We start from the raw sequence: 144,179 nt of genomic DNA, 5'->3' as shown, positions 1-144,179 counted from the left end.
AACGTTATAACGTAGTACGTAATATAGTATAACGTTATAACGTATTACGTTATATGGTATAACGTTATAACGTATTACTTTATATGGTATAACGTTATAACGTATTACGTAATACAGTATAACGTTATAACGTATCACGTTATATGGTATAACGATATAACGTATCACGTTATATGGTATAACGTTATAACGTATCACGTTATATGGTATAACGTTATAACGTATCACGTTATATGGTATAATGTTATAACGTATCACGTTATATGGTATAACGTTATAACGTATCACGTTATATGGTATAACGTTATAACGTATCACGTTATATGGTATAACGTTATAACGTATTACGTTATATGGTATAACGTTATAACGTAATACGCTATATGGTATAACGTTATAACGTATTACGTTATATGGTATAACGTTATAACGTATTACTTTTTATGGTATAACGCTATAACGTATTACGTAATATAGTATAAAGTTATAACGTATTACGTTATATGGTATAACGTTATAACGTATTACGTTATATAGTATAACGTTATAACGTATTACGTTATATGGTATAACGTTATAACGTATTACTTTATATGGTATAACGTTATAACGTATTACGTAATACAGTATAACGTTATAACGTATCACGTTATATGGTATAACGATATAACGTATTACGTTATATGGTATAACGTTATGACGTATTACGTTATATGGTATAACGTTATAACGTATTACGTTAAAACGTATTACGTTATATGATATTAGGTTATGACGTATTACGTTATATGGTATAACGTTATAACGTATTACGTAATATAGTATAACGTTATAACGTATTACGTTATATGGTATAACGTTATAACATATTACGTTATATGGTATAACGTTATAACGTATTACGTTATATGGTATAACGTTATATCGTATTACGTTATATGGTATAACGTCATAACGTATTACGTTATATGGTATATCGTTATAAGGTATGCCGTTATAACGTATTACGTTATATGGTATAACGTTATAACGTATCACGTTATATGGTATAACGTTATAACGTATCACGTTATATGGTATAACGTTATAACGTATCACGTTATATGGTATAACGTTATAACGTATTACGTTATATGGTATAACGTTATAACGTATTACGTTATATGGTATAACGTTATAAGGTATGCCGTTATAACGTATTACGTTATATGGTATAACGTTATAACGTATTACGTTATATGGTATAACGTTAGAACGTATTACGTTATATGGTATAACGTTATAACGTATTACGTTATATGGTATAACGTTATAACGTATTACGTTATATGGTATAACGATATAACGTATTACGTTATATGGTATAACGTTATATGGTATGCCGTTATAACGTATTACGTTATATGGTATAACGTTATAACGTATTACGTTATATGGTATAACGTTATATGGTATGCCGTTATAACGTATTACGTTATATGGTATAACGTTATAACGTATTACGTAATATAGTATAACGTTATAACGTATTACGTTATATGGTATAACGTTATAACGTATTACTTTATATGGTATAACGTTATAACGTATTACGTAATACAGTTTAACGTTATAACGTATCACGTTATATGGTATAACGATATAACGTATCACGCTATATGGTATAATGTTATAACGTATCACGTTATATGGTATAACGTTATATGGTATAACGTTATAACGTATCACGTTATATGGTATAACGTTATAACGTATTACGTTATATGGTATAACGTTATAACGTAATACGCTATATGGTATAACGTTATAACGTATTACGTTATATGGTATAACGTTATAACGTATTACTTTTTATGGTATAACGCTATAACGTATTACGTAATATAGTATAAAGTTATAACGTATTACGTTATATGGTATAACGTTATAACGTATTACGTTATATAGTATAACGTTATAACGTATTACGTTATATGGTATGACGTTATAACGTATTACTTTATATGGTATAACGTTATAACGTATTACGTAATACAGTATAACGTTATAACGTATCACGTTATATGGTATAACGATATAACGTATTACGTTATATGGTATAACGTTATGACGTATTACGTTATATGGTATAACGTTATAACGTATTACGTTAAAACGTATTACGTTATATGATATTAGGTTATGACGTATTACGTTATATGGTATAACGTTATAACGTATTACGTAATATAGTATAACGTTATAACGTATTACGTTATATGGTATAACGTTATAACATATTACGTTATATGGTATAACGTTATAACGTATTACGTTATATGGTATAACGTTATATCGTATTACGTTATATGGTATAACGTCATAACGTATTACGTTATATGGTATATCGTTATAAGGTATGCCGTTATAACGTATTACGTTATATGGTATAACGTTATAACGTATTACGTAATATAGTATAACGTTATAACGTATTACGTCATATGGTATAACGTTATAACGTATTACGTTATATGGTATAACGCCATAACGTATCACCTTACATGGTATAACGTTATAACGTATTACGTTATATGGTATAACGTTGTATGGTATACCGTTATAACGTATTACGTCATATGGTATAACGTCATAACGTATCACGTTACATGGTATAACGTTATATGGTATACCGTTATAACGTATTACGTTATATGGTAAGACGTTATAACGTATTACGTTATATGGTATAACGTTATAACGTATTACGTTATATGGTATAACGTTATAACATATTACGTTATATGGTATAACGTTATAACGTATTACGTTATATGGTATAACGTTATAACGTATTACGTTATATGGTATAACGTCATAACGTATCACGTTACATGGTATAACGTTATAACGTATTACGTTATATGGTATAACGTTATATGGTATACCGTTATAACGTATTACGTTATATGGTAAGACGTTATAACGTATTACGTTATATGGTATAACGTTATAACGTATTACGTTATATGGTATAAAGTTATAACGTATTACGTTAAAACGTATTACGTTATATGATATTAGGTTATGACGTATTACGGTATACGGTATAACGTTACAACTTATTACGTAATATAGTATAACGTTATAACGTATTACGTTATATGGTATAACGTTATGACGTATTACGTAATATGGTATAACGTTATGACGTATTACGTTATATGGTATAACGTTATATCGTATTACGTTATATGGTATGCCGTTATAACGTATTACGTCATATGGTATAACGTTATAACGTATAACGTTATATGGTATAACGTTATAACGTATTACGTTATATGGTATAACGTTATAACGTATTACGTTATATGGTATAACGTTATGACGTATTACGTTATATGGTATAAAGTTATAACGTATTACGTTAAAACGTATTACGTTATATGATATTAGGTTATGACGTATTACGGTATATGGTATAACGTTATAACGTATTACGTAATATAGTATAACGTTATAACGTATTACGTTATATGGTATAACGTTATAACATATTACGTTATATGGTATAACGATATAACGTATTACGTTATATGGTATAACGTTATATCGTATTACGTTATATGGTATAACGTTATAAGGTATGCCGTTATAACGTATTACGTTATATGGTATAACGTTATAACGTATTACGTTATATGGTATAACGTTATATCGTATTACGTTATCTGGTATAACGTTATAACGTATTACGTTATATGGTATAACGTTATAACGTATTACGTTATATGGTATAACGTTATAACGTATTACGTTAAAACGTATTACGTTATATGATATTAGGTTATGACGTATTACGTTATATGGTATAACGTTATAACGTATTACGTTAAAACGTATTACGTTATATGATATTAGGTTATGACGTATTACGTTATATGGTATAGCGTTATAACGTATTACGTAATATAGTATAACGTTATAACGTATTACGTTATATGGTATAACGTTATAACATATTACGATATATGGTATAACGATATAACGTATTACGTTATATGGTATAACGTTATAAGGTATGCCGTTATAACGTATTACGTTATATGGTATAACGTTATAACGTATTACGTTATATGGTTTAACGTTATATCGTATTACGTTATATGGTATAACGTTATAAGGTATGCCGCTATAACGTATTACGTTATATGGTATAACGTTATAACGTATTACGTTATATGGTATAACGTTATATCGTATTACGTTATCTGGTATAACGTTATAACGTATTACGTTATATGGTATAACGTTATAACGTATTACGTTATATGGTATAACGTTATAACGTATCACGTTATATGGTATAACGTTATAACGTATTACGTTATATCGTATTACGTTATATGGTATGCCGTTATAACGTATTACGTTATATGGTATAACGTTATAACGTATTACGTTATATGGTATAACGTTATAACATATTACGTTATATGGTATAACGTTATAACGTATTACGTTATATGGTATAACGTTGTAACGTATTACGTTATATGGTATAACGTTATAACGTATTACGTTATATGGTATAACGTTATAACGTATTACGTTATATGGTATAACGTTATAAGGTATGCCCTTTTAAAGTATTACGTTATATGGTATGCCGTTATAACGTATTACGTTATATGGTATAACGTTATAACGTATTACGTTATATGGTATAACGTTATAACATATTACGTTATATGGTATAACGTTATAACGTATTACGTTATATGGTATAACGTTATAACGTATTACGTTATATGGTATAACGTTATAACGTATTACGTTATATGGTATAACGTTATATCGTATTACGTTATCTGGTATAACGTTATAACGTATTACGTTATATGGTATAACGTTATAACGTATTACGTTATATGGTATAACGTTATAACGTATCACGTTATATGGTATAACGTTATAATGTATCACGTTATATGGTATAACGTTATAACGTATTACTTTATATGGTATATCGTTATAACGTATTACGTAATATAGTATAACGTTATAACGTATTACGTAATATAGTATAACGTTATAACGTATCACGTTATATGGTATAACGTTATAACGTATCACGTTATATGGTATAACGTTATAACGTATCACGTTATATGGTATAACGTTATAACGTATTACGTTATATGGTATAACGTTATAAGGTATGCCGTTATAACGTATTACGTTATATGGTATAACGTTATAACGTATTACGTTATATGGTATAACGTTATAACGTATTACGTTATATGGTATAACGTTATAACGTATTACGTTATATGGTATAACGTTATAACGTATTACGTTATATGGTATAACGATATAACGTATTACGTTATATGGTATAACGTTATATGGTATGCCGTTATAACGTATTACGTTATATGGTATAACGTTATAACGTATTACGTTATATGGTATAACGTTATATGGTATGCCGTTATAACGTATTACGTTATATGGTATAACGTTCTAACGTATTACGTAATATAGTATAACGTTATAACGTATTACGTTATATGGTATAACGTTATAACGTATTACTTTATATGGTATAACGTTATAACGTATTACGTAATACAGTATAACGTTATAACGTGTCACGTTATATGGTATAACGATATAACGTATCACGTTATATGGTATAACGTTATAACGTATCACGTTATATGGTATAACGTTATAAGGTATGCCGTTATAACGTATTACGTTATATGGTATAACGTTATAACGTATTACGTTATATGGTATAACGCCATAACGTATCACCTTACATGGTATAACGTTATAACGTATTACGTTATATGGTATAACGTTGTATGGTATACCGTTATAACGTATTACTTTTTATGGTATAACGCTATAACGTATTACGTTATATGGTATAACGTTATAACGTATCACGTTATATGGTATAACGTTATAACGTATCACGTTATATGGTATAACGTTATAACGTATTACTTTATATGGTATATCGTTATAACGTATTACGTAATATAGTATAACGTTATAACGTATTACGTTATATAGTATAACGTTATAACGTATTACGTTATATGGTATAACATTATGACGTATTATGTTATATGGTATAACGATATAACGTATTACGTTATATGGTATAACGTTATATGGTATGCCGTTATAACGTATTACGTTATATGGTATAACGTTATAACGTATTACGTTATATGGTATAACGTTATAACGTATAACGTTATATGGTATAACGTTATAACGTATTACGTTATATGGTATAACGTTATAACGTATTACGTTATATGGTATAACGTTATATCGTATTACGTTATATGGTATAACGTCATAACGTATTACGTTATATGGTATAACGTTATAAGGTATGCCGTTATAACGTATTACGTTATATGGTATAACGTTATAACGTATTACGTTATATGGTATAACGTTATAACGTATTACGTTATATGGTATAACATTATGACGTATTACGTTATATGGTATAACGATATAACGTATTACGTTATATGGTATAACGTTATATGGTATGCCGTTATAACGTATTACGTTATATGGTATAACGTTATAACGTATTACGTTATATGGTATAACGTTATAACGTATTACGTTATATGGTATAACGTTATAACGTATTACTTTATATGGTATAACGTTATATCGTATTACGTTATATGGTATAACGTCATAACGTATTACGTTATATGGTATAACGTTATAAGGTATGCCGTTATAACGTATTACGTTATATGGTATAACGTTATAACGTATTACGTAATATAGTATAACGTTATAACGTATTACGTCATATGGTATAACGTTTTAACGTATTACGTTATATGGTATAATGTTATAAGGTATGCCGTTATAACGTATTACGTTATATGGTATAACGTTATAACGTATTACGTTATATGGTATAACGCCATAACGTATCACCTTACATGGTATAACGTTATAACGTATTACGTTATATGGTATAACGTTGTATGGTATACCGTTATAACGTATTACGTTATATGGTATAACGTCATAACGTATCACGTTACATGGTATAACGTTATAACGTATTACGTTATAAGGTATAACGTTATATGGTATACCGTTATAACGTATTACGTTATATGGTAAGACGTTATAACGTATTACGTTATATGGTATAACGTTATAACGTATTACGTTATATGGTATAACGTTATGACGTATTACGTTATATGGTATAAAGTTATAACGTATTACGTTAAAACGTATTACGTTATATGATATTAGGTTATGACGTATTACGGTATATGGTATAACGTTATAAGGTATAACGTTATATGGTATACCGTTATAACGTATTACGTTATATGGTAAGACGTTATAACGTATTACGTTATATGGTATAACGTTATAACGTATTACGTTATATGGTATAACGTTATGACGTATTACGTTATATGGTATAAAGTTATAACGTATTACGTTAAAACGTATTACGTTATATGATATTAGGTTATGACGTATTACGGTATATGGTATAACGTTATAACGTATTACGTAATATAGTATAACGTTATAACGTATTACGTTATATGGTATAACGTTATGACGTATTACGTAATATGGTATAACGTTATGACGTATCACGTTATATGGTATAACGTTATAATGTATCACGTTATATGGTATAACGTTATAACGTATTACTTTATATGGTATATCGTTATAACGTATTACGTAATATAGTATAACGTTATAACGTATTACGTAATATAGTATAACGTTATAACGTATCACGTTATATGGTATAACGTTATAACGTATTACGTTATATGGTATAACGTTATAACGTATTACGTTATATGGTATAACGTTATAAGGTATGCCGTTATAACGTATTACGTTATATGGTATAACGTTATAACGTATTACGTTATATGGTATAACGTTATAACGTATTACGTTATATGGTATAACGTTATAACGTATTACGTTATATGGTATAACGTTATAACGTATTACGTTATATGGTATAACGATATAACGTATTACGTTATATGGTATAACGTTATATGGTATGCCGCTATAACGTATTACGTTATATGGTATAACGTTATAACGTATTACGTTATATGGTATAACGTTATATCGTATTACGTTATCTGGTATAACGTTATAACGTATTACGTTATATGGTATAACGTTATAACGTATTACGTTATATGGTATAACGTTATAACGTATCACGTTATATGGTATAACGTTATAACGTATTACGTTATATCGTATTACGTTATATGGTATGCCGTTATAACGTATTACGTTATATGGTTTAACGTTATATCGTATTACGTTATATGGTATAACGTTATAAGGTATGCCGCTATAACGTATTACGTTATATGGTATAACGTTATAACGTATTACGTTATATGGTATAACGTTATATCGTATTACGTTATCTGGTATAACGTTATAACGTATTACGTTATATGGTATAACGTTATAACGTATTACGTTATATGGTATAACGTTATAACGTATCACGTTATATGGTATAACGTTATAACGTATTACGTTATATCGTATTACGTTATATGGTATGCCGTTATAACGTATTACGTTATATGGTATAACGTTATAACGTATTACGTTATATGGTATAACGTTATAACATATTACGTTATATGGTATAACGTTATAACGTATTACGTTATATGGTATAACGTTATAACGTATTACGTTATATGGTATAACGTTATAACGTATCACGTTATATGGTATAACGTTATAATGTATCACGTTATATGGTATAACGTTATAACGTATTACTTTATATGGTATATCGTTATAACGTATTACGTAATATAGTATAACGTTATAACGTATTACGTAATATAGTATAACGTTATAACGTATCACGTTATATGGTATAACGTTATAACGTATCACGTTATATGGTATAACGTTATAACGTATCACGTTATATGGTATAACGTTATAACGTATCACGTTATATGGTATAACGTTATAACGTATTACGTTATATGGTATAACGTTATAACGTATTACGTTATATGGTATAACGTTATAACGTATTACGTTATATGGTATAACGTTATATGGTATGCCGTTATAACGTATTACGTTATATGGTATAACGTTCTAACGTATTACGTAATATAGTATAACGTTATAACGTATTACGTTATATGGTATAACGTTATAACGTATTACTTTATATGGTATAACGTTATAACGTATTACGTAATACAGTATAACGTTATAACGTGTCACGTTATATGGTATAACGATATAACGTATCACGTTATATGGTATAACGTTATAACGTATCACGTTATATGGTATAACGTTATAAGGTATGCCGTTATAACGTATTACGTTATATGGTATAACGTTATAACGTATTACGTTATATGGTATAACGCCATAACGTATCACCTTACATGGTATAACGTTATAACGTATTACGTTATATGGTATAACGTTGTATGGTATACCGTTATAACGTATTACTTTTTATGGTATAACGCTATAACGTATTACGTTATATGGTATAACGTTATAACGTATCACGTTATATGGTATAACGTTATAACGTATCACGTTATATGGTATAACGTTATAACGTATTACTTTATATGGTATATCGTTATAACGTATTACGTAATATAGTATAACGTTATAACGTATTACGTTATATGGTATAATGTTATAACGTATTACGTTATATGGTATAACATTATGACGTATTACGTTATATGGTATAACGATATAACGTATTACGTTATATGGTATAACGTTATATGGTATGCCGTTATAACGTATTACGTTATATGGTATAACGTTATAACGTATTACGTTATATGGTATAACGTTATAACGTATAACGTTATATGGTATAACGTTATAACGTATTACGTTATATGGTATAACGTTATAACGTATTACGTTATATGGTATAACGTTATATCGTATTACGTTATATGGTATAACGTCATAACGTATTACGTTATATGGTATAACGTTATAAGGTATGCCGTTATAACGTATTACGTTATATGGTATAACGTTATAACGTATTACGTTATATGGTATAACGTTATAACGTATTACGTTATATGGTATGACATTATGACGTATTACGTTATATGGTATAACGATATAACGTATTACGTTATATGGTATAACGTTATATGGTATGCCGTTATAACGTATTACGTTATATGGTATAACGTTATAACGTATTACGTTATATGGTATAACGTTATAACGTATAACGTTATATGGTATAACGTTATAACGTATTACGTTATATGGTATAACGTTATAACGTATTACTTTATATGGTATAACGTTATATCGTATTACGTTATATGGTATAACGTCATAACGTATTACGTTATATGGTATAACGTTATAAGGTATGCCGTTATAACGTATTACGTTATATGGTATAACGTTATAACGTATTACGTAATATAGTATAACGTTATAACGTATTACGTCATATGGTATAACGTTTTAACGTATTACGTTATATGGTATAATGTTATAAGGTATGCCGTTATAACGTATTACGTTATATGGTATAACGTTATAACGTATTACGTTATATGGTATAACGCCATAACGTATCACCTTACATGGTATAACGTTATAACGTATTACGTTATATGGTATAACGTTGTATGGTATACCGTTATAACGTATTACGTTATATGGTATAACGTCATAACGTATCACGTTACATGGTATAACGTTATAACGTATTACGTTATAAGGTATAACGTTATATGGTATACCGTTATAACGTATTACGTTATATGGTAAGACGTTATAACGTATTACGTTATATGGTATAACGTTATAACGTATTACGTTATATGGTATAACGTTATGACGTATTACGTTATATGGTATAAAGTTATAACGTATTACGTTAAAACGTATTACGTTATATGATATTAGGTTATGACGTATTACGGTATATGGTATAACGTTATAACGTATTACGTAATATAGTATAACGTTATAACGTATTACGTTATATGGTATAACGTTATGACGTATTACGTAATATGGTATAACGTTATGACGTATTACGTTATATGGTATAACGTTATATCGCATTACGTTATATGGTATGCCGTTATAACGTATTACGTCATATGGTATAACGTTATAACGTATAACGTTATATGGTATAACGTTATAACGTATTACGTTATATGGTATAACGTTATAACGTATTACGTTATATGGTATAACGTTATGACGTATTACGTTATATGGTATAAAGTTATAACGTATTACGTTAAAACGTATTACGTTATATGATATTAGGTTATGACGTATTACGGTATATGGTATAACGTTATAACGTATTACGTAATATAGTATAACGTTATAACGTATTACGTTATATGGTATAACGTTATAACATATTACGTTATATGGTAAAACGATATAACGTATTACGTTATATGGTATAACGTTATATCGTATTACGTTATATGGTATAACGTTATAAGGTATGCCGTTATAACGTATTACGTTATATGGTATAACGTTATAACGTATTACGTTATATGGTATAACGTTATATCGTATTACGTTATCTGGTATAACGTTATAACGTATTACGTTATATGGTATAACGTTATAACGTGTTACGTTATATGGTATAACGTTATAACGTATTACGTTAAAACGTATTACGTTATATGATATTAGGTTATGACGTATTACGTTATATGGTATAACGTTATAACGTATTACGTTAAAACGTATTACGTTATATGATATTAGGTTATGACGTATTACGTTATATGGTATAACGTTATAACGTATTACGTAATATAGTATAACGTTATAACGTATTACGTTATATGGTATAACGTTATAACATATTACGATATATGGTATAACGATATAACGTATTACGTTATATGGTATAACGTTATAAGGTATGCCGCTATAACGTATTACGTTATATGGTATAACGTTATAACGTATTACGTTATATGGTATAACGTTATATCGTATTACGTTATCTGGTATAACGTTATAACGTATTACGTTATATGGTATAACGTTATAACGTATTACGTTATATGGTATAACGTTATAACGTATCACGTTATATGGTATAACGTTATAACGTATTACGTTATATCGTATTACGTTATATGGTATGCCGTTATAACGTATTACGTTATATGGTTTAACGTTATATCGTATTACGTTATATGGTATAACGTTATAAGGTATGCCGCTATAACGTATTACGTTATATGGTATAACGTTATAACGTATTACGTTATATGGTATAACGTTATATCGTATTACGTTATCTGGTATAACGTTATAACGTATTACGTTATATGGTATAACGTTATAACGTATTACGTTATATGGTATAACGTTATAACGTATCACGTTATATGGTATAACGTTATAACGTATTACGTTATATCGTATTACGTTATATGGTATGCCGTTATAACGTATTACGTTATATGGTATAACGTTATAACGTATTACGTTATATGGTATAACGTTATAACATATTACGTTATATGGTATAACGTTATAACGTATTACGTTATATGGTATAACGTTATAACGTATTACGTTATATGGTATAACGTTATAACGTATTACGTTATATGGTATAACGTTATAAGGTATGCCCTTTTAAAGTATTACGTTATATGGTATGCCGTTATAACGTATTACGTTATATGGTATAACGTTATAACGTATTACGTTATATGGTATAACGTTATAACATATTACGTTATATGGTATAACGTTATAACGTATTACGTTATATGGTATAACGTTATAACGTATTACGTTATATGGTATAACGTTATAACGTATTACGTTATATGGTATAACGTTATATCGTATTACGTTATCTGGTATAACGTTATAACGTATTACGTTATATGGTATAACGTTATAACGTATTACGTTATATGGTATAACGTTATAACGTATCACGTTATATGGTATAACGTTATAATGTATTACGTTATATGGTATAACGATATAACGTATTACGTTATATGGTATAACGTTATATGGTATGCCGCTATAACGTATTACGTTATATGGTATAACGTTATAACGTATTACGTTATATGGTATAACGTTATATCGTATTACGTTATCTGGTATAACGTTATAACGTATTACGTTATATGGTATAACGTTATAACGTATTACGTTATATGGTATAACGATATAAGGTATTACGTTATATGGTATAACGTTATATGGTATGCCGTTATAACGTATTACGTTATATGGTATAACGTTATAACGTATTACTTTATATGGTATAACGTTATAACGTATTACGTAATACAGTATAACGTTATAACGTGTCACGTTATATGGTATAACGATATAACGTATCACGTTATATGGTATAACGTTATAACGTATCACGTTATATGGTATAACGTTATAAGGTATGCCGTTATAACGTATTACGTTATATGGTATAACGTTATAACGTATTACGTTATATGGTATAACGCCATAACGTATCACCTTACATGGTATAACGTTATAACGTATTACGTTATATGGTATAACGTTGTATGGTATACCGTTATAACGTATTACTTTTTATGGTATAACGCTATAACGTATTACGTTATATGGTATAACGTTATAACGTATCACGTTATATGGTATAACGTTATAACGTATCACGTTATATGGTATAACGTTATAACGTATTACTTTATATGGTATATCGTTATAACGTATTACGTAATATAGTATAACGTTATAACGTATTACGTTATATGGTATAACGTTATAACGTATTACGTTATATGGTATAACATTATGACGTATTACGTTATATGGTATAACGATATAACGTATTACGTTATATGGTATAACGTTATATGGTATGCCGTTATAACGTATTACGTTATATGGTATAACGTTATAACGTATTACGTTATATGGTATAACGTTATAACGTATAACGTTATATGGTATAACGTTATAACGTATTACGTTATATGGTATAACGTTATAACGTATTACGTTATATGGTATAACGTTATATCGTATTACGTTATATGGTATAACGTCATAACGTATTACGTTATATGGTATAACGTTATAAGGTATGCCGTTATAACGTATTACGTTATATGGTTTAACGTTATATCGTATTACGTTATATGGTATAACGTTATAAGGTATGCCGCTATAACGTATTACGTTATATGGTATAACGTTATAACGTATTACGTTATATGGTATAACGTTATATCGTATTACGTTATCTGGTATAACGTTATAACGTATTACGTTATATGGTATAACGTTATAACGTATTACGTTATATGGTATAACGTTATAACGTATCACGTTATATGGTATAACGTTATAACGTATTACGTTATATCGTATTACGTTATATGGTATGCCGTTATAACGTATTACGTTATATGGTATAACGTTATAACGTATTACGTTATATGGTATAACGTTATAACATATTACGTTATATGGTATAACGTTATAACGTATTACGTTATATGGTATAACGTTATAACGTATTACGTTATATGGTATAACGTTATAACGTATTACGTTATATGGTATAACGTTATAAGGTATGCCCTTTTAAAGTATTACGTTATATGGTATGCCGTTATAACGTATTACGTTATATGGTATAACGTTATAACGTATTACGTTATATGGTATAACGTTATAACATATTACGTTATATGGTATAACGTTATAACGTATTACGTTATATGGTATAACGTTATAACGTATTACGTTATATGGTATAACGTTATAACGTATTACGTTATATGGTATAACGTTATATCGTATTACGTTATCTGGTATAACGTTATAACGTATTACGTTATATGGTATAACGTTATAACGTATTACGTTATATGGTATAACGTTATAACGTATCACGTTATATGGTATAACGTTATAATGTATCACGTTATATGGTATAACGTTATAACGTATTACTTTATATGGTATATCGTTATAACGTATTACGTAATATAGTATAACGTTATAACGTATTACGTAATATAGTATAACGTTATAACGTATCACGTTATATGGTATAACGTTATAACGTATCACGTTATATGGTATAACGTTATAACGTATCACGTTATATGGTATAACGTTATAACGTATCACGTTATATGGTATAACGTTATAACGTATTACGTTATATGGTATAACGTTATAACGTATTACGTTATATGGTATAACGTTATAAGGTATGCCGTTATAACGTATTACGTTATATGGTATAACGTTATAACGTATTACGTTATATGGTATAACGTTATAACGTATTACGTTATATGGTATAACGTTATAACGTATTACGTTATATGGTATAACGTTATAACGTATTACGTTATATGGTATAACGATATAACGTATTACGTTATATGGTATAACGTTATATGGTATGCCGTTATAACGTATTACGTTATATGGTATAACGTTATAACGTATTACGTTATATGGTATAACGTTATATGGTATGCCGTTATAACGTATTACGTTATATGGTATAACGTTCTAACGTATTACGTAATATAGTATAACGTTATAACGTATTACGTTATATGGTATAACGTTATAACGTATTACTTTATATGGTATAACGTTATAACGTATTACGTAATACAGTATAACGTTATAACGTGTCACGTTATATGGTATAACGATATAACGTATCACGTTATATGGTATAACGTTATAACGTATCACGTTATATGGTATAACGTTATAAGGTATGCCGTTATAACGTATTACGTTATATGGTATAACGTTATAACGTATTACGTTATATGGTATAACGCCATAACGTATCACCTTACATGGTATAACGTTATAACGTATTACGTTATATGGTATAACGTTGTATGGTATACCGTTATAACGTATTACTTTTTATGGTATAACGCTATAACGTATTACGTTATATGGTATAACGTTATAACGTATCACGTTATATGGTATAACGTTATAACGTATCACGTTATATGGTATAACGTTATAACGTATTACTTTATATGGTATATCGTTATAACGTATTACGTAATATAGTATAACGTTATAACGTATTACGTTATATGGTATAACGTTATAACGTATTACGTTATATGTTATAACATTATGACGTATTACGTTATATGGTATAACGATATAACGTATTACGTTATATGGTATAACGTTATATGGTATGCCGTTATAACGTATTACGTTATATGGTATAACGTTATAACGTATTACGTTATATGGTATAACGTTATAACGTATAACGTTATATGGTATAACGTTATAACGTATTACGTTATATGGTATAACGTTATAACGTATTACGTTATATGGTATAACGTTATATCGTATTACGTTATATGGTATAACGTCATAACGTATTACGTTATATGGTATAACGTTATAAGGTATGCCGTTATAACGTATTACGTTATATGGTATAACGTTATAACGTATTACGTTATATGGTATAACGTTATAACGTATTACGTTATATGGTATAACATTATGACGTATTACGTTATATGGTATAACGATATAACGTATTACGTTATATGGTATAACGTTATATGGTATGCCGTTATAACGTATTACGTTATATGGTATAACGTTATAACGTATTACGTTATATGGTATAACGTTATAACGTATAACGTTATAACGTATTACGTTATATGGTATAACGTTATAACGTATTACGTTATATGGTATAACGTTATATCGTATTACGTTATATGGTATAACGTCATAACGTATTACGTTATATGGTATAACGTTATAAGGTATGCCGTTATAACGTATTACGTTATATGGTATAACGTTATAACGTATTACGTAATATAGTATAACGTTATAACGTATTACGTCATATGGTATAACGTTTTAACGTATTACGTTATATGGTATAACGTTATAAGGTATGCCGTTATAACGTATTACGTTATATGGTATAACGTTATAACGTATTACGTTATATGGTATAACGCCATAACGTATCACCTTACATGGTATAACGTTATAACGTATTACGTTATATGGTATAACGTTGTATGGTATACCGTTATAACGTATTACGTTATATGGTATAACGTCATAACGTATCACGTTACATGGTATAACGTTATAACGTATTACGTTATAACGTATAACGTTATATGGTATAACGTTATAACGTATTACGTTATATGGTATAACGTTATAACGTATTACGTTATATGGTATAACGTTATATCGTATTACGTTATATGGTATAACGTCATAACGTATTACGTTATATGGTATAACGTTATAAGGTATGCCGTTATAACGTATTACGTTATATGGTATAACGTTATAACGTATTACGTTATATGGTATAACGTTATAACGTATTACGTTATATGGTATAACATTATGACGTATTACGTTATATGGTATAACGATATAACGTATTACGTTATATGGTATAACGTTATATGGTATGCCGTTATAACGTAATACGTTATATGGTATAACGTTATAACGTATTACGTTATATGGTATAATGTTATAACGTATAACGTTATATGGTATAACGTTATAACGTATTACGTTATATGGTATAACGTTATAACGTATTACGTTATATGGTATAACGTTATATCGTATTACGTTATATGGTATAACGTCATAACGTATTACGTTATATGGTATAACGTTATAAGGTATGCCGTTATAACGTATTACGTTATATGGTATAACGTTATAACGTATTACGTAATATAGTATAACGTTATAACGTATTACGTCATATGGTATAACGTTTTAACGTATTACGTTATATGGTATAACGTTATAAGGTATGCCGTTATAACGTATTACGTTATATGGTATAACGTTATAACGTATTACGTTATATGGTATAACGCCATAACGTATCACCTTACATGGTATAACGTTATAACGTATTACGTTATATGGTATAACGTTGTATGGTATACCGTTATAACGTATTACGTTATATGGTATAACGTCATAACGTATCACGTTACATGGTATAACGTTATAACGTATTACGTTATAAGGTATAACGTTATATGGTATACCGTTATAACGTATTACGTTATATGGTAAGACGTTATAACGTATTACGTTATATGGTATAACGTTATAACGTATTACGTTATATGGTATAACGTTATAACATATTACGTTATATGGTATAACGTTATAACGTATTACGTTATATGGTATAACGTTATAACGTATTACGTTATATGGTATAACGTCATAACGTATCACGTTACATGGTATAACGTTATAACGTATTACGTTATATGGTATAACGTTATATGGTATACCGTTATAACGTATTACGTTATATGGTAAGACGTTATAACGTATTACGTTATATGGTATAACGTTATGACGTATTACGTAATATGGTATAACGTTATGACGTATTACGTTATATGGTATAACGTTATATCGTATTACGTTATATGGTATGCCGTTATAACGTATTACGTTATATGGTATAACGTTATAACGTATAACGTTATATGGTATAACGTTATAACGTATTACGTTATATGGTATAACGTTATAACGTATTACGTTATATGGTATAACGTTATGACGTATTACGTTATATGGTATAAAGTTATAACGTATTACGTTAAAACGTACTACGTTATATGATATTAGGTTATGACGTATTACGTTATATGGTATAACGTTATAACGTATTACGTAATATAGTATAACGTTATAACTTATTACGTTATATGGTATAACGTTATAACATATTACCTTATATGGAATAACGATATAACGTATTACGTTATATGGTATAACGTTATATCGTATTACGTTATATGGTATAACGTTATAAGGTATGCCGTTATAACGTATTACGTTATATGGTATAACGTTATAACGTATTACGTTATATGGTATAACGTTATATCATATTACGTTATCTGGTATAACGTTATAACGTATTACGTTATATGGTATAACGTTATAACGTATTACGTTATATGGTATAACGTTATAACGTATTACGTTAAAACGTATTACGTTATATGATATTAGGTTATGACATATTACGTTATATGGTATAACGTTATAACGTATTACGTAATATAGTATAACGTTATAACGTATTACGTTATATGGTATAACGTTATAACATATTACGTTATATGGTATAACGATATAACGTATTACGTTATATGATATTAGGTTATGACGTATTACGTTATATGGTATAACGTTATGACGTATTACGTTATATGGTATAACGTTATAACGTATTACGTTATATGATATTAGGTTATGACGTATTACGTTATATGGTATAACCTTATAACGTATTACGTAATATAGTATAACGTTATAACGTATTACGTTATATGGTATAACGTTATAACATATTACGTTATATGGTATAACGATATAACGTATTACGTTATATGGTATAACGTTATAAGGTATGCCGTTATAACGTATTACGTTATACGGTATAACGTTATAACGTATTACGTTATATGGTATAACGTTATATCGTATTACGTTATATGGTATAACGTTATAAGGTATGCCGCTATAACGTATTACGTTATATGGTATAACGTTATAACGTATCACGTTATATGGTATAACGTTATAACGTATTACGTAATATAGTATAACGTTATAACGTATTACGTAATATAGTATAACGTTATAACGTATCACGTTATATGGTATAACGTTATAACGTATCACGTTATATGGTATAACGTTATAACGTATCACGTTATATGGTATAACGTTATAACGTATCACGTTATATGGTATAACGTTATAACGTATCACGTTATATGGTATAACGTTATAACGTATTACGTAATATAGTATAACGTTATAACGTATTACGTTATATGATATAACGTTATAACGTATTACTTTATATGGTATAACGATATAACGTATTACGTAATACAGTATAACGTTATAACGTATCACGTTATATGGTATAACGATATAACGTATCACGTTATATGGTATAACGTTATAACGTATCACGTTATATGGTATAACGTTATAACGTATCACGTTATATGGTATAACGTTATAACGTATTACTTTATATGGTATATCGTTATAACGTATTACGTAATATAGTATAACGTTATAACGTATCACGTTATATGGTATAACGTTATAACATATTACGTTATATGGTATACCGTTATAACGTATTACGTTATATGGTATAACGTTATAACGTATTACGTTATATGGTATAACGTCATAACGTATCACGTTAGATGGTATAACGTTATAACGTATTACGTTATATGGTATAACGTTATATGGTATACCGTTATAACGTATTACGTTATATGGTAAGACGTTATAACGTATTACGTTATATGGTATAACGTTATAACGTATTACGTTATATGGTATAACGTTATAAGGTATGCCGTTATAACGTATTACGTTATATGGTATAACGTTATAACGTATTACGTTATATGGTATAACGTTATAACGTATTACGTAATATAGTATAACGTTATAACGTATTACGTTATATGGTATAACGTTATAACATATTACGTTATATGGTATAACGATATAACGTATTACGTTATATGATATTAGGTTATGACGTATTACGTTATATGGTATAACGTTATGACGTATTACGTTATATGGTATAACGTTATAACGTATTACGTTATATGATATTAGGTTATGACGTATTACGTTATATGGTATAACCTTATAACGTATTACGTAATATAGTATAACGTTATAACGTATTACGTTATATGGTATAACGTTATAACATATTACGTTATATGGTATAACGATATAACGTATTACGTTATATGGTATAACGTTATAAGGTATGCCGTTATAACGTATTACGTTATGTGGTATAACGTTATAACGTATTACGTTATATGGTATAACGTTATATCGTATTACGTTATATGGTATAACGTTATAAGGTATGCCGCTATAACGTATTACGTTATATGGTATAACGTTATAACGTATCACGTTATATGGTATAACGTTATAACGTATTACGTAATATAGTATAACGTTATAACGTATTACGTAATATAGTATAACGTTATAACGTATCACGTTATATGGTATAACGTTATAACGTATCACGTTATATGGTATAACGTTATAACGTATCACGTTATATGGTATAACGTTATAACGTATCACGTTATATGGTATAACGTTATAACGTATCACGTTATATGGTATAACGTTATAACGTATTACGTTATATGGTATAACGTTATAAGGTATGCCGTTATAACGCATTACGTTATATGGTATAACGTTATAACGTATTACGTTATATGGTATAACGTTATAACGTATTACGTTATATGGTATAACGTTATAACGTATTACGTTATATGGTATAACGTTATAACGTATTACGTTATATGGTATAACGATATAACGTATTACGTTATATGGTATAACGTTATATGGTATGCCGTTATAACGTATTACGTTATATGGTATAACGTTATAACGTATTACGTTATATGGTATAACGTTATATGGTATGCCGTTATAACGTATTACGTTATATGGTATAACGTTATAACGTATTACGTAATATAGTATAACGTTATAACGTATTACGTTATATGATATAACGTTATAACGTATTACTTTATATGGTATAACGTTATAACGTATTACGTAATACAGTATAACGTTATAACGTATCACGTTATATGGTATAACGATATAACGTATCACGTTATATGGTATAACGTTATAACGTATCACGTTATATGGTATAACGTTATAACGTATCACGTTATATGGTATAACGTTATAACGTATTACTTTATATGGTATATCGTTATAACGTATTACGTAATATAGTATAACGTTATAACGTATCACGTTATATGGTATAACGTTATAACATATTACGTTATATGGTATACCGTTATAACGTATTACGTTATATGGTATAACGTTATAACGTATTACGTTATATGGTATAACGTCATAACGTATCACGTTAGATGGTATAACGTTATAACGTATTACGTTATATGGTATAACGTTATATGGTATACCGTTATAACGTATTACGTTATATGGTAAGACGTTATAACGTATTACGTTATATGGTATAACGTTATAACGTATTACGTTATATGGTATAACGTTATAAGGTATGCCGTTATAACGTATTACGTTATATGGTATAACGTCATAACGTATCACGTTAGATGGTATAACGTTATAACGTATTACGTTATATGGTATAACGTTATATGGTATACCGTTATAACGTATTACGTTATATGGTAAGACGTTATAACGTATTACGTTATATGGTATAACGTTATAACGTATTACGTTATATGGTATAACGTTATAAGGTATGCCGTTATAACGTATTACGTTATATGGTATAACGTTATAACGTATTACGTTATATGGTATAACGTTATAACGTATTACGTTATATGGTATAACGTTATAACGTATTACGTTATATGGTATAACGTTATATCGTATTACGTTATATGGTATGCCGTTATAACGTATTACGTTATATGGTATAACGTTATAACGTATAACGTTATATGGTATAACGTTATAACGTATTACGTTATATGGTATAACGTTATAACGTATTACGTTATATGGTATAACGTTATAAGGTATGCCCTTTTAAAGTATTACGATATATGGTATGCCGTTATAACGTATTACGTTATATGGTATAACGTTATAACGTATTACGTTATATGGTATAACGTTATAACATATTACGTTATATGGTATAACGTTATAACGTATTACGTTATATGGTATAACGTTATAACGTATTACGTTATATGGTATAACGTCATAACGTATCACGTTACATGGTATAACGTTATAACGTATTACGTTATATGGTATAACGTTATATGGTATACCGTTATAACGTATTACGTTATATGGTAAGACGTTATAACGTATTACGTTATATGGTATAACGTTATGACGTATTACGTTATATGGTATAACGTTATGACGTATTACGTTATATGGTATAACGTTATATCGTATTACGTTATATGGTATGCCGTTATAACGTATTACGTTATATGGTATAACGTTATAACGTATAACGTTATATGGTATAACGTTATAACGTATTACGTTATATGGTATAACGTTATAACGTATTACGTTATATGGTATAACGTTATAAGGTATGCCCTTTTAAAGTATTACGAAATATGGTATGCCGTTATAACGTATTACGTTATATGGTATAACGTTATAACGTATTACGTTATATGGTATAACGTTATAACATATTACGTTATATGGTATACCGTTATAACGTATTACGTTATATGGTATAACGTTATAACGTATTACGTTATATGGTATAACGTCATAACGTATCACGTTACATGGTATAACGTTATAACGTATTACGTTATATGGTATAACGTTATATGGTATACCGTTATAACGTATTACGTTATATGGTAAGACGTTATAACGTATTACGTTATATGGTATAACGTTATGACGTATTACGTTATATGGTATAACGTTATGACGTATTACGTTATATGGTATAACGTCATAACGTATCACGTTACATGGTATAACGTTATAACGTATTACGTTATATGGTATAACGTTATATGGTATACCGTTATAACGTATTACGTTATATGGTAAGACGTTATAACGTATTACGTTATATGGTATAACGTTATAACGTATTACGTTATATGGTATAACGTTATAAGGTATGCCGTTATAACGTATTACGTTATATGGTATAACGTTATAACGTATTACGTTATATGGTATAACGTTATAACGTATTACGTTATATGGTATAACGTTATAACGTATTACGTTATATGGTATAACGTTATAACGTATTACGTTATATGTTATAACGATATAACGTATTACGTTATATGGTATAACGTTATATGGTATGCCGTTATAACGTATTACGTTATATGGTATAACGTTATAACGTATAACGTTATATGGTATAACGTTATAACGTATTACGTTATATGGTATAACGTTATAACGTATTACGTTATAACGTATTACGTTATATGGTATAACGTTATAACGTATTACGTTATATGGTATAACGTTATAAGGTATGCCCTTTTAAAGTATTACGATATATGGTATGCCGTTATAACGTATTACGTTATATGGTATAACGTTATAACGTATTACGTTATATGGTATAACGTTATAACATATTACGTTATATGGTATAACGTTATAACGTATTACGTTATATGGTATAACGTTATAACGTATTACGTTATATGGTATAACGACATAACGTATCACGTTACATGGTATAACGTTATAACGTATTACGTTATATGGTATAACGTTATATGGTATACCGTTATAACGTATTACGTTATATGGTAAGACGTTATAACGTATTACGTTATATGGTATAACGTTATGACGTATTACGTTATATGGTATAACGTTATGACGTATTACGTTATATGGTATAACGTTATATCGTATTACGTTATATGGTATGCCGTTATAACGTATTACGTTATATGGTATAACGTTATAACGTATAACGTTATATGGTATAACGTTATAACGTATTACGTTATATGGTATAACGTTATAACGTATTACGTTATATGGTATAACGTTATAAGGTATGCCCTTTTAAAGTATTACGAAATATGGTATGCCGTTATAACGTATTACGTTATATGGTATAACGTTATAACGTATTACGTTATATGGTATAACGTTATAACATATTACGTTATATGGTATACCGTTATAACGTATTACGTTATATGGTATAACGTTATAACGTATTACGTTATATGGTATAACGTCATAACGTATCACGTTACATGGTATAACGTTATAACGTATTACGTTATATGGTATAACGTTATATGGTATACCGTTATAACGTATTACGTTATATGGTAAGACGTTATAACGTATTACGTTATATGGTATAACGTTATGACGTATTACGTTATATGGTATAACGTTATGACGTATTACGTTATATGGTATAACGTTATATCGTATTACGTTATATGGTATAACGTCACAACGTATTACGTTATATGGTATAACGTTATAAGGTATGCCGTTATAACGTATTACGTTATATGGTATAACGTTATTACGTATTACGTTATATGGTATAACGTTATAAGGTATGCCCTTTTAAAGTATTACGATATATGGTATGCCGTTATAACGTATTACGTTATATGGTATAACGTTATAACGTATTACGTTATATGGTATAACGTTATAACATATTACGTTATATGGTATAACGTTATAACGTATTACGTTATATGGCATAACGTTATATCGTATTACGTTATATGGTATGCCGTTATAACGTATTACGTTATATGGTATAACGTTATAACGTATAACGTTATATGGTATAACGTTATAACGTATTACGTTATATGGTATAACGTTATAACGTATTACGTTATATGGTATAACGTTATAAGGTATGCCCTTTTAAAGTATTACGATATATGGTATGCCGTTATAACGTATTACGTTATATGGTAAGACGTTATAACGTATTACGTTATATGGTATAACGTTATGACTTATTACGTTATATGGTATAACGTTATGACGTATTACGTTATATGGTATAACGTTATATCGTATTACGTTATATGGTATGCCGTTATAACGTATTACGTTATATGGTATAACGTTATAACGTATAACGTTATATGGTATAACGTTATAACGTATTACGTTATATGGTATAACGTTATATCGTATTACGTTATATGGTATAACGTTATAAGGTATGCCCTTTTAAAGTATTACGATATATGGTATGCCGTTATAACGTATTACGTTATATGGTATAACGTTATAACGTATTACGTTATATGGTATAACGTTATAACATATTACGTTATATGGTATAACGTTATAACGTATTACGTTATATGGTATAACGTTATAACGTATTACGTTATATGGTATAACGTTATGACGTATTACGTTATATGGTATAACGTTATAACGTATAACGTTATATGGTATAACGTTATAACGTATTACGATATATGGTATAACGTTATAACGTATTACGTTATATGGTATAACGTTATATCGTATTACGTTATATGGTATAACGTCATAACGTATTACGTTATATGGTATAACGTTATAAGGTATGCCGTTATAACGTATTACGTTATATGGTATAACGTTATAACGTATTACGTTATATGGTATAACGTTATAACGTATTACGTTATATGGTATAACATTATGACGTATTACGTTATATGGTATAACGATATAACGTATTACGTTATATGGTATAACGTTATATGGTATGCCGTTATAACGTATTACGTTATATGGTATAACGTTATAACGTATTACGTTATATGGTATAACGTTATAACGTATAACGTTATATGGTATAACGTTATAACGTATTACGTTATATGGTATAACGTTATAACGTATTACGTTATATGGTATAACGTTATATCGTATTACGTTATATGGTATAACGTCATAACGTATTACGTTATATGGTATAACGTTATAAGGTATGCCGTTATGACGTATTACGTTATATGGTATAACGTTATAACGTATTACGTAATATAGTATAACGTTATAACGTATTACGTCATATGGTATAACGTTTTAACGTATTACGTTATATGGTATAACGTTATAAGGTATGCCGTTATAACGTATTACGTTATATGGTATAACGTTATAACGTATTACGTTATATGGTATAACGCCATAACGTATCACCTTACATGGTATAACGTTATAACGTATTACGTTATATGGTATAACGTTGTATGGTATACCGTTATAACGTATTACGTTATATGGTATAACGTCATAACGTATCACGTTACATGGTATAACGTTATAACGTATTACGTTATAAGGTATAACGTTATATGGTATACCGTTATAACGTATTACGTTATATGGTAAGACGTTATAACGTATTACGTTATATGGTATAACGTTATAACGTATTACGTTATATGGTATAACGTTATAACATATTACGTTATATGGTATAACGTTATAACGTATTACGTTATATGGTATAACGTTATAACGTATTACGTTATATGGTATAACGTCATAACGTATCACGTTACATGGTATAACGTTATAACGTATTACGTTATATGGTATAACGTTATATGGTATACCGTTATAACGTATTACGTTATATGGTAAGACGTTATAACGTATTACGTTATATGGTATAACGTTATGACGTATTACGTAATATGGTATAACGTTATGACGTATTACGTTATATGGTATAACGTTATATCGTATTACGTTATATGGTATGCCGTTATAACGTATTACGTTATATGGTATAACGTTATAACGTATAACGTTATATGGTATAACGTTATAACGTATTACGTTATATGGTATAACATTATAACGTATTACGTTATATGGTATAACGTTATGACGTATTACGTTATATGGTATAAAGTTATAACGTATTACGTAATATAGTATAACGTTATAACTTATTACGTTATATGGTATAACGTTATAACATATTACCTTATATGGAATAACGATATAACGTATTACGTTATATGGTATAACGTTATATCGTATTACGTTATATGGTATAACGTTATAAGGTATGCCGTTATAACGTATTACGTTATATGGTATAACGTTATAACGTATTACGTTATATGGTATAACGTTATATCGTATTACGTTATCTGGTATAACGTTATAACGTATTACGTTATATGGTATAACGTTATAACGTATTACGTTATATGGTATAACGTTATAACGTATTACGTTAAAACGTATTACGTTATATGATATTAGGTTATGACGTATTACGTTATATGGTATAACGTTATAACGTATTACGTAATATAGTATAACGTTATAACGTATTACGTTATATGGTATAACGTTATAACATATTACGTTATATGGTATAACGATATAACGTATTACGTTATATGATATTAGGTTATGACGTATTACGTAATATGGTATAACGTTATGACGTATTACGTTATATGGTATAACGTTATAACGTATTACGTTATATGATATTAGGTTATGACGTATTACGTTATATGGTATAACCTTATAACGTATTACGTAATATAGTATAACGTTATAACGTATTACGTTATATGGTATAACGTTATAACATATTACGTTATATGGTATAACGATATAACGTATTACGTTATATGGTATAACGTTATAAGGTATGCCGTTATAACGTATTACGTTATATGGTATGACGTTATAACGTATTACGTTATATGGTATAACGTTATATCGTATTACGTTATATGGTATAACGTTATAACGTATTACGTAATATAGTATAACGTTATAACGTATTACGTAATATAGTATAACGTTATAACGTATCACGTTATATGGTATAACGTTATAACGTATCACGTTATATGGTATAACGTTATAACGTATCACGTTATATGGTATAACGTTATAACGTATCACGTTATATGGTATAACGTTATAACGTATCACGTTATATGGTATAACGTTATAACGTATTACGTTATATGGTATAACGTTATAAGGTATGCCGTTATAACGTATTACGTTATATGGTATAACGTTATAACGTATTACGTTATATGGTATAACGTTATAACGTATTACGTTATATGGTATAACGTTATAACGTATTACGTTATATGGTATAACGTTATAACGTATTACGTTATATGGTATAACGATATAACGTATTACGTTATATGGTATAACGTTATATAGTATGCCGTTATAACGTATTACGTTATATGGTATAACGTTATAACGTATTACGTTATATGGTATAACGTTATAACGTATCACGTTATATGGTATAACGTTATAACGTATCACGTTATATGGTATAACGTTATAACGTATTACGTTATATGGTATAACGTTATAAGGTATGCCGTTATAACGTATTACGTTATATGGTATAACGTTATAACGTATTACGTTATATGGTATAACGTTATAACGTATTACGTTATATGGTATAACGTTATAACGTATTACGTAATATAGTATAACGTTATAACGTATTACGTTATATGATATAACGTTATAACGTATTACTTTATATGGTATAACGTTATAACGTATTACGTAATACAGTATAACGTTATAACGTATCACGTTATATGGTATAACGATATAACGTATCACGTTATATGGTATAACGTTATAACGTATCACGTTATATGGTATAACGTTATAACGTATCACGTTATATGGTATAACGTTATAACGTATTACTTTATATGGTATATCGTTATAACGTATTACGTAATATAGTATAACGTTATAACGTATCACGTTATATGGTATAACGTTATAACATATTACGTTATATGGTATACCGTTATAACGTATTACGTTATATGGTATAACGTTATAACGTATTACGTTATATGGTATAACGTCATAACGTATCACGTTACATGGTATAACGTTATAACGTATTACGTTATATGGTATAACGTTATATGGTATACCGTTATAACGTATTACGTTATATGGTAAGACGTTATAACGTATTACGTTATATGGTATAACGTTATAACGTATTACGTTATATGGTATAACGTTATAAGGTATGCCGTTATAACGTATTACGTTATATGGTATAACGTTATAACGTATTACGTTATATGGTATAACGTTATAACGTATTACGTTATATGGTATAACGTTATAACGTATTACGTTATATGGTATAACGTTATAACGTATTACGTTATATGTTATAACGATATAACGTATTACGTTATATGGTATAACGTTATATGGTATGCCGTTACAACGTATTACGTTATATGGTATAACGTTATAACGTATAACGTTATATGGTATAACGTTATAACGTATTACGTTATATGGTATAACGTTATAACGTATTACGTTATATGGTATAACGTTATAAGGTATGCCCTTTTAAAGTATTACGATATATGGTATGCCGTTATAACGTATTACGTTATATGGTATAACGTTATAACGTATTACGTTATATGGTATAACGTTATAACATATTACGTTATATGGTATAACGTTATAACGTATTACGTTATATGGTATAACGTTATAACGTATTACGTTATATGGTATAACGTCATAACGTATCACGTTACATGGTATAACGTCATAACGTATTACGTTATATGGTATAACGTTATATGGTATACCGTTATAACGTATTACGTTATATGGTAAGACGTTATAACGTATTACGTTATATGGTATAACGTTATGACGTATTACGTTATATGGTATAACGTTATGACGTATTACGTTATATGGTATAACGTTATATCGTATTACGTTATATGGTATGCCGTTATAACGTATTACGTTATATGGTATAACGTTATAACGTATAACGTTATATGGTATAACGTTATAACGTATTACGTTATATGGTATAACGTTATAACGTATTACGTTATATGGTATAACGTTATAAGGTATGCCCTTTTAAAGTATTACGAAATATGGTATGCCGTTATAACGTATTACGTTATATGGTATAACGTTATAACGTATTACGTTATATGGTATAACGTTATAACATATTACGTTATATGGTATACCGTTATAACGTATTACGTTATATGGTATAACGTTATAACGTATTACGTTATATGGTATAACGTCATAACGTATCACGTTACATGGTATAACGTTATAACGTATTACGTTATATGGTATAACGTTATATGGTATACCGTTATAACGTATTACGTTGTATGGTAAGATGTTATAACGTATTACGTTATATGGTATAACGTTATGACGTATTACGTTATATGGTATAACGTTATGACGTATTACGTTATATGGTATAACGTCATAACGTATCACGTTACATGGTATAACGTTATAACGTATTACGTTATATGGTATAACGTTATATGGTATACCGTTATAACGTATTACGTTATATGGTAAGACGTTATAACGTATTACGTTATATGGTATAACGTTATAACGTATTACGTTATATGGTATAACGTTATAAGGTATGCCGTTATAACGTATTACGTTATATGGTATAACGTTATAACGTTTAACGTTATATGGTATAACGTTATAACGTATTACGTTATATGGTATAACGTTATAACGTATTACGTTATATGGTATAACGTTATGACGTATTACGTTATATGGTATAACGTTATAACGTATTACGTTAAAACGTATTACGTTATATGATATTAGGTTATGACGTATTACGTTATATGGTATAACGTTATAACGTATTACGTAATATAGTATAACGTTATAACGTATTACGTTATATGGTATAACGTTATAACATATTACGTTATATGGTATAACGTTATGACGTATTACGTTATATGGTATAACGTTATGACGTATTACGTTATATGGTATAACGTTATATCGTATTACGTTATATGGTATGCCGTTATAACGTATTACGTTATATGGTATAACGTTATAACGTATAACGTTATATGGTATAACGTTATAACGTATTACGTTATATGGTATAACGTTATAACGTATTACGTTATATGGTATAACGTTATAAGGTATGCCCTTTTAAAGTATTACGATATATGGTATGCCGTTATAACGTATTACGTTATATGGTATAAGGTTATAACGTATTACGTTATATGGTATAACGTTATAACATATTACGTTATATGGTATACCGTTATAACGTATTACGTTATATGGTATAACGTTATAACGTATTACGTTATATGGTATAACGTCATAACGTATCACGTTACATGGTATAACGTTATAACGTATTACGTTATATGGTATAACGTTATAAGGTATACCGTTATAACGTATTACGTTATATGGTAAGACGTTATAACGTATTACGTTATATGGTATAACGTTATGACGTATTACGTTATATGGTATAACGTTATGACGTATTACGTTATATGGTATAACGTTATATCGTATTACGTTATATGGTATAACGTCACAACGTATTACGTTATATGGTATAACGTTATAAGGTATGCCGTTATAACGTATTACGTTATATGGTATAACGTTATAACGTATTACGTTATATGGTATAACGTTATAAGGTATGCCCTTTTAAAGTATTACGATATATGGTATGCCGTTATAACGTATTACGTTATATGGTATAACGTTATAACGTATTACGTTATATGGTAGAACGTTATAACATATTACGTTATATGGTATAACGTTATAACGTATTACGTTATATGGCATAACGTTATATGGTATACCGTTATAACGTATTACGTTATATGGTAAGACGTTATAACGTATTACGTTATATGGTATAACGTCATAATGTATCACGTTACATGGTATAACGTTATAACGTATTACGTTATATGGTATAACGTTATATGGTATACCGTTATAACGTATTACGTTATATGGTAAGACGTTATAACGTATTACGTTATATGGTATAACGTTATGACGTATTACGTTATATGGTATAACGTTATGACGTATTACGTTATATGGTATAACGTTATAACGTATTACGTTAAAACGTATTACGTTATATGATATTAGGTTATGACGTATTACGTTATATGGTATAACGTTATAACGTATTACGTAATATAGTATAACGTTATAACGTATTACGTTATATGGTATAACGTTATAACATATTACGTTATATCGTATAACGTTATGACGTATTACGTTATATGGTATAACGTTATGACGTATTACGTTATATGGTATAACGTTATATCGTATTCTGTTATATGGTATGCCGTTATAACGTATTACGTTATATGGTATAACGTTATAACGTATAACGTTATATGGTATAACGTTATAACGTATTACGTTATATGGTATAACGTTATAACGTATTACGTTATATGGTATAACGTTATAAGGTATGCCCTTTTAAAGTATTACGATATATGGTATGCCGTTATAACGTATTACGTTATATGGTATAACGTTATAACGTATTACGATATATGGTATAACGTTATAACATATTACGTTATATGGTATACCGTTATAACGTATTACGTTATATGGTATAACGTTATAACGTATTACGTTATATGGTATAACGTCATAACGTATCACGTTACATGGTATAACGTTATAACGTATTACGTTATATGGTATAACGTTATATGGTATACCGTTATAACGTATTACGTTATATGGTAAGACGTTATAACGTATTACGTTATATGGTATAACGTTATGACGTATTACGTTATATGGTATAACGTTATGACGTATTACGTTATATGGTATAACGTTATATCGTATTACGTTATATGGTATAACGTCACAACGTATTACGTTATATGGTATAACGTTATAAGGTATGCCGTTATAACGTATTACGTTATATGGTATAACGTTATAACGTATTACGTTATGTGGTATAACGTTATAAGGTATGCCCTTTTAAAGTATTACGATATATGGTATGCCGTTATAACGTATTACGTTATATGGTATAACGTTATAACGTATTACGTTATATGGCATAACGTTATAACGTATTACGTTATATGGTATAACGTCATAACGTATCACGTTACATGGTATAACGTTATAACGTATTACGTTATATGGTATAACGTTATATGGTATACCGTTATAACGTATTACGTTATATGGTAAGACGTTATAACGTATTACGTTATATGGTATAACGTTATGACGTATTACGTTATATGGTATAACGTTATGACGTATTACGTTATATGGTATAACGTTATATCGTATTACGTTATATGGTATGCCGTTATAACGTATTACGTTATATGGTATAACGTTATAACGTATAACGTTATATGGTATAACGTTATAACGTATTACGTTATATGGTATAACGTTATAACGTATTACGTTATATGGTATAACGTTATGACGTATTACGTTATATGGTATAACGTTATAACGTATTACGTTAAAACGTATTACGTTATATGATATTAGGTTATGACGTATTACGTTATATGGTATAACGTTATAACGTATTACGTAATATAGTATAACGTTATAACGTATTACGTTATATGGTATAACGTTATAACATATTACGTTATGTGGTATAACGATATAACGTATTACGTTATATGGTATAACGTTATAAGGTATGCCGTTATAACGTATTACGTTATATGGTATAACGTTATAACGTATTACGTTATATGGTATAACGTTATATCGTATTACGTTATATGGTATAACGTTATAAGGTATGCCGTTATAACGTATTACGTTATATGGTATAACGTTATAACGTATTACGTTATATGGTATAACGTTATATCGTATTACGTTATCTGGTATAACGTTATAACGTATTACGTTATATGGTATAACGTTATAACGTATTACGTTATATGGTATAACGTTATAACGTATTACGTTATATGGTATAACGTTATAACGTATTACGTTATATGGTATAACGATATAACGTATTACGTTATATGGTATAACGTTATATGGTATGCCGTTATAACGTATTACGTTATATGGTATAACGTTATAACGTATTACGTTATATGGCATAACGTTATAACGTATTACGTTATATGGTAAGACGTTATAACGTATTACTTTATATGGTATAAAGTTATAACGTTATAACGTATTACGTTAAAACGTATTACGTTATATGATATTAGGTTATGACGTAATACGTTATATGGTATAACGTTATAACGTATCACGTTACATGGTATAACGTTATAACGTATTGCGTTATATGGTATAACGTTATATGGTATACCGTTATTACGTATTACGTTATATGGTAAGACGTTATAACGTATTACGTTATACGGTATAACGTTATAACGGATTTCGTTATATGGTATAACGATATATCGTATTACGTTATATGGTAAGACGTTATAACGTATTACGTTATATGGTATAACGTTATGACGTATTACGTTATATGGTATAACGTTATGACGTATTACGTTATATGGTATAACGTTATATCGTATTACGTTATATGGTATAACGTCACAACGTATTACGTTATATGGTATAACGTTATAAGGTATGCCGTTATAACGTATTACGTTATATGGTATAACGTTATAACGTATTACGTTATATGGTATAACGTTATAAGGTATGCCCTTTTAAAGTATTACGATATATGGTATGCCGTTATAACGTATTACGTTATATGGTATAACGTTATAACGTATTACGTTATATGGTAGAACGTTATAACATATTACGTTATATGGTATAACGTTATAACGTATTACGTTATATGGCATAACGTTATATGGTATACCGTTATAACGTATTACGTTATATGGTAAGACGTTATAACGTATTACGTTATATGGTATAACGTCATAACGTATCACGTTACATGGTATAACGTTATAACGTATTACGTTATATGGTATAACGTTATATGGTATACCGTTATAACGTATTACGTTATATGGTAAGACGTTATAACGTATTACGTTATATGGTATAACGTTATGACGTATTACGTTATATGGTATAACGTTATGACGTATTACGTTATATGGTATAACGTTATAACGTATTACGTTAAAACGTATTACGTTATATGATATTAGGTTATGACGTATTACGTTATATGGTATAACGTTATAACGTATTACGTAATATAGTATAACGTTATAACGTATTACGTTATATGGTATAACGTTATAACATATTACGTTATATGGTATAACGTTATGACGTATTACGTTATATGGTATAACGTTATGACGTATTACGTTATATGGTATAACGTTATATCGTATTCTGTTATATGGTATGCCGTTATAACGTATTACGTTATATGGTATAACGTTATAACGTATAACGTTATATGGTATAACGTTATAACGTATTACGTTATATGGTATAACGTTATAACGTATTACGTTATATGGTATAACGTTATAAGGTATGCCCTTTTAAAGTATTACGATATATGGTATGCCGTTATAACGTATTACGTTATATGGTATAACGTTATGACGTATTACGATATATGGTATAACGTTATAACATATTACGTTATATGGTATACCGTTATAACGTATTACGTTATATGGTATAACGTTATAACGTATTACGTTATATGGTATAACGTCATAACGTATCACGTTACATGGTATAACGTTATAACGTATTACGTTATATGGTATAACGTTATATGGTATACCGTTATAACGTATTACGTTATATGGTAAGACGTTATAACGTATTACGTTATATGGTATAACGTTATGACGTATTACGTTATATGGTATAACGTTATGACGTATTACGTTATATGGTATAACGTTATATCGTATTACGTTATATGGTATAACGTCACAACGTATTACGTTATATGGTATAACGTTATAAGGTATGCCGTTATAACGTATTACGTTATATGGTATAACGTTATAACGTATTACGTTATGTGGTATAACGTTATAAGGTATGCCCTTTTAAAGTATTACGATATATGGTATGCCGTTATAACGTATTACGTTATATGGTATAACGTTATAACGTATTACGTTATATGGTATAACGTTATAACATATTACGTTATATGGTATAACGTTATAACGTATTACGTTATATGGCATAACGTTATAACGTATTACGTTATATGGTATAACGTCATAACGTATCACGTTACATGGTATAACGTTATAACGTATTACGTTATATGGTATAACGTTATATGGTATACCGTTATAACGTATTACGTTATATGGTAAGACGTTATAACGTATTACGTTATATGGTATAACGTTATGACGTATTACGTTATATGGTATAACGTTATGACGTATTACGTTATATGGTATAACGTTATATCGTATTACGTTATATGGTATGCCGTTATAACGTATTACGTTATATGGTATAACGTTATAACGTATAACGTTATATGGTATAACGTTATAACCTATTACGTTATATGGTATAACGTTATAACGTATTACGTTATATGGTATAACGTTATGACGTATTACGTTATATGGTATAACGTTATAACGTATTACGTTAAAACGTATTACGTTATATGATATTAGGTTATGACGTATTACGTTATATGGTATAACGTTATATCGTATTACGTTATATGGTATAACGTTATAAGGTATGCCGTTATAACGTATTACGTTATATGGTATAACGTTATAACGTATTACGTTATATGGTATAACGTTATATCGTATTACGTTATCTGGTATAACGTTATAACGTATTACGTTATATGGTATAACGTTATAACGTATTACGTTATATGGTATAACGTTATAACGTATTACGTTATATGGTATAACGTTATAACGTATTACGTTATATGGTATAACGATATAACGTATTACGTTATATGGTATAACGTTATATGGTATGCCGTTATAACGTATTACGTTATATGGTATAACGTTATAACGTATTACGTTATATGGCATAACGTTATAACGTATTACGTTATATGGTAAGACGTTATAACGTATTACTTTATATGGTATAAAGTTATAACGTTATAACGTATTACGTTAAAACGTATTACGTTATATGATATTAGGTTATGACGTAATACGTTATATGGTATAACGTTATAACGTATCACGTTACATGGTATAACGTTATAACGTATTGCGTTATATGGTATAACGTTATATGGTATACCGTTATTACGTATTACGTTATATGGTATAACGTTATAACTTATTACGTTATATGGTATAACGTTATGACGTATTACGTTATATGGTATAACGTTATAACGTATTACGTTATATGGTATAACGTTATAACTTATTACGTTATATGGTATAACGTTATGACGTATTACGTTATATGGTATAACGTTATAACGTATTACGTTAAAACGTATTACGTTATATGATATTAGGTTATGACGTATTACGTTATATGGTATAACGTTATAACGTATTACGTTATATGGTATAACGTTATAACATATTACGTTATACGGTGTAACGTTATAACGTATAACGTTATATGGTATAACGTTATATCGTATTACGTTATATGGTATAACGTCATAACGTATTACGTTATATGGTATAACGTTATATGGTATAACGTTATAACGTATTACGTTATATGGTATAACGTTATATCGTATTACGTTATATGGTATAACGTCACAACGTATTACGTTATATGGTATAACGTTATAAGGTATGCCGTTATAACGTATTACGTTATATGGTATAACGTTATAACGTATTACGTTATGTGGTATAACGTTATAAGGTATGCCCTTTTAAAGTATTACGATATATGGTATGCCGTTATAACGTATTACGTTATATGGTATAACGTTATAACGTATTACGTTATATGGTATAACGTTATAACATATTACGTTATATGGTATAACGTTATAACGTATTACGTTATATGGCATAACGTTATAACGTATTACGTTATATGGTATAACGTCATAACGTATCACGTTACATGGTATAACGTTATAACGTATTACGTTATATGGTATAACGTTATATGGTATACCGTTATAACGTATTACGTTATATGGTAAGACGTTATAACGTATTACGTTATATGGTATAACGTTATGACGTATTACGTTATATGGTATAACGTTATGACGTATTACGTTATATGGTATAACGTTATATCGTATTACGTTATATGGTATGCCGTTATAACGTATTACGTTATATGGTATAACGTTATAACGTATAACGTTATATGGTATAACGTTATAACGTATTACGTTATATGGTATAACGTTATAACGTATTACGTTATATGGTATAACGTTATGACGTATTACGTTATATGGTATAACGTTATAACGTATTACGTTAAAACGTATTACGTTATATGATATTAGGTTATGACGTATTACGTTATATGGTATAACGTTATAACGTATTACGTAATATAGTATAACGTTATAACGTATTACGTTATATGGTATAACGTTATAACATATTACGTTATATGGTATAACGATATAACGTATTACGTTATATGGTATAACGTTATAAGGTATGCCGTTATAACGTATTACGTTATATGGTATAACGTTATAACGTATTACGTTATATGGTATAACGTTATATCGTATTACGTTATATGGTATAACGTTATAAGGTATGCCGTTATAACGTATTACGTTATATGGTATAACGTTATAACGTATTACGTTATATGGTATAACGTTATATCGTATTACGTTATCTGGTATAACGTTATAACGTATTACGTTATATGGTATAACGTTATAACGTATTACGTTATATGGTATAACGTTATAACGTATTACGTTATATGGTATAACGTTATAACGTATTACGTTATATGGTATAACGATATAACGTATTACGTTATATGGTATAACGTTATATGGTATGCCGTTATAACGTATTACGTTATATGGTATAACGTTATAACGTATTACGTTATATGGCATAACGTTATAACGTATTACGTTATATGGTAAGACGTTATAACGTATTACTTTATATGGTATAAAGTTATAACGTTATAACGTATTACGTTAAAACGTATTACGTTATATGATATTAGGTTATGACGTAATACGTTATATGGTATAACGTTATAACGTATCACGTTACATGGTATAACGTTATAACGTATTGCGTTATATGGTATAACGTTATATGGTATACCGTTATTACGTATTACGTTATATGGTAAGACGTTATAACGTATTACGTTATACGGTATAACGTTATAACGGATTTCGTTATATGGTATAACGATATATCGTATTACGTTATATGGTATAACGTTATATGGTATGCCGTTATAACGTATTACGTTATACGGTATAACGTTATAACGTATAACGTTATATGGTATAACGTTATAACGTATTACGTTATATGGTATAACGTTATAACTTATTACGTTATATGGTATAACGTTATGACGTATTACGTTATATGGTATAACGTTATAACGTATTACGTTAAAACGTATTACGTTATATGATATTAGGTTATGACGTATTACGTTATATGGTATAACGTTATAACGTATTACGTTATATGGTATAACGTTATAACATATTACGTTATACGGTATAACGTTATAACGTATAACGTTATATGGTATAACGTTATATCGTATTACGTTATATGGTATAACGTCATAACGTATTACGTTATATGGTATAACGTTATATGGTATAACGTTATAACGTATTACGTTATATGGTATAACGTTATAACGTATTACGGTATATGGTATAACGTTATAACGTATTACGTTATATGGTATAACGTTATAACGTATCACGTTATATGGTATAACGTTATAACGTATCAGGTTATATGGTATAACGTTATAACGTATTACTTTATATGGTATATCGTTATAACGTATTACGTAATATGGTATAACGTTATAAGATATGCCCTTTTAAAGTATTACGATATATGGTATGCCGTTATAACGTATTACGTTATATGGTATAACGTTATAACGTATTACGTTATATGGTATAACGTTATAACATATTACGTTATATGGTATAACGTTATAACGTATTACGTTATATGGTATAAAGTTATAACGTATTACGTTATATGGTATAACGTTATAACGTATTACGTTATATGGTATAACGATATAACGTATTACGTTATATGGTATAACGTTATATGGTATGCCGTTATAACGTATTACGTTATATGGTATAACGTTATAACGTATTACGTTATATGGCATAACGTTATAACGTATTACGTTATATGGTATAACGTCATATGTTATACCGTTATAACGTATTACGTTATATGGTAAGACGTTGTAACGTATTACTTTATATGGTATAACGTTATAACGTTATAACGTATTACGTTAAAACGTATTACGTTATATGATATTAGGTTATGACGTAATACGTTATATGGTATAACGTTATAACGTATCACGTTACATGGTATAACGTTATAACGTATTGCGTTATATGGTATAACGTTATATGGCATACCGTTATTACGTATTACGTTATATGGTAAGACGTTATAACGTATTACGTTATACGGTATAACGTTATAACGGATTTCGTTATATGGTATAACGTTATAACGTATTACGTTATATGGTATAACGTCATAACGTATCACGTTACATGGTATAACGTTATAACGTATTACGTTATATGGTATAACGTAATATGGTATACCGTTATAACGTATTACGTTATATGGTAAGACGTTATAACGTATTACGTTATATGGTATAACGTTATGACGTATTACGTTATATGGTATAACGTTATGACGTATTACGTTATATGGTATAACGTTATATCGTATTACGTTATATGGTATGCCGTTATAACGTATTACGTTATATGGTATAACGTTATAACGTATAACGTTATATGGTATAACGTTATAACGTATTACGTTATATGGTATAACGTTATAACGTATTACGTTATATGGTATAACGTTATAAGGTATGCCCTTTTAAAGTATTACGATATATGGTATGCCGTTATAACGTATTACGTTATATGGTATAACGTTATAACGTATTACGTTATATGGTATAACGTTATAACATATTACGTTATATGGTATACCGTTATAACGTATTACGTTATATGGTATAACGTTATAACGTATTACGTTATATGGTATAACGTCATAACGTATCACGTTACATGGTATAACGTTATAACGTATTACGTTATATGGTATAACGTTATATGGTATACCGTTATAACGTATTACGTTATATGGTAAGACGTTATAACGTATTACGTTATATGGTATAACGTTATGACGTATTACGTTATATGGTATAACGTTATGACGTATTACGTTATATGGTATAACGTTATATCGTATTACGTTATATGGTATAACGTCACAACGTATTACGTTATATGGTATAACGTTATAAGGTATGCCGTTATAACGTATTACGTTATATGGTATAACGTTATAACGTATTACGTTATATGGTATAACGTTATAAGGTATGCCCTTTTAAAGTATTACGATATATGGTATGCCGTTATAACGTATTACGTTATATGGTATAACGTTATAACGTATTACGTTATATGGTATAACGTTATAACATATTACGTTATATGGTATAACGTTATAACGTATTACGTTATATGGCATAACGTTATAACGTATTACGTTATATGGTATAACGTCATAACGTATCACGTTACATGGTATAACGTTATAACGTATTACGTTATATGGTATAACGTTATATGGTATACCGTTATAACGTATTACGTTATATGGTAAGACGTTATAACGTATTACGTTATATGGTATAACGTTATGACTTATTACGTTATATGGTATAACGTTATGACGTATTACGTTATATGGTATAACGTTATATCGTATTACGTTATATGGTATGCCGTTATAACGTATTACGTTATATGGTATAACGTTATAACGTATAACGTTATATGGTATAACGTTATAACGTATTACGTTATATGGTATAACGTTATAACGTATTACGTTATATGGTATAACGTCATAACGTATCACGTTACATGGTATAACGTTATAACGTATTACGTTATATGGTATAACGTTATATGGTATACCGTTATAACGTATTACGTTATATGGTAAGACGTTATAACGTATTACGTTATATGGTATAACGTTATGACGTATTACGTTATATGGTATATCGTTATGACGTATTACGTTATATGGTATAACGTTATATCGTATTACGTTATATGGTATGCCGTTATAACGTATTACGTTATATGGTATAACGTTATAACGTATTACGTAATATAGTATAACGTTATAACGTATTACGTTATATGGTATAACGTTATAACGTATTACGTTATATGGTATAACGATATAACGTATTACGTTATATGGTATAACGTTATATGGTATGCCGTTATAACGTATTACGTTATATGGTATAACGTTATAACGTATTACGTTATATGGCATAACGTTATAACGTATTACGTTATATGGTATAACGTCATATGTTATACCGTTATAACGTATTACGTTATATGGTAAGACGTTATAACGTATTACTTTATATGGTATAACGTTATAACGTTATAACGTATTACGATAAAACGTATTACGTTATATGATATTAGGTTATGACGTAATACGTTATATGGTATAACGTTATAACGTATCACGTTACATGGTATAACGTTATAACGTATTGCGTTATATGGTATAACGTTATATGGCATACCGTTATTACGTATTACGTTATATGGTAAGACGTTATAACGTATTACGTTATACGGTATAACGTTATAACGGATTTCGTTATATGGTATAACGTTATAACGTATTACGTTATATGGTATAACGTCATAACGTATCACGTTACATGGTATAACGTTATAACGTATTACGTTATATGGTATAACGTTATATGGTATACCGTTATAACGTATTACGTTATATGGTAAGACGTTATAACGTATTACGTTATATGGTATAACGTTATGACGTATTACGTTATATGGTATAACGTTATGACGTATTACGTTATATGGTATAACGTTATAACGTATTACGTTATATGGTATAACGTTATAACGTATTACGTTATATGGTATAACGTTATAAGGTATGCCCTTTTAAAGTATTACGATATATGGTATGCCGTTATAACGTATTACGTTATATGGTATAACGTTATAACGTATTACGTTATATGGTATAACGTTATAACATATTACGTTATATGGTATACCGTTATAACGTATTACGTTATATGGTATAACGTTATAACGTATTACGTTATATGGTATAACGTCATAACGTATCACGTTACATGGTATAACGTTATAACGTATTACGTTATATGGTATAACGTTATATGGTATACCGTTATAACGTATTACGTTATATGGTAAGACGTTATAACGTATTACGTTATATGGTATAACGTTATGACGTATTACGTTATATGGTATAACGTTATGACGTATTACGTTATATGGTATAACGTTATATCGTATTACGTTATATGGTATAACGTCACAACGTATTACGTTATATGGTATAACGTTATAAGGTATGCCGTTATAACGTATTACGTTATATGGTATAACGTTATAACGTATTACGTTATATGGTATAACGTTATAAGGTATGCCCTTTTAAAGTATTACGATATATGGTATGCCGTTATAACGTATTACGTTATATGGTATAACGTTATAACGTATTACGTTATATGGTATAACGTTATAACATATTACGTTATATGGTATAACGTTATAACGTATTACGTTATATGGCATAACGTTATAACGTATTACGTTACATGGTATAACGTCATAACGTATCACGTTACATGGTATAACGTTATAACGTATTACGTTATATGGTATAACGTTATATGGTATACCGTTATAACGTATTACGTTATATGGTAAGACGTTATAACGTATTACGTTATATGGTATAACGTTATGACTTATTACGTTATATGGTATAACGTTATGACGTATTACGTTATATGGTATAACGTTATATCGTATTACGTTATATGGTATGCCGTTATAACGTATTACGTTATATGGTATAACGTTATAACGTATAACGTTATATGGTATAACGTTATAACGTATTACGTTATATGGTATAACGTTATAACGTATTACGTTATATGGTATAACGTCATAACGTATCACGTTACATGGTATAACGTTATAACGTATTACGTTATATGGTATAACGTTATATGGTATACCGTTATAACGTATTACGTTATATGGTAAGACGTTATAACGTATTACGTTATATGGTATAACGTTATGACGTATTACGTTATATGGTATATCGTTATGACGTATTACGTTATATGGTATAACGTTATATCGTATTACGTTATATGGTATGCCGTTATAACGTATTACGTTATATGGTATAACGTTATAACGTTTAACGTTATATGGTATAACGTTATAACGTATTACGTTATATGGTATAACGTTATAACGTATTACGTTATATGGTATAACGTTATGACGTATTACGTTATATGGTATAACGTTATAACGTATTACGTTAAAACGTATTACGTTATATGATATTAGGTTATGACGTATTACGTTATATGGTATAACGTTATAACGTATTACGTAATATAGTATAACGTTATAACGTATTACGTTATATGGTATAACGTTATAACATATTACGTTATATGGTATAACGTTATGACGTATTACGTTATATGGTATAACGTTATGACGTATTACGTTATATGGTATAACGTTATATCGTATTACGTTATATGGTATGCCGTTATAACGTATTACGTTATATGGTATAACGTTATAACGTATAACGTTATATGGTATAACGTTATAACGTATTACGTTATATGGTATAACGTTATAACGTATTACGTTATATGGTATAACGTTATAAGGTATGCCCTTTTAAAGTATTACGATATATGGTATGCCGTTATAACGTATTACGTTATATGGTATAAGGTTATAACGTATTACGTTATATGGTATAACGTTATAACATATTACGTTATATGGTATACCGTTATAACGTATTACGTTATATGGTATAACGTTATAACGTATTACGTTATATGGTATAACGTCATAACGTATCACGTTACATGGTATAACGTTATAACGTATTACGTTATATGGTATAACGTTATATGGTATACCGTTATAACGTATTACGTTATATGGTAAGACGTTATAACGTATTACGTTATATGGTATAACGTTATGACGTATTACGTTATATGGTATAACGTTATGACGTATTACGTTATATGGTATAACGTTATATCGTATTACGTTATATGGTATAACGTCACAACGTATTACGTTATATGGTATAACGTTATCAGGTATGCCGTTATAACGTATTACGTTATATGGTATAACGTTATAACGTATTACGTTATATGGTATAACGTTATAACATATTACGTTATATGGTATAACGTTATAACGTATTACGTTATATGGCATAACGTTATATGGTATACCGTTATAACGTATTACGTTATATGGTAAGACGTTATAACGTATTACGTTATATGGTATAACGTCATAACGTATCACGTTACATGGTATAACGTTATAACGTATTACGTTATATGGTATAACGTTATAACGTATTACGTTATATGGCATAACGTTATATGGTATACCGTTATAACGTATTACGTTATATGGTAAGACGTTATAACGTATTACGTTATATGGTATAACGTCATAACGTATCACGTTACATGGTATAACGTTATAACGTATTACGTTATATGGTATAACGTTATAACGTATTACGTTATATGGTATAACGTTATAACGTATTACGTTATATGGCATAACGTTATATGGTATACCGTTATATCGTATTACGTTATATGGTATAACGTCACAACGTATTACGTTATATGGTATAACGTTATAAGGTATGCCGTTATAACGTATTACGTTATATGGTATAACGTTATAACGTATTACGTTATATGGTATAACGTTATAAGGTATGCCCTTTTAAAGTATTACGATATATGGTATGCCGTTATAACGTATTACGTTATATGGTATAACGTTATAACGTATTACGTTATATGGTATAACGTTATAAGGTATGCCCTTTTAAAGTATTACGATATATGGTATGCCGTTATAACGTATTACGTTATATGGTATAACGTTATAACGTATTACGTTATATGGTAGAACGTTATAACATATTACGTTATATGGTATAACGTTATAACGTATTACGTTATATGGCATAACGTTATATGGTATACCGTTATAACGTATTACGTTATATGGTAAGACGTTATAACGTATTACGTTATATGGTATAACGTCATAACGTATCACGTTACATGGTATAACGTTATAACGTATTACGTTATATGGTATAACGTTATATGGTATACCGTTATAACGTATTACGTTATATGGTAAGACGTTATAACGTATTACGTTATATGGTATAACGTTATGACGTATTACGTTATATGGTATAACGTTATGACGTATTACGTTATATGGTATAACGTTATAACGTATTACGTTAAAACGTATTACGTTATATGATATTAGGTTATGACGTATTACGTTATATGGTATAACGTTATAACGTATTACGTAATATAGTATAACGTTATAACGTATTACGTTATATGGTATAACGTTATAACATATTACGTTATATGGTATAACGTTATGACGTATTACGTTATATGGTATAACGTTATGACGTATTACGTTATATGGTATAACGTTATATCGTATTCTGTTATATGGTATGCCGTTATAACGTATTACGTTATATGGTATAACGTTATAACGTATAACGTTATATGGTATAACGTTATAACGTATTACGTTATATGGTATAACGTTATAACGTATTACGTTATATGGTATAACGTTATAAGGTATGCCCTTTTAAAGTATTACGATATATGGTATGCCGTTATAACGTATTACGTTATATGGTATAACGTTATAACGTATTACGATATATGGTATAACGTTATAACATATTACGTTATATGGTATACCGTTATAACGTATTACGTTATATGGTATAACGTTATAACGTATTACGTTATATGGTATAACGTCATAACGTATCACGTTACATGGTATAACGTTATAACGTATTACGTTATATGGTATAACGTTATATGGTATACCGTTATAACGTATTACGTTATATGGTAAGACGTTATAACGTATTACGTTATATGGTATAACGTTATGACGTATTACGTTATATGGTATAACGTTATGACGTATTACGTTATATGGTATAACGTTATATCGTATTACGTTATATGGTATAACGTCACAACGTATTACGTTATATGGTATAACGTTATAAGGTATGCCGTTATAACGTATTACGTTATATGGTATAACGTTATAACGTATTACGTTATGTGGTATAACGTTATAAGGTATGCCCTTTTAAAGTATTACGATATATGGTATGCCGTTATAACGTATTACGTTATATGGTATAACGTTATAACGTATTACGTTATATGGTATAACGTTATAACATATTACGTTATATGGTATAACGTTATAACGTATTACGTTATATGGCATAACGTTATAACGTATTACGTTATATGGTATAACGTCATAACGTATCACGTTACATGGTATAACGTTATAACGTATTACGTTATATGGTATAACGTTATATGGTATACCGTTATAACGTATTACGTTATATGGTAAGACGTTATAACGTATTACGTTATATGGTATAACGTTATGACGTATTACGTTATATGGTATAACGTTATGACGTATTACGTTATATGGTATAACGTTATATCGTATTACGTTATATGGTATGCCGTTATAACGTATTACGTTATATGGTATAACGTTATAACGTATAACGTTATATGGTATAACGTTATAACGTATTACGTTATATGGTATAACGTTATAACGTATTACGTTATATGGTATAACGTTATGACGTATTACGTTATATGGTATAACGTTATAACGTATTACGTTAAAACGTATTACGTTATATGATATTAGGTTATGACGTATTACGTTATATGGTATAACGTTATAACGTATTACGTAATATAGTATAACGTTATAACGTATTACGTTATATGGTATAACGTTATAACATATTACGTTATATGGTATAACGATATAACGTATTACGTTATATGGTATAACGTTATAAGGTATGCCGTTATAACGTATTACGTTATATGGTATAACGTTATAACGTATTACGTTATATGGTATAACGTTATATCGTATTACGTTATATGGTATAACGTTATAAGGTATGCCGTTATAACGTATTACGTTATATGGTATAACGTTATAACGTATTACGTTATATGGTATAACGTTATATCGTATTACGTTATCTGGTATAACGTTATAACGTATTACGTTATATGGTATAACGTTATAACGTATTACGTTATATGGTATAACGTTATAACGTATTACGTTATATGGTATAACGTTATAACGTATTACGTTATATGGTATAACGATATAACGTATTACGTTATATGGTATAACGTTATATGGTATGCCGTTATAACGTATTACGTTATATGGTATAACGTTATAACGTATTACGTTATATGGCATAACGTTATAACGTATTACGTTATATGGTAAGACGTTATAACGTATTACTTTATATGGTATAAAGTTATAACGTTATAACGTATTACGTTAAAACGTATTACGTTATATGATATTAGGTTATGACGTAATACGTTATATGGTATAACGTTATAACGTATCACGTTACATGGTATAACGTTATAACGTATTGCGTTATATGGTATAACGTTATATGGTATACCGTTATTACGTATTACGTTATATGGTAAGACGTTATAACGTATTACGTTATACGGTATAACGTTATAACGGATTTCGTTATATGGTATAACGATATATCGTATTACGTTATATGGTAAGACGTTATAACGTATTACGTTATATGGTATAACGTTATGACGTATTACGTTATATGGTATAACGTTATGACGTATTACGTTATATGGTATAACGTTATATCGTATTACGTTATATGGTATAACGTCACAACGTATTACGTTATATGGTATAACGTTATAAGGTATGCCGTTATAACGTATTACGTTATATGGTATAACGTTATAACGTATTACGTTATATGGTATAACGTTATAAGGTATGCCCTTTTAAAGTATTACGATATATGGTATGCCGTTATAACGTATTACGTTATATGGTATAACGTTATAACGTATTACGTTATATGGTAGAACGTTATAACATATTACGTTATATGGTATAACGTTATAACGTATTACGTTATATGGCATAACGTTATATGGTATACCGTTATAACGTATTACGTTATATGGTAAGACGTTATAACGTATTACGTTATATGGTATAACGTCATAACGTATCACGTTACATGGTATAACGTTATAACGTATTACGTTATATGGTATAACGTTATATGGTATACCGTTATAACGTATTACGTTATATGGTAAGACGTTATAACGTATTACGTTATATGGTATAACGTTATGACGTATTACGTTAAAACGTATTACGTTATATGATATTAGGTTATGACGTATTACGTTATATGGTATAACGTTATAACGTATTACGTAATATAGTATAACGTTATAACGTATTACGTTATATGGTATAACGTTATAACATATTACGTTATATGGTATAACGTTATGACGTATTACGTTATATGGTATAACGTTATGACGTATTACGTTATATGGTATAACGTTATATCGTATTCTGTTATATGGTATGCCGTTATAACGTATTACGTTATATGGTATAACGTTATAACGTATAACGTTATATGGTATAACGTTATAACGTATTACGTTATATGGTATAACGTTATAACGTATTACGTTATATGGTATAACGTTATAAGGTATGCCCTTTTAAAGTATTACGATATATGGTATGCCGTTATAACGTATTACGTTATATGGTATAACGTTATAACGTATTACGATATATGGTATAACGTTATAACATATTACGTTATATGGTATACCGTTATAACGTATTACGTTATATGGTATAACGTTATAACGTATTACGTTATATGGTATAACGTCATAACGTATCACGTTACATGGTATAACGTTATAACGTATTACGTTATATGGTATAACGTTATATGGTATACCGTTATAACGTATTACGTTATATGGTAAGACGTTATAACGTATTACGTTATATGGTATAACGTTATGACGTATTACGTTATATGGTATAACGTTATAACGTATTACGTAATATAGTATAACGTTATAACGTATTACGTTATATGGTATAACGTTATAACATATTACGTTATATGGTATAACGTTATGACGTATTACGTTATATGGTATAACGTTATAACGTATTACGTTATATGGTATAACGTTATAACGTATTACGTTATATGGTATAACGTTATAACGTATTACGTTATATGGTAGAACGTTATAACATATTACGTTATATGGTATAACGTTATAACGTATTACGTTATATGGCATAACGTTATATGGTATACCGTTATAACGTATTACGTTATATGGTAAGACGTTATAACGTATTACGTTATATGGTATAACGTCATAACGTATCACGTTACATGGTATAACGTTATAACGTATTACGTTATATGGTATAACGTTATATGGTATACCGTTATAACGTATTACGTTATATGGTAAGACGTTATAACGTATTACGTTATATGGTATAACGTTATGACGTATTACGTTATATGGTATAACGTTATGACGTATTACGTTATATGGTATAACGTTATAACGTATTACGTTAAAACGTATTACGTTATATGATATTAGGTTATGACGTATTACGTTATATGGTATAACGTTATAACGTATTACGTAATATAGTATAACGTTATAACGTATTACGTTATATGGTATAACGTTATAACATATTACGTTATATGGTATAACGTTATGACGTATTACGTTATATGGTATAACGTTATGACGTATTACGTTATATGGTATAACGTTATATCGTATTCTGTTATATGGTATGCCGTTATAACGTATTACGTTATATGGTATAACGTTATAACGTATAACGTTATATGGTATAACGTTATAACGTATTACGTTATATGGTATAACGTTATAACGTATTACGTTATATGGTATAACGTTATAAGGTATGCCCTTTTAAAGTATTACGATATATGGTATGCCGTTATAACGTATTACGTTATATGGTATAACGTTATAACGTATTACGATATATGGTATAACGTTATAACATATTACGTTATATGGTATACCGTTATAACGTATTACGTTATATGGTATAACGTTATAACGTATTACGTTATATGGTATAACGTCATAACGTATCACGTTACATGGTATAACGTTATAACGTATTACGTTATATGGTATAACGTTATATGGTATACCGTTATAACGTATTACGTTATATGGTAAGACGTTATAACGTATTACGTTATATGGTATAACGTTATGACGTATTACGTTATATGGTATAACGTTATGACGTATTACGTTATATGGTATAACGTTATATCGTATTACGTTATATGGTATAACGTCACAACGTATTACGTTATATGGTATAACGTTATAAGGTATGCCGTTATAACGTATTACGTTATATGGTATAACGTTATAACGTATTACGTTATGTGGTATAACGTTATAAGGTATGCCCTTTTAAAGTATTACGATATATGGTATGCCGTTATAACGTATTACGTTATATGGTATAACGTTATAACGTATTACGTTATATGGTATAACGTTATAACATATTACGTTATATGGTATAACGTTATAACGTATTACGTTATATGGCATAACGTTATAACGTATTACGTTATATGGTATAACGTCATAACGTATCACGTTACATGGTATAACGTTATAACGTATTACGTTATATGGTATAACGTTATATGGTATACCGTTATAACGTATTACGTTATATGGTAAGACGTTATAACGTATTACGTTATATGGTATAACGTTATGACGTATTACGTTATATGGTATAACGTTATGACGTATTACGTTATATGGTATAACGTTATATCGTATTACGTTATATGGTATGCCGTTATAACGTATTACGTTATATGGTATAGCGTTATAACGTATAACGTTATATGGTATAACGTTATAACGTATTACGTTATATGGTATAACGTTATAACGTATTACGTTATATGGTATAACGTTATGACGTATTACGTTATATGGTATAACGTTATAACGTATTACGTTAAAACGTATTACGTTATATGATATTAGGTTATGACGTATTACGTTATATGGTATAACGTTATAACGTATTACGTAATATAGTATAACGTTATAACGTATTACGTTATATGGTATAACGTTATAACATATTACGTTATATGGTATAACGATATAACGTATTACGTTATATGGTATAACGTTATAAGGTATGCCGTTATAACGTATTACGTTATATGGTATAACGTTATAACGTATTACGTTATATGGTATAACGTTATATCGTATTACGTTATATGGTATAACGTTATAAGGTATGCCGTTATAACGTATTACGTTATATGGTATAACGTTATAACGTATTACGTTATATGGTATAACGTTATATCGTATTACGTTATCTGGTATAACGTTATAACGTATTACGTTATATGGTATAACGTTATAACGTATTACGTTATATGGTATAACGTTATAACGTATTACGTTATATGGTATAACGTTATAACGTATTACGTTATATGGTATAACGATATAACGTATTACGTTATATGGTATAACGTTATATGGTATGCCGTTATAACGTATTACGTTATATGGTATAACGTTATAATGTATTACGTTATATGGCATAACGTTATAACGTATTACGTTATATGGTAAGACGTTATAACGTATTACTTTATATGGTATAAAGTTATAACGTTATAACGTATTACGTTAAAACGTATTACGTTATATGATATTAGGTTATGACGTAATACGTTATATGGTATAACGTTATAACGTATCACGTTACATGGTATAACGTTATAACGTATTGCGTTATATGGTATAACGTTATATGGTATACCGTTATTACGTATTACGTTATATGGTAAGACGTTATAACGTATTACGTTATACGGTATAACGTTATAACGGATTTCGTTATATGGTATAACGATATATCGTATTACGTTATATGGTAAGACGTTATAACGTATTACGTTATATGGTATAACGTTATGACGTATTACGTTATATGGTATAACGTTATGACGTATTACGTTATATGGTATAACGTTATATCGTATTACGTTATATGGTATAACGTCACAACGTATTACGTTATATGGTATAACGTTATAAGGTATGCCGTTATAACGTATTACGTTATATGGTATAACGTTATAACGTATTACGTTATATGGTATAACGTTATAAGGTATGCCCTTTTAAAGTATTACGATATATGGTATGCCGTTATAACGTATTACGTTATATGGTATAACGTTATAACGTATTACGTTATATGGTAGAACGTTATAACATATTACGTTATATGGTATAACGTTATAACGTATTACGTTATATGGCATAACGTTATATGGTATACCGTTATAACGTATTACGTTATATGGTAAGACGTTATAACGTATTACGTTATATGGTATAACGTCATAACGTATCACGTTACATGGTATAACGTTATAACGTATTACGTTATATGGTATAACGTTATATGGTATACCGTTATAACGTATTACGTTATATGGTAAGACGTTATAACGTATTACGTTATATGGTATAACGTTATGACGTATTACGTTATATGGTATAACGTTATGACGTATTACGTTATATGGTATAACGTTATAACGTATTACGTTAAAACGTATTACGTTATATGATATTAGGTTATGACGTATTACGTTATATGGTATAACGTTATAACGTATTACGTAATATAGTATAACGTTATAACGTATTACGTTATATGGTATAACGTTATAACATATTACGTTATATGGTATAACGTTTTGACGTATTACGTTATATGGTATAACGTTATGACGTATTACGTTATATGGTATAACGTTATATCGTATTCTGTTATATGGTATGCCGTTATAACGTATTACGTTATATGGTATAACGTTATAACGTATAACGTTATATGGTATAACGTTATAACGTATTACGTTATATGGTATAACGTTATAACGTATTACGTTATATGGTATAACGTTATAAGGTATGCCCTTTTAAAGTATTACGATATATGGTATGCCGTTATAACGTATTACGTTATATGGTATAACGTTATAACGTATTACGATATATGGTATAACGTTATAACATATTACGTTATATGGTATACCGTTATAACGTATTACGTTATATGGTATAACGTTATAACGTATTACGTTATATGGTATAACGTCATAACGTATCACGTTACATGGTATAACGTTATAACGTATTACGTTATATGGTATAACGTTATATGGTATACCGTTATAACGTATTACGTTATATGGTAAGACGTTATAACGTATTACGTTATATGGTATAACGTTATGACGTATTACGTTATATGGTATAACGTTATGACGTATTACGTTATATGGTATAACGTTATATCGTATTACGTTATATGGTATAACGTCACAACGTATTACGTTATATGGTATAACGTTATAAGGTATGCCGTTATAACGTATTACGTTATATGGTATAACGTCATAACGTATCACGTTATATGGTATAACGTTATAACATATTACGTTATATGGTATAACGTTATAACGTATTACGTTATATGGCATAACGTTATAACGTATTACGTTATATGGTATAACGTCATAACGTATCACGTTACATGGTATAACGTTATAACGTATTACGTTATATGGTATAACGTTATATGGTATACCGTTATAACGTATTACGTTATATGGTAAGACGTTATAACGTATTACGTTATATGGTATAACGTTATGACGTATTACGTTATATGGTATAACGTTATGACGTATTACGTTATATGGTATAACGTTATATCGTATTACGTTATATGGTATGCCGTTATAACGTATTACGTTATATGGTATAACGTTATAACGTATAACGTTATATGGTATAACGTTATAACGTATTACGTTATATGGTATAACGTTATAACGTATTACGTTATATGGTATAACGTTATGACGTATTACGTTATATGGTATAACGTTATAACGTATTACGTTAAAACGTATTACGTTATATGATATTAGGTTATGACGTATTACGTTATATGGTATAACGTTATAACGTATTACGTAATATAGTATAACGTTATAACGTATTACGTTATATGGTATAACGTTATAACATATTACGTTATATGGTATAACGATATAACGTATTACGTTATATGGTATAACGTTATAAGGTATGCCGTTATAACGTATTACGTTATATGGTATAACGTTATAACGTATTACGTTATATGGTATAACGTTATATCGTATTACGTTATATGGTATAACGTTATAAGGTATGCCGTTATAACGTATTACGTTATATGGTATAACGTTATAACGTATTACGTTATATGGTATAACGTTATATCGTATTACGTTATCTGGTATAACGTTATAACGTATTACGTTATATGGTATAACGTTATAACGTATTACGTTATATGGTATAACGTTATAACGTATTACGTTATATGGTATAACGTTATAACGTATTACGTTATATGGTATAACGATATAACGTATTACGTTATATGGTATAACGTTATATGGTATGCCGTTATAACGTATTACGTTATATGGTATAACGTTATAACGTATTACGTTATATGGCATAACGTTATAACGTATTACGTTATATGGTAAGACGTTATAACGTATTACTTTATATGGTATAAAGTTATAACGTTATAACGTATTACGTTAAAACGTATTACGTTATATGATATTAGGTTATGACGTAATACGTTATATGGTATAACGTTATAACGTATCACGTTACATGGTATAACGTTATAACGTATTGCGTTATATGGTATAACGTTATATGGTATACCGTTATTACGTATTACGTTATATGGTAAGACGTTATAACGTATTACGTTATACGGTATAACGTTATAACGGATTTCGTTATATGGTATAACGATATATCGTATTACGTTATATGGTATAACGTTATATGGTATGCCGTTATAACGTATTACGTTATACGGTATAACGTTATAACGTATAACGTTATATGGTATAACGTTATAACGTATTACGTTATATGGTATAACGTTATAACTTATTACGTTATATGGTATAACGTTATGACGTATTACGTTATATGGCATAACGTTATAACGTATTACGTTAAAACGTATTACGTTATATGATATTAGGTTATGACGTATTACGTTATATGGTATAACGTTATAACGTATTACGTTATATGGTATAACGTTATAACATATTACGTTATACGGTATAACGTTATAACGAATAACGTTATATGGTATAACGTTATATCGTATTACGTTATATGGTATAACGTCATAACGTATTACGTTATATGGTATAACGTTATATGGTATAACGTTATAACGTATTACGTTATATGGTATAACGTTATATCGTATTACGTTATATGGTATAACGTCACAACGTATTACGTTATATGGTATAACGTTATAAGGTATGCCGTTATAACGTATTACGTTATATGGTATAACGTTATAACGTATTACGTTATGTGGTATAACGTTATAAGGTATGCCCTTTTAAAGTATTACGATATATGGTATGCCGTTATAACGTATTACGTTATATGGTATAACGTTATAACGTATTACGTTATATGGTATAACGTTATAACATATTACGTTATATGGTATAACGTTATAACGTATTACGTTATATGGCATAACGTTATAACGTATTACGTTATATGGTATAACGTCATAACGTATCACGTTACATGGTATAACGTTATAACGTATTACGTTATATGGTATAACGTTATATGGTATACCGTTATAACGTATTACGTTATATGGTAAGACGTTATAACGTATTACGTTATATGGTATAACGTTATGACGTATTACGTTATATGGTATAACGTTATGACGTATTACGTTATATGGTATAACGTTATATCGTATTACGTTATATGGTATGCCGTTATAACGTATTACGTTATATGGTATAACGTTATAACGTATAACGTTATATGGTATAACGTTATAACGTATTACGTTATATGGTATAACGTTATAACGTATAACGTTATATGGTATAACGTTATAACGTATTACGTTATATGGTATAACGTTATAACGTATTACGTTATATGGTATAACGTTATGACGTATTACGTTATATGGTATAACGTTATAACGTATTACGTTAAAACGTATTACGTTATATGATATTAGGTTATGACGTATTACGTTATATGGTATAACGTTATAACGTATTACGTAATATAGTATAACGTTATAACGTATTACGTTATATGGTATAACGTTATAACATATTACGTTATATGGTATAACGATATAACGTATTACGTTATATGGTATAACGTTATAAGGTATGCCGTTATAACGTATTACGTTATATGGTATAACGTTATAACGTATTACGTTATATGGTATAACGTTATATCGTATTACGTTATATGGTATAACGTTATAAGGTATGCCGTTATAACGTATTACGTTATATGGTATAACGTTATAACGTATTACGTTATATGGTATAACGTTATATCGTATTACGTTATCTGGTATAACGTTATAACGTATTACGTTATATGGTATAACGTTATAACGTATTACGTTATATGGTATAACGTTATAACGTATTACGTTATATGGTATAACGTTATAACGTATTACGTTATATGGTATAACGATATAACGTATTACGTTATATGGTATAACGTTATATGGTATGCCGTTATAACGTATTACGTTATATGGTATAACGTTATAACGTATTACGTTATATGGCATAACGTTATAACGTATTACGTTATATGGTAAGACGTTATAACGTATTACTTTATATGGTATAAAGTTATAACGTTATAACGTATTACGTTAAAACGTATTACGTTATATGATATTAGGTTATGACGTAATACGTTATATGGTATAACGTTATAACGTATCACGTTACATGGTATAACGTTATAACGTATTGCGTTATATGGTATAACGTTATATGGTATACCGTTATTACGTATTACGTTATATGGTAAGACGTTATAACGTATTACGTTATACGGTATAACGTTATAACGGATTTCGTTATATGGTATAACGATATATCGTATTACGTTATATGGTATAACGTTATATGGTATGCCGTTATAACGTATTACGTTATACGGTATAACGTTATAACGTATAACGTTATATGGTATAACGTTATAACGTATTACGTTATATGGTATAACGTTATAACTTATTACGTTATATGGTATAACGTTATGACGTATTACGTTATATGGCATAACGTTATAACGTATTACGTTAAAACGTATTACGTTATATGATATTAGGTTATGACGTATTACGTTATATGGTATAACGTTATAACGTATTACGTTATATGGTATAACGTTATAACATATTACGTTATACGGTATAACGTTATAACGTATAACGTTATATGGTATAACGTTATATCGTATTACGTTATATGGTATAACGTCATAACGTATTACGTTATATGGTATAACGTTATATGGTATAACGTTATAACGTATTACGTTATATGGTATAACGTTATATCGTATTACGTTATATGGTATAACGTCACAACGTATTACGTTATATGGTATAACGTTATAAGGTATGCCGTTATAACGTATTACGTTATATGGTATAACGTTATAACGTATTACGTTATGTGGTATAACGTTATAAGGTATGCCCTTTTAAAGTATTACGATATATGGTATGCCGTTATAACGTATTACGTTATATGGTATAACGTTATAACGTATTACGTTATATGGTATAACGTTATAACATATTACGTTATATGGTATAACGTTATAACGTATTACGTTATATGGCATAACGTTATAACGTATTACGTTATATGGTATAACGTCATAACGTATCACGTTACATGGTATAACGTTATAACGTATTACGTTATATGGTATAACGTTATATGGTATACCGTTATAACGTATTACGTTATATGGTAAGACGTTATAACGTATTACGTTATATGGTATAACGTTATGACGTATTACGTTATATGGTATAACGTTATGACGTATTACGTTATATGGTATAACGTTATATCGTATTACGTTATATGGTATGCCGTTATAACGTATTACGTTATATGGTATAACGTTATAACGTATAACGTTATATGGTATAACGTTATAACGTATTACGTTATATGGTATAACGTTATAACGTATTACGTTATATGGTATAACGTTATGACGTATTACGTTATATGGTATAACGTTATAACGTATTACGTTAAAACGTATTACGTTATATGATATTAGGTTATGACGTATTACGTTATATGGTATAACGTTATAACGTATTACGTAATATAGTATAACGTTATAACGTATTACGTTATATGGTATAACGTTATAACATATTACGTTATATGGTATAACGATATAACGTATTACGTTATATGGTATAACGTTATAAGGTATGCCGTTATAACGTATTACGTTATATGGTATAACGTTATAACGTATTACGTTATATGGTATAACGTTATATCGTATTACGTTATATGGTATAACGTTATAAGGTATGCCGTTATAACGTATTACGTTATATGGTATAACGTTATAACGTATTACGTTATATGGTATAACGTTATATCGTATTACGTTATCTGGTATAACGTTATAACGTATTACGTTATATGGTATAACGTTATAACGTATTACGTTATATGGTATAACGTTATAACGTATTACGTTATATGGTATATCGTTATAACGTATTACGTTATATGGTATAACGATATAACGTATTACGTTATATGGTATAACGTTATATGGTATGCCGTTATAACGTATTACGTTATATGGTATAACGTTATAACGTATTACGTTATATGGCATAACGTTATAACGTATTACGTTATATGGTAAGACGTTATAACGTATTACTTTATATGGTATAAAGTTATAACGTTATAACGTATTACGTTAAAACGTATTACGTTATATGATATTAGGTTATGACGTAATACGTTATATGGTATAACGTTATAACGTATCACGTTACATGGTATAACGTTATAACGTATTGCGTTATATGGTATAACGTTATATGGTATACTGTTATTACGTATTACGTTATATGGTAAGACGTTATAACGTATTACGTTATACGGTATAACGTTATAACGGATTTCGTTATATGGTATAACGATATATCGTATTACGTTATATGGTATAACGTTATATGGTATGCCGTTATAACGTATTACGTTATACGGTATAACGTTATAACGTATAACGTTATATGGTATAACGTTATAACGTATTACGTTATATGGTATAACGTTATAACTTATTACGTTATATGGTATAACGTTATGACGTATTACGTTATATGGTATAACGTTATAACGTATTACGTTAAAACGTATTACGTTATATGATATTAGGTTATGACGTATTACGTTATATGGTATAACGTTATAACGTATTACGTTATATGGTATAACGTTATAACATATTACGTTATACGGTATAACGTTATAACGTATAACGTTATATGGTATAACGTTATATCGTATTACGTTATATGGTATAACGTCATAACGTATTACGTTATATGGTATAACGTTATATGGTATAACGTTATAACGTATTACGTTATATGGTATAACGTTATAACGTATTACGGTATATGGTATAACGTTATAACGTATTACGTTATATGGTATAACGTTATAACGTATCACGTTATATGGTATAACGTTATAACGTATCAGGTTATATGGTATAACGTTATAACGTATTACTTTATATGGTATATCGTTATAACGTATTACGTAATATGGTATAACGTTATAAGGTATGCCCTTTTAAAGTATTACGATATATGGTATGCCGTTATAACGTATTACGTTATATGGTATAACGTTATAACGTATTACGTTATATGGTATAACGTTATAACATATTACGTTATATGGTATAACGTTATAACGTATTACGTTATATGGTATAACGTTATAACGTATTACGTTATATGGTATAACGTTATAACGTATTACGTTATATGGTATAACGATATAACGTATTACGTTATATGGTATAACGTTATATGGTATGCCGTTATAACGTATTACGTTATATGGTATAACGTTATAACGTATTACGTTATATGGCATAACGTTATAACGTATTACGTTATATGGTATAACGTCATATGTTATACCGTTATAACGTATTACGTTATATGGTAAGACGTTATAACGTATTACTTTATATGGTATAACGTTATAACGTTATAACGTATTACGTTAAAACGTATTACGTTATATGATATTAGGTTATGACGTAATACGTTATATGGTATAACGTTATAACGTATCACGTTACATGGTATAACGTTATAACGTATTGCGTTATATGGTATAACGTTATATGGCATACCGTTATTACGTATTACGTTATATGGTAAGACGTTATAACGTATTACGTTATACGGTATAACGTTATAACGGATTTCGTTATATGGTATAACGTTATAACGTATTACGTTATATGGTATAACGTCATAACGTATCACGTTACATGGTATAACGTTATAACGTATTACGTTATATGGTATAACGTTATATGGTATACCGTTATAACGTATTACGTTATATGGTAAGACGTTATAACGTATTACGTTATATGGTATAACGTTATGACGTATTACGTTATATGGTATAACGTTATGACGTATTACGTTATATGGTATAACGTTATATCGTATTACGTTATATGGTATGCCGTTATAACGTATTACGTTATATGGTATAACGTTATAACGTATAACGTTATATGGTATAACGTTATAACGTATTACGTTATATGGTATAACGTTATAACGTATTACGTTATATGGTATAACGTTATGACGTATTACGTTATATGGTATAACGTTATGACGTATTACGTTATATGGTATAACGTTATATCGTATTACGTTATATGGTATAACGTCACAACGTATTACGTTATATGGTATAACGTTATAAGGTATGCCGTTATAACGTATTACGTTATATGGTATAACGTTATAACGTATTACGTTATATGGTATAACGTTATAAGGTATGCCCTTTTAAAGTATTACGATATATGGTATGCCGTTATAACGTATTACGTTATATGGTATAACGTTATAACGTATTACGTTATATGGTATAACGTTATAACATATTACGTTATATGGTATAACGTTATAACGTATTACGTTATATGGCATAACGTTATAACGTATTACGTTATATGGTATAACGTCATAATGTATCACGTTACATGGTATAACGTTATAACGTATTACGTTATATGGTATAACGTTATATGGTATACCGTTATAACGTATTACGTTATATGGTAAGACGTTATAACGTATTACGTTATATGGTATAACGTTATGACGTATTACGTTATATGGTATAACGTTATGACGTATTACGTTATATGGTATAACGTTATGACGTATTACGTTATATGGTATAACGTTATATCGTATTACGTTATATGGTATGCCGTTATAACGTATTACGTTATATGGTATAACGTTATAACGTATAACGTTATATGGTATAACGTTATAACGTATTACGTTATATGGTATAACGTTATAACGTATTACGTTATATGGTATAACGTTATGACGTATTACGTTATATGGTATAACGTTATAACGTATTACGTTAAAACGTATTACGTTATATGATATTAGGTTATGACGTATTACGTTATATGGTATAACGTTATAACGTATTACGTAATATAGTATAACGTTATAACGTATTACGTTATATGGTATAACGTTATAACATATTACGTTATATGGTATAACGATATAACGTATTACGTTATATGGTATAACGTTATAAGGTATGCCGTTATAACGTATTACGTTATATGGTATAACGTTATAACGTATTACGTTATATGGTATAACGTTATATCGTATTACGTTATATGGTATAACGTTATAAGGTATGCCGTTATAACGTATTACGTTATATGGTATAACGTTATAACGTATTACGTTATATGGTATAACGTTATATCGTATTACGTTATCTGGTATAACGTTATAACGTATTACGTTATATGGTATAACGTTATAACGTATTACGTTATATGGTATAACGTTATAACGTATTACGTTATATGGTATAACGTTATAACGTATTACGTTATATGGTATAACGATATAACGTATTACGTTATATGGTATAACGTTATATGGTATGCCGTTATAACGTATTACGTTATATGGTATAACGTTATAACGTATTACGTTATATGGCATAACGTTATAACGTATTACGTTATATGGTAAGACGTTATAACGTATTACTTTATATGGTATAAAGTTATAACGTTATAACGTATTACGTTAAAACGTATTACGTTATATGATATTAGGTTATGACGTAATACGTTATATGGTATAACGTTATAACGTATCACGTTACATGGTATAACGTTATAACGTATTGCGTTATATGGTATAACGTTATATGGTATACCGTTATTACGTATTACGTTATATGGTAAGACGTTATAACGTATTACGTTATACGGTATAACGTTATAACGGATTTCGTTATATGGTATAACGATATATCGTATTACGTTATATGGTATAACGTTATATGGTATGCCGTTATAACGTATTACGTTATACGGTATAACGTTATAACGTATAACGTTATATGGTATAACGTTATAACGTATTACGTTATATGGTATAACGTTATAACTTATTACGTTATATGGTATAACGTTATGACGTATTACGTTATATGGTATAACGTTATAACGTATTACGTTAAAACGTATTACGTTATATGATATTAGGTTATGACGTATTACGTTATATGGTATAACGTTATAACGTATTACGTTATATGGTATAACGTTATAACATATTACGTTATACGGTATAACGTTATAACGTATAACGTTATATGGTATAACGTTATATCGTATTACGTTATATGGTATAACGTCATAACGTATTACGTTATATGGTATAACGTTATATGGTATAACGTTATAACGTATTACGTTATATGGTATAACGTTATAACGTATTACGGTATATGGTATAACGTTATAACGTATTACGTTATATGGTATAACGTTATAACGTATCACGTTATATGGTATAACGTTATAACGTATCAGGTTATATGGTATAACGTTATAACGTATTACTTTATATGGTATATCGTTATAACGTATTACGTAATATGGTATAACGTTATAAGGTATGCCCTTTTAAAGTATTACGATATATGGTATGCCGTTATAACGTATTACGTTATATGGTATAACGTTATAACGTATTACGTTATATGGTATAACGTTATAACATATTACGTTATATGGTATAACGTTATAACGTATTACGTTATATGGTATAACGTTATAACGTATTACGTTATATGGTATAACGTTATAACGTATTACGTTATATGGTATAACGATATAACGTATTACGTTATATGGTATAACGTTATATGGTATGCCGTTATAACGTATTACGTTATATGGTACAACGTTATAACGTATTACGTTATATGGCATAACGTTATAACGTATTACGTTATATGGTATAACGTCATATGTTATACCGTTATAACGTATTACGTTATATGGTAAGACGTTATAACGTATTACTTTATATGGTATAACGTTATAACGTTATAACGTATTACGTTAAAACGTATTACGTTATATGATATTAGGTTATGACGTAATACGTTATATGGTATAACGTTATAACGTATCACGTTACATGGTATAACGTTATAACGTATTGCGTTATATGGTATAACGTTATATGGCATACCGTTATTACGTATTACGTTATATGGTAAGACGTTATAACGTATTACGTTATACGGTATAACGTTATAACGGAATTCGTTATATGGTATAACGTTATAACGTATTACGTTATATGGTATAACGTCATAACGTATCACGTTACATGGTATAACGTTATAACGTATTACGTTATATGGTATAACGTTATATGGTATACCGTTATAACGTATTACGTTATATGGTAAGACGTTATAACGTATTACGTTATATGGTATAACGTTATGACGTATTACGTTATATGGTATAACGTTATGACGTATTACGTTATATGGTATAACGTTATATCGTATTACGTTATATGGTATGCCGTTATAACGTATTACGTTATATGGTATAACGTTATAACGTATAACGTTATATGGTATAACGTTATAACGTATTACGTTATATGGTATAACGTTATAACGTATTACGTTATATGGTATAACGTTATGACGTATTACGTTATATGGTATAACGTTATGACGTATTACGTTATATGGTATAACGTTATATCGTATTACGTTATATGGTATAACGTCACAACGTATTACGTTATATGGTATAACGTTATAAGGTATGCCGTTATAACGTATTACGTTATATGGTATAACGTTATAACGTATTACGTTATATGGTATAACGTTATAAGGTATGCCCTTTTAAAGTATTACGATATATGGTATGCCGTTATAACGTATTACGTTATATGGTATAACGTTATAACGTATTACGTTATATGGTATAACGTTATAACATATTACGTTATATGGTATAACGTTATAACGTATTACGTTATATGGCATAACGTTATAACGTATTACGTTATATGGTATAACGTCATAATGTATCACGTTACATGGTATAACGTTATAACGTATTACGTTACATGGTATAACGTTATATGGTATACCGTTATAACGTATTACGTTATATGGTAAGACGGTATAACGTATTACGTTATATGGTATAACGTTATGACTTATTACGTTATATGGTATAACGTTATGACGTATTACGTTATATGGTATAACGTTATATCGTATTACGTTATATGGTATGCCGTTATAACGTATTACGTTATATGGTATAACGTTATAACGTATAACGTTATATGGTATAACGTTATAACGTATTACGTTATATGGTATAACGTTATAACGTATTACGTTATATGGTATAACGTCATAACGTATCACGTTACATGGTATAATGTTATAACGTATTACGTTATATGGTATAACGTTATATGGTATACCGTTATAACGTATTACGTTATATGGTAAGACGTTATAACGTATTACGTTATATGGTATAACGTTATGACGTATTACGTTATATGGTATATCGTTATGACGTATTACGTTATATGGTATAACGTTATATCGTATTACGTTATATGGTATGCCGTTATAACGTATTACGTTATATGGTATAACGTTATAACGTTTAACGTTATATGGTATAACGTTATAGCGTATTACGTTATATGGTATAACGTTATAACGTATTACGTTATATGGTATAACGTTATGACGTATTACGTTATATGGTATAACGTTATAACGTATTACGTTAAAACGTATTACGTTATATGATATTAGGTTATGACGTATTACGTTATATGGTATAACGTTATAACGTATTACGTAATATAGTATAACGTTATAACGTATTACGTTATATGGTATAACGTTATAACGTATTACGTTATATGGTATAACGATATAACGTATTACGTTATATGGTATAACGTTATAACGTATTACGTTATATGGCATAACGTTATAACGTATTACGTTATATGGTATAACGTCATATGTTATACCGTTATAACGTATTACGTTATATGGTAAGACGTTATAACGTATTACTTTATATGGTATAACGTTATAACGTTATAACGTATTACGTTAAAACGTATTACGTTATATGATATTAGGTTATGACGTAATACGTTATATGGTATAACGTTATAACGTATCACGTTACATGGTATAACGTTATAACGTATTGCGTTATATGGTATAACGTTATATGGCATACCGTTATTACGTATTACGTTATATGGTAAGACGTTATAACGTATTACGTTATACGGTATAACGTTATAACGGATTTCGTTATATGGTATAACGTTATAACGTATTACGTTATATGGTATAACGTCATAACGTATCACGTTACATGGTATAACGTTATAACGTATTACGTTATATGGTATAACGTTATATGGTATACCGTTATAACGTATTACGTTATATGGTAAGACGTTATAACGTATTACGTTATATGGTATAACGTTATGACGTATTACGTTATATGGTATAACGTTATGACGTATTACGTTATATGGTATAACGTTATATCGTATTACGTTATATGGTATGCCGTTATAACGTATTACGTTATATGGTATAACGTTATAACGTATAACGTTATATGGTATAACGTTATAACGTATTACGTTATATGGTATAACGTTATAACGTATTACGTTATATGGTATAACGTTATAAGGTATGCCCTTTTAAAGTATTACGATATATGGTATGCCGTTATAACGTATTACGTTATATGGTATAACGTTATAACGTATTACGTTATATGGTATAACGTTATAACATATTACGTTATATGGTATACCGTTATAACGTATTACGTTATATGGTATAACGTTATAACGTATTACGTTATATGGTATAACGTCATAACGTATCACGTTACATGGTATAACGTTATAACGTATTACGTTATATGGTATAACGTTATATGGTATACCGTTATAACGTATTACGTTATATGGTAAGACGTTATAACGTATTACGTTATATGGTATAACGTTATGACGTATTACGTTATATGGTATAACGTTATGACGTATTACGTTATATGGTATAACGTTATATCGTATTACGTTATATGGTATAACGTCACAACGTATTACGTTATATGGTATAACGTTATAAGGTATGCCGTTATAACGTATTACGTTATATGGTATAACGTTATAACGTATTACGTTATATGGTATAACGTTATAAGGTATGCCCTTTTAAAGTATTACGATATATGGTATGCCGTTATAACGTATTACGTTATATGGTATAACGTTATAACGTATTACGTTATATGGTATAACGTTATAACATATTACGTTATATGGTATAACGTTATAACGTATTACGTTATATGGCATAACGTTATAACGTATTACGTTATATGGTATAACGTCATAACGTATCACGTTACATGGTATAACGTTATAACGTATTACGTTATATGGTATAACGTTATATGGTATACCGTTATAACGTATTACGTTATATGGTAAGACGTTATAACGTATTACGTTATATGGTATAACGTTATGACTTATTACGTTATATGGTATAACGTTATGACGTATTACGTTATATGGTATAACGTTATATCGTATTACGTTATATGGTATGCCGTTATAACGTATTACGTTATATGGTATAACGTTATAACGTATAACGTTATATGGTATAACGTTATAACGTATTACGTTATATGGTATAACGTTATAACGTATTACGTTATATGGTATAACGTCATAACGTATCACGTTACATGGTATAACGTTATAACGTATTACGTTATATGGTATAACGTTATATGGTATACCGTTATAACGTATTACGTTATATGGTAAGACGTTATAACGTATTACGTTATATGGTATAACGTTATGACGTATTACGTTATATGGTATATCGTTATGACGTATTACGTTATATGGTATAACGTTATATCGTATTACGTTATATGGTATGCCGTTATAACGTATTACGTTATATGGTATAACGTTATAACGTTTAACGTTATATGGTATAACGTTATAACGTATTACGTTATATGGTATAACGTTATAACGTATTACGTTATATGGTATAACGTTATGACGTATTACGTTATATGGTATAACGTTATAACGTATTACGTTAAAACGTATTACGTTATATGATATTAGGTTATGACGTATTACGTTATATGGTATAACGTTATAACGTATTACGTAATATAGTATAACGTTATAACGTATTACGTTATATGGTATAACGTTATAACATATTACGTTATATGGTATAACGTTATGACGTATTACGTTATATGGTATAACGTTATGACGTATTACGTTATATGGTATAACGTTATATCGTATTACGTTATATGGTATGCCGTTATAACGTATTACGTTATATGGTATAACGTTATAACGTATAACGTTATATGGTATAACGTTATAACGTATTACGTTATATGGTATAACGTTATAACGTATTACGTTATATGGTATAACGTTATCAAGTATACCGTTATAACGTATTACGTTATATGGTAAGACGTTATAACGTATTACGTTATATGGTATAACGTCATAACGTATCACGTTACATGGTATAACGTTATAACGTATTACGTTATATGGTATAACGTTATATGGTATACCGTTATAACGTATTACGTTATATGGTAAGACGTTATAACGTATTACGTTATATGGTATAACGTTATGACGTATTACGTTATATGGTATAACGTTATGACGTATTACGTTATATGGTATAACGTTATAACGTATTACGTTAAAACGTATTACGTTATATGATATTAGGTTATGACGTATTACGTTATATGGTATAACGTTATAACGTATTATGTAATATAGTATAACGTTATAACGTATTACGTTATATGGTATAACGTTATAACATATTACGTTATATGGTATAACGTTATGACGTATTACGTTATATGGTATAACGTTATGACGTATTACGTTATATGGTATAACGTTATATCGTATTCTGTTATATGGTATGCCGTTATAACGTATTACGTTATATGGTATAACGTTATAACGTATAACGTTATATGGTATAACGTTATAACGTATTACGTTATATGGTATAACGTTATAACGTATTACGTTATATGGTATAACGTTATAAGGTATGCCCTTTTAAAGTATTACGATATATGGTATGCCGTTATAACGTATTACGTTATATGGTATAACGTTATAACGTATTACGATATATGGTATAACGTTATAACATATTACGTTATATGGTATACCGTTATAACGTATTACGTTATATGGTATAACGTTATAACGTATTACGTTATATGGTATAACGTCATAACGTATCACGTTACATGGTATAACGTTATAACGTATTACGTTATATGGTATAACGTTATATGGTATACCGTTATAACGTATTACGTTATATGGTAAGACGTTATAACGTATTACGTTATATGGTATAACGTTATGACGTATTACGTTATATGGTATAACGTTATGACGTATTACGTTATATGGTATAACGTTATATCGTATTACGTTATATGGTATAACGTCACAACGTATTACGTTATATGGTATAACGTTATAAGGTATGCCGTTATAACGTATTACGTTATATGGTATAACGTTATAACGTATTACGTTATGTGGTATAACGTTATAAGGTATGCCCTTTTAAAGTATTACGATATATGGTATGCCGTTATAACGTATTACGTTATATGGTATACCGTTATAACGTATTACGTTATATGGTAAGACGTTATAACGTATTACGTTATATGGTATAACGTTATGACTTATTACGTTATATGGTATAACGTTATGACGTATTACGTTATATGGTATAACTTTATATCGTATTACGTTATATGGTATGCCGTTATAACGTATTACGTTATATGGTATAACGTTATAACGTATAACGTTATATGGTATAACGTTATAACGTATTACGTTATATGGTATAACGTTATAACGTATTACGTTATATGGTATAACGTCATAACGTATCACGTTACATGGTATAACGTTATAACGTATTACGTTATATGGTATAACGTTATATGGTATACCGTTATAACGTATTACGTTATATGGTAAGACGTTATAACGTATTACGTTATATGGTATAACGTTATGACGTATTACGTTATATGGTATATCGTTATGACGTATTACGTTATATGGTATAACGTTATATCGTATTACGTTATATGGTATGCCGTTATAACGTATTACGTTATATGGTATAACGTTATAACGTTTAACGTTATATGGTATAACGTTATAACGTATTACGTTATATGGTATAACGTTATAACGTATTACGTTATATGGTATAACGTTATGACGTATTACGTTATATGGTATAACGTTATAACGTATTACGTTAAAACGTATTACGTTATATGATATTAGGTTATGACGTATTACGTTATATGGTATAACGTTATAACGTATTACGTAATATAGTATAACGTTATAACGTATTACGTTATATGGTATAACGTTATAACGTATTACGTTATATGGTATAACGATATAACGTATTACGTTATATGGTATAACGTTATATGGTATGCCGTTATAACGTATTACGTTATATGGTATAACGTTATAACGTATTACGTTATATGGCATAACGTTATAACGTATTACGTTATATGGTATAACGTCATATGTTATACCGTTATAACGTATTACGTTATATGGTAAGACGTTATAACGTATTACTTTATATGGTATAACGTTATAACGTTATAACGTATTACGTTAAAACGTATTACGTTATATGATATTAGGTTATGACGTAATACGTTATATGGTATAACGTTATAACGTATCACGTTACATGGTATAACGTTATAACGTATTGCGTTATATGGTATAACGTTATATGGCATACCGTTATTACGTATTACGTTATATGGTAAGACGTTATAACGTATTACGTTATACGGTATAACGTTATAACGGATTTCGTTATATGGTATAACGTTATAACGTATTACGTTATATGGTATAACGTCATAACGTATCACGTTACATGGTATAACGTTATAACGTATTACGTTATATGGTATAACGTTATATGGTATACCGTTATAACGTATTACGTTATATGGTAAGACGTTATAACGTATTACGTTATATGGTATAACGTTATGACGTATTACGTTATATGGTATAACGTTATGACGTATTACGTTATATGGTATAACGTTATATCGTATTACGTTATATGGTATGCCGTTATAACGTATTACGTTATATGGTATAACGTTATAACGTATAACGTTATATGGTATAACGTTATAACGTATTACGTTATATGGTATAACGTTATAACGTATTACGTTATATGGTATAACGTTATAAGGTATGCCCTTTTAAAGTATTACGATATATGGTATGCCGTTATAACGTATTACGTTATATGGTATAACGTTATAACGTATTACGTTATATGGTATAACGTTATAACATATTACGTTATATGGTATACCGTTATAACGTATTACGTTATATGGTATAACGTTATAACGTATTACGTTATATGGTATAACGTCATAACGTATCACGTTACATGGTATAACGTTATAACGTATTACGTTATATGGTATAACGTTATATGGTATACCGTTATAACGTATTACGTTATATGGTAAGACGTTATAACGTATTACGTTATATGGTATAACGTTATGACGTATTACGTTATATGGTATAACGTTATGACGTATTACGTTATATGGTATAACGTTATATCGTATTACGTTATATGGTATAACGTCACAACGTATTACGTTATATGGTATAACGTTATAAGGTATGCCGTTATAACGTATTACGTTATATGGTATAACGTTATAACGTATTACGTTATATGGTATAACGTTATAAGGTATGCCCTTTTAAAGTATTACGATATATGGTATGCCGTTATAACGTATTACGTTATATGGTATAACGTTATAACGTATTACGTTATATGGTATAACGTTATAACATATTACGTTATATGGTATAACGTTATATCGTATTACGTTATATGGTATAACGTTATGACGTATTACGTTATATGGTATAACGTTATGACGTATTACGTTATATGGTATAACGTTATATCGTATTACGTTATATGGTATGCCGTTATAACGTATTACGTTATATGGTATAACGTTATAACGTATAACGTTATATGGTATAACGTTATAACGTATTACGTTATATGGTATAACGTTATAACGTATTACGTTATATGGTATAACGTCATAACGTATCACGTTACATGGTATAACGTTATAACGTATTACGTTATATGGTATAACGTTATATGGTATACCGTTATAACGTATTACGTTATATGGTAAGACGTTATAACGTATTACGTTATATGGTATAACGTTATGACGTATTACGTTATATGGTATATCGTTATGACGTATTACGTTATATGGTATAACGTTATATCGTATTACGTTATATGGTATGCCGTTATAACGTATTACGTTATATGGTATAACGTTATAACGTTTAACGTTATATGGTATAACGTTATAACGTATTACGTTATATGGTATAACGTTATAACGTATTACGTTATATGGTATAACGTTATGACGTATTACGTTATATGGTATAACGTTATAACGTATTACGTTAAAACGTATTACGTTATATGATATTAGGTTATGACGTATTACGTTATATGGTATAACGTTATAACGTATTACGTAATATAGTATAACGTTATAACGTATTACGTTATATGGTATAACGTTATAACATATTACGTTATATGGTATAACGTTATGACGTATTACGTTATATGGTATAACGTTATGACGTATTACGTTATATGGTATAACGTTATATCGTATTACGTTATATGGTATGCCGTTATAACGTATTACGTTATATGGTATAACGTTATAACGTATAACGTTATATGGTATAACGTTATAACGTATTACGTTATATGGTATAACGTTATAACGTATTACGTTATATGGTATAACGTTATAAGGTATACCGTTATAACGTATTACGTTATATGGTAAGACGTTATAACGTATTACGTTATATGGTATAACGTCATAACGTATCACGTTACATGGTATAACGTTATAACGTATTACGTTATATGGTATAACGTTATATGGTATACCGTTATAACGTATTACGTTATATGGTAAGACGTTATAACGTATTACGTTATATGGTATAACGTTATGACGTATTACGTTATATGGTATAACGTTATGACGTATTACGTTATATGGTATAACGTTATAACGTATTACGTTAAAACGTATTACGTTATATGATATTAGGTTATGACGTATTACGTTATATGGTATAACGTTATAACGTATTACGTAATATAGTATAACGTTATAACGTATTACGTTATATGGTATAACGTTATAACATATTACGTTATATGGTATAACGTTATGACGTATTACGTTATATGGTATAACGTTATGACGTATTACGTTATATGGTATAACGTTATATCGTATTCTGTTATATGGTATGCCGTTATAACGTATTACGTTATATGGTATAACGTTATAACGTATAACGTTATATGGTATAACGTTATAACGTATTACGTTATATGGTATAACGTTATAACGTATTACGTTATATGGTATAACGATATAAGGTATGCCCTTTTAAAGTATTACGATATATGGTATGCCGTTATAACGTATTACGTTATATGGTATAACGTTATAACGTATTACGATATATGGTATAACGTTATAACATATTACGTTATATGGTATACCGTTATAACGTATTACGTTATATGGTATAACGTTATAACGTATTACGTTATATGGTATAACGTCATAACGTATCACGTTACATGGTATAACGTTATAACGTATTACGTTATATGGTATAACGTTATATGGTATACCGTTATAACGTATTACGTTATATGGTAAGACGTTATAACGTATTACGTTATATGGTATAACGTTATGACGTATTACGTTATATGGTATAACGTTATGACGTATTACGTTATATGGTATAACGTTATATCGTATTACGTTATATGGTATAACGTCACAACGTATTACGTTATATGGTATAACGTTATAAGGTATGCCGTTATAACGTATTACGTTATATGGTATAACGTTATAACGTATTACGTTATGTGGTATAACGTTATAAGGTATGCCCTTTTAAAGTATTACGATATATGGTATGCCGTTATAACGTATTACGTTATATGGTATAACGTTATAACGTATTACGTTATATGGTATAACGTTATAACATATTACGTTATATGGTAAGACGTTATAACGTATTACGTTATATGGTATAACGTTATGACGTATTACGTTATATGGTATAACGTTATGACGTATTACGTTATATGGTATAACGTTATATCGTATTACGTTATATGGTATAACGTCACAACGTATTACGTTATATGGTATAACGTTATAAGGTATGCCGTTATAACGTATTACGTTATATGGTATAACGTTATAACGTATTACGTTATATGGTATAACGTTATAACATATTACGTTATATGGTATAACGTTATAACGTATTACGTTATATGGCATAACGTTATATGGTATACCGTTATAACGTATTACGTTATATGGTAAGACGTTATAACGTATTACGTTATATGGTATAACGTCATAACGTATCACGTTACATGGTATAACGTTATAACGTATTACGTTATATGGTATAACGTTATATGGTATACCGTTATAACGTATTACGTTATATGGTAAGACGTTATAACGTATTACGTTATATGGTATAAAGTTATGACGTATTACGTTATATGGTATAACGTTATGACGTATTACGTTATATGGTATAACGTTATAACGTATTACGTTAAAACGTATTACGTTATATGATATTAGGTTATGACGTATTACGTTATATGGTATAACGTTATAACGTATTACGTAATATAGTATAACGTTATAACGTATTACGTTATATGGTATAACGTTATAACATATTACGTTATATGGTATAACGTTATAACGTATTACGATATATGGTATAACGTTATAGCATATTACGTTATATGGTATACCGTTATAACGTATTACGTTATATGGTATAACGTTATAACGTATTACGTTATATGGTATAACGTCATAACGTATCACGTTACATGGTATAACGTTATAACGTATTACGTTATATGGTATAACGTTATATGGTATACCGTTATAACGTATTACGTTATATGGTAAGACGTTATAACGTATTACGTTATATGGTAAGACGTTATAACGTATTACGTTATATGGTATAACGTTATGACGTATTACGTTATATGGTATAACGTTATGACGTATTACGTTATATGGTATAACGTTATATCGTATTACGTTATATGGTATAACGTCACAACGTATTACGTTATATGGTATAACGTTATAAGGTATGCCGTTATAACGTATTACGTTATATGGTATAACGTTATAACGTATTACGTTATGTGGTATAACGTTATAAGGTATGCCCTTTTAAAGTATTACGATATATGGTATGCCGTTATAACGTATTACGTTATATGGTATAACGTTATAACGTATTACGTTATATGGTATAACGTTATAACATATTACGTTATATGGTATAACGTTATAACGTATTACGTTATATGGCATAACGTTATAACGTATTACGTTATATGGTATAACGTTATGACGTATTACGTTATATGGTATAACGTTATGACGTATTACGTTATATGGTATAACGTTATATGGTATACCGTTATAACGTATTACGTTATATGGTAAGACGTTATAACGTATTACGTTATATGGTATAACGTTATGACGTATTACGTTATATGGTATAACGTTATGACGTATTACGTTATATGGTATAACGTTATATCGTATTACGTTATATGGTATAACGTCACAACGTATTACGTTATATGGTATAACGTTATAAGGTATGCCGTTATAACGTATTACGTTATATGGTATAACGTTATAACGTATTACGTTATGTGGTATAACGTTATAAGGTATGCCCTTTTAAAGTATTACGATATATGGTATAACGTTATAACATATTACGTTATATGGTATAACGTTATAACGTATTACGTTATATGGCATAACGTTATAACGTATTACGTTATATGGTATAACGTCATAACGTATCACGTTACATGGTATAACGTTATAACGTATTACGTTATATGGTATAACGTTATATGGTATACCGTTATAACGTATTACGTTATATGGTAAGACGTTATAACGTATTACGTTATATGGTATAACGTTATGACGTATTACGTTATATGGTATAACGTTATGACGTATTACGTTATATGGTATAACGTTATATCGTATTACGTTATATGGTATGCCGTTATAACGTATTACGTTATATGGTATAACGTTATAACGTATAACGTTATATGGTATAACGTTATAACGTATTACGTTATATGGTATAACGTTATAACGTATTACGTTATATGGTATAACGTTATGACGTATTACGTTATATGGTATAACGTTATAACGTATTACGTTAAAACGTATTACGTTATATGATATTAGGTTATGACGTATTACGTTATATGGTATAACGTTATAACGTATTACGTAATATAGTATAACGTTATAACGTATTACGTTATATGGTATAACGTTATAACATATTACGTTATATGGTATAACGATATAACGTATTACGTTATATGGTATAACGTTATAAGGTATGCCGTTATAACGTATTACGTTATATGGTATAACGTTATAACGTATTACGTTATATGGTATAACGTTATATCGTATTACGTTATATGGTATAACGTTATAAGGTATGCCGTTATAACGTATTACGTTATATGGTATAACGTTATAACGTATTACGTTATATGGTATAACGTTATATCGTATTACGTTATCTGGTATAACGTTATAACGTATTACGTTATATGGTATAACGTTATAACGTATTACGTTATATGGTATAACGTTATAACGTATTACGTTATATGGTATAACGTTATAACGTATTACGTTATATGGTATAACGATATAACGTATTACGTTATATGGTATAACGTTATATGGTATGCCGTTATAACGTATTACGTTATATGGTATAACGTTATAACGTATTACGTTATATGGCATAACGTTATAACGTATTACGTTATATGGTATAACGTCATATGGTATACCGTTATAACGTATTACGTTATATGGTAAGACGTTATAACGTATTACTTTGTATGGTATAACGTTATAACGTTATAACGTATTACGTTAAAACGTATTACGTTATATGATATTAGGTTATGACGTAATACGTTATATGGTATAACGTTATAACGTATCACGTTACATGGTATAACGTTATAACGTATTGCGTTATATGGTATAACGTTATACGGTATACCGTTATAACGTATTACGTTATATGGTATAACGTTATATCGTATTACGTTATATGGTATAACGTCATAACGTATTACGTTATATGGTATAACGTTATAAGGTATGCCGTTATAACGTATTATGTTATATGGTATAACGTTATAACGTATTACGTTATATGGTATAACGATATAAGGTATGCCGTTATAACGTATTACGTTATATGGTATAACGTTATAACGTATCACGTTATATGGTATAACGTTATAACGTATCACGTTATATGGTATAACGTTATAACGTATCACGTTATATGGTATAACGTTATAACGTATCACGTTATATGGTATAACGTTATAACGTATTACTTTATATGGTATAACGTTAGAACGTATTACGTTATATGGTATAACGTTATAACGTATTACGTTATATGGTATAACGATATAACGTATTACGTTATATGGTATAACGTTATATGGTATGCCGTTATAACGTATTACGTTATATGGTATAACGTTATAACGTATAACATTATATGGTATAACGTTATATGGTATGCCGTTATAACGTATTACGTTATATGGTATAACGTTATAACGTATTACGTTATATGGTATAACGTTATAACGTATTACGTTATATGGTATAACGTTATAACGTATTACGTTATATGGTATAACGTTATAACATATTACGTTATATGGTATAACGATATAACGTATTACGTTATATGGTATAACGTTATAAGGTATGCCGTTATAACGTATTACGTTATATGGTATAACGTTATAACGTATTACGTTATATGGTATAACGTTATATCGTATTACGTTATATGGTATAACGTTATAAGGTATGCCGTTATAACGTATTACGTTATATGGTATAACGTTATAACGTATTGCGTTATATGGTATAACGTTATATCGTATTACGTTATCTGGTATAACGTTATAACGTATTACGTTATATGGTATAACGTTATAACGTATTACGTTATATGGTATAACGTTATAACGTAATACGTTATATGGTATAACGTTATAACGTATTACGTTATATGGTATAACGATATAACGTATTACGTTATATGGTATAACGTTATATGGTATGCCGTTATAACGTATTACGTTATATGGTATAACGTTATAACGTATTACGTTATATGGCATAACGTTATAACGTATTACGTTATATGGTATAACGTCATATGGTATACCGTTATAACGTATTACGTTATATGGTAAGACGTTATAACGTATTACTTTGTATGGTATAACGTTATAACGTTATAACGTATTACGTTAAAACGTATTACGTTATATGATATTAGGTTATGACGTAATACGTTATATGGTATAACGTTATAACGTATCACGTTACATGGTATAACGTTATAACGTATTGCGTTATATGGTATAACGTTATACGGTATACCATTATAACGTATTACGTTATATGGTATAACGTTATATCGTATTACGTTATATGGTATAACGTCATAACGTATTACGTTATATGGTATAACGTTATAAGGTATGCCGTTATAACGTATTATGTTATATGGTATAACGTTATAACGTATTACGTTATATGGTATAACGATATAAGGTATGCCGTTATAACGTATTACGTTATATGGTATAACGTTATAACGTATCACGTTATATGGTATAACGTTATAACGTATCACGTTATATGGTATAACGTTATAACGTATCACGTTATATGGTATAACGTTATAACGTATCACGTTATATGGTATAACGTTATAACGTATTACTTTATATGGTATAACGTTAGAACGTATTACGTTATATGGTATAACGTTATAACGTATTACGTTATATGGTATAACGATATAACGTATTACGTTATATGGTATAACGTTATATGGTATGCCGTTATAACGTATTACGTTATATGGTATGACGTTATAACGTATAACATTATATGGTATAACGTTATATGGTATGCCGTTATAACGTATTACGTTATATGGTATAACGTTATAACGTATTACGTTATATGGTATAACGTTATAACGTATTACGTTATATGGTATAACGTTATAACGTATTACTTTATATGGTGTATCGTTATAACGTATTACGTAATATAGTATAACGTTATAACGTATCACGTTATATGGTATAACGTTATAACGTATCACGTTATATGGTATAACGTTATAACGTATCACGTTATATGGTATAACGTTATAACGTATTACTTTATATGGTATAACGTTATAACGTATCACGTTATATGGTATAACGTTATAACGTATTACTTTATATGGTATATCGTTATAACGTATTACGTAATATAGTATAACGTTATAACGTATTACTTTATATGGTATAACGTTATGACGTATTACGTTATATGGTATAACGTTATGACGTATTACGTTATATGGTATAACGTTATATGGTATACCGTTATAACGTATTACGTTATATGGTAAGACGTTATAACGTATTACGTTATATGGTATAACGTTATGACGTATTACGTTATATGGTATAACGTTATGACGTATTACGTTATATGGTATAACGTTATATCGTATTACGTTATATGGTATGCCGTTATAACGTATTACGTTATATGGTATAACGTTATAACGTATAACGTTATATGGTATAACGTTATAACGTATTACGTTATATGGTATAACGTTATAACGTATTACGTTATATGGTATAACGTTATGACGTATTACGTTATATGGTATAACGTTATAACGTATTACGTTAAAACGTATTACGTTATATGATATTAGGTTATGACGTATTACGTTATATGGTATAACGTTATAACGTATTACGTAATATAGTATAACGTTATAACGTATTACGTTATATGGTATAACGTTATAACATATTACGTTATATGGTATAACGATATAACGTATTACGTTATATGGTATAACGTTATAAGGTATGCCGTTATAACGTATTACGTTATATGGTATAACGTTATAACGTATTACGTTATATGGTATAACGTTATATCGTATTACGTTATATGGTATAACGTTATAAGGTATGCCGTTATAACGTATTACGTTATATGGTATAACGTTATAACGTATTACGTTATATGGTATAACGTTATATCGTATTACGTTATCTGGTATAACGTTATAACGTATTACGTTATATGGTATAACGTTATAACGTATTACGTTATATGGTATAACGTTATAACGTAATACGTTATATGGTATAACGTTATAACGTATTACGTTATATGGTATAACGATATAACGTATTACGTTATATGGTATAACGTTATATGGTATGCCGTTATAACGTATTACGTTATATGGTATAACGTTATAACGTATTACGTTATATGGCATAACGTTATAACGTATTACGTTATATGGTATAACGTCATATGGTATACCGTTATAACGTATTACGTTATATGGTAAGACGTTATAACGTATTACTTTGTATGGTATAACGTTATAACGTTATAACGTATTACGTTAAAACGTATTACGTTATATGATATTAGGTTATGACGTAATACGTTATATGGTATAACGTTATAACGTATCACGTTACATGGTATAACGTTATAACGTATTGCGTTATATGGTATAACGTTATACGGTATACCGTTATAACGTATTACGTTATATGGTATAACGTTATATCGTATTACGTTATATGGTATAACGTCATAACGTATTACGTTATATGGTATAACGTTATAAGGTATGCCGTTATAACGTATTATGTTATATGGTATAACGTTATAACGTATTACGTTATATGGTATAACGATATAAGGTATGCCGTTATAACGTATTACGTTATATGGTATAACGTTATAACGTATCACGTTATATGGTATAACGTTATAACGTATCACGTTATATGGTATAACGTTATAACGTATCACGTTATATGGTATAACGTTATAACGTATCACGTTATATGGTATAACGTTATAACGTATTACTTTATATGGTATAACGTTAGAACGTATTACGTTATATGGTATAACGTTATAACGTATTACGTTATATGGTATAACGATATAACGTATTACGTTATATGGTATAACGTTATATGGTATGCCGTTATAACGTATTACGTTATATGGTATAACGTTATAACGTATAACATTATATGGTATAACGTTATATGGTATGCCGTTATAACGTATTACGTTATATGGTATAACGTTATAACGTATTACGTTATATGGTATAACGTTATAACGTATTACGTTATATGGTATAACGTTATAACGTATTACGTTATATGGTATAACGTTATAACGTATTACGTTATATGGTATAACGCCATAACTTATCACGTTACATGGTATAACGTTATAACGTATGACGTTATATGGTATAACGTTATATGGTATACCGTTATAACGTATTACTTTTTATGGTATAACGCTATAACGTATTACGTTATATGGTATAACGTTATAACGTATCACGTTATATGGTATAACGTTATAACGTATCACGTTATATGGTATAACGTTATAACGTATTACTTTATATGGTGTATCGTTATAACGTATTACGTAATATAGTATAACGTTATAACGTATCACGTTATATGGTATAACGTTATAACGTATCACGTTATATGGTATAACGTTATAACGTATCACGTTATATGGTATAACGTTATAACGTATTACTTTATATGGTATAACGTTATAACGTATCACGTTATATGGTATAACGTTATAACGTATTACTTTATATGGTATATCGTTATAACGTATTACGTAATATAGTATAACGTTATAACGTATTACTTTATATGGTATAACGTTATAACGTATTACGTAATATGGTATAACGTTATAACGTATCACGTTATATGGTATAACGTTATAACGTATTACGTTATATGGTATGCCGTTATAACGTATTACGTTATATGGTATAACGTTATAACGTATCACGTTATATGGTATAACGTTATAACGTATCACGTTATATGGTATAACGTTATGACGTATTACGTTATATGGTATAACGTTATATCGTATTACGTTATATGGTATAACGTCACAACGTATTACGTTATATGGTATAACGTTATAAGGTATGCCGTTATAACGTATTACGTTATATGGTATAACGTTATAACGTATTACGTTATGTGGTATAACGTTATAAGGTATGCCCTTTTAAAGTATTACGATATATGGTATAACGTTATAACATATTACGTTATATGGTATAACGTTATAACGTATTACGTTATATGGCATAACGTTATAACGTATTACGTTATATGGTATAACGTCATAACGTATCACGTTACATGGTATAACGTTATAACGTATTACGTTATATGGTATAACGTTATATGGTATACCGTTATAACGTATTACGTTATATGGTAAGACGTTATAACGTATTACGTTATATGGTATAACGTTATGACGTATTACGTTATATGGTATAACGTTATGACGTATTACGTTATATGGTATAACGTTATATCGTATTACGTTATATGGTATGCCGTTATAACGTATTACGTTATATGGTATAACGTTATAACGTATAACGTTATATGGTATAACGTTATAACGTATTACGTTATATGGTATAACGTTATAACGTATTACGTTATATGGTATAACGTTATGACGTATTACGTTATATGGTATAACGTTATAACGTATTACGTTAAAACGTATTACGTTATATGATATTAGGTTATGACGTATTACGTTATATGGTATAACGTTATAACGTATTACGTAATATAGTATAACGTTATAACGTATTACGTTATATGGTATAACGTTATAACATATTACGTTATATGGTATAACGATATAACGTATTACGTTATATGGTATAACGTTATAAGGTATGCCGTTATAACGTATTACGTTATATGGTATAACGTTATAACGTATTACGTTATATGGTATAACGTTATATCGTATTACGTTATATGGTATAACGTTATAAGGTATGCCGTTATAACGTATTACGTTATATGGTATAACGTTATAACGTATTACGTTATATGGTATAACGTTATATCGTATTACGTTATCTGGTATAACGTTATAACGTATTACGTTATATGGTATAACGTTATAACGTATTACGTTATATGGTATAACGTTATAACGTATTACGTTATATGGTATAACGTTATAACGTATTACGTTATATGGTATAACGATATAACGTATTACGTTATATGGTATAACGTTATATGGTATGCCGTTATAACGTATTACGTTATATGGTATAACGTTATAACGTATTACGTTATATGGCATAACGTTATAACGTATTACGTTATATGGTATAACGTCATATGGTATACCGTTATAACGTATTACGTTATATGGTAAGACGTTATAACGTATTACTTTGTATGGTATAACGTTATAACGTTATAACGTATTACGTTAAAACGTATTACGTTATATGATATTAGGTTATGACGTAATACGTTATATGGTATAACGTTATAACGTATCACGTTACATGGTATAACGTTATAACGTATTGCGTTATATGGTATAACGTTATACGGTATACCGTTATAACGTATTACGTTATATGGTATAACGTTATATCGTATTACGTTATATGGTACAACGTCATAACGTATTACGTTATATGGTATAACGTTATAAGGTATGCCGTTATAACGTATTATGTTATATGGTATAACGTTATAACGTATTACGTTATATGGTATAACGATATAAGGTATGCCGTTATAACGTATTACGTTATATGGTATAACGTTATAACGTATCACGTTATATGGTATAACGTTATAACGTATCACGTTATATGGTATAACGTTATAACGTATCACGTTATATGGTATAACGTTATAACGTATCACGTTATATGGTATAACGTTATAACGTATTACTTTATATGGTATAACGTTAGAACGTATTACGTTATATGGTATAACGTTATAACGTATTACGTTATATGGTATAACGATATAACGTATTACGTTATATGGTATAACGTTATATGGTATGCCGTTATAACGTATTACGTTATATGGTATAACGTTATAACGTATAACATTATATGGTATAACGTTATATGGTATGCCGTTATAACGTATTACGTTATATGGTATAACGTTATAACGTATTACGTTATATGGTATAACGTTATAACGTATTACGTTATATGGTATAACGTTATAACGTATTACGTTATATGGTATAACGATATAAGGTATGCCGTTATAACGTATTACGTTATATGGTATAACGTTATAACGTATCACGTTATATGGTATAACGTTATAACGTATCACGTTATATGGTATAACGTTATAACGTATCACGTTATATGGTATAACGTTATAACGTATCACGTTATATGGTATAACGTTATAACGTATTACTTTATATGGTATAACGTTAGAACGTATTACGTTATATGGTATAACGTTATAACGTATTACGTTATATGGTATAACGATATAACGTATTACGTTATATGGTATAACGTTATATGGTATGCCGTTATAACGTATTACGTTATATGGTATAACGTTATAACGTATAACATTATATGGTATAACGTTATATGGTATGCCGTTATAACGTATTACGTTATATGGTATAACGTTATAACGTATTACGTTATATGGTATAACGTTATAACGTATTACGTTATATGGTATAACGTTATAACGTATTACGTTATATGGTATAACGTTATAACGTATTACGTTATATGGTATAACGCCATAACTTATCACGTTACATGGTATAACGTTATAACGTATGACGTTATATGGTATAACGTTATATGGTATACCGTTATAACGTATTACTTTTTATGGTATAACGCTATAACGTATTACGTTATATGGTATAACGTTATAACGTATCACGTTATATGGTATAACGTTATAACGTATCACGTTATATGGTATAACGTTATAACGTATTACTTTATATGGTGTATCGTTATAACGTATTACGTAATATAGTATAACGTTATAACGTATCACGTTATATGGTATAACGTTATAACGTATCACGTTATATGGTATAACGTTATAACGTATCACGTTATATGGTATAACGTTATAACGTATTACTTTATATGGTATAACGTTATAACGTATCACGTTATATGGTATAACGTTATAACGTATTACTTTATATGGTATATCGTTATAACGTATTACGTAATATAGTATAACGTTATAACGTATTACTTTATATGGTATAACGTTATGACGTATTACGTTATATGGTATAACGTTATGACGTATTACGTTATATGGTATAACGTTATATGGTATACCGTTATAACGTATTACGTTATATGGTAAGACGTTATAACGTATTACGTTATATGGTATAACGTTATGACGTATTACGTTATATGGTATAACGTTATGACGTATTACGTTATATGGTATAACGTTATATCGTATTACGTTATATGGTATGCCGTTATAACGTATTACGTTATATGGTATAACGTTATAACGTATAACGTTATATGGTATAACGTTATAACGTATTACGTTATATGGTATAACGTTATAACGTATTACGTTATATGGTATAACGTTATGACGTATTACGTTATATGGTATAACGTTATAACGTATTACGTTAAAACGTATTACGTTATATGATATTAGGTTATGACGTATTACGTTATATGGTATAACGTTATAACGTATTACGTAATATAGTATAACGTTATAACGTATTACGTTATATGGTATAACGTTATAACATATTACGTTATATGGTATAACGATATAACGTATTACGTTATATGGTATAACGTTATAAGGTATGCCGTTATAACGTATTACGTTATATGGTATAACGTTATAACGTATTACGTTATATGGTATAACGTTATATCGTATTACGTTATATGGTATAACGTTATAAGGTATGCCGTTATAACGTATTACGTTATATGGTATAACGTTATAACGTATTGCGTTATATGGTATAACGTTATATCGTATTACGTTATCTGGTATAACGTTATAACGTATTACGTTATATGGTATAACGTTATAACGTATTACGTTATATGGTATAACGTTATAACGTAATACGTTATATGGTATAACGTTATAACGTATTACGTTATATGGTATAACGATATAACGTATTACGTTATATGGTATAACGTTATATGGTATGCCGTTATAACGTATTACGTTATATGGTATAACGTTATAACGTATTACGTTATATGGCATAACGTTATAACGTATTACGTTATATGGTATAACGTCATATGGTATACCGTTATAACGTATTACGTTATATGGTAAGACGTTATAACGTATTACTTTGTATGGTATAACGTTATAACGTTATAACGTATTACGTTAAAACGTATTACGTTATATGATATTAGGTTATGACGTAATACGTTATATGGTATAACGTTATAACGTATCACGTTACATGGTATAACGTTATAACGTATTGCGTTATATGGTATAACGTTATACGGTATACCGTTATAACGTATTACGTTATATGGTATAACGTTATATCGTATTACGTTATATGGTATAACGTCATAACGTATTACGTTATATGGTATAACGTTATAAGGTATGCCGTTATAACGTATTATGTTATATGGTATAACGTTATAACGTATTACGTTATATGGTATAACGATATAAGGTATGCCGTTATAACGTATTACGTTATATGGTATAACGTTATAACGTATCACGTTATATGGTATAACGTTATAACGTATCACGTTATATGGTATAACGTTATAACGTATCACGTTATATGGTATAACGTTATAACGTATCACGTTATATGGTATAACGTTATAACGTATTACTTTATATGGTATAACGTTAGAACGTATTACGTTATATGGTATAACGTTATAACGTATTACGTTATATGGTATAACGATATAACGTATTACGTTATATGGTATAACGTTATATGGTATGCCGTTATAACGTATTACGTTATATGGTATAACGTTATAACGTATAACATTATATGGTATAACGTTATATGGTATGCCGTTATAACGTATTACGTTATATGGTATAACGTTATAACGTATTACGTTATATGGTATAACGTTATAACGTATTACGTTATATGGTATAACGTTATAACGTATTACGTTATATGGTATAACGTTATAACGTATTACGTTATATGGTATAACGCCATAACTTATCACGTTACATGGTATAACGTTATAACGTATGACGTTATATGGTATAACGTTATATGGTATACCGTTATAACGTATTACTTTTTATGGTATAACGCTATAACGTATTACGTTATATGGTATAACGTTATAACGTATCACGTTATATGGTATAACGTTATAACGTATCACGTTATATGGTATAACGTTATAACGTATTACTTTATATGGTGTATCGTTATAACGTATTACGTAATATAGTATAACGTTATAACGTATCACGTTATATGGTATAACGTTATAACGTATCACGTTATATGGTATAACGTTATAACGTATCACGTTATATGGTATAACGTTATAACGTATTACTTTATATGGTATAACGTTATAACGTATCACGTTATATGGTATAACGTTATAACGTATTACTTTATATGGTATATCGTTATAACGTATTACGTAATATAGTATAACGTTATAACGTATTACTTTATATGGTATAACGTTATGACGTATTACGTTATATGGTATAACGTTATGACGTATTACGTTATATGGTATAACGTTATATGGTATACCGTTATAACGTATTACGTTATATGGTAAGACGTTATAACGTATTACGTTATATGGTATAACGTTATGACGTATTACGTTATATGGTATAACGTTATGACGTATTACGTTATATGGTATAACGTTATATCGTATTACGTTATATGGTATGCCGTTATAACGTATTACGTTATATGGTATAACGTTATAACGTATAACGTTATATGGTATAACGTTATAACGTATTACGTTATATGGTATAACGTTATAACGTATTACGTTATATGGTATAACGTTATGACGTATTACGTTATATGGTATAACGTTATAACGTATTACGTTAAAACGTATTACGTTATATGATATTAGGTTATGACGTATTACGTTATATGGTATAACGTTATAACGTATTACGTAATATAGTATAACGTTATAACGTATTACGTTATATGGTATAACGTTATAACATATTACGTTATATGGTATAACGATATAACGTATTACGTTATATGGTATAACGTTATAAGGTATGCCGTTATAACGTATTACGTTATATGGTATAACGTTATAACGTATTACGTTATATGGTATAACGTTATATCGTATTACGTTATATGGTATAACGTTATAAGGTATGCCGTTATAACGTATTACGTTATATGGTATAACGTTATAACGTATTGCGTTATATGGTATAACGTTATATCGTATTACGTTATCTGGTATAACGTTATAACGTATTACGTTATATGGTATAACGTTATAACGTATTACGTTATATGGTATAACGTTATAACGTAATACGTTATATGGTATAACGTTATAACGTATTACGTTATATGGTATAACGATATAACGTATTACGTTATATGGTATAACGTTATATGGTATGCCGTTATAACGTATTACGTTATATGGTATAACGTTATAACGTATTACGTTATATGGCATAACGTTATAACGTATTACGTTATATGGTATAACGTCATATGGTATACCGTTATAACGTATTACGTTATATGGTAAGACGTTATAACGTATTACTTTGTATGGTATAACGTTATAACGTTATAACGTATTACGTTAAAACGTATTACGTTATATGATATTAGGTTATGACGTAATACGTTATATGGTATAACGTTATAACGTATCACGTTACATGGTATAACGTTATAACGTATTGCGTTATATGGTATAACGTTATACGGTATACCGTTATAACGTATTACGTTATATGGTATAACGTTATATCGTATTACGTTATATGGTATAACGTCATAACGTATTACGTTATATGGTATAACGTTATAAGGTATGCCGTTATAACGTATTATGTTATATGGTATAACGTTATAACGTATTACGTTATATGGTATAACGATATAAGGTATGCCGTTATAACGTATTACGTTATATGGTATAACGTTATAACGTATCACGTTATATGGTATAACGTTATAACGTATCACGTTATATGGTATAACGTTATAACGTATCACGTTATATGGTATAACGTTATAACGTATCACGTTATATGGTATAACGTTATAACGTATTACTTTATATGGTATAACGTTAGAACGTATTACGTTATATGGTATAACGTTATAACGTATTACGTTATATGGTATAACGATATAACGTATTACGTTATATGGTATAACGTTATATGGTATGCCGTTATAACGTATTACGTTATATGGTATAACGTTATAACGTATAACATTATATGGTATAACGTTATATGGTATGCCGTTATATCGTATTACGTTATATGGTATAACGTTATAACGTATTACGTTATATGGTATAACGTTATAACGTATTACGTTATATGGTATGACGTTATAACGTATTACTTTATATGGTGTATCGTTATAACGTATTACGTAATATAGTATAACGTTATAACGTATCACGTTATATGGTATAACGTTATAACGTATCACGTTATATGGTATAACGTTATAACGTATCACGTTATATGGTATAACGTTATAACGTATTACTTTATATGGTATAACGTTATAACGTATCACGTTATATGGTATAACGTTATAACGTATTACTTTATATGGTATATCGTTATAACGTATTACGTAATATAGTATAACGTTATAACGTATTACTTTATATGGTATAACGTTATGACGTATTACGTTATATGGTATAACGTTATGACGTATTACGTTATATGGTATAACGTTATATGGTATACCGTTATAACGTATTACGTTATATGGTAAGACGTTATAACGTATTACGTTATATGGTATAACGTTATGACGTATTACGTTATATGGTATAACGTTATGACGTATTACGTTATATGGTATAACGTTATATCGTATTACGTTATATGGTATGCCGTTATAACGTATTACGTTATATGGTATAACGTTATAACGTATAACGTTATATGGTATAACGTTATAACGTATTACGTTATATGGTATAACGTTATAACGTATTACGTTATATGGTATAACGTTATGACGTATTACGTTATATGGTATAACGTTATAACGTATTACGTTAAAACGTATTACGTTATATGATATTAGGTTATGACGTATTACGTTATATGGTATAACGTTATAACGTATTACGTAATATAGTATAACGTTATAACGTATTACGTTATATGGTATAACGTTATAACATATTACGTTATATGGTATAACGATATAACGTATTACGTTATATGGTATAACGTTATAAGGTATGCCGTTATAACGTATTACGTTATATGGTATAACGTTATAACGTATTACGTTATATGGTATAACGTTATATCGTATTACGTTATATGGTATAACGTTATAAGGTATGCCGTTATAACGTATTACGTTATATGGTATAACGTTATAACGTATTACGTTATATGGTATAACGTTATATCGTATTACGTTATCTGGTATAACGTTATAACGTATTACGTTATATGGTATAACGTTATAACGTATTACGTTATATGGTATAACGTTATAACGTAATACGTTATATGGTATAACGTTATAACGTATTACGTTATATGGTATAACGATATAACGTATTACGTTATATGGTATAACGTTATATGGTATGCCGTTATAACGTATTACGTTATATGGTATAACGTTATAACGTATTACGTTATATGGCATAACGTTATAACGTATTACGTTATATGGTATAACGTCATATGGTATACCGTTATAACGTATTACGTTATATGGTAAGACGTTATAACGTATTACTTTGTATGGTATAACGTTATAACGTTATAACGTATTACGTTAAAACGTATTACGTTATATGATATTAGGTTATGACGTAATACGTTATATGGTATAACGTTATAACGTATCACGTTACATGGTATAACGTTATAACGTATTGCGTTATATGGTATAACGTTATACGGTATACCGTTATAACGTATTACGTTATATGGTATAACGTTATATCGTATTACGTTATATGGTATAACGTCATAACGTATTACGTTATATGGTATAACGTTATAAGGTATGCCGTTATAACGTATTATGTTATATGGTATAACGTTATAACGTATTACGTTATATGGTATAACGATATAAGGTATGCCGTTATAACGTATTACGTTATATGGTATAACGTTATAACGTATCACGTTATATGGTATAACGTTATAACGTATCACGTTATATGGTATAACGTTATAACGTATCACGTTATATGGTATAACGTTATAACGTATCACGTTATATGGTATAACGTTATAACGTATTACTTTATATGGTATAACGTTAGAACGTATTACGTTATATGGTATAACGTTATAACGTATTACGTTATATGGTATAACGATATAACGTATTACGTTATATGGTATAACGTTATATGGTATGCCGTTATAACGTATTACGTTATATGGTATAACGTTATAACGTATAACATTATATGGTATAACGTTATATGGTATGCCGTTATAACGTATTACGTTATATGGTATAACGTTATAACGTATTACGTTATATGGTATAACGTTATAACGTATTACGTTATATGGTATAACGTTATAACGTATTACGTTATATGGTATAACGTTATAACGTATTACGTTATATGGTATAACGCCATAACTTATCACGTTACATGGTATAACGTTATAACGTATGACGTTATATGGTATAACGTTATATGGTATACCGTTATAACGTATTACTTTTTATGGTATAACGCTATAACGTATTACGTTATATGGTATAACGTTATAACGTATCACGTTATATGGTATAACGTTATAACGTATCACGTTATATGGTATAACGTTATAACGTATTACTTTATATGGTGTATCGTTATAACGTATTACGTAATATAGTATAACGTTATAACGTATCACGTTATATGGTATAACGTTATAACGTATCACGTTATATGGTATAACGTTATAACGTATCACGTTATATGGTATAACGTTATAACGTATTACTTTATATGGTATAACGTTATAACGTATCACGTTATATGGTATAACGTTATAACGTATTACTTTATATGGTATATCGTTATAACGTATTACGTAATATAGTATAACGTTATAACGTATTACTTTATATGGTATAACGTTATAACGTATTACGTAATATGGTATAACGTTATAACGTATCACGTTATATGGTATAACGTTATAACGTATCACGTTATATGGTATAACGTTATAACGTATTACGTTATATGGTATAACGTTATAACGTATCACGTTATATGGTATAACGTTATAACGTATGACGTTATATGGTATAACGTTATAACGTATCACGTTATATGGTATAACGTTATAACCTATCACGTTATATGGTATAACGTTATAACGTATCACGTTATATGGTATAACGTTATAACGTATTACTTTATATGGTATAACGTTATAACGTATCACGTTATATGGTATAACGTTATAACGTATTACTTTATATGGTATATCGTTATAACGTATTACGTAATATAGTATAACGTTATAACGTATCACGTTATATGGTATAACGTTATAACGTATCACGTTATATGGTATAACGTTATAACGTATCACGTTATATGGTATAACGTTATAACGTATCACGTTATATGGTATAACGTTATAACGTATTACGTTATATGGTATAACGTTATAACGTATTACGTTATATGGTATAACGTTATAAGGTATGCCGTTATAACGTATTACGTTATATGGTATAACGTTATAACGTATTACGTTATATGGTATAACGTTATAACGTATTACGTTATATGGTATAACGTTATAACGTATTACGTTATATGGTATAACGATATAACGTATTACGTTATATGGTATAACGTTATATGGTATGCCGTTATAACGTATTACGTTATATGGTATAACGTTATAACGTATAACGTTATATGGTATAACGTTATAACGTATTACGTTATATGCTATAACGTTATAACGTATCACGTTATATGGTATAACGTTATAACGTATCACGGTATATGGTATAACGTTATAACGTATCACGTTATATGGTATAACGTTATAACGTATCACGTTATATGGTATAACGTTATAACGTATTACTTTATATGGTATAACGTTATAACGTATTACGTTGTATGGTATAACGTTATAACGTATTGCGTTATATGGTATAACGTTATAAGGTATGCCGTTATAACGTATAACGTTATATGGTATAACGTTATAACGTATTACGTTATATGCTATAACGTTATAACGTATCACGTTATATGGTATAACGTTATAACGTATCACGGTATATGGTATAACGTTATAACGTATCACGTTATATGGTATAACGTTATAACGTATCACGTTATATGGTATAACGTTATAACGTATTACGTTATATGGTATAACGTTATAACGTATCACGTTATATGGTATAACGTTATAACGTATTACGTTATATGGTATAACGTTATAACGTATCACGTTATATGGTATAACGTTATAACCTATCACGTTATATGGTATAACGTTATAACGTATCACGTTATATGGTATAACGTTATAACGTATTACTTTATATGGTATAACGTTATAACGTATCACGTTATATGGTATAACGTTATAACGTATTACTTTATATGGTATATCGTTATAACGTATTACGTAATATAGTATAACGTTATAACGTATCACGTTATATGGTATAACGTTATAACGTATCACGTTATATGGTATAACGTTATAACGTATCACGTTATATGGTATAACGTTATAACGTATCACGTTATATGGTATAACGTTATAACGTAACACGTTATATGGTATAACGTTATAACGTATTACGTTATATGGTATAACGTTATAAGGTATGCCGTTATAACGTATTACGTTATATGGTATAACGTTATAACGTATTACGTTATATGGTATAACGTTATAACGTATTACGTTATATGGTATAACGTTATAACGTATTACGTTATATGGTATAACGATATAACGTATTACGTTATATGGTATAACGTTATATGGTATGCCGTTATAACGTATTACGTTATATGGTATAACGTTATAACGTATAACGTTATATGGTATAACGTTATAACGTATTACGTTATATGCTATAACGTTATAACGTATCACGTTATATGGTATAACGTTATAACGTATCACGGTATATGGTATAACGTTATAACGTATCACGTTATATGGTATAACGTTATAACGTATCACGTTATATGGTATAACGTTATAACGTATTACTTTATATGGTATTACGTTATAACGTATTACGTTATATGGTATAACGTTATAACGTATTGCGTTATATGGTATAACGTTATAAGGTATGCCGTTATAACGTATAACGTTATATGGTATAACGTTATAACGTATTACGTTATATGCTATAACGTTATAACGTATCACGTTATATGGTATAACGTTATAACGTATCACGGTATATGGTATAACGTTATAACGTATCACGTTATATGGTATAACGTTATAACGTATCACGTTATATGGTATAACGTTATAACGTATCACGTTATATGGTATAACGTTATAACGTATCACGTTATATGGTATAACGTTATAACGTATTACTTTATATGGTATAACGTTATAACGTATTACGTTATATGGTATAACGTTATAACGTACCACGTTATATGGTGTAACGTTATAACGTATCACGTTATATGGTATAACGTTATAACGTATCACGTTATATGGTATAACGTTATAACGTATCACGTTATATGGTATAACGTTATAACGTATCACGTTATATGGTATAACGTTATAACGTATCACGTTATATGGTATAACGTTATAACGTATTACTTTATATGGTATAACGTTATAACGTATTACGTTATATGGTATAACGTTATAACGTATTGCGTTATATGGTATAACGTTATAAGGTATGCCGTTATAACGTATTACGTTATATGGTATAACGTTATAACGTATTACGTTATATGGTATAACGTTATAACGTATTACGTTATATGGTATAACGTTATAACGTATTACGTTATATGGTATAACGATATAACGTATTACGTTATATGGTATAACGTTATATGGTATGCCGTTATAACGTATTACGTTATATGGTATAACGTTATAACGTATAACGTTATATGGTATAACGTTATAACGTATTACGTTATATGGTATAACGATATAACGTATTACGTTATATGGTATAACGTTATATGGTATAACGTTATATGGTATAACGTTATAACGTATTACGTAATATAGTATAACGTTATAACGTATTACGTTACATGGTATTACGTTATAACATATTACGTTATATTGTATAACGTAATAACATATTACGTTATATGGTATAGCGTTATAACGTATTTCGTTATATGGTATAACGTTATATCGTATTACGTTATATGGTATAACGTCATAACGTATTACGTTATATGGTATAACGTTATAAGGTATGCCGTTATAACGTATTACGTTATATGGTATAACGTTATAGCGTATTACGTTATATGGTATAACGTTATAACGTATCACGTTATATGGTATAACGTTATAACGTATTACGTTAAAACGTATTACGTTATATGATATTAGGTTATGACGTATTACGTTATATGGTATAACGTTATAACGTATTACGTAATATAGTATAACGTTATAACGTATTACGTTATATGGTATAACGTTATAACGTATCACGTTATATGGTATAACGTTATAACGTATCACGTTATATGGTATAACGTTATAACGTATCACGTTATATGGTATAACGTTATAACGTATCACTTTATATGGTATAACGTTATAACGTATTACGTTATATGGTATAACGTTATAACGTATTACGTTATATGGTATAACGTTATAAGGTATGCCCTTTTAAAGTATTACGTTATATGGTATAACGTCATAACGTATCACGTTACATGGTATAACGTTATAACGTATTACGTTATATGGTATAACGTTATGACGTATTACGTAATATAGTATAACGTTATAACGTATCACGTTATATGGTATAACGTTATAACGTATCACGTTATATGGTATAACGTTATAACGTATCACGTTATATGGTATAACGTTATAACGTATCACGTTATATGGTATAACGTTATAACGTATCACTTTATATGGTATAACGTTATAACGTATTACGTTATATGGTATAACGTTATAACGTATTACGTTATATGGTATAACGTTATGACGTATTACGTAATATAGTATAACGTTATAACGTATCACGTTATATGGTATAACGTTATAACGTATTTCGTTATATGGTATAACGTTATATCGTATTACGTTATATGGTATAACGTCATAACGTATTACGTTATATGGTATAACGTTATAAGGTATGCCGTTATAACGTATTACGTTATATGGTATAACGTTATAACATATTACGTTATATGGTATAACGATATAACGTATTACGTTATATGGTATAACGTTATAAGGTATGCCGTTATAACGTATTACGTTATATGGTATAACGTTATAACGTATTACGTTATATGGTATAACGTTATATCGTATTACGTTATATGGTATAACGTTATAAGGTATGCCGTTATAACGTATTACGTTATATGGTATAACGTTATAACGTATTACGTTATATGGTATAACGTTATATCGTATTACGTTATCTGGTATAACGTTATAACGTATTACGTTATATGGTATAACGTTATAACGTATTACGTTATATGGTATAACGTTATAACGTATTACGTTATATGGTATAACGTTATAACGTATTACGTTATATGGTATAACGATATAACGTATTACGTTATATGGTATAACGTTATATGGTATGCCGTTATAACGTATTACGTTATATGGTATAACGTTATAACGTATTACGTTATATGGCATAACGTTATAACGTATTACGTTATATGGTATAACGTCATATGGTATACCGTTATAACGTATTACGTTATATGGTAAGACGTTATAACGTATTACTTTGTATGGTATAACGTTATAACGTTATAACGTATTACGTTAAAACGTATTACGTTATATGATATTAGGTTATGACGTAATACGTTATATGGTATAACGTTATAACGTATCACGTTACATGGTATAACGTTATAACGTATTGCGTTATATGGTATAACGTTATACGGTATACCGTTATAACGTATTACGTTATATGGTATAACGTTATATCGTATTACGTTATATGGTATAACGTCATAACGTATTACGTTATATGGTATAACGTTATAAGGTATGCCGTTATAACGTATTATGTTATATGGTATAACGTTATAACGTATTACGTTATATGGTATAACGATATAAGGTATGCCGTTATAACGTATTACGTTATATGGTATAACGTTATAACGTATCACGTTATATGGTATAACGTTATAACGTATCACGTTATATGGTATAACGTTATAACGTATCACGTTATATGGTATAACGTTATAACGTATCACGTTATATGGTATAACGTTATAACGTATTACTTTATATGGTATAACGTTAGAACGTATTACGTTATATGGTATAACGTTATAACGTATTACGTTATATGGTATAACGATATAACGTATTACGTTATATGGTATAACGTTATATGGTATGCCGTTATAACGTATTACGTTATATGGTATAACGTTATAACGTATAACATTATATGGTATAACGTTATATGGTATGCCGTTATAACGTATTACGTTATATGGTATAACGTTATAACGTATTACGTTATATGGTATAACGTTATAACGTATTACGTTATATGGTATAACGTTATAACGTATTACGTTATATGGTATAACGTTATAACGTATTACGTTATATGGTATAACGTTATAACGTATTACGTTAAAACGTATTACGTTATATGATATTAGGTTATGACGTATTACGTTATATGGTATAACGTTATAACGTATTACGTAATATAGTATAACGTTATAACGTATTACGTTATATGGTATAACGTTATAACATATTACGTTATATGGTATAACGATATAACGTATTACGTTATATGGTATAACGTTATAAGGTATGCCGTTATAACGTATTACGTTATATGGTATAACGTTATAACGTATTACGTTATATGGTATAACGTTATATCGTATTACGTTATATGGTATAACGTTATAAGGTATGCCGTTATAACGTATTACGTTATATGGTATAACGTTATAACGTATTACGTTATATGGTATAACGTTATATCGTATTACGTTATCTGGTATAACGTTATAACGTATTACGTTATATGGTATAACGTTATAACGTATTACGTTATATGGTATAACGTTATAACGTAATACGTTATATGGTATAACGTTATAACGTATTACGTTATATGGTATAACGATATAACGTATTACGTTATATGGTATAACGTTATATGGTATGCCGTTATAACGTATTACGTTATATGGTATAACGTTATAACGTATTACGTTATATGGTATAACGTTATATCGTATTACGTTATCTGGTATAACGTTATAACGTATTACGTTATATGGCATAACGTTATAACGTATTACGTTATATGGTATAACGTCATATGGTATACCGTTATAACGTATTACGTTATATGGTAAGACGTTATAACGTATTACTTTGTATGGTATAACGTTATAACGTTATAACGTATTACGTTAAAACGTATTACGTTATATGATATTAGGTTATGACGTAATACGTTATATGGTATAACGTTATAACGTATCACGTTACATGGTATAACGTTATAACGTATTGCGTTATATGGTATAACGTTATACGGTATACCGTTATAACGTATTACGTTATATGGTATAACGTTATATCGTATTACGTTATATGGTATAACGTCATAACGTATTACGTTATATGGTATAACGTTATAAGGTATGCCGTTATAACGTATTATGTTATATGGTATAACGTTATAACGTATTACGTTATATGGTATAACGATATAAGGTATGCCGTTATAACGTATTACGTTATATGGTATAACGTTATAACGTATCACGTTATATGGTATAACGTTATAACGTATCACGTTATATGGTATAACGTTATAACGTATCACGTTATATGGTATAACGTTATAACGTATCACGTTATATGGTATAACGTTATAACGTATTACTTTATATGGTATAACGTTAGAACGTATTACGTTATATGGTATAACGTTATAACGTATTACGTTATATGGTATAACGATATAACGTATTACGTTATATGGTATAACGTTATATGGTATGCCGTTATAACGTATTACGTTATATGGTATAACGTTATAACGTATAACATTATATGGTATAACGTTATATGGTATGCCGTTATAACGTATTACGTTATATGGTATAACGTTATAACGTATTACGTTATATGGTATAACGTTATAACGTATTACGTTATATGGTATAACGTTATAACGTATTACGTTATATGGTATAACGTTATAACGTATTACGTTATATGGTATAACGTTATAACGTATTACGTTAAAACGTATTACGTTATATGATATTAGGTTATGACGTATTACGTTATATGGTATAACGTTATAACGTATTACGTAATATAGTATAACGTTATAACGTATTACGTTATATGGTATAACGTTATAACATATTACGTTATATGGTATAACGATATAACGTATTACGTTATATGGTATAACGTTATAAGGTATGCCGTTATAACGTATTACGTTATATGGTATAACGTTATAACGTATTACGTTATATGGTATAACGTTATATCGTATTACGTTATATGGTATAACGTTATAAGGTATGCCGTTATAACGTATTACGTTATATGGTATAACGTTATAACGTATTACGTTATATGGTATAACGTTATATCGTATTACGTTATCTGGTATAACGTTATAACGTATTACGTTATATGGTATAACGTTATAACGTATTACGTTATATGGTATAACGTTATAACGTATTACGTTATATGGTATAACGTTATGACGTATTACGTTATATGGTATAACGTTATAACGTATTACGTTAAAACGTATTACGTTATATGATATTAGGTTATGACGTATTACGTTATATGGTATAACGTTATAACGTATTACGTAATATAGTATAACGTTATAACGTATTACGTTATATGGTATAACGTTATAACATATTACGTTATATGGTATAACGATATAACGTATTACGTTATATGGTATAACGTTATAAGGTATGCCGTTATAACGTATTACGTTATATGGTATAACGTTATAACGTATTACGTTATATGGTATAACGTTATATCGTATTACGTTATATGGTATAACGTTATAAGGTATGCCGTTATAACGTATTACGTTATATGGTATAACGTTATAACGTATTACGTTATATGGTATAACGTTATATCGTATTACGTTATCTGGTATAACGTTATAACGTATTACGTTATATGGTATAACGTTATAACGTATTACGTTATATGGTATAACGTTATAACGTAATACGTTATATGGTATAACGTTATAACGTATTACGTTATATGGTATAACGATATAACGTATTACGTTATATGGTATAACGTTATATGGTATGCCGTTATAACGTATTACGTTATATGGTATAACGTTATAACGTATTACGTTATATGGCATAACGTTATAACGTATTACGTTATATGGTATAACGTCATATGGTATACCGTTATAACGTATTACGTTATATGGTAAGACGTTATAACGTATTACTTTGTATGGTATAACGTTATAACGTTATAACGTATTACGTTAAAACGTATTACGTTATATGATATTAGGTTATGACGTAATACGTTATATGGTATAACGTTATAACGTATCACGTTACATGGTATAACGTTATAACGTATTGCGTTATATGGTATAACGTTATACGGTATACCGTTATAACGTATTACGTTATATGGTATAACGTTATATCGTATTACGTTATATGGTATAACGTCATAACGTATTACGTTATATGGTATAACGTTATAAGGTATGCCGTTATAACTTATTATGTTATATGGTATAACGTTATAACGTATTACGTTATATGGTATAACGATATAAGGTATGCCGTTATAACGTATTACGTTATATGGTATAACGTTATAACGTATCACGTTATATGGTATAACGTTATAACGTATCACGTTATATGGTATAACGTTATAACGTATCACGTTATATGGTATAACGTTATAACGTATCACGTTATATGGTATAACGTTATAACGTATTACTTTATATGGTATAACGTTAGAACGTATTACGTTATATGGTATAACGTTATAACGTATTACGTTATATGGTATAACGATATAACGTATTACGTTATATGGTATAACGTTATATGGTATGCCGTTATAACGTATTACGTTATATGGTATAACGTTATAACGTATAACATTATATGGTATAACGTTATATGGTATGCCGTTATAACGTATTACGTTATATGGTATAACGTTATAACGTATTACGTTATATGGTATAACGTTATAACGTATTACGTTATATGGTATAACGTTATAACGTATTACGTTATATGGTATAACGTTATAACGTATTACGTTATATGGTATAACGCCATAACTTATCACGTTACATGGTATAACGTTATAACGTATGACGTTATATGGTATAACGTTATATGGTATACCGTTATAACGTATTACTTTTTATGGTATAACGCTATAACGTATTACGTTATATGGTATAACGTTATAACGTATCACGTTATATGGTATAACGTTATAACGTATCACGTTATATGGTATAACGTTATAACGTATTACTTTATATGGTGTATCGTTATAACGTATTACGTAATATAGTATAACGTTATAACGTATCACGTTATATGGTATAACGTTATAACGTATCACGTTATATGGTATAACGTTATAACGTATCACGTTATATGGTATAACGTTATAACGTATTACTTTATATGGTATAACGTTATAACGTATCACGTTATATGGTATAACGTTATAACGTATTACTTTATATGGTATATCGTTATAACGTATTACGTAATATAGTATAACGTTATAACGTATTACTTTATATGGTATAACGTTATAACGTATTACGTAATATGGTATAACGTTATAACGTATCACGTTATATGGTATAACGTTATAACGTATCACGTTATATGGTATAACGTTATAACGTATTACGTTATATGGTATAACGTTATAACGTATCACGTTATATGGTATAACGTTATAACGTATGACGTTATATGGTATAACGTTATAACGTATCACGTTATATGGTATAACGTTATAACCTATCACGTTATATGGTATAACGTTATAACGTATCACGTTATATGGTATAACGTTATAACGTATTACTTTATATGGTATAACGTTATAACGTATCACGTTATATGGTATAACGTTATAACGTATTACTTTATATGGTATATCGTTATAACGTATTACGTAATATAGTATAACGTTATAACGTATCACGTTATATGGTATAACGTTATAACGTATCACGTTATATGGTATAACGTTATAACGTATCACGTTATATGGTATAACGTTATAACGTATCACGTTATATGGTATAACGTTATAACGTATTACGTTATATGGTATAACGTTATAACGTATTACGTTATATGGTATAACGTTATAAGGTATGCCGTTATAACGTATTACGTTATATGGTATAACGTTATAACGTATTACGTTATATGGTATAACGTTATAACGTATTACGTTATATGGTATAACGTTATAACGTATTACGTTATATGGTATAACGATATAACGTATTACGTTATATGGTATAACGTTATATGGTATGCCGTTATAACGTATTACGTTATATGGTATAACGTTATAACGTATAACGTTATATGGTATAACGTTATAACGTATTACGTTATATGCTATAACGTTATAACGTATCACGTTATATGGTATAACGTTATAACGTATCACGGTATATGGTATAACGTTATAACGTATCACGTTATATGGTATAACGTTATAACGTATCACGTTATATGGTATAACGTTATAACGTATTACTTTATATGGTATAACGTTATAACGTATTACGTTGTATGGTATAACGTTATAACGTATTGCGTTATATGGTATAACGTTATAAGGTATGCCGTTATAACGTATAACGTTATATGGTATAACGTTATAACGTATTACGTTATATGCTATAACGTTATAACGTATCACGTTATATGGTATAACGTTATAACGTATCACGGTATATGGTATAACGTTATAACGTATCACGTTATATGGTATAACGTTATAACGTATCACGTTATATGGTATAACGTTATAACGTATTACGTTATATGGTATAACGTTATAACGTATCACGTTATATGGTATAACGTTATAACGTATTACGTTAGATGGTATAACGTTATAACGTATCACGTTATATGGTATAACGTTATAACCTATCACGTTATATGGTATAACGTTATAACGTATCACGTTATATGGTATAACGTTATAACGTATTACTTTATATGGTATAACGTTATAACGTATCACGTTATATGGTATAACGTTATAACGTATTACTTTATATGGTATATCGTTATAACGTATTACGTAATATAGTATAACGTTATAACGTATCACGTTATATGGTATAACGTTATAACGTATCACGTTATATGGTATAACGTTATAACGTATCACGTTATATGGTATAACGTTATAACGTATCACGTTATATGGTATAACGTTATAACGTATCACGTTATATGGTATAACGTTATAACGTATTACGTTATATGGTATAACGTTATAAGGTATGCCGTTATAACGTATTACGTTATATGGTATAACGTTATAACGTATTACGTTATATGGTATAACGTTATAACGTATTACGTTATATGGTATAACGTTATAACGTATTACGTTATATGGTATAACGATATAACGTATTACGTTATATGGTATAACGTTATATGGTATGCCGTTATAACGTATTACGTTATATGGTATAACGTTATAACGTATAACGTTATATGGTATAACGTTATAACGTATTACGTTATATGCTATAACGTTATAACGTATCACGTTATATGGTATAACGTTATAACGTATCACGGTATATGGTATAACGTTATAACGTATCACGTTATATGGTATAACGTTATAACGTATCACGTTATATGGTATAACGTTATAACGTATTACTTTATATGGTATTACGTTATAACGTATTACGTTATATGGTATAACGTTATAACGTATTGCGTTATATGGTATAACGTTATAAGGTATGCCGTTATAACGTATAACGTTATATGGTATAACGTTATAACGTATTACGTTATATGCTATAACGTTATAACGTATCACGTTATATGGTATAACGTTATAACGTATCACGGTATATGGTATAACGTTATAACGTATCACGTTATATGGTATAACGTTATAACGTATCACGTTATATGGTATAACGTTATAACGTATCACGTTATATGGTATAACGTTATAACGTATCACGTTATATGGTATAACGTTATAACGTATTACTTTATATGGTATAACGTTATAACGTATTACGTTATATGGTATAACGTTATAACGTACCACGTTATATGGTGTAACGTTATAACGTATCACGTTATATGGTATAACGTTATAACGTATCACGTTATATGGTATAACGTTATAACGTATCACGTTATATGGTATAACGTTATAACGTATCACGTTATATGGTATAACGTTATAACGTATCACGTTATATGGTATAACGTTATAACGTATCACTTTATATGGTATAACGTTATAACGTATTACGTTATATGGTATAACGTTATAACGTATTGCGTTATATGGTATAACGTTATAAGGTATGCCGTTATAACGTATTACGTTATATGGTATAACGTTATAACGTATTACGTTATATGGTATAACGTTATAACGTATTACGTTATATGGTATAACGTTATAACGTATTACGTTATATGGTATAACGATATAACGTATTACGTTATATGGTATAACGTTATATGGTATGCCGTTATAACGTATTACGTTATATGGTATAACGTTATAACGTATAACGTTATATGGTATAACGTTATAACGTATTACGTTATATGGTATAACGATATAACGTATTACGTTATATGGTATAACGTTATATGGTATAACGTTATATGGTATAACGTTATAACGTATTACGTAATATAGTATAACGTTATAACGTATTACGTTACATGGTATTACGTTATAACATATTACGTTATATTGTATAACGTAATAACATATTACGTTATATGGTATAGCGTTATAACGTATTTCGTTATATGGTATAACGTTATATCGTATTACGTTATATGGTATAACGTCATAACGTATTACGTTATATGGTATAACGTTATAAGGTATGCCGTTATAACGTATTACGTTATATGGTATAACGTTATAGCGTATTACGTTATATGGTATAACGTTATAACGTATCACGTTATATGGTATAACGTTATAACGTATTACGTTAAAACGTATTACGTTATATGATATTAGGTTATGACGTATTACGTTATATGGTATAACGTTATAACGTATTACGTAATATAGTATAACGTTATAACGTATTACGTTATATGGTATAACGTTATAACGTATCACGTTATATGGTATAACGTTATAACGTATCACGTTATATGGTATAACGTTATAACGTATCACGTTATATGGTATAACGTTATAACGTATCACTTTATATGGTATAACGTTATAACGTATTACGTTATATGGTATAACGTTATAACGTATTACGTTATATGGTATAACGTTATAAGGTATGCCCTTTTAAAGTATTACGTTATATGGTATAACGTCATAACGTATCACGTTACATGGTATAACGTTATAACGTATTACGTTATATGGTATAACGTTATGACGTATTACGTAATATAGTATAACGTTATAACGTATCACGTTATATGGTATAACGTTATAACGTATCACGTTATATGGTATAACGTTATAACGTATCACGTTATATGGTATAACGTTATAACGTATCACGTTATATGGTATAACGTTATAACGTATCACTTTATATGGTATAACGTTATAACGTATTACGTTATATGGTATAACGTTATAACGTATTACGTTATATGGTATAACGTTATGACGTATTACGTAATATAGTATAACGTTATAACGTATCACGTTATATGGTATAACGTTATAACGTATCACGTTATATGGTATAACGTTATAACGTATCACGTTATATGGTATAACGTTATAACGTATCACGTTATATGGTATAACGTTATAACGTATCACTTTATATGGTATAACGTTATAACGTATTACGTTATATGGTATAACGTTATGACGTATTACGTTATATGGTATAACGTTATGACGTATTACGTTATATGGTATAACGTTATATCGTATTACGTTATATGGTATGCCGTTATAACGTATTACGTTATATGGTATAACGTTATAACGTATAACGTTATATGGTATAACGTTATAACGTATTACGTTATATGGTATAACGTTATAACGTATTACGTTATATGGTATAACGTTATAAGGTATGCCCTTTTAAAGTATTACGATATATGGTATGCCGTTATAACGTATTACGTTATATGGTATAACGTTATAACGTATTACGTTATATGGTATAACGTTATAACATATTACGTTATGTGGTATAACGTTATAACGTATTACGTTATGTGGTATAACGTTATAACGTATTACGTTATATGGTATAACGTCATAACGTATCACGTTACATGGTATAACGTTATAACGTATTACGTTATATGGTATAACGTTATATGGTATACCGTTATAACGTATTACGTTATATGGTAAGACGTTATAACGTATTACGTTATATGGTATAACGTCATAACGTATCACGTTACATGGTATAACGTTATAACGTATTACGTTATATGGTATAACGTTATGACGTATTACGTAATATAGTATAACGTTATAACGTATCACGTTATATGGTATAACGTTATAACGTATCACGTTATATGGTATAACGTTATAACGTATCACGTTATATGGTATAACGTTATAACGTATCACGTTATATGGTATAACGTTATAACGTATCACTTTATATGGTATAACGTTATAACGTATTACGTTATATGGTATAACGTTATAACGTATTACGTTATATGGTATAACGTTATGACGTATTACGTAATATAGTATAACGTTATAACGTATCACGTTATATGGTATAACGTTATAACGTATCACGTTATATGGTATAACGTTATAACGTATCACGTTATATGGTATAACGTTATAACGTATCACGTTATATGGTATAACGTTATAACGTATCACTTTATATGGTATAACGTTATAACGTATTACGTTATATGGTATAACGTTATGACGTATTACGTTATATGGTATAACGTTATGACGTATTACGTTATATGGTATAACGTTATATCGTATTACGTTATATGGTATGCCGTTATAACGTATTACGTTATATGGTATAACGTTATAACGTATAACGTTATATGGTATAACGTTATAACGTATTACGTTATATGGTATAACGTTATAACGTATTACGTTATATGGTATAACGTTATAAGGTGTGCCCTTTTAAAGTATTACGATATATGGTATGCCGTTATAACGTATTACGTTATATGGTATAACGTTATAACGTATTACGTTATATGGTATAACGTTATAACATATTACGTTATGTGGTATAACGTTATAACGTATTACGTTATGTGGTATAACGTTATAACGTATTACGTTATATGGTATAACGTCATAACGTATCACGTTACATGGTATAACGTTATAACGTATTACGTTATATGGTATAACGTTATATGGTATACCGTTATAACGTATTACGTTATATGGTAAGACGTTATAACGTATTACGTTATATGGTATAACGTTATGACGTATTACGTTATATGGTATAACGTTATGACGTATTACGTTATATGGTATAACGTTATATCGTATTACGTTATATGGTATGCCGTTATAACGTATTACGTTATATGGTATAACGTTATAACGTATAACGTTATATGGTATAACGTTATAACGTATTACGTTATATGGTATAACGTTATAACGTATTACGTTATATGGTATAACGTTATGACGTATTACGTTATATGGTATAACGTTATAACGTATTACGTTAAAACGTATTACGTTATATGATATTAGGTTATGACGTATTACGTTATATGGTATAACGTTATATCGTATTACGTTATATGGTATAACGTTATAAGGTATGCCGTTATAACGTATTACGTTATATGGTATAACGTTATAACGTATTACGTTATATGGTATAACGTTATATGGTATGCCGTTATAACGTATTACGTTATATGGTATAACGTTATAACGTATTACGTTATATGGTATAACGTCATATGGTATACCGTTATAACGTATTACGTTATATGGTAAGACGTTATAACGTATTACTTTATATGGTATAACGTTAAAGCGTTATAACGTATTACGTTAAAACGTATTACGTTATATGATATTAGGTTATGACGTAATACGTTATATGGTATAACGTTATAACGTATCACGTTACATGGTATAACGTTATAACGTATTGCGTTATATGGTATAACGTTATATGGTATACCGTTATTACGTATTACGTTATATGGTAAGACGTTATAACGTATTACGTTATACGGTATAACGTTATAACGGATTTCGTTATATGGTATAACGATATATCGTATTACGTTATATGGTATAACGTTATATGGTATGCCGTTATAACGTATTACGTTATACGGTATAACGTTATAACGTATAACGTTGTATGGTATAACGTTATAACGTATTACGTTATATGGTATAACGTTATAACTTATTACGTTATATGGTATAACGTTATGACGTATTACGTTATATGGTATAACGTTATAACGTATTACGTTAAAACGTATTACGTTATATGATATTAGGTTATGACGTATTACGTTATATGGTATAACGTTATAACGTATTACGTTATATGGTATAACGTTATAACATATTACGTTATACGGTATAACGTTATAACGTATAACGTTATATGGTATAACGTTATATCGTATTACGTTATATGGTATAACGTCATAACGTATTACGTTATATGGTATAACGTTATATGGTATAACGTTATAACGTATTACGTTATATGGTATAACGTTATATGGTATAACGTTATAACGTATTACGTTATATGGTATAACGCTATAACGTATTACGTTATATGGTATAACGTTATAACGTATTACGTTATATGGTATAACGTTATAACGTATTACGTTATATGGTATAACGTTATAACATATTACGTTATATGGTATAACGTTATAACGTATTACGTTATATGGTATAACGTTATATCGTATTACGTTATATGGTATAACGTCATAACGTATTACGTTATATGGTATAACGTTATAAGGTATGCCGTTATAACGTATTACGTTATATGGTATAACGTTATAACGTATTACGTTATATGGTATAACGTTATAACGTATCACGTTATATGGTATAACGTTATAACGTATCAGGTTATATGGTATAACGTTATAACGTATTACTTTATATGGTATATCGTTATAACGTATTACGTAATATAGTATAACGTTATAACGTATCACGTTATATGGTATAACGTTATAACGTATCACGTTATATGGTATAACGTTATAACGTATCACGTTATATGGTATAACGTTATAACGTATCACGTTATATGGTATAACGTTATAAGGTATGCCGTTATAACGTATTACGTTATATGGTATAACGTTATAACGAATTACTTTATATGGTATATCGTTATAACGTATTACGTAATATAGTATAACGTTATAACGTATCACGTTATATGGTATAACGTTATAACGTATCACGTTATATGGTATAACGTTATAACATATCACGTTATATGGTATAACGTCATAACGTATCACGTTACATGGTATAACGTTATAACGTATTACTTTATATGGTATAACCTTATAACGTATTATGTTATATGGTATAACGTTATAACGTATTACGTTATATGGTATAACGATATAAGGTATGCCGTTATAACGTATTACGTTATATGGTATAACGTTATATCGTATTACGTTATATGGTATAACGTCATAACGTATTACGTTATATGGTATAACGTTATAAGGTATGCCGTTATAACGTATTACGTTATATGGTATAACGTTATAACGTATTACGTTATATGGTATAACTTTATAACGTATCACGTTATATGGTATAACGTTATAACGTATTACTGAATATGGTATATCGTTATAACGTATTACGTAATATTGTATAACGTTATAACGTATCACGTTATATGGTATAACGTTATAACGTATCACGTTATATGGTATAACGTTATAACGTATCACGTTATATGGTATAACGTTATAACGTATCACGTTATATGGTATAACGTTATAACGTATCACGTTATATGGTATAACGTTATAACGTATCACGTTATATGGTATAACGTTATAACGTATCACGTTATATGGTATAACGTTATAACGTATCACGTTATATGGTATAACGTTATAACGTATTACTTTATATGGTATAACGTTAGAACGTATTACGTTATATGGTATAACGTTATAACGTATTACGTTATATGGTATAACGATATAACGTATTACGTTATATGGTATAACGTTATATGGTATGCCGTTATAACGTATTAAGTTATATGGTATAACGTTATAACGTACAACATTATATGGTATAACGTTATATGGTATGCCGTTATAACGTATTACGTTATATGGTATAACGTTATATCGTATTACGTTATATGGTATAACGTTATAAGGTATGCCGTTATAACGTATTACGTTATATGGTATAACGTTATAACCTATTACGTTATATGGTATAACGCCATAACGTATCACGTTACATGGTATAACGTTATAACGTATGACGTTATATGGTATAACGTTGTATGGTATACCGTTATAACGTATTACTTTTTATGGTATAACGCTATAACGTATTACGTTATATGGTATAACGTTATAACGTATCACGTTATATAGTATAACGTTATAACGTATCACGTTATATGGTATAACGTTATAAGGTATGCCGTTATAACGTATTACGTTATATGGTATAACGTTAGAACGTATTACGTTATATGGTATAACGTTATATCGTATTACGTTATATGGTATAACGTTATAAGGTATGCCGTTATAACGTATTACGTTATATGGTATAACGTTATAACCTATTACGTTATATGGTATAACGTTATATCGTATTACGTTATCTGGTATAACGTTATAACGTATTACGTTATATGGTATAACGTTATAACGTATAACGTTATATGGTATAACGTTATAACGTATAACGTTATATGGTATAACGTTATAACGTATTACGTTATATGGTATAACGTTATAACGTATTACGTTATATGGTATAACGTTATAAGGTATGCCCTTTTAAAGTATTACGATATATGGTATGCCGTTATAACGTATTACGTTATATGGTATAACGTTATAACGTATTACGTTATATGGTATAACGTTATAACATATTACGTTATATGGTATAACGTTATGACGTATTACGTTATATGGTATAACGTTATGACGTATTACGTTATATGGTATAACGTTATATCGTATTACGTTATATGGTAAGACGTTATAACATATTACGTTATATGGTATAACGTTATAACGTATTACGTAATATAGTATAACGTTATAACGTATTACGTTATATGGTATAACGTTATAACATATTACGTTATATGGTATAACGATATAACGTATTACGTTATATGGTATAACGTTATAAGGTATGCCGTTATAACGTATTACGTTATATGGTATAACGTTATAACGTATTACGTTATATGGTATAACGTTATATCGTATTACGTTATATGGTATAACGTTATAAGGTATGCCGTTATAACGTATTACGTTATATGGTATAACGTTATAACCTATTACGTTATATGGTATAACGTTATATCGTATTACGTTATCTGGTATAACGTTATAACGTATTACGTTATATGGTATAACGTTATAACGTATTACTTTATATGGTATAACGTTATAACGTTATAACGTATTACGTTAAAACGTATTACGTTATATGATATTAGGTTATGACGTAATACGTTATATGGTATAACGTTATAACGTATCACGTTACATGGTATAACGTTATAACGTATTGCGTTATATGGTATAACGTTATATGGTATACCGTTATTACGTATTACGTTATATGGTAAGACGTTATAACGTATTACGTTATACGGTATAATGTTATAACGGATTTCGTTATATGGTATAACGATATATCGTATTACTTTATATGGTATAACGTTATAACGTTATAACGTATTACGTTAAAACGTATTACGTTATATGATATTAGGTTATGACGTAGTACGTTATATGGTATAACGTTATAACGTATCACGTTACATGGTATAACGTTATATCGTATTACGTTATATGGTATAACGTTATAAGGTATGCCGTTATAACGTATTACGTTATATGGTATAACGTTATAACCTATTACGTTATATGGTATAACGTTATATCGTATTACGTTATCTGGTATAACGTTATAACGTATTACGTTATATGGTATAACGTTATAACTTATTACGTTATATGGTATAACGTTATGACGTATTACGTTATATGGTATAACGTTATAACGTATTACGTTAAAACGTATTACGTTATATGGTATAACGCTATAACGTATTACGTTATATGGTATAACGTTATAACGTATTACGTAATATAGTATAAAGTTATAACGTATTACGTTATATGGTATAACGATATAACGTATTACGTTATATGGTATTACGGTATATGGTATAACGTTATAACGTATTACGTTATATGGTATAACGTTATAACGTATCACGTTATATGGTATAACGTTATAACGTATCAGGTTATATGGTATAACGTTATAACGTATTACTTTATATGGTATATCGTTATAACGTATTACGTAATATAGTATAACGTTAAACGTATCACGTTATATGGTATAACGTTATAACGTATTACGTAATATAGTATAACGTTATAACGTATTACGTTATATGGTATAACGTTATAACATATTACGTTATATGGTATAACGTTATAACGTATTACGTTATATGGTATAACGTTATATCGTATTACGTTATATGGTATAACGTCATAACGTATTACGTTATATGGTATAACGTTATAAGGTATGCCGTTATAACGTATTACGTTATATGGTATAACGTTATAACGTATTGCGTTATATGGTATAACGTTATAACGTATTACGTTATATGGTATAACGTCATAACGTATCACGTTACATGGTATAACGTTATAACGTATTACGTTATATGGTATAACGTTATATGGTATACCGTTATAACGTATTACGTTATATGGTAAGACGTTATAACGTATTACGTTATATGGTATAACGTTATATCGTATTACGTTATCTGGTATAACGTTATAACGTATTACGTTATATGGTACAACGTTATAACGTATTACGTTATATGGTATAACGTTATAACGTATTACGTTATATGGTATAACGTTATAACGTATTACGTTATATGGTATAACGATATAACTTATTACGTTATATGGTATAACGTTATATGGTATGCCGTTATAACGTATTACGTTATATGGTATAACGTTATAATGTATTACGTTATATGGTATAACGTTATAACGTATTACGTTATATGGTATAACGTCATATGTTATACCGTTATAACGTATTACGTTATATGGTAAGACGTTATAACGTATTACTTTATATGGTATAACGTTATAACGTTATAACGTATTACGTTAAAACGTATTACGTTATATGATATTGGGTTATGACGTAATACGTTATATGGTATAACGTTATAACGTATCACGTTACATGGTATAACGTTATAACGTATTGCGTTATATGGTATAACGTTATATGGTATACCGTTATTACGTATTACGTTATATGGTAAGACGTTATAACGTATTACGTTATACGGTATAATGTTATAACGGATTTCGTTATATGGTATAACGATATATCGTATTACGTTATATGGTATAACGTTATATGGTATGCCGTTATAACGTATTACGTTATACGGTATAACGTTATAACGTATAACGTTATATGGTATAACGTTATAACGTATTACGTTATATGGTATAACGTTATAACTTATTACGTTATATGGTATAACGTTATGACGTATTACGTTATATGGTATAACGTTATAACGTATTACGTTAAAACGTATTACGTTATATGATATTAGGTTATGACGTATTACGTTATATGGTATAACGTTATAACGTATTACGTTATATGGTATAACGTTATAACGTATTACGTTATATGGTATAACGATATATCGTATTACGTTATATGGTATTACGTTATATGGTATAACGTTATAACGTATTACGTTATATGGTATAACGTTATAACGTATAACGTTATATGGTATAACGTTATAACGTATTACGTTATATGGTATAACGCTATAACGTATTACGTTATATGGTATAACGTTATAACGTATTACGTAATATAGTATAACGTTATAACGTATTACGTTATATGGTATAACGTTATAACATATTACGTTATATGGTATAACGTTATAACGTATTACGTTATATGGTATAACGTTATATCGTATTACGTTATATGGTATAACGTCATAACGTATCACGTTATATGGTATAACGTTATAAGGTATGCCGTTATAACGTATTACGTTATATGGTATAACGTTATAACGTATTACGGTATATGGTATAACGTTATAACGTATTACGTTATATGGTATAACGTTATAACGTATCACGTTATATGGTATAACGTTATAACGTATCAGGTTATATGGTATAACGTTATAACGTATTACTTTATATGGTATATCGTTATAACGTATTACGTAATATAGTATAACGTTATAACGTATCACGTTATATGGTATAACGTTATAACGTATCACGTTATATGGTATAACGTTATAACGTATCACGTTATATGGTATAACGTTATAACGTATCACGTTATATGGTATAACGTTATAAGGTATGCCGTTATAACGTATTACGTTATATGGTATAACGTTATAACGTATTACTTTATATGGTATATCGTTATAACGTATTACGTAATATAGTATAACGTTATAACGTATCACGTTATATGGTATAACGTTATAACGTATCACGTTATATGGTATAACGTTATAACATATCACGTTATATGGTATAACGTCATAACGTATCACGTTACATGGTATAACGTTATAACGTATTACTTTATATGGTATAACCTTATAACGTATTATATTATATGGTATAACGTTATAACGTATTACGTTATATGGTATAACGATATAAGGTATGCCGTTATAACGTATTACGTTATATGGTATAACGTTATATCGTATTACGTTATATGGTATAACGTCATAACGTATTACGTTATATGGTATAACGTTATAAGGTATGCCGTTATAACGTATTATGTTATATGGTATAACGTTATAACGTATTACGTTATATGGTATAACGATATAAGGTATGCCGTTATAACGTATTACGTTATATGGTATAACGTTATAACGTATCACGTTATATGGTATAACGTTATAACGTATCACGTTATATGGTATAACGTTATAACGTATCACGTTATATGGTATAACGTTATAACGTATCACGTTATATGGTATAACGTTATAACGTATTACTTTATATGGTATAACGTTAGAACGTATTACGTTATATGGTATAACGTTATAACGTATTACGTTATATGGTATAACGATATAACGTATTACGTTATATGGTATAACGTTATATGGTATGCCGTTATAACGTATTACGTTATATGGTATAACGTTATAACGTATAACATTATATGGTATAACGTTATATGGTATGCCGTTATAACGTATTACGTTATATGGTATAACGTTATAACGTATTACGTTATATGGTATAACGTTATAACGTATTACGTTATATGGTATAACGTTATAACATATTACGTTATATGGTATAACGTTATAACGTATTACGTTATATGGTATAACGTTATAACGTATTACGTTATATGGTATAACGCCATAACTTATCACGTTACATGGTATAACGTTATAACGTATGACGTTATATGGTATAACGTTATATGGTATACCGTTATAACGTATTACTTTTTATGGTATAACGCTATAACGTATTACGTTATATGGTATAACGTTATAACGTATCACGTTATATGGTATAACGTTATAACGTATCACGTTATATGGTATAACGTTATATCGTATTACTTTATATGGTGTATCGTTATAACGTATTACGTAATATAGTATAACGTTATAACGTATCACGTTATATGGTATAACGTTATAACGTATCACGTTATATGGTATAACGTTATAACGTATCACGTTATATGGTATAACGTTATAACGTATTACTTTATATGGTATAACGTTATAACGTATCACGTTATATGGTATAACGTTATAACGTATTACTTTATATGGTATATCGTTATAACGTATTACGTAATATAGTATAACGTTATAACGTATTACTTTATATGGTATAACGTTATAACGTATTACTTTATATGGTATAACGTTATAACGTATCACGTTATATGGTATAACGTTATAACGTATTACTTTATATGGTATATCGTTATAACGTATTACGTAATATAGTATAACGTTATAACGTATCACGTTATATGGTATAACGTTATAACGTATCACGTTATATGGTATAACGTTATAACGTATCACGTTATATGGTATAACGTTATAACGTATCACGTTATATGGTATAACGTTATAACGTATTACGTTATATGGTATAACGTTATAACGTATTACGTTATATGGTATAACGTTATAAGGTATGCCGTTATAACGTATTACGTTATATGGTATAACGTTATAACGTATTACGTTATATGGTATAACGTTATAACGTATTACGTTATATGGTATAACGTTATAACGTATTACGTTATATGGTATAACGATATAACGTATTACGTTATATGGTATAACGTTATATGGTATGCCGTTATAACGTATTACGTTATATGGTATAACGTTATAACGTATAACGTTATATGGTATAACGTTATAACTTATTACGTTATATGCTATAACGTTATAACGTATTACGTTATATGGTATAACGTTATAACGAATTACGTTATATGGTATAACGTTATAACGTATTACGTTATATGGTATAACGATATAACGTATTACGTTATATGGTATAACGTTATATGGTATGCCGTTATAACGTATTACGTTATATGGTATAACGTTATAACGTATAACGTTATATGGTATAACGTTATAACTTATTACGTTATATGGTATAACGTTATAACGTATCACGTTATATGGTATAACGTTATAACGTATCACGTTATATGGTATAACGTTATAACGTATTACGTTATATGGTATAACGTTATAACGTATCACGTTATATGGTATAACGTTATAACGTATTACGTTATATGGTATAACGTTATAACGTATCACGTTATATGGTATAACGTTATAACGTATTACGTTATATGGTATAACGTTATAACGTACCACGTTATATGGTATAACGTTATAACGTATCACGTTATATGGTATAACGTTATAACGTATCACGTTATATGGTATAACGTTATAACGTATCACGTTATATGGTATAACGTTATAACGTATCACGTTATATGGTATAACGTTATAACGTATCACGTTATATGGTATAACGTTATAACGTATTACTTTATATGGTATAACGTTATAACGTATTACGTTATATGGTATAACGTTATAACGTATTACGTTATATGGTATAACGTTATAAGGTATGCCGTTATAACGTATTACGTTATATGGTATAACGTTATAACGTATTACGTTATATGGTATAACGTTATAACGTATTACGTTATATGGTATAACGTTATAACGTATTACGTTATATGGTATAACGTTATATGGTATGCCGTTATAACGTATTACGTTATATGGTATAACGTTATAACGTATAACGTTATATGGTATAACGTTATAACGTATTACGTTATATGGTATAACGATATAACGTATTACGTCATATGGTATAACGTTATATGGTATAACGTTATATGGTATGCCGTTATAACGTATTACGTTATATGGTATAACGTTATAACGTATTACGTAATATAGTATAACGTTATAACGTATTACGTTACATGGTATAACGTTATAACATATTACGTTATATTGTATAACGTTATAACATATTACGTTATATGGTATAGCGTCATAACGTATTTCGTTATATGGTATAACGTTATATCGTATTACGTTATATGGTATAACGTCATAACGTATTACGTTATATGGTATAACGTTATAAGGTATGCCGTTATAACGTATTACGTTATATGGTATAACGTTATAGCGTATTACGTTATATGGTATAACGTTATAACGTATCACGTTATATGGTATAACGTTATAACGTATCACGTTATATGGTATAACGTTATAACGTATCACGTTATATGGTATAACGTTATAACGTATCACGTTATATGGTATAACGTTAGAACGTATTACTTTATATGGTATATCTTTATAACGTATTACGTAAAATAGTATAACGTTATAACGTATCACGTTATATGGTATAACGTTATAACGTATCACGTTATATGGTATAACGTTATAACGTATCACGTTATATGGTATAACGTTATAACGTATCACGTTATATGGTATAACGTTATAACGTATCACGTTATATGGTATAACGTTATAACGTATCACTTTATATGGTATAACGTTATAACGTATTACGTTATATGGTATAACGTTATAACGTATTACGTTATATGGTATAACGTTATAAGGTATGCCCTTTTAAAGTATTACGTTATATGGTATAACGTTATATGGTATGCCGTTATAACGTATTACGTTATATGGTATAACGTTATAACGTATAACATTATATGGTATAACGTTATATGGTATGCCGTTATAACGTATTACGTTATATGGTATAACGTTATAACGTATTACGTTATATGGTATAACGTTATAACGTATTACGTTATATGGTATAACGTTATAACATATTACGTTATATGGTATAACGTTATAACGTATTACGTTATATGGTATAACGTTATAACGTATTACGTTATATGGTATAACGCCATAACATATCACGTTACATGGTATAACGTTATAACGTATGACGTTATATGGTATAACGTTATATGGTATACCGTTATAACGTATTACTTTTTATGGTATAACGCTATAACGTATTACGTTATATGGTATAACGTTATAACGTATCACGTTATATGGTATAACGTTATAACGTATCACGTTATATGGTATAACGTTATATCGTATTACTTTATATGGTGTATCGTTATAACGTATTACGTAATATAGTATAACGTTATAACGTATCACGTTATATGGTATAACGTTATAACGTATCACGTTATATGGTATAACGTTATAACGTATCACGTTATATGGTATAACGTTATAACGTATTACTTTATATGGTATAACGTTATAACGTATCACGTTATATGGTATAACGTTATAACGTATTACTTTATATGGTATATCGTTATAACGTATTACGTAATATAGTATAACGTTATAACGTATTACTTTATATGGTATAACGTTATAACGTATTACTTTATATGGTATAACGTTATAACGTATCACGTTATATGGTATAACGTTATAACGTATTACTTTATATGGTATATCGTTATAACGTATTACGTAATATAGTATAACGTTATAACGTATCACGTTATATGGTATAACGTTATAAGGTATGCCGTTATAACGTATTACGTTATATGGTATAACGTTATAACGTATTACGTTATATGGTATAACGTTATATCGTATTACGTTATATGGTATAACGTTATAAGGTATGCCGTTATAACGTATTACGTTATATGGTATAACGTTATAACCTATTACGTTATATGGTATAACGTTATATCGTATTACGTTATCTGGTATAACGTTATAACGTATTACGTTATATGGTATAACGTTATAACGTATAACGTTATATGGTATAACGTTATAACGTATAACGTTATATGGTATAACGTTATAACGTATTACGTTATATGGTATAACGTTATAACGTATTACGTTATATGGTATAACGTTATAAGGTATGCCCTTTTAAAGTATTACGATATATGGTATGCCGTTATAACGTATTACGTTATATGGTATAACGTTATAACGTATTACGTTATATGGTATAACGTTATAACATATTACGTTATATGGTATAACGTTATGACGTATTACGTTATATGGTATAACGTTATGACGTATTACGTTATATGGTATAACGTTATATCGTATTACGTTATATGGTAAGACGTTATAACATATTACGTTATATGGTATAACGTTATAACGTATTACGTAATATAGTATAACGTTATAACGTATTACGTTATATGGTATAACGTTATAACATATTACGTTATATGGTATAACGATATAACGTATTACGTTATATGGTATAACGTTATAAGGTATGCCGTTATAACGTATTACGTTATATGGTATAACGTTATAACGTATTACGTTATATGGTATAACGTTATATCGTATTACGTTATATGGTATAACGTTATAAGGTATGCCGTTATAACGTATTACGTTATATGGTATAACGTTATAACCTATTACGTTATATGGTATAACGTTATATCGTATTACGTTATCTGGTATAACGTTATAACGTATTACGTTATATGGTATAACGTTATAACGTATTACTTTATATGGTATAACGTTATAACGTTATAACGTATTACGTTAAAACGTATTACGTTATATGATATTAGGTTATGACGTAATACGTTATATGGTATAACGTTATAACGTATCACGTTACATGGTATAACGTTATAACGTATTGCGTTATATGGTATAACGTTATATGGTATACCGTTATTACGTATTACGTTATATGGTAAGACGTTATAACGTATTACGTTATACGGTATAATGTTATAACGGATTTCGTTATATGGTATAACGATATATCGTATTACTTTATATGGTATAACGTTATAACGTTATAACGTATTACGTTAAAACGTATTACGTTATATGATATTAGGTTATGACGTAGTACGTTATATGGTATAACGTTATAACGTATCACGTTACATGGTATAACGTTATATCGTATTACGTTATATGGTATAACGTTATAAGGTATGCCGTTATAACGTATTACGTTATATGGTATAACGTTATAACCTATTACGTTATATGGTATAACGTTATATCGTATTACGTTATCTGGTATAACGTTATAACGTATTACGTTATATGGTATAACGTTATAACTTATTACGTTATATGGTATAACGTTATGACGTATTACGTTATATGGTATAACGTTATAACGTATTACGTTAAAACGTATTACGTTATATGGTATAACGCTATAACGTATTACGTTATATGGTATAACGTTATAACGTATTACGTAATATAGTATAAAGTTATAACGTATTACGTTATATGGTATAACGATATAACGTATTACGTTATATGGTATTACGGTATATGGTATAACGTTATAACGTATTACGTTATATGGTATAACGTTATAACGTATCACGTTATATGGTATAACGTTATAACGTATCAGGTTATATGGTATAACGTTATAACGTATTACTTTATATGGTATATCGTTATAACGTATTACGTAATATAGTATAACGTTAAACGTATCACGTTATATGGTATAACGTTATAACGTATTACGTAATATAGTATAACGTTATAACGTATTACGTTATATGGTATAACGTTATAACATATTACGTTATATGGTATAACGTTATAACGTATTACGTTATATGGTATAACGTTATATCGTATTACGTTATATGGTATAACGTCATAACGTATTACGTTATATGGTATAACGTTATAAGGTATGCCGTTATAACGTATTACGTTATATGGTATAACGTTATAACGTATTGCGTTATATGGTATAACGTTATAACGTATTACGTTATATGGTATAACGTCATAACGTATCACGTTACATGGTATAACGTTATAACGTATTACGTTATATGGTATAACGTTATATGGTATACCGTTATAACGTATTACGTTATATGGTAAGACGTTATAACGTATTACGTTATATGGTATAACGTTATGACGTATTACGTTATATGGTATAACGTTATGACGTATTACGTTATATGGTATAACGTTATATCGTATTACGTTATATGGTAAGACGTTATAACGTATTACGTTATATGGTATAACGTTATAACGTATTACGTAATATAGTATAACGATATAACGTATTACGTTATATGGTATAACGTTATAACATATTACGTTATATGGTATAACGATATAACGTATTACGTTATATGGTATAACGTTATAAGGTATGCCGTTATAACGTATTACGTTATATGGTATAACGTTATAACGTATTACGTTATATGGTATAACGTTATATCGTATTACGTTATATGGTATAACGTTATAAGGTATGCCGTTATAACGTATTACGTTATATGGTATAACGTTATAACGTATTACGTTATATGGTATAACGTTATATCGTATTACGTTATCTGGTATAACGTTATAACGTATTACGTTATATGGTACAACGTTATAACGTATTACGTTATATGGTATAACGTTATAACGTATTACGTTATATGGTATAACGTTATAACGTATTACGTTATATGGTATAACGATATAACTTATTACGTTATATGGTATAACGTTATATGGTATGCCGTTATAACGTATTACGTTATATGGTATAACGTTATAACGTATTACGTTATATGGTATAACGTTATAACGTATTACGTTATATGGTATAACGTCATATGTTATACCGTTATAACGTATTACGTTATATGGTAAGACGTTATAACGTATTACTTTATATGGTATAACGTTATAACGTTATAACGTATTACGTTAAAACGTATTACGTTATATGATATTGGGTTATGACGTAATACGTTATATGGTATAACGTTATAACGTATCACGTTACATGGTATAACGTTATAACGTATTGCGTTATATGGTATAACGTTATATGGTATACCGTTATTACGTATTACGTTATATGGTAAGACGTTATAACGTATTACGTTATACGGTATAATGTTATAACGGATTTCGTTATATGGTATAACGATATATCGTATTACGTTATATGGTATAACGTTATATGGTATGCCGTTATAACGTATTACGTTATACGGTATAACGTTATAACGTATAACGTTATATGGTATAACGTTATAACGTATTACGTTATATGGTATAACGTTATAACTTATTACGTTATATGGTATAACGTTATGACGTATTACGTTATATGGTATAACGTTATAACGTATTACGTTAAAACGTATTACGTTATATGATATTAGGTTATGACGTATTACGTTATATGGTATAACGTTATAACGTATTACGTTATATGGTATAACGTTATAACGTATTACGTTATATGGTATAACGATATAACGTATTACGTTATATGGTATTACGTTATATGGTATAACGTTATAACGTATTACGTTATATGGTATAACGTTATAACGTATAACGTTATATGGTATAACGTTATAACGTATTACGTTATATGGTATAACGCTATAACGTATTACGTTATATGGTATAACGTTATAACGTATTACGTAATATAGTATAACGTTATAACGTATTACGTTATATGGTATAACGTTATAACATATTACGTTATATGGTATAACGTTATAACGTATTACGTTATATGGTATAACGTTATATCGTATTACGTTATATGGTATAACGTCATAACGTATTACGTTATATGGTATAACGTTATAAGGTATGCCGTTATAACGTATTACGTTATATGGTATAACGTTATAACGTATTACGGTATATGGTATAACGTTATAACGTATTACGTTATATGGTATAACGTTATAACGTATCACGTTATATGGTATAACGTTATAACGTATCAGGTTATATGGTATAACGTTATAACGTATTACTTTATATGGTATATCGTTATAACGTATTACGTAATATAGTATAACGTTATAACGTATCACGTTATATGGTATAACGTTATAACGTATCACGTTATATGGTATAACGTTATAACGTATCACGTTATATGGTATAACGTTATAACGTATCACGTTATATGGTATAACGTTATAAGGTATGCCGTTATAACGTATTACGTTATATGGTATAACGTTATAACGTATTACTTTATATGGTATATCGTTATAACGTATTACGTAATATAGTATAACGTTATAACGTATCACGTTATATGGTATAACGTTATAACGTATCACGTTATATGGTATAACGTTATAACATATCACGTTATATGGTATAACGTCATAACGTATCACGTTACATGGTATAACGTTATAACGTATTACTTTATATGGTATAACCTTATAACGTATTATATTATATGGTATAACGTTATAACGTATTACGTTATATGGTATAACGATATAAGGTATGCCGTTATAACGTATTACGTTATATGGTATAACGTTATATCGTATTACGTTATATGGTATAACGTCATAACGTATTACGTTATATGGTATAACGTTATAAGGTATGCCGTTATAACGTATTATGTTATATGGTATAACGTTATAACGTATTACGTTATATGGTATAACGATATAAGGTATGCCGCTATAACGTATTACGTTATATGGTATAACGTTATAACGTATCACGTTATATGGTATAACGTTATAACGTATCACGTTATATGGTATAACGTTATAACGTATCACGTTATATGGTATAACGTTATAACGTATCACGTTATATGGTATAACGTTATAACGTATTACTTTATATGGTATAACGTTAGAACGTATTACGTTATATGGTATAACGTTATAACGTATTACGTTATATGGTATAACGATATAACGTATTACGTTATATGGTATAACGTTATATGGTATGCCGTTATAACGTATTACGTTATATGGTATAACGTTATAACGTATTACGGTATATGGTATAACGTTATAACGTATTACGTTATATGGTATAACGTTATAACGTATCACGTTATATGGTATAACGTTATAACGTATCAGGTTATATGGTATAACGTTATAACGTATTACTTTATATGGTATATCGTTATAACGTATTACGTAATATAGTATAACGTTATAACGTATCACGTTATATGGTATAACGTTATAACGTATCACGTTATATGGTATAACGTTATAACGTATCACGTTATATGGTATAACGTTATAACGTATCACGTTATATGGTATAACGTTATAAGGTATGCCGTTATAACGTATTACGTTATATGGTATAACGTTATAACGTATTACTTTATATGGTATATCGTTATAACGTATTACGTAATATAGTATAACGTTATAACGTATCACGTTATATGGTATAACGTTATAACGTATCACGTTATATGGTATAACGTTATAACATATCACGTTATATGGTATAACGTCATAACGTATCACGTTACATGGTATAACGTTATAACGTATTACTTTATATGGTATAACCTTATAACGTATTATATTATATGGTATAACGTTATAACGTATTACGTTATATGGTATAACGATATAAGGTATGCCGTTATAACGTATTACGTTATATGGTATAACGTTATATCGTATTACGTTATATGGTATAACGTCATAACGTATTACGTTATATGGTATAACGTTATAAGGTATGCCGTTATAACGTATTATGTTATATGGTATAACGTTATAACGTATTACGTTATATGGTATAACGATATAAGGTATGCCGTTATAACGTATTACGTTATATGGTATAACGTTATAACGTATCACGTTATATGGTATAACGTTATAACGTATCACGTTATATGGTATAACGTTATAACGTATCACGTTATATGGTATAACGTTATAACGTATCACGTTATATGGTATAACGTTATATGGTATGCCGTTATAACGTATTACGTTATATGGTATAACGTTATAACGTATAACATTATATGGTATAACGTTATATGGTATGCCGTTATAACGTATTACGTTATATGGTATAACGTTATAACGTATTACGTTATATGGTATAACGTTATAACGTATTACGTTATATGGTATAACGTTATAACATATTACGTTATATGGTATAACGTTATAACGTATTACGTTATATGGTATAACGTTATAACGTATTACGTTATATGGTATAACGCCATAACTTATCACGTTACATGGTATAACGTTATAACGTATGACGTTATATGGTATAACGTTATATGGTATACCGTTATAACGTATTACTTTTTATGGTATAACGCTATAACGTATTACGTTATATGGTATAACGTTATAACGTATCACGTTATATGGTATAACGTTATAACGTATCACGTTATATGGTATAACGTTATATCGTATTACTTTATATGGTGTATCGTTATAACGTATTACGTAATATAGTATAACGTTATAACGTATCACGTTATATGGTATAACGTTATAACGTATCACGTTATATGGTATAACGTTATAACGTATCACGTTATATGGTATAACGTTATAACGTATTACTTTATATGGTATAACGTTATAACGTATCACGTTATATGGTATAACGTTATAACGTATTACTTTATATGGTATATCGTTATAACGTATTACGTAATATAGTATAACGTTATAACGTATTACTTTATATGGTATAACGTTATAACGTATTACTTTATATGGTATAACGTTATAAGGTATGCCGTTATAACGTATTACGTTATATGGTATAACGTTATAACGTATTACGTTATATGGTATAACGTTATATCGTATTACGTTATCTGGTATAACGTTATAACGTATTACGTTATATGGTACAACGTTATAACGTATTACGTTATATGGTACAACGTTATAACGTATTACGTTATATGGTATAACGTTATAACGTATTACGTTATATGGTATAACGATATAACTTATTACGTTATATGGTATAACGTTATATGGTATGCCGTTATAACGTATTACGTTATATGGTATAACGTTATAACGTATTACGTTATATGGTATAACGTTATAACGTATTACGTTATATGGTATAACGTCATATGTTATACCGTTATAACGTATTACGTTATATGGTAAGACGTTATAACGTATTACTTTATATGGTATAACGTTATAACGTTATAACGTATTACGTTAAAACGTATTACGTTATATGATATTGGGTTATGACGTAATACGTTATATGGTATAACGTTATAACGTATCACGTTACATGGTATAACGTTATAACGTATTGCGTTATATGGTATAACGTTATATGGTATACCGTTATTACGTATTACGTTATATAGTAAGACGTTATAACGTATTACGTTATACGGTATAATGTTATAACGGATTTCGTTATATGGTATAACGATATATCGTATTACGTTATATGGTATAACGTTATATGGTATGCCGTTATAACGTATTACGTTATACGGTATAACGTTATAACGTATAACGTTATATGGTATAACGTTATAACGTATTACGTTATATGGTATAACGTTATAACTTATTACGTTATATGGTATAACGTTATGACGTATTACGTTATATGGTATAACGTTATAACGTATTACGTTAAAACGTATTACGTTATATGATATTAGGTTATGACGTATTACGTTATATGGTATAACGTTATAACGTATTACGTTATATGGTATAACGTTATAACGTATTACGTTATATGGTATAACGATATAACGTATTACGTTATATGGTATTACGTTATATGGTATAACGTTATAACGTATTACGTTATATGGTATAACGTTATAACGTATTACGTTATATGGTATAACGTTATAACGTATTACGTTATATGGTATAACGTTATAACGTATTACGTAATATAGTATAACGTTATAACGTATTACGTTATATGGTATAACGTTATAACATATTACGTTATATGGTATAACGTTATAACGTATTACGTTATATGGTATAACGTTATATCGTATTACGTTATATGGTATAACGTCATAACGTATTACGTTATATGGTATAACGTTATAAGGTATGCCGTTATAACGTATTACGTTATATGGTATAACGTTATAACGTATTACGGTATATGGTATAACGTTATAACGTATTACGTTATATGGTATAACGTTATAACGTATCACGTTATATGGTATAACGTTATAACGTATCAGGTTATATGGTATAACGTTATAACGTATTACTTTATATGGTATAACGTTATAACGTTATAACGTATTACGTTAAAACGTATTACGTTATATGATATTGGGTTATGACGTAATACGTTATATGGTATAACGTTATAACGTATCACGTTACATGGTATAACGTTATAACGTATTGCGTTATATGGTATAACGTTATATGGTATACCGTTATTACGTATTACGTTATATGGTAAGACGTTATAACGTATTACGTTATACGGTATAATGTTATAACGGATTTCGTTATATGGTATAACGATATATCGTATTACGTTATATGGTATAACGTTATATGGTATGCCGTTATAACGTATTACGTTATACGGTATAACGTTATAACGTATAACGTTATATGGTATAACGTTATAACGTATTACGTTATATGGTATAACGTTATAACTTATTACGTTATATGGTATAACGTTATGACGTATTACGTTATATGGTATAACGTTATAACGTATTACGTTAAAACGTATTACGTTATATGATATTAGGTTATGACGTATTACGTTATATGGTATAACGTTATAACGTATTACGTTATATGGTATAACGTTATAACGTATTACGTTATATGGTATAACGATATAACGTATTACGTTATATGGTATTACGTTATATGGTATAACGTTATAACGTATTACGTTATATGGTATAACGTTATAACGTATTACGTTATATGGTATAACGTTATAACGTATTACGTTATATGGTATAACGATATAACTTATTACGTTATATGGTATAACGTTATATGGTATGCCGTTATAACGTATTACGTTATATGGTATAACGTTATAACGTATTACGTTATATGGTATAACGTTATAACGTATTACGTTATATGGTATAACGTCATATGTTATACCGTTATAACGTATTACGTTATATGGTAAGACGTTATAACGTATTACTTTATATGGTATAACGTTATAACGTTATAACGTATTACGTTAAAACGTATTACGTTATATGATATTGGGTTATGACGTAATACGTTATATGGTATAACGTTATAACGTATCACGTTACATGGTATAACGTTATAACGTATTGCGTTATATGGTATAACGTTATATGGTATACCGTTATTACGTATTACGTTATATGGTAAGACGTTATAACGTATTACGTTATACGGTATAATGTTATAACGGATTTCGTTATATGGTATAACGATATATCGTATTACGTTATATGGTATAACGTTATATGGTATGCCGTTATAACGTATTACGTTATACGGTATAACGTTATAACGTATAACGTTATATGGTATAACGTTATAACGTATTACGTTATATGGTATAACGTTATAACTTATTACGTTATATGGTATAACGTTATGACGTATTACGTTATATGGTATAACGTTATAACGTATTACGTTAAAACGTATTACGTTATATGATATTAGGTTATGACGTATTACGTTATATGGTATAACGTTATAACGTATTACGTTATATGGTATAACGTTATAACGTATTACGTTATATGGTATAACGATATAACGTATTACGTTATATGGTATTACGTTATATGGTATAACGTTATAACGTATTACGTTATATGGTATAACGTTATAACGTATTACGTTATATGGTATAACGTTATAACGTATTACGTTATATGGTATAACGTTATAACGTATTACGTAATATAGTATAACGTTATAACGTATTACGTTATATGGTATAACGTTATAACATATTACGTTATATGGTATAACGTTATAACGTATTACGTTATATGGTATAACGTTATATCGTATTACGTTATATGGTATAACGTCATAACGTATTACGTTATATGGTATAACGTTATAAGGTATGCCGTTATAACGTATTACGTTATATGGTATAACGTTATAACGTATTACGGTATATGGTATAACGTTATAACGTATTACGTTATATGGTATAACGTTATAACGTATCACGTTATATGGTATAACGTTATAACGTATCAGGTTATATGGTATAACGTTATAACGTATTACTTTATATGGTATATCGTTATAACGTATTACGTAATATAGTATAACGTTATAACGTATCACGTTATATGGTATAACGTTATAACGTATCACGTTATATGGTATAACGTTATAACGTATCACGTTATATGGTATAACGTTATAACGTATCACGTTATATGGTATAACGTTATAAGGTATACCGTTATAACGTATTACGTTATATGGTATAACGTTATAACGTATTACTTTATATGGTATATCGTTATAACGTATTACGTAATATAGTATAACGTTATAACGTATCACGTTATATGGTATAACGTTATAACGTATCACGTTATATGGTATAACGTTATAACATATCACGTTATATGGTATAACGTCATAACGTATCACGTTACATGGTATAACGTTATAACGTATTACTTTATATGGTATAACCTTATAACGTATTATATTATATGGTATAACGTTATAACGTATTACGTTATATGGTATAACGATATAAGGTATGCCGTTATAACGTATTACGTTATATGGTATAACGTTATATCGTATTACGTTATATGGTATAACGTCATAACGTATTACGTTATATGGTATAACGTTATAAGGTATGCCGTTATAACGTATTACGTTATATGGTATAACGTTATAACGTATCACGTTATATGGTATAACGTTATAACGTATCACGTTATATGGTATAACGTTATAACGTATCACGTTATATGGTATAACGTTATAACGTATCACGTTATATGGTATAACGTTATAACGTATTACTTTATATGGTATAACGTTAGAACGTATTACGTTATATGGTATAACGTTATAACGTATTACGTTATATGGTATAACGATATAACGTATTACGTTATATGGTATAACGTTATATGGTATGCCGTTATAACGTATTACGTTATATGGTATAACGTTATAACGTATTACGGTATATGGTATAACGTTATAACGTATTACGTTATATGGTATAACGTTATAACGTATCACGTTATATGGTATAACGTTATAACGTATCAGGTTATATGGTATAACGTTATAACGTATTACTTTATATGGTATATCGTTATAACGTATTACGTAATATAGTATAACGTTATAACGTATCACGTTATATGGTATAACGTTATAACGTATCACGTTATATGGTATAACGTTATAACGTATCACGTTATATGGTATAACGTTATAACGTATCACGTTATATGGTATAACGTTATAAGGTATGCCGTTATAACGTATTACGTTATATGGTATAACGTTATAACGTATTACTTTATATGGTATATCGTTATAACGTATTACGTAATATAGTATAACGTTATAACGTATCACGTTATATGGTATAACGTTATAACGTATCACGTTATATGGTATAACGTTATAACATATCACGTTATATGGTATAACGTCATAACGTATCACGTTACATGGTATAACGTTATAACGTATTACTTTATATGGTATAACCTTATAACGTATTATATTATATGGTATAACGTTATAACGTATTACGTTATATGGTATAACGATATAAGGTATGCCGTTATAACGTATTACGTTATATGGTATAACGTTATATCGTATTACGTTATATGGTATAACGTCATAACGTATTACGTTATATGGTATAACGTTATAAGGTATGCCGTTATAACGTATTATGTTATATGGTATAACGTTATAACGTATTACGTTATATGGTATAACGATATAAGGTATGCCGTTATAACGTATTACGTTATATGGTATAACGTTATAACGTATCACGTTATATGGTATAACGTTATAACGTATCACGTTATATGGTATAACGTTATAACGTATCACGTTATATGGTATAACGTTATAACGTATCACGTTATATGGTATAACGTTATAACGTATTACTTTATATGGTATAACGTTAGAACGTATTACGTTATATGGTATAACGTTATAACGTATTACGTTATATGGTATAACGATATAACGTATTACGTTATATGGTATAACGTTATATGGTATGCCGTTATAACGTATTACGTTATATGGTATAACGTTATAACGTATAACATTATATGGTATAACGTTATATGGTATGCCGTTATAACGTATTACGTTATATGGTATAACGTTATAACGTATTACGTTATATGGTATAACGTTATAACGTATTACGTTATATGGTATAACGTTATAACATATTACGTTATATGGTATAACGTTATAACGTATTACGTTATATGGTATAACGTTATAACGTATTACGTTATATGGTATAACGCCATAACTTATCACGTTACATGGTATAACGTTATAACGTATGACGTTATATGGTATAACGTTATATGGTATACCGTTATAACGTATTACTTTTTATGGTATAACGCTATAACGTATTACGTTATATGGTATAACGTTATAACGTATCACGTTATATGGTATAACGTTATAACGTATCACGTTATATGGTATAACGTTATATCGTATTACTTTATATGGTGTATCGTTATAACGTATTACGTAATATAGTATAACGTTATAACGTATCACGTTATATGGTATAACGTTATAACGTATCACGTTATATGGTATAACGTTATAACGTATCACGTTATATGGTATAACGTTATAACGTATTACTTTATATGGTATAACGTTATAACGTATCACGTTATATGGTATAACGTTATAACGTATTACTTTATATGGTATATCGTTATAACGTATTACGTAATATAGTATAACGTTATAACGTATTACTTTATATGGTATAACGTTATAACGTATTACTTTATATGGTATAACGTTATAACGTATCACGTTATATGGTATAACGTTATAACGTATTACTTTATATGGTATATCGTTATAACGTATTACGTAATATATTATAACGTTATAACGTATCACGTTATATGGTATAACGTTATAACGTATCACGTTATATGGTATAACGTTATAACGTATCACGTTATATGGTATAACGTTATAACGTATCACGTTATATGGTATAACGTTATAACGTATTACGTTATATGGTATAACGTTATAACGTATTACGTTATATGGTATAACGTTATAAGGTATGCCGTTATAACGTATTACGTTATATGGTATAACGTTATAACGTATTACGTTATATGGTATAACGTTATAACGTATTACGTTATATGGTATAACGTTATAACGTATTACGTTATATGGTATAACGATATAACGTATTACGTTATATGGTATAACGTTATATGGTATGCCGTTATAACGTATTACGTTATATGGTATAACGTTATAACGTATAACGTTATATGGTATAACGTTATAACTTATTACGTTATATGCTATAACGTTATAACGTATTACGTTATATGGTATAACGTTATAACGAATTACGTTATATGGTATAACGTTATAACGTATTACGTTATATGGTATAACGATATAACGTATTACGTTATATGGTATAACGTTATATGGTATGCCGTTATAACGTATTACGTTATATGGTATAACGTTATAACGTATAACGTTATATGGTATAACGTTATAACTTATTACGTTATATGGTATAACGTTATAACGTATCACGTTATATGGTATAACGTTATAACGTATCACGTTATATGGTATAACGTTATAACGTATTACGTTATATGGTATAACGTTATAACGTATCACGTTATATGGTATAACGTTATAACGTATTACGTTATATGGTATAACGTTATAACGTATCACGTTATATGGTATAACGTTATAACGTATTACGTTATATGGTATAACGTTATAACGTACCACGTTATATGGTATAACGTTATAACGTATCACGTTATATGGTATAACGTTATAACGTATCACGTTATATGGTATAACGTTATAACGTATCACGTTATATGGTATAACGTTATAACGTATCACGTTATATGGTATAACGTTATAACGTATCACGTTATATGGTATAACGTTATAACGTATTACTTTATATGGTATAACGTTATAACGTATTACGTTATATGGTATAACGTTATAACGTATTACGTTATATGGTATAACGTTATAAGGTATGCCGTTATAACGTATTACGTTATATGGTATAACGTTATAACGTATTACGTTATATGGTATAACGTTATAACGTATTACGTTATATGGTATAACGTTATAACGTATTACGTTATATGGTATAACGATATAACGTATTACGTTATATGGTATAACGTTATATGGTATGCCGTTATAACGTATTACGTTATATGGTATAACGTTATAACGTATAACGTTATATGGTATAACGTTATAACGTATTACGTTATATGGTATAACGATATAACGTATTACGTCATATGGTATAACGTTATATGGTATAACGTTATATGGTATGCCGTTATAACGTATTACGTTATATGGTATAACGTTATAACGTATTACGTAATATAGTATAACGTTATAACGTATTACGTTACATGGTATAACGTTATAACATATTACGTTATATTGTATAACGTTATAACATATTACGTTATATGGTATAGCGTCATAACGTATTTCGTTATATGGTATAACGTTATATCGTATTACGTTATATGGTATAACGTCATAACGTATTACGTTATATGGTATAACGTTATAAGGTTTTCCGTTATAACGTATTACGTTATATGGTATAACGTTATAGCGTATTACGTTATATGGTATAACGTTATAACGTATTACGTTATATGGTATAACGTTATAACGTATTACGTTATATGGTATAACGTTATGACGTATTACGTTATATGGTATAACGTTATAACGTATTACGTTAAAACGTATTACGTTATATGATATTAGGTTATGACGTATTACGTTATATGGTATAACGTTATAACGTATTACGTAATATAGTATAACGTTATAACGTATTACGTTATAACGTATTACGTAATATAGTATAACGTTATAACGTATTACGTTATATGGTATAACGTTATAACATATTACGTTATATGGTATAACGTTATAACGTATTACGTTATATGGTATAACGTTATATCGTATTACGTTATATGGTATAACGTCACAACGTATTACGTTATATGGTATAACGTTATAAGGTATGCCGTTATAACGTATTACGTTATATGGTATAACGTTATAACGTATCACGTTATATGGTATAACGTTAGAACGTATTACTTTATATGGTATATCTTTATAACGTATTACGTAAAATAGTATAACGTTATAACGTATCACGTTATATGGTATAACGTTATAACGTATCACGTTATATGGTATAACGGTATAACGTATCACGTTATATGGTATAACGTTATAACGTATCACGTTATATGGTATAACGTTATAACGTATCACGTTATATGGTATAACGTTATAACGTATCACTTTATATGGTATAACGTTATAACGTATTACGTTATATGGTATAACGTTATAACGTATTACGTTATATGGTATAACGTTATAAGGTATGCCCTTTTAAAGTATTACGTTATATGGTATAACGTTATATGGTATGCCGTTATAACGTATTACGTTATATGGTATAACGTTATAACGTATAACATTATATGGTATAACGTTATATGGTATGCCGTTATAACGTATTACGTTATATGGTATAACGTTATAACGTATTACGTTATATGGTATAACGTTATAACGTATTACGTTATATGGTATAACGTTATAACGTATTACGTTATATGGTATAACGTTATAACGTATTACGTTATATGGTATAACGTTATAACGTATTACGTTATATGGTATAACGCCATAACTTATCACGTTACATGGTATAACGTTATAACGTATGACGTTATATGGTATAACGTTATATGGTATACCGTTATAACGTATTACTTTTTATGGTATAACGCTATAACGTATTACGTTATATGGTATAACGTTATAACGTATCACGTTATATGGTATAACGTTATAACGTATCACGTTATATGGTATAACGTTATATCGTATTACTTTATATGGTGTATCGTTATAACGTATTACGTAATATAGTATAACGTTATAACGTATCACGTTATATGGTATAACGTTATAACGTATCACGTTATATGGTATAACGTTATAACGTATCACGTTATATGGTATAACGTTATAACGTATTACTTTATATGGTATAACGTTATAACGTATCACGTTATATGGTATAACGTTATAACGTATTACTTTATATGGTATATCGTTATAACGTATTACGTAATATAGTATAACGTTATAACGTATTACTTTATATGGTATAACGTTATAACGTATTACTTTATATGGTATAACGTTATAACGTATCACGTTATATGGTATAACGTTATAACGTATTACTTTATATGGTATATCGTTATAACGTATTACGTAATATAGTATAACGTTATAACGTATCACGTTATATGGTATAACGTTATAACGTATCACGTTATATGGTATAACGTTATAACGTATCACGTTATATGGTATAACGTTATAACGTATCACGTTATATGGTATAACGTTATAACGTATTACGTTATATGGTATAACGTTATAACGTATTACGTTATATGGTATAACGTTATAAGGTATGCCGTTATAACGTATTACGTTATATGGTATAACGTTATAACGTATTACGTTATATGGTATAACGTTATAACGTATTACGTTATATGGTATAACGTTATAACGTATTACGTTATATGGTATAACGATATAACGTATTACGTTATATGGTATAACGTTATATGGTATGCCGTTATAACGTATTACGTTATATGGTATAACGTTATAACGTATAACGTTATATGGTATAACGTTATAACTTATTACGTTATATGCTATAACGTTATAACGTATTACGTTATATGGTATAACGTTATAACGTATTACGTTATATGGTATAACGTTATAACGTATTACGTTATATGGTATAACGATATAACGTATTACGTTATATGGTATAACGTTATATGGTATGCCGTTATAACGTATTACGTTATATGGTATAACGTTATAACGTATAACGTTATATGGTATAACGTTATAACTTATTACGTTATATGGTATAACGTTATAACGTATCACGTTATATGGTATAACGTTATAACGTATCACGTTATATGGTATAACGTTATAACGTATTACGTTATATGGTATAACGTTATAACGTATCACGTTATATGGTATAACGTTATAACGTATTACGTTATATGGTATAACGTTATAACGTATCACGTTATATGGTATAACGTTATAACGTATTACGTTATATGGTATAACGTTATAACGTACCACGTTATATGGTATAACGTTATAACGTATCACGTTATATGGTATAACGTTATAACGTATCACGTTATATGGTATAACGTTATAACGTATCACGTTATATGGTATAACGTTATAACGTATCACGTTATATGGTATAACGTTATAACGTATCACGTTATATGGTATAACGTTATAACGTATTACTTTATATGGTATAACGTTATAACGTATTACGTTATATGGTATAACGTTATAACGTATTACGTTATATGGTATAACGTTATAAGGTATGCCGTTATAACGTATTACGTTATATGGTATAACGTTATAACGTATTACGTTATATGGTATAACGTTATAACGTATTACGTTATATGGTATAACGTTATAACGTATTACGTTATATGGTATAACGATATAACGTATTACGTTATATGGTATAACGTTATATGGTATGCCGTTATAACGTATTACGTTATATGGTATAACGTTATAACGTATAACGTTATATGGTATAACGTTATAACGTATTACGTTATATGGTATAACGATATAACGTATTACGTCATATGGTATAACGTTATATGGTATAACGTTATATGGTATGCCGTTATAACGTATTACGTTATATGGTATAACGTTATAACGTATTACGTAATATAGTATAACGTTATAACGTATTACGTTACATGGTATAACGTTATAACATATTACGTTATATTGTATAACGTTATAACATATTACGTTATATGGTATAGCGTCATAACGTATTTCGTTATATGGTATAACGTTATATCGTATTACGTTATATGGTATAACGTCATAACGTATTACGTTACATGGTATAACGTTATAACGTATTACGTTATATGGTATAACGTTATGACGTATTACGTTATATGGTATAACGTTATAACGTATTACGTTAAAACGTATTACGTTATATGATATTAGGTTATGACGTATTACGTTATATGGTATAACGTTATAACGTATTACGTAATATAGTATAACGTTATAACGTATTACGTTATAACGTATTACGTAATATAGTATAACGTTATAACGTATTACGTTATATGGTATAACGTTATAACATATTACGTTATATGGTATAACGTTATAACGTATTACGTTATATGGTATAACGTTATATCGTATTACGTTATATGGTATAACGTCACAACGTATTACGTTATATGGTATAACGTTATAAGGTATGCCGTTATAACGTATTACGTTATATGGTATAACGTTATAACGTATCACGTTATATGGTATAACGTTAGAACGTATTACTTTATATGGTATATCGTTATAACGTATTACGTAAAATAGTATAACGTTATAACGTATCACGTTATATGGTATAACGTTATAACGTATCACGTTATATGGTATAACGTTATAACGTATCACGTTATATGGTATAACGTTATAACGTATCACGTTATATGGTATAACGTTATAACGTATCACGTTATATGGTATAACGTTATAACGTATCACTTTATATGGTATAACGTTATAACGTATTACGTTATATGGTATAACGTTATAACGTATTACGTTATATGGTATAACGTTATAAGGTATGCCCTTTTAAAGTATTACGTTATATGGTATAACGTCATAACGTATCACGTTATATGGTATAACGTTATAACGTATCACGTTATATGGTATAACGTTATAAGGTATGCCGTTATAACGTATTACGTTATATGGTATAACGTTATAACGTATTACTTTATATGGTATATCGTTATAACGTATTACGTAATATAGTATAACGTTATAACGTATCACGTTATATGGTATAACGTTATAACGTATCACGTTATATGGTATAACGTTATAACATATCACGTTATATGGTATAACGTCATAACGTATCACGTTACATGGTATAACGTTATAACGTATTACTTTATATGGTATAACCTTATAACGTATTATGTTATATGGTATAACGTTATAACGTATTACGTTATATGGTATAACGATATAAGGTATGCCGTTATAACGTATTACGTTATATGGTATAACGTTATATCGTATAACGTTATATGGTATAACGTCATAACGTATTACGTTATATGGTATAACGTTATAAGGTATGCCGTTATAACGTATTATGTTATATGGTATAACGTTATAACGTATTACGTCATATGGTATAACGATATAAGGTATGCCGTTATAACGTATTACGTTATATGGTATAACGTTATAACGTATCACGTTATATGGTATAACGTTATAACGTATCACGTTATATGGTATAACGTTATAACGTATCACGTTATATGGTATAACGTTATAACGTATCACGTTATATGGTATAACGTTATAACGTATTACTTTATATGGTATAACGTTAGAACGTATTACGTTATATGGTATAACGTTATAACGTATTACGTTATATGGTATAACGTTATATGGTATGCCGTTATAACGTATTACGTTATATGGTATAACGTTATAACGTATAACATTATATGGTATAACGTTATATGGTATGCCGTTATAACGTATTACGTTATATGGTATAACGTTATAACGTATTACGTTATATGGTATAACGTTATAACGTATTACGTTATATGGTATAACGTTATAACGTATTACGTTATATGGTATAACGTTATAACGTATTACGTTATATGGTATAACGTTATAACGTATTACGTTATATGGTATAACGCCATAACTTATCACGTTACATGGTATAACGTTATAACGTATCACGTTATATGGTATAACGTTATAACGTATGACGTTATATGGTATAACGTTATATGGTATACCGTTATAACGTATTACTTTTTATGGTATAACGCTATAACGTATTACGTTATATGGTATAACGTTATAACGTATCACGTTATATGGTATAACGTTATAACGTATTACTTTATATGGTATATCGTTATAACGTATTACGTAATATAGTATAACGTTATAACGTATCACGTTATATGGTATAACGTTATAACGTATCACGTTATATGGTATAACGTTATAACGTATCACGTTATATAGTATAACGTTATAACGTATCACGTTATATGGTATAACGTTATAAGGTATGCCGTTATAACGTATCACGTTATATGGTATAACGTTATAACGTATTACTTTATATGGTATATCGTTATAACGTATTACGTAATATAGTATAACGTTATAACGTATCACGTTATATGGTATAACGTTATAACGTATCACGTTATATGGTATAACGTTATAACATATCACGTTATATGGTATAACGTCATAACGTATCACGTTACATGGTATAACGTTATAACGTATTACTTTATATGGTATAACCCTATAACGTATTATGTTATATGGTATAACGTTATAACGTATTACGTTATATGGTATAACGTTATATCGTATTACGTTATATGGTATAACGTCATAACGTATTACGTTATATGGTATAACGTTATAAGGTATGCCGTTATAACGTATTATGTTATATGGTATAACGTTATAACGTATTACGTTATATGGTATAACGATATAAGGTATGCCGTTATAACGTATTACGTTATATGGTATAACGTTATAACGTATCACGTTATATGGTATAACGTTATAACGTATTACTTTATATGGTATAACGTTAGAACGTATTACGTTATATGGTATAACGTTATAACGTATTACGTTATATGGTATAACGATATAACGTATTACGTTATATGGTATAACGTTATATGGTATGCCGTTATAACGTATTACGTTATATGGTATAACGTTATAACGTATAACATTATATGGTATAACGTTATATGGTATGCCGTT

This window comes from Bombus huntii, chromosome 5 (assembly GCF_024542735.1).
Source record: "Bombus huntii isolate Logan2020A chromosome 5, iyBomHunt1.1, whole genome shotgun sequence".
Taxonomy (NCBI): domain Eukaryota; kingdom Metazoa; phylum Arthropoda; class Insecta; order Hymenoptera; family Apidae; genus Bombus; species Bombus huntii.
The sequence above is the reverse complement of the archived record's forward strand: the minus strand, read 5'-3'. Positions refer to the sequence as shown.